General features: G+C 48.5%; 2 protein-coding genes and 1 non-coding gene across 12 annotated transcripts; 2 read left to right on the top strand and 1 right to left on the bottom strand.

The window, feature by feature from the left end:
• The first annotated feature begins 36,055 nt into the window (after window positions 1–36,055).
• Window positions 36,056–124,971, top strand: BICDL1 (BICD family like cargo adaptor 1). Of its 8 annotated transcripts, XR_004989988.2 has the most exons (12): window positions 36,056–36,631; window positions 43,303–43,518; window positions 96,542–96,658; window positions 98,452–98,463; window positions 100,202–100,348; window positions 108,990–109,169; window positions 109,675–109,893; window positions 110,865–111,008; window positions 115,664–115,794; window positions 121,143–121,263; window positions 121,817–121,925; window positions 123,583–123,720. XR_004989988.2 is itself a non-coding variant. In XM_045585385.1 (11 exons), the coding sequence occupies exons 1-11, from the start codon at window positions 36,200–36,202 to the stop codon at window positions 121,865–121,867; spliced, it is 1,770 nt and encodes a 589-aa protein (XP_045441341.1). In that variant the 5' UTR covers window positions 36,056–36,199; the 3' UTR covers window positions 121,868–121,926. The 8 variants fall into 8 exon arrangements, 7 of the variants coding, with proteins under 7 accessions (XP_045441341.1, XP_036305075.1, XP_036305073.1 ...); XM_045585385.1 differs by lacking the exon at window positions 123,583–123,720 and having other exon boundaries at window positions 121,817–121,926; XM_036449180.2 differs by lacking the exon at window positions 121,817–121,925 and having other exon boundaries at window positions 36,060–36,631; window positions 123,583–124,971.
• LOC118725769 lies at window positions 80,604–80,710 on the top strand. Its single transcript, XR_004990113.1, has one exon. It is a non-coding gene; the product is annotated as a U6 spliceosomal RNA (small nuclear RNA).
• Window positions 124,972–125,403: 432 nt separating the features above from the next.
• On the bottom strand, window positions 125,404–141,738 carry RAB35 (RAB35, member RAS oncogene family). Of its 3 annotated transcripts, XM_036449185.2 has the most exons (6): window positions 141,491–141,710; window positions 136,355–136,405; window positions 133,093–133,216; window positions 128,888–129,012; window positions 128,673–128,797; window positions 125,404–127,487 (listed from the first exon to the last, which is right to left on the bottom strand). In XM_036449185.2, the coding sequence occupies exons 1-6, from the start codon at window positions 141,540–141,542 to the stop codon at window positions 127,359–127,361; spliced, it is 606 nt and encodes a 201-aa protein (XP_036305078.1). In that variant the 5' UTR covers window positions 141,543–141,710; the 3' UTR covers window positions 125,404–127,358. The 3 variants fall into 3 exon arrangements, with proteins under 3 accessions (XP_036305078.1, XP_036305079.1, XP_036305080.1); XM_036449186.2 differs by lacking the exon at window positions 136,355–136,405 and having other exon boundaries at window positions 141,491–141,712; XM_036449187.2 differs by lacking the exon at window positions 128,673–128,797 and having other exon boundaries at window positions 127,381–127,487; window positions 141,491–141,738.
• Between the last annotated feature and the right edge of the window lie 529 nt (window positions 141,739–142,267).

The following is a 142,267-nucleotide window of genomic DNA, read 5'->3' as shown; positions in this document are numbered from 1 at the left end:
TCCCGGTGGGGGTGCGATGGAGAGCGGTTTGCCAGGACACCTACCAGCAGAGATTAGGTTCGTTATCAGGATGCATTGAATTGCCATTGGGCGCTCCTCCGTGCACAGAGCCTGCTGAGTCTGCATCTTAAAACAGCGTCTCCAGAGCCATCTTTCGCTCCGCCTCCCAGCCTGTGCTCATGAAAACAAGCACGCCCACGTGATAGAGGTAGCAGGAGCCTTGACCTTACTAAACACACAATTCTATATTTGGTGGATTTCTGACGGGTGGCCTGTGGGAAACCTTACTACATAGAGGTCCTATACCTCCTATCCATTCATTGAATACACATTTACCGAGCATCTACTATGTGGCAGGCACGGTCCCAAGCACTAGGTTCAAAAAAGGGGCCACAGTCCTGTGCCTCTGTGTCTGCATCTGGTCACAGAGTCATGCTTTTTAAATTTATTTCTTATGGTTGACAATATTACATGTGTCCCCTACTTCCCCCCTTTCCCAGCCCCTGTCCACCCCCTCCCCCCAGCCTTCACCACACCATTGTCTGTATCCATGGGCTGTGCACACATGCATATGAGCTCCCTTCCCGTCTCCCCACCACCCTGCCCTCTGAGCTCTGTCCGTCTGTTCCATGCATCCATGCCTCTGGATCTACTTTGTTCGTCCATTTATTTCGTTCATTAGATTCCACATATACGTGAGATCATGTGATATTTTTCTTTCTCTGACTGGCTTGTTTTGCTTAGTATATGCTGTCCAGGTCCCTCCATGCTGTCTCAGAGGGTAAGAGATTCTTCTTTTTTACAGCTCACAGTACTCCATGGTGTAGATGCACCACAGCTTTTTACCCACTCCCCCACTGATGGGCACCTGGGCTGCTTCCAGATCTTAGCTGCTATGTAAATGGTGCAGCTATGAACATGGGGGTGCATTCATCCTTTCTGACTGGTGCTTCAGGGTCATTAGCATATATTCCCAGGAGTGGGATTGCTGGGTCAAACGGAAGCTCCATTTTTAATTTTTTGAGGAAATTCCATATTGCTCTCCACAGTGGCTGCCCCCTGTCTGCATTCCCACCAGCAGGGCACGAGGGCTCCCTTTTCTCCACACTCTCGCCAGCACCTGTTGTTGGTTTATTGCAGCCCGTGTGTCTCTGTGCTGTGTGTCATTCTACAGAACAATACACAGATGCTTTCAACATGCCCAGCGTTGTACGGTGCTGGGCACAGTGAACAAAGCTTTGTTCCAAGAAGGTCACAGAGGAGGAAAAATGGCCAACAAGTAAAGGGGACACGGTAACCCTCACTAGTATTTACTTATTCTCTGTTTCCCCTCCCTTTGCCCCCCCCCCAAAAGAAAAGATTGAAGGCAGCTTCCAAGAATACATAAACCATAGCCATGTAGCATGAAGTGTATGTAGGAGAGAAGGAAAAGAACAAACAACACAAAAGTGAGGACTGAGATGGGGCCAGAAATGAGACAACACAGAGACAAAGATGACGGACTCCTCTCTGCTCGTAGATGGGTGTAGTGACGGGTGTAGTGATGGGTGTGGTGACAGGAGTGGTGACAGGTGTGGTGATGGGTGTAGCGACGGGTATAGTGTCGGATATAGTGATGGGTGTAGTGACGGATATAGTGACGGGTATAGTGACGGGTGTGATGACGGGTGTAGCATACGCTGCGAGGCCCTGCCCAGAGCCCTTACCACCCATCTCTCTACACCACAGGGTGCTCATTGCTGCACCTGTGGCCTGAATGAGGGCTCTGTTCTGGCTGTGGAATCACTCCTGGCCAGCAAGCAGGACGGCCCAGAAGTGCCAGGGAGCGCAAGGCCCTAGAAGCAGCCCCACGGTGATGGGTGCAAGTGGGTAGGACAGGAACCCAGCTTCCTCTCCCTTCATTGCTACGGGAGGCCTGTCGTCTGCAGTCTCCCAGAGTTCCCCGGGGCCACCGAGCCCCAGGTGCCCAGAGCGGTGACTGGCTTGGTACACACCTCTTCCCGGCTGTCTTCCTTCCTGCGTCTCCCTTTCCCTCACCCTCACGCTGCTGTTTTCTGGGTTCATCCCCCAAATCAGTGGTTGGCAAACTCATTAGTCAACAGAGCCAAACATCAACAGTACAATGATTGAAATTTTTTTTTGAGAGCCACATTTTTTAAACTTAAATTTCTTCTAATGCCACTTCTTCAACACAGACTCGCCCAGGCCGTGGTATTTTGTGGAAGAACCACACTCAAGGGGCCGAAGAGCGGAATGTACTTGCGAGGCGCAGTTTGCTGACCACGGCCCCAAATAAACCACCTGCCTTTGAATCCTTGCCTCAGCAAGCATTTCTTGGGGGAATCCAACCCAAGACAGCTCACCGCGCCCTCCTCTGCTGTCTAACGTAGAATTCCAGACTCCTGCACGCTTACTCCCAGCCAGGATTTCTGGGAGTGCCCAGGAGGGAGTCACACGTGCTCAGAAACAAGTCTAGTCCGCTAACCACATTTTCGAATTTTCCCTCCTGTCCATCTGCTCTGGACACCTGCACCAAGCAGGCCTGCTGCTGTTCCTGCTGTTTGAGACGATCTCAGTTGACTTCCACTTTACCCGAGAGACATCTCCATCTTCTGTCATTGAGTACCACCTCTTCTGCCAGCCGCTGCTGCCGCCTCCTGGGTACCAACTAGTAAAGGTGCCACGTTGTTGGATGCATGAGGGTGGTGGTATTCAGTAGAGGGGAACGGCTCCCAGCCACATTGTGTCCCAACCCATGGACAAGATGCCACAACAACGATGAGTGGGGACCAAAAAAGTTCTCATTCAACAGCCCCTTCAGCTTTTACTGAGAGCCAAAGCCACACAAAACTAAGCATGGTAAGTCCTTAAGGACTGGTCCTGAGAAGTCATCCAAGTGACAGGTCCTCCACTGTCCTGAAAGATCACCCACCCAAACTCCAGCCAGATATAAGATTATTATTTTTTAAAAAAAAAATTATATATATATATATATATATATATATATATATATATATATATAATAGATTTTTTTACAGAGAGGAAGAAAGAGGGACAGAGAGCTAGAATCATCAATTAGAGAGAAACATCAAGCAGCTGCCTCCTGCACACCCCCCACTGAGGATGTACCCGGAACCAAGGTACATGCCCTTGACCGGAATCGAACCTGGGACCTTTCAGTCCGCAGGCTGATGCTCTATCCACTGAGCCAAACTGGTTTCGGCTAGATATAAGATTATTTTGAGTCTAACTTGCCTGACTGACTTTGACTTTCCTTTTGATGACTTATCTCCTGGGGAGTCCCGTGGTCTCTCAAGGAAACAGGCCCCATGGGAAAGGTGCAACGTGTGTTGATATGTGTGATTATTGATTAAAACACTGTGAATGCTGGAGGACACTTTTCAAAACTACTCAATTGTTAGGTCTTATTTCTGGCAATTAGATCTGAATGGAAACTATATCTGGTTACTTTTGTGCTCTAAAATCATCAATGGCTCCCCATTACCCTTAGAGTAAAATTTAGTTGCTTACTCTGACCTGTTGGCTCTGACTTGCCAACAACTCTCCTATTTCTTTCTCTTTTGATTACACACCCTAGCCCCGTGGTCAGCAAACTGCAGCTTGCGAGCCACATATGGCTCTTTGGCCCCTTGAGTGTGGCTCTTTCACAAAATACCACAGCCCGGGCGAGTCTATGTTGAAGAAGTGGCGTTAGAAGAAGTTTAAGTTTAAAAAAATTGGCTCTCAAAAGAAATTTCAATCGTTGTACTGTTGATATTTGACTCTGTTGACTAATGAGTTTGCCGACCACTGCCCTAGCCAGGTGGCTTCCATTCTATACCTCAAACACACTAAATTCTTTCCCATTTTAAGGTCTTTGCCTCCGCTGAGCTTTCTACCTGAGGGTTCTGGCCAGGTGTGGCTGACTCCTTAGTCTTTAAATGTCAATCCAAATGTCATCTTTGAGAGATTACCCAGCTACCAACCCTAACATAGTCATCCCTCACCTCACTCCTCACCTTTCAATGGAGTTGCTCTTTATCAAATCGCTATATTTATGGTTTTCATAGAACTTTCAGAATCTATGATTATCTGATTAATTTGTTTCTGTCTCTTCCCAGTGGAACGCGATTCAGCTAGGCAGGGACTGTTCCTGTTTCTTTGCACCTGCATTCCTGGCAGCTACCACAGTGCACAGAACCCGGCACCACTCAGCATACTGATGGATGGATTTAAATAAGGATCCTTCTGTTCTCAGCAGCAGGAAGGCATATACTTTTGGTTCATCCCAAACTGACCATCATTAAATTACGAGTTAAAAAGCAGAAATGGCCGGTACACACCTCTTATTTCCCCTCACTTAAAACATTTTAATGATTGTATTGTAAGACCTTTCCTAGTGATTCTGACTCTATATGAGCATCAGTAACTGGCAGGGAAGAAGGAAAACTTGATCAAACTCCTTTAACTCGCCCTAACAGGTTTGGCTCAGTGGCTAGAGCATCAGCCTGAGGACTGAAGGGTCCCAGGTTCGATTCTGGTTAAGGTCATGTACCTTGGTTGTGGGCATATCCCCAGTAGGGGGCATACAGGAGGCAGCTGGTCAATGTTTCTCTCTCATCGATGTTTCTAACTCTCTATCCCTCTCCCTTCTCTGTAAAAAAATCAATAAAATATATATTGCCCTGGCCAGCGTGGTTCAGTGAATAGAGCATCAGCCTGCCAACTCAAGGATCCCAGGTTCAATTCCGGCCAAGGGTACATGCCAGGGTTGCAGGCTCAATCCCTAGTTGGGGTCGTGTAGGAGGCAGCCGATCAATGATTCTCTCTCATCATTGGTGTTTCTATCTCTCTCTCCTCCCTTCCTCTCTGAAATCAATAAAGAAATATATTTAAAATAAAATATATATGTTAAAAAAAAAAAAACTCCTTTAACTCAATCCATAAACAAACTTCTTGTCCAGACTAAAGTCTAAGAAAAGGTGAATAAAATTGGCAAACAAATGATTTTTAACCAACTTTTCCATCCATATAGTTGTCAAAATATAAAAGTTTATAATAGGTGCTCAAAATAAATGTTTTCAAATTAGTTAGCTTGAGTTAGGTTTTTTTATGAAAACAGCACTGATAAAAATATAATGTAGGACACATGCATAATTTTATATTTTCTAGCAGCTATAATGAAAAAAAGCAGAAAGCAAACAGTTGAAATTAATTTTAAAAACATTATTTCCTTAAACCCAATATATCCAAGACATTATTATTTCAATGTATAACCAATATTTTTAAAAAGAATAAATGAGATCTTTGGTATTCTTTTTTTCATACAAAGTCTCTGAAATCTGATATAAGTGTAATTTTACACTTATCTTGATTGGGATGCTGTGTCCTTTGGAAATAATTGGAAATTATTGCTCTGTAGTTAAATTTCAGAATCTTGGAACTGAAAAAGTAGATTTATATACTCAAGTAACTCCAAACATACTTAAAAGTTTTCCAATAACAGCCAACTATTTTTAAATTTAAATGGAAATACACTTGCATTATTCTAAGTAAAAGAAGCCAGACACAAAAGCTATTATGATTCCAATTATAGGAAAAGCCTGGAATAGGTAAACCCATGGAGGCAAGCATAGATTGGAGATTGCCAGCTGGGGATTGGGGGTTGGGGTAGGAAGTGAGGAACATTGCTGACTGGGCACAGGATCTCCCTTTGGGGCGATGAAGGTGTTTTGGAACCTGATAGAGGTGGTGGTTGGCAGCATTGTGATTGTGACAAATGCCCTGGAATTGTTCATTTTTAAATGGTTACTTTTATGTGAATTTCATCTCAGCTTTTAAAAAATGTAAACTGATAGAATTTAAGTAAAAGTACAACCTCAGTTCCTCCGTCACACCAAGTGCCCAAGGGCCTTAAGCTGTGACATTGTGACAGGGAAGCCGGCGATTCCCACACAGAGGCCACGCCTGTTTCAGTCCTTCCCGTGCGCTTCCACGGGACACGGGGCCCGGCACCTGCCCGACTCCCCAGGCGCAGTGCCCGGTCTGGGGACGCACCGGCCGCCGCCCAGGTGTCACGTTGCATGTCACGCCAGGCAGCCGTGAACCGGATGGCTGCTGTTCCCGTGATGAGCACGATCTGGGTGACAGAGTGTAGGCTCGCCGCACTTTTGAGCATGTTGTGATTCTTTCATCTGAAAGGTGCCAGGCACCCAAAGCTTGTGCTTCCAGAGCTGGCTGCTCACGGTTCCCAGCAGCCCTCTCCGCCTGGAAGAAGAGCTGTGCAGGGAGGGAGGGGAGGCAGGGTAGGAGGCATGAACTCACGGAGCAGGCACTGTGCTGGTAGCAACACGTATTAGCAGCAGGCTAGCCTGGCCCGAAGCTCAGTCTGTTAGAGCGTTGTCCGAACACGCCAAGGTTGCAGGTTGGACCCCAGGTCAGGGCACAGACAGGAAGCAGCCCCTGAATGCGTAAATAAGTGGGACAACAAATCGATGTTTCTCTCTCTCTGTCTCTCTTTTAAAAATCAACAAATAAAAATAAAAGCAGCCGAAACCGGTTTGGCTCAATGGATAGAGCGTTGGCTTGGGGACTGAAAGGTCCCGGGTTCGATTCCAGTCAAGGGCATGTACCTTGGTTGCGGGCATATCCCCAGTAGGGGGTGTGCAAGAGGCAGCTGATCAATGACTCTCTCTCATCGATGTTTCTAACTCTCTATCTCTCTCCCTTCCTCTCTGTACAAAGTCAATAAAATATATTAAAAAACAAAAACAAAAAAATAAAAAAAAATAAAAGCAGTTTAAACGATTAGGGGCACAAAACCTTAGCACAGGAGGATGATTCACTGGGTTCAAAGGATCTGATGACCTCACCTTGATTCATCCCAAATGACTAAGAGCAAATTGCCCTTTTCTTTCAACTCCCTAGAGATGAGGATCCGCAGCCACTCTTGTTCTCGGGGCACTGACTCAGAACTCTCAGGCAGCAGGAAGTGTTTCTCTGCGTCTTTCTTATCAAAACCTCTCCTACTTGTTTATCTTTTTTATTTTAATTGATTTTTCACAGAGAGGAAGGGAGAGGGATGGAGAACCAGAAACATCGATGGGAGAGAAACATCGATCAGCTGCCTCCTGCACACTCCCCACCGGGGATGCACCGGCAACCAAGGCACATGGCCCCAACCAGAATCGAACCCAGGACCCCTCAGTCCGCAGGCCAATGCTCCATCCACTGAGCCACACCGGCCAGGGTTATCTTTTAAACTCTGGACGAAACCTGACAGCGTTATGGTGGCCGTCCCTGGATGTCAGGGCCCTCTCCCTGGAAAGATCTCCAGCATTTTCTCATTCCTGATGTTCTACCTCCCAATACAATTATTCTGTTCATCCACTGCCTGAACTGTTTTTCCTTGCTGCCCTCTCCCTCCTTCCCCTCAGTCCCCTTTACCAGATTGGAGGGAAGAGGAAATAAAATTTCCAAAGGTCAGGGTTTTTTTCTTGGCCAGTCCAATAATGGAAATGTATTCAAATTTTTTCTTTCTGATAGTAAAGGGATAGCTATTACCATCAATCTATACTTCTTATTTACTCATAACAGACCAAGGGTGATATTCTTTCTTTAAAATATATTTTTATTAATTTAGAGAGGAAAGAAGAGAGAAATAGCAGCATCAATGATGAGAGGAATTTATCAGCTGCCTCCTGCACAACTCCTACTGGGGATCAAACCTGAAACCCAGGCATGTACCCTGACTGGGAAGCAAACCATGACCTCCTGGTTCATAAGTCGACGCTCAACCACTGGGCCACGCTGGCTGGACTAGGATGATTTTCTTTAAAAAAAACAAAACAAAAAACAACAACAAAAAAAAACACACAATAAAATACAAACCATGGTGGCACATTTTATTCTATTGCTGACAAAAGTGATGGCTTTTAAGGGAGAAACCAAGATGGCGGCATACGTAATTACCTATACTTGCTGCCTCTCACAACCACATCAAAACCACAACTGAACAGCAGAACAACTACCACCCAGAACCACAAGGAAGCCGGCTGAGTGGGAGTTCCACAACTAGAGAGGTGAAGAAGGTGCAGTGAGACTCGTAGGAAGTGCGGGGGCACGGAAAGTGCTGGCACCTGGATGTGCTGCTCTTTTCTTCGGGAGGGATATACAAGCTCCCCACTGCTCTGAACTCCAGTTCCAGGTGAGACTCTAGGGGACCAGGCACATATGGGGGGAAACTGGACTGTCTGGCATCTGGACAGGAACACGAGGGTGACTTACTCTCAGAGGTGCTTGTAGCAATCATTGTCCCTGCACGGGGGTGCAGGATACAGAGAACAAGGGACTTCTCCAGTTCAGGACAGCCATTGCTGTTTGCTCCGCCCTGGTAATTCCCAGAAACCCCACCACACCAAATTTACAGCCCCACCCAAGCTGTGAGCAGTGGCTTTTGTATTATATATCAATGGCCTCTCCTTTGCAAAAAAAATAAAAATAAAAAAATAATAAAAAAAACTTGCAGCTGGGTCAGAGAGCTCCAAAGATCCTAAAAGAAGGACCACTACCTGGCAGCAGCAATGGCCTTACTTCACAACTGGGCTTCATCTAGGCATTGCCAAACCCAATACAAAGAGGAGGAATCAGCAGATGTCTCTGTAGTTCTTGCTGGGCGGCCCCAGACAGTGCATGACCTTGCACCTCCTTGGAGATTCAAGAGCCAGTGTATCCAGTGGTTAATGTGAAACCATATCAGATTACAACTCTTCACATCCATAAGAGAAACACTCAGACTCAATGAGCACCAAAGCCCTGCTGAAGCAAGTCTTGCCCCATAAAGGTGTCTCCTGCACAACAGATCTTCCAGGATAGACACAGCTGATCATCACAGCCATCTGGCTGGGAGATCAATTTCTACCAGTGCTACCAACAGCAAACAAGGCTTAACTACAGCAAGACTGTGCACACAGCCCACAAAGGGGTACACCAAGTGCATCCACCTCAGGTGACTGGGGAGACTGAGACACTGGTCCTATAGGACACCAATCACGCAAAGCCACTCTATCAACTCAAGGAGACTTAGCAGCTACCCAGTACATAGAAATAAATACAGGGAAGCAGCCAAAATGCGGAGTCAAAGAAACAAGTCACAAATGAAAGAAATGAATGAAAACAAAATACTGGATCTAGAGTTCAAAACCACAGTTATAAGGTTACTCAAGAATCTTCTAGAAACCTCTGAGAAATTTAATGAGACCCTCAAGGATATGAAAGGGATTGATAAAAAATTAAGCATACACTGACTGAAATAAAGAATAATACACAGAGATCCAAAAACAGACTACAGGATCCTAAGAATCAAGTCAAAGATTTGAAATACAAAGAAGTAAAAAACACCCAACTTGAAAAGCAAAAAGAAAAAATAATCCAAAATATGAAGATGGTGTAAGGAGCCTCTGGGACAACTTCAAGTGTACCAACATCTGAATTATGGAGGTCTCAGAAGAAGAGAGAGAGCAAGATAATGAAAACCTATTGAAAGAAACAATGACAGAAAACTTTCCCCACCTGGTGAAAGAAATAGACTTACAAGTCCAGGAAGCACAGAGAACCCCAAACAAAAGGAATCCAAAGAGGACCATACCAAGACACATCATAATTAAAATGCCAAGAGCAAAGGACAAAGAGAGAATATTATAAGCAGCAAGAGAAAAACAGTTAGTTACCTACAAAGGAGCTCCCATACGATTATCAGCTGATTTCTAAACAGAAACTATGCAGGCCAGAAGGGAGTGGCAAGAAATATTCAAAGTGATGAATAGCAAGAATCTACAACCAAGAATACTTTACCCAGCAAAGCTATCATTCAGAATTGAAGGTCAGATAAAGAGCTTCACAGATAAGAAAAAGCTAAAGGATTTTGTCACCACCAAACCAGTATTATATGAAATGCTAAAAGGTATTTCTCTAAGAAGAGGAAGAAGAAGAAAAAGGTAAAGATAAAAATTATGAACAACAAATACATATCTACCAACAAGTGAATCTAAAAATCAAGTGAATAAAAAAATCTTATGAACAGAATAAACTGGTGAATATAATAGAATTAGGGGCATAGAAAGGGAGTGGACTGACAATTCTTGGGGGAAAAGTGGTGTAGAGTGTGCGGGAAGAGACTGGACAAAAATTGTACACCTATGGATGAGGACAGTGGGAGGAGGGGTAAAGGCAGAGGGTGGGGTGAGAACCGGGTGGAGGGGAGCTATGAGGGGGGAAAAGAGGAATAATTGTAATAATCTGAACAATAAAGATTTATCAAATTCATCACCAGAGTTTTCTCACTGACTTTCTAAAGGATTTCTAAAACTGCAGTAAAATATGCATACATAAAATCTACCATCTTAAACATTTTTGAGTGTTCAGGTCAATATTGTCCAGTATATCCATATTATTGTACAACCAACCCATAGGACTTTTGCATCTGCAAGACTGAAGCTCTATAGCCATCCATATAACAGCTTTTCATTCTCCCCTCTCCCCAGGCCCTGATAACCACGTTTCCACTTCCTGTCTCTAGGAATTTGCTCTAGAGACCACATATAAGTGGAATCACATAGCAGTTGTCTTTTTGAGACTGGCTTCTTTCGCTTAGCCTAAGTCCTCCAGTTTCATCCATGTTGCAGCATGTGCCAAAATGTCATTCCTTTATAGGCTGAGTAATAAATACTCTATTAGATGAATAAGTCACTTTTTTTTTGGTTTTGTTTTCAGTATTTCTTTTTTTTTTTTTTAATCAATCTTTATTGTTCATATTATTACAAAGGTTCCTCATTTCTTCCCTCTCCACCAGGTTCCCACCCCACCCTCCGCCCCCTTCCCCTCCCCCATTGTCCTCATCCATAGGTGCACAGTTTATGTTCAGTCTCTTCCTCCCTCCCTTTCCCCGATAGTAAATCAGTTACTTAGCATTTTCTCATATCAATAATACCTCCACATTCCCAAAGATACACTTCACACAAAAGACATTTCCAAATAGAACAACCAACCTCATCCAGGCCCTGCACAAGGCACTCACAGATCAACACCCCAGCGCTATACTAACTCAACATATCCAGATCTAAGCCTTCATCACTTGATTCAGCAGACCCTCAAGTTCCCGCAAAAGTTTCCAGCCATGTCTGAGAGGCAGCCTTGGGGCGGGGGCAGGCGAGGAGCGAACTGTTCCGGGCCTGACTGCTCCGGGCCTGGCCTCTGTTGCTCTGGTCCGTTCCACAACCAGTTGCTCGGGGTCTGGCCACTGCCGCTTCCAACCTGGCTGCTTCGGGCTTGGCTACTGCTGCTCCAGGCCTGGCCACACCCAACCCGGCAGTTCCGGGCCTGGCAGCTCCCAGCCTGGCAGCCACTGCTCCGGGCCTGGCCACACCCGACCCGGCTGCTCTGGGCCCGGATGTCCCGGGCCCGGCCGCTCCGAGCCTGGCCACTCCCGGCCTGGATGCTCCGAGCTTGGCTACTGCTGTTCTGGGCCTCGCTGCTCCCGACCCGTCTGCTCTGGGCTCAGCTTCTCCGGGCCCGGCCACTCAGGGTCTGGGTGTTCCTGGACTGGCCACTCTGGGCTTGGCCGCCTCCGCCTCAGGCCTGGCTGTCACTGCCCCAGGTCTGACTGCTCCAGGCCTGGCTGTTGCTACTCTGGTTCTGGCTGCTGCTGCTCTGGGGCCTGGCTGTTGCTGCTCCAGGCCTGGCTGCCACTGTCTTGTGCCTGGCCACTCTAGGCCTGGCCGCCTCTGTTCCAACATTCTGTCCTTTTTTTTAATTTATTTTTTTATTTTAAAAACGCATTTATGTTGCATTGTTGGCTGGTGAGTTGAGTTCTGACTTAGTCTTTGATTTTTCAAGATCTTCTTTGTGTTCTTTTTTAAGTAATTTTACTATCTTTTGCTCTCCCTTGATTTCTTCACATTGAGAACTTCTTTGGTTTCTTCCTCCTTGTCCTGGAAGCTCAGCAGGTTGGCCTGTGGCACCCCTTTGTTCTCCGCGGGCTCCTGCGCTGCTTCAGCCTGTTGCCGGGGTCGGCCCCACCCAGGAAGCAGCCGCTGGCCTCGGCTCCATTGCCCGCGCTCAGCGGTCAAAGGCTCAGGGGCACCCCCCCTCCAGGGACCCCGTCGCCTGGTTCCTTGCTGGCACCTGGCTGGCTGGTGTCTGGCAGGGGCTCCTGCTCCTCGTTGCATTCCTCCAGTCTGGAGCTTTTTTTCTCCTTCCCGCTAGGGGAGTCTAGCATCAGAGTCAACAGACTGTCCTCTGCGTGCAATGTGCGTGACTCCGGGGGCTCGCTTTTCGCCGCTCCCCCAGGACTCCAGCTCACAGCCCCGTCTCCCTCTGCTTGAACCTGGGTCCCCAGGGATTGGCGTAGAGCTGGAGTTCAGGGCAGTCGGGAGTGGGGCTCAGCACCGCTGGAAATTTTGTTTCTTCCCGCCAAGGCAATACAGCATCAGAGTCAACATTCTGTCCTCTGCGCGCACAATGTGCACGACTCCAGGGGCTCAGCTTTTCGCTGCTCCCCTGGGATTCCACCACACAGCCCGGTCTCCCCCTGCCTGAGCTGGCTGGGGCTCCTGTTTCCTTCCCTCCAGTGCAATCCCGGATCAGAGTCAACATTCCTTCCCTTGTGAGCAATGTGGGGCTCGGCCTTTCACCGCTCTCCCAGGACTCCACCTCACAGCCCCGTCTCCCACTGCCCGAGCCTGGGTCCCCAGGGTCTGGCCCATAACTGGGGCTCAGCGCTGCCGGTTCGGGGGTTCAGCCCAGGCTGGGGGTTTTATTTCCTTCCTGCTAGGGAGCGCCAGGCAGGCACCCAGCCTTCTCCTCCTCTCTGGCTGCGACCTCTCCACAAGCGCGCGTGCGTGTGTGCGCGCAGCATGTCTCCGTACCTTAGGCTTTTTTCAGCTCCTCTGATTTTCCTTCTGGTTTTCTCTTTCCTTCTTGTTGTAGAATTTTCAGTCAGTCGACTACCTGTAGCTCTGGGCAATGTCCACTCTACATTTTAGTTGTATTCCATTGAAATTGTTGTGTGCTGCTGCGGTTAGGTGTCTACCTGAGCAGCCATCTTGGATCCTCCATAAGTCACATTTTTGTTCCTTCTTTCATCCATCAACAGACACTTGGGTTGCTTCCACCCTTTGGCTTTTATGAATAATGCTACCAGGAACATGGATATACAGATATTTTTTCAAGACTTGATATATATAATACTTCTTTTTTTAAAATATTTTTAATGATTTTAGAGAGGAAGGGAGAGGGAGCAGAGAAACAACGATAAGAGAAAATCATTGATCAGCTGCCTCCTGCACACCCCAACTGGGGATGGAGCCTGGGCGGAATCCTGGGTGGAATCGAGCCTGTGACCTCCTGGTTCACAGGTCAATGCTTAATCACAAAGCTACGCCAGCAGACTGTATTTGTTTTTATTTTTAATACAAGCCAGATCTAGGATGTTTTTAACCAAGTTATTGTTTTTTAGATGGATTGATCTCTCATTGGTTTAATTCCTTCAAGGCCCAAACAGAGGCAAGGATATGCTACTTAGGGAGGCAAATCTTAAAAATCAGAACATTCTGGTAGGGTCAGGTTGATGGATATCAACCCTGGCTCATGATTAATTACGAGCCAATATATGCCATCCAAGAGTCTCTGTTTCTGCCACCTAAGAGAAAGAAACCATCTGTAAAGGAAATTTCCCACAACCTGCCTGAACTGCTCCTCCTTTTGTTAGCCTAACTGCCAAGGTCAGTTAATCCCAAGCAGGACTTTGAAAAATAGTCTCTGTGATGGGGGAGGGGGGAGCTAGGAGGCTGGCAGGGAGCCAGTTCGTGACATCATGCTGAAGCTGATGAAGGTATCCGTGATGAGGAGAGAAAAGCGGGATTGACAAGGAAGTGGGAGACATGGGGAGGGGGGAGGTTAGAGTCAAAGAAAATTTTGCCAAGAATCTAATAGGACATCATTTTGTTGGCCTGGCGGTAGACTTAGACTAAGCAAAACCTGAGATTTCAAGCAGCAAAAATAAAAAGTGCATTCTTTAAAAGTGCACACGTATCCTTCAGGGTTCGCGCCTTCTGTTTTCATTAAAGTTAAAGCCAAGGTGCATGATTCAAACTAAAAGCTAACAGCGGCGTCAGATGCCTTTGGAGCTTTTCCTCCCCCCAGGTAGCCAGCTAAAATGGGAAAGTGATCAAAGGAAACTGAAATTCAGAATTCATTTTCTTAAGGAAATTCTCAGCTCTGCAACTCACCCACGCAGAGCTGTGTGCAAGTGCATAATTGATACTGAATACATTAATGGCAACACTATGCATGCTTCCTAAAATTAGCGGAACTAAAGCACGTGGTTGGAAAAGGAGGCCTAAAAGATAAATAAATAACAGGAAGAGCTTCCTAGCACATAAGACTCATTTTTAATCATCATTTGAAATAATAATAATACCAGATGTCGATGCCAGAAGCCCCCAAGAATCGGTGCTGAAAAGATTCATCAACTCTAAAAAATTACATCTGTTATGGCTCAGTGTTTAGTGGGCTGTTGGGCTAAAATTGGTAACTGTCTTCGGATATTTCCAGTTTTTAAAAATTTGTTTACTTATGTTGTTTTCTTTTTTTTTTTTTTAACTTTGGGATATCCCCATTTTTTATGAGAGAAGCTTTATGTGAAGCTGTACAAAGTACAGCTTTGTACAATGATCCTATATTTTTAAAGTATATTTTTATTGATTTCAGAGAGGAAAAGAGAGGGAGAAAAAGACAGAAACATCAATGATGAGAATCATTGATCAGATGCCTCCTGCACGCCTTCTACCAGGAAGCCGGCCTGCAACCAGGACATGTGCCCTGACCAGGAATAGAAACATCACCTCCTGGTTCATAGGTCGATGCTCAACCACTGAGCTACCTCAGCTGATCCTAAATTTTATTTATTTATTTAATATATTTTATTGATATTTTTACAGAGAGGAAAGGAGAGGAATATAGAGTTAGAAACATCAATGAGAGAGAAACATCAATCAGCTGCCTCCTGCACACCCGTACTGGGGATGTGCCCGCAACCAAGGTACATGCCCTTGACCAGAATCGAACCTGGGACCTTTGAGTCCGCAGGCAGACGTTCTTACCCACTGAGCCAAACCAGTTAGGGCTGATCCTAAATTTTAAATGACTTTCCTGATGTTCATTTCAACAAGGAGAAAAAAAAAAAAGAAAAAAAAAAGGCAAAAAAGAATACAAAACAGAACACCACAGCGCATTTCTGAGTTTCTCAGTTCTCCATTTAAACATGGGCCAAAACATGGATAAATTTAAAATTCCCTTTCCCTATGCCCTTTAGCAAAGATGAGATCATCTCTGATTTTAAAAAGAGGCTTCACTAGTAAACACAGGAAGTACCAGGAGCAAAGAAAGAAAAAAGCCACGTTGAAAAGCATAGGTTTTTGAGTTTCTGATCCTAGGAAAGCTGGCTAGCTTACTGAGACAGCTGGTTCTGATCTGATCAAACAATTTCCTCATTGAATTTTCCTGCTGTTTCTCTGGCTCCTGTACTTGTACCGACTCAAAAGAGGGCCCCACTACCTCGGAACTTCAAAGGGAAAGTGAGAGGAAGGTGAGTGAAATTGGTGGCCAGAACCTGGGTGGACAATGAACTTTTCACTCAAGGTGGCCATAACATTGAAAGGTTTCCCATTCCTAGAAAGGTTCTAGGGTTCGTTTCTTAGAGTGACGCTTTGCGGCCATACCTAATTTGAAACATCTACTGCACAAGAATCTAAGAGCTTCCATTACCCAAGTTAAGTCCTGGAGACTTAATCTTAGCCTCAAAGTCCGATTTCATTGGGCGTAAAGTAATTTTTATCAGAGGAGTTGCAGCTGTCTTTGAAATAAAATTGCACCTTCACTGTTCACACTCAAAACTTCCCACAGCTGAGACAAATCAATCCGGTCTGTTTTTAGACATCTCAAAGAAGCCGAGTTATCACAATAATCCAAGGGCAAGCACTTTCTGAGAATGTTATTGCTGTATGTTGACATAAATGGCCATTACATTGGATGAGTTTAGTTAACACAGACCAATTTCTGTTTTTATGATGGACTAGAGGCCTGGTGCACAAATTAGTGCACAGGTGGGGTCCAGCCTGCTCACCCTGATTGGGGCCAATTGGGCTGGGCTGGCTAGGAGGAGGGGCCTCCTGTGGTTGGCCAGCTGGCCCCACCCCCTGGTCAAACTCCCAGTTGAGCTCCTGACTGAACTCCCACTCAAACAGACAATTTGCATATTAGTCTTTCACTAGTATCATAGAGAGTTATATAGAATGACAAAGCGGAAGAGATGAATGACAAGCTCAAGTGTGCACCATCCATTCATACTTGGATGTTCCCCATGGCCACAAATAAGCCAGCCATCCTATATGTTACATCCTGGCCCACCACTTCAATTTTTATTTTTAAATACTAGAGGCCTGCCGAAACTGGTTTGGCTCAGCGGTAGAGCGTCGGTCTGTGGACTGAAAGGTCCCAGGTTCGATTCTGGTCAGGGGCATGTACGTTGGTTGAGGGCACATCCCCAGTAGTGGGTGTGCAGGAGGCAGCTGGTCAATGTTTCTCTCTCACCGATGTTTCTAGCTCTCTATCTCTCTCCCTTCCTCTCTGTAAAAAATCAATAAAATATATTTAAATGAATAAATAAATAAATAAATAAATACTAGAGGCCCAGTGCATGAAATTTGTTCACGGATAGGGTCCCTCGGCCTGGCTGGCGATCAGGGCCAATCTGCAGAGTGACCAGCGGGGCAACCAGGAGACCCCTGCTGGCACCTGCCTTGGCCAACCTGGGGCCTGCAGTCTGGGGGGCAGCTCCTGAGTTGAGCATTTTCCCCCTGGTGGTCAGTGCATGTCACAGCAACTGGTCCTTCCACCATTTGGTCGATTTGCATATTAGCCTTTTACTATATAAGATGTTTTCAAATTGATTTCAGAGAGGGAGGGAGAAGAGAGAGAGGGAAACATTGATGTGAGAGAGAAACATCCATTGGTTGCCTCCTGCACACCTTCTACTGGGGATTGATCCCACAATCTGGGCATATACCCTAGCTGGGAATGGAACTGGGACCTTCCAGTACATGAAACAGCATTCAACCAATTGAGCCACACTGGCCAGGGTGGCCACTTCCTTTTAATTTATTTATTTTTTTATTGATTAAGGTATTACATGTGTGTTCATAATCTCCCATTGCCCTCACCCCCTAGTGTCTTATGTCCATTGGTTATGCTATATATGCATGCATACAAGTCCTTCGGTTGACTTCTTACCTCCCATCTCCCCCCACCCAGCCTTCCTGCTGTAATTTGACAGTCTGTTCGGTGCTTCTCTGCATCTGTATCTATCTTTTTGTTCATCAGGTTATAATGTTCTTTACTATCCATAAGTGAGTGAGATCATGTGGTGTGTTTCTGTCACTGACTGGCATATTTCACTTAGCACAATGCTCTCCAGTTCCATCCGTACTGCTGCAAATGCTAACAATTCTTTCTTTTTTAAAGCAGCATAGGATTCCATTGTGTAGATGTACCATAGTTTTCTAATCCACTCATTTTCTAATGGGCACTTAGCCTGTTACCAAATCTTAACTATGGTAAATTGTGCTGCTATGAACATAGGGGTGCATATATCCTTTCTGATTGGTGTTTCTAGTTTCTTGGGATACATTCCTAGAAGTGGGATCACTGGGTCAAATGGGAGTTTCATTTTTAGTTTTTTGAGGAAACTCCATACTAGAGTTCTCCACAATGGCTTCTCCAGTCTGCATTCCCACCAGCAGTGTTCCTTTTTCTCCCCGTCTTCACCAGTACTTGTCATTTACCACTTCCATTTTTAAAAGCAGTCCAGAGTCTGTAAATTTAGTAAATGATTTTAGGGCCAGTCAACCAGCATTTCCAGAAACTTTTGTTTGATATTTAATTAAAGTCCTCAGTGTAGTTAGAGAGTAATTGATCACCACTGTGATGATTAATTTTCTTTTTTAAAATATATTTTTATTAATATCAGAAAGGAAGGGAGAGATGGAAACATCCATGATGAGAGAGAATCATTGATTGTCTGCCTCCTGCATGCCTCCTACTGGGAATAGAGCCTGAAACCCCAGCATGTGCCCTTGAACAGAATCGAACCTGAGACCCTTCAGTCTGCAGGCCGATGCTCTATCCACTGGGCCATACTGGCTAGGGCAAGTGATGGCTCATTTTCCATGTCTAATGACATAGAAATAAGGGGCTATGGGAACTCCAGCTGGTAAAACAGTATTTCTGGCATACCCCAGCATCTCCCCAGTTCTCGGGCCTTTGGGTTTGGACTGAAGTACATCACCAGCTTTCCTGGCTTTCCAGCTTGGGGACAGCAGGTGGTGATATTTCTTGGCCTCCATAACCATGCGAGCCCACACCTACAATAAATTTCTCGTCTATTTGTCCCATTGGTCTGTTTCTCTGGAGAACGCTGACTTACACAACCACCTTCAACAACATAACACAGAATGCTGTTACTTATCTCAGGTTAAGTAATTCTATTCACTCACAATTTCTTTGGAAGTTCTGTTTACCAATTCTTCAAGTGAATGTTGTGATTTTCTAAATCATACACTTGTTTTGGTGCCGTATATTGACTCACAGTTAGAAAGTAGCAAAGTTAATGGCAGCTAGTTCATCTCCTTGCTCAGGTCCTCTGGACCAGCCTTGTTTGCTCCAAAAAAGAAACAGTATCTGTCCTAGACTCTGATCAGCTCCACTTCATATTACTTTTCTGCCCTGGCCCTTATCGTTACTATTCAGCAACTCACCCACACCTGAAACCCCTAACTTAGCCCAAGAATTTCCCAGTTCTCACTCAAAACCCTGCAAATCTCATCAAACCCCTTGAGTTCACACAATAACAAGTTTTGTTTTGTTTTTTTCTGTAATGGGCCCAGAATTCTTTAAAAGGACAGTAGAGAAAACAATAGATCTGAAACTGGGCACCAAATGGGCCTCACATGACTTCAAAGTTTTCCCCTTTATTGGCCAATCACAGTCAATTAAATTCTACCATGTGAGAGCATTCCTTTGGGTATTGGCAATACATTTCTGGGAAGGTTAAAATGGATGCATGTGTAATCCATAGTTGCTCTCAGTCATGACTTCATTGGCATTAATAAATTTGTTGTACTGACTACAGTAACCTTGCCAGGGACCTGCAAGCTGGGTTATGTGAAGGCCAGAGCTTGTGGTACTCCCTGCGGGATGCTGGCTTTGTGGCAGGAAATCCTGAGGGTGTACAGTGCTTAGAAAGAGAGGGAGAGGCAGCAAAAAAGGAGGCAGGAAGGCAACCTGGGATGGGATGGCTCCTTCACAACGTGCCCTGCACTTTGCCTATAAGAGGTGTGCAGCCCTAACTGGCTTGGCTCAATGGGTAGAGCATCAATCTGCGGACTGAAGGGTCCCAGGTTTGATTCCGGTCAAGGGCATGTACCTCATTTGTGGACACATCCCCAGTAGGGGGTGTGCAAGAGGCAGCTGATCAATGTTTCTCTTTTATTGATGTTTCTAACTCTCCATCCCTCTCCCTTTCTCGCTGTAAAAAATCAATAAAATATATTATTTCTAAAAATGGCCAGAAAAAATTAAAAAAAAAAAAAGAGGTGTGCAGATTCCAGCAGAAGAGAAGCATGTGGGCTCTGCGAGGTCAGACTTTGTCTATCAAGAAACCTCATAGGTGAGTTCAGTTCCTATTAATAAAAGACTCAGCACTGGCATAGTGCTTATTATGTGAGAGGCATGGAGTTATATAAATCAGTACAACTCTATGAGGTAGGTACTGTTTTTGATTTCCATTTTCAGATCAGGAAACTGAGGTTCAGAGACATCTATGGCCTGGCTCCGGTCTATGGTCTAAGAGGCTTAGGAATCTGACTTGGCCAGCACATCAGTAGCAGCAAAATATTTTAGAATTGCTCTGACATTCATTAGCGCTCAATAAGCCTCATGTTCAACCAAGATGCCAAATTATTAATTATAAGTACTGCACACTAACCAACTGTGCCACTGGAGCTCCCCAAATTATTAATTATGATGAGAAATATTTAATCTCTCAAAGACCAGGATGTTGAGGTTGGCATGACCAAAAACATTCTCTCTTTGTAGGCAGAGAAGCCAAATTACAGTCAGAACACAGTTTAAGAAGCATATAATTAGAACCAAGAGAATCAGGAGAATGAGCTAAAAAAAAGCGTCCCTCCGAATATTTAGACACACTCTGCTCTTCTGGGGATAATCTCCTCAATGAGTCTGTAAAGTAGAACTCTATTCCTGAGCCGTGATTTAATGGGTCTCCTGATAGTTCCCCCCTTGATTCTTTTTCTGTGCTTCCAAATAGACCAACTTCTCTTCTGATAAGCAACATTTTAAGAAATGGTGTTGAATCCCTGAATTCAAGTCTCATTCTGCCTTGGGAGTACTACATTGTATATTTATTTTATAGATCTCTTTTATACCACCAAATTAGTCTTAATTACAAACTCGACCAAGCCTAGCATTGTCATTATATAAGGCAAATCCTCAGGCATGTTTGTTGAAAGAATGAGAGCGAAGGAATGAATGAATAAGTGCATCTCAATGTCAGATGATTTTAAAATAGCTCTCCAGCACTATGGGGAACATATGGAGATTCCTTAAAACTTTAAAAATAGAATTACCACATGATCTAACAATTCCATTTCTGGGTATATACACAAAAGAATCAAAAGTAGGGACTTGAAGAGATATTTGTTTCCTCATGTTCACAGCAGCACTATTCACAAGAGCCAAATGGTGGAAGCAACCCAAATGTCCATTAACTGATGAAAGGATAAACAAAATGTGGTATGTACATATAATGGAATATTAGTCTTAAAAAGGAAGGAAGCAAAAACCGGTTTGGCTCAGTGGATAGAGTGTTGGCCTGCAGACTGAAAGGTCCCAGGTTCGATTCCGGTCAAGGGCATGTACCTTGATTGTGGGCACATGTCCAGTAGGGGGCGTGCAGGAGGCAGCTGATCGATGTTTCTCTCACATCATGTTTCTAACCCTCTACTCTTCTCCCTTCCTCTCTGTGAAAAATCAATAAACTAAATTTTTTAAATAAAAAAGAAGGAAATTCTGATACATACTACAATGAGCATTGCGGTCATTATGCTAAGTGAAAGAGTCCAGTTACAAAAGAACAAATACTGAATGATCCCATGTACGGCATATCTAGAATAGCCAAATTCATAGAGATCGGAAGTACAGCAATGGCTGCCAGGGGCTGGGAGAAGGGAGATGGGGAGTTACTGTGTAATGGGTACAGATGTTCAGTTTTGCAAAACAAAACGTTCTATGAATGCTGGTGGCGGTGGTAACACAACAATGTGAATATAATCAATGCCATGGAATTGTTCACTTAAAAATGACAAAAATGTAAAGTTTATGTTATGTGTATTTTACCAAAACTGGAGGGGGGAAAAAGAAAAAGAAAGAAAAAAAAAAAAGCTCTTCCACGCTAACTCATGCTTATGTTTTTAAATCTGAGCTGTTTCCAGAAAATCAACATATCACCTCCTGTATTTGTCCTTGTTTAGTACAATGGTTTGCCTAATGAATTTCATTCTGTTTGAGACTCCCTGTGTTACATAGAGTTGTGCAACATAGAACACAGCATCCTATATAATAAAAGGGTAAAGTGACCCTAACAGTGGAATGGCCAGTCGCTATGACGTGCACTGACCACCAGGGGGCAGACACTCAATGCAGGAGCTGCCCCCTGGTGGTCAGTGCGCTCCCACAGGGGGAACTCTGTTCAGCCACAAGTTGGGCTGATGGCTGGGAGTGCAGCGGAGGTGGCAGGAGCCTCTCCCACCTCCTCGGCAGTGCTAGGTATATCCAACTGCAGCTTAGGCCCACTTCCCAGGGGGCTCCTGGGCTGTCAGAGGGATGTCTGACTGCCAGCTTAGGCCCAATCCCCCGAGGGGTCCCCAACTGTGAGAGGGGGCAGGCAGGGCTGAGGAACGCCCCCTCCCCACAGTGCACAGATTTTCATGCACTGGGCCTCTAGTTTCCAAAATAAAGGTGCAAACATTATTGTCACTCCCTACTTGCTAATTAAAAGGACAGACTTTCGCCGAAACTAGTTTGGCTCAGTGGATAGAGCATCGGCTTGGGGACTGAAGGGTCCCGGGTTCGATTCCGGTCAAGGGCATGTACCTTGGTTGTGGGCACATCCCCAGTAGGGAGTGTGCAAGAGGCAGCTGATCGATGACTCTCTCTCATCGATATTTCTAACTTGCTATCTCTCTCCATTCCTCTCTGTACAAAATCAATAAAATATATATTAAAATAAATAAATAAATAAATAAAATAAAATAAAAAATAAAAGGACAGACTTTCAATCAAAGAAATTAAGACTGGCCCTAACTGGTTTGGCTCAGCAGATAGAGAGCTGGCCTGTGGACTGAAGGGTCCCAGGTTCAATGTTGGTTACCAGATTTCAGACTTAGTCCCCAGTGGGGGCATGCAGGAGGTAGCCAATCAATGATTCCCTCTCCTCATTGAAGTTTCTTTCTTTCTTTTTTAAAATTAATTTATTTATTTTATTGATTATGGTCTCACATAATTGTCCTTATCTCCCCATTCCCATCCCAACCCCCTCCCTACATATGCCTCACCCCCCTGTTGTCCATGGCCACTGGCTAGGCCCATATGCATGCACACAAGTCGTTTGGTTGATCTCTTCCCCTTACCCCCACCCTCCCCTACTTTCCCTCTGAGGTTTGAGAGTCTGATTGCTGCTTCTCTTTCTCTGGGTCTGTTTTTGTTCATCAATTTATGTTGTTCATTATTTCCTCTAGATGTGTGAGATCATGTGATCCAAGAAATATCCTTGTAAGAACCTAAACTGCAACAAGCAATAATGGTTATGCTGAGAGGCAAATGAATCAGTCTGTAGTGAGTTCCTTTCTGGGCCAACAGTTCTTTTGAGTCCCAATTTCAACGTCAAATAGTTCCTTATGTGTACATGTCAGCCATGATATTTCAGATCTTGTTGGTGGACAAATGGTGGTAATGCAGGTCTGACTGTCTCTGGTTTGGTCCTGGGCATCCTTCAGCAATACACAGCTGCTGTCTACTGGTATGCTGAGGCGTCATCAGCATCTTTCATCTCTGAATTGTGTCTCTTCTCTCTTCATGGCTGGAGCGCTTCTGCCTATTCCTCTCTGTTACAGGATTCCTGATGGTCTTGAAGCTGTTTTCTGAAAATATACAAATATATTCTCGACCAAAAGTTAATAAAGGGATATTTTCTTTAAATTTGATTTGGGATTCTTTTTCATTTCCCCCCCCCCCCCAAATAATTTTCCCCTGGCTTGTTTTGACACCAGGTGTGTATTTTCATGGGTATCTTGCTATTAGCGTTTCGAATGAAGGTTAATTTTCTAAAGTACAAATTTTTTAGATGTAAATTATTCTCAGGATATTTTCCCTTACATGATATTCTTCCACTGTCACTCCCTTTTTTACTTTAAATAATAGGAGACTTTTGTAAATTTTATAATGTAGTCTTGATAGCTTTTACATTTTAAATTTTTTGCGCTACACTATGACTGCTTTAGGTTCATAACATGTGCAATTTTACCATGGGACGTTCGTTCTGCCAATAGAATTTTTGTTAACACTTTAAGAACAGCTTTTTGTACAGCACAATCAGTTTTTCTAGAATATTCATTTATTTCCATTAGCCACATTAATTTCCTCTGAGAAGTTGGCTACTATTCATCTGTCAAACTCAACACTCTAGCAACAATCTTATTTACCATGTGTATATTAGTGGAATTGATTATTTCCCTTCTTGAGAAGAGCCTGAGCATTCCTGCTACTAGGCTGGACTTGGATATTAAAAACCCACTTGCCCACACCATGGGTATAAGACCTCTCAAACAAATCTTATTGCAGTGAGAGGGCAGCTGCTGTCAGCCAAGTCTCTGTCTGTCCTCTGGGTCTCATTGTGAGCTGTGCATAGGAAGCGAAGCAGCAATGGGGGCAGGAGACCTCCCTCAGAATGGGAGAAGGTTCAGGTGCCTGCCATGTTGCAGGGGGTGGGGGTTGGTAAGGGTCTGTGCCCCACCTCTGTTGACCCCCAAGTTCTCTCCTGATGGCCCCTCTGCGACTGTGCCTGTCTTAGGTTGTTCCTTCCCTGAGGAATCTTACCCGTGTCTGGCTAACCAGCCATCCTCCAGGGCCAAACAGGGTGATGTGAGGTTTAGTTCTGTCTCCTTGGTAGCCTGTGCCCCCATGGGCTCCACACCCAGCACCTGCCTCAGGAACCCCTCACCTGCTGGCGAGGCCCGGACTTTGATCTCATAATTTTTGGGAACCCATGTTTCTTCTCTGGAGAGGGTCCAGCTCCCCGCACTGGGCAGGCGAGAGATCCATGGTACCAGCCACCATGGTGCTTCAGCCTCGGCATGAACTGAAAGGTCAGGCAACAGTTGTGGGCACCTGGACCATGAGAAGAGGGTCATTTTTGGCCACAAGGGCAAGATGGGCCAATATAGAATGCTCAGGTGCCTTCCCAGGGGGCCCTCTGCATAGTGGGAGGGATGAAGTCCTTTCTTGTCATTTTAAATTGCTGCCAGACATTCAAAGGATTGGTGTGTATGTTTGTTTGGGATAATTGTACAATATGCTGTTGTAATTCTAAAATATCTAGAGCTGTGTACCTTTGTCTCCAAGCACCACCAACAAAAATATATATATTAATATATAATAAAATAAATGATTTTTTATTGATACCCCATGGTGCGAGGTACTATTATACTATTATAGGTAATGGGAATAACCCAAATCTGGGAAAAATTATAGTGACCTTATAGAATAATATCATGTAAGGATATTCTTTGCTCTAGTCTAGGCCATGGAAATCCCATTTTAAACTGGCCGTCAATTTCTTTTTCTATAGACGAGGTCTTTGTTTCATCTTCTACACCTCTCCCAGGAGGAAGGAGTGATGGTCCCTTCCTTTGGTGTCATCACCAGCCAGAAACCTCTGTTTAATTTTACACACAAAGGAGCAGTGGTTTAATTTTGTCATACAGAAGGGGAGATGGGTGGTGACCGCTATGTAATTATATTTCCTTGTCCCACCTGGGGTCCTCCTGGATGACCAAGGTGTTTGGTATCATCAGTGACTACTTTGGGCAGGAGGATCAGCCCAGGTAAGGGCTCCCACCCGTGAAGGGTTAGGAATATAAGTCCAGAAATACTTACCCAATAGCCCTAGGTTATATTACCGTACAGCTGATGCCTGCTAGCATGGCAGTAAAGGTGTTCTCAGTGATGCTTCTTTCTATCTCTCTCGCCCTTCTTCTCTAAAATCAATACAAATATATTTTAAAAAAGAAAATTAAGAATGTATTCATGGTTGATAAATAAAGCAGTTTGACACTAGGTTGATATCAACTTTGACAATTTAGCATACTTTTTTTTTTTTTTTTTTTAGTTCTGCAAGAAACAAATATACCAGCTGAGTGCAGTTGAACAAAATCCTCACAGAATTAGCAGTTTTCTGACCCACTTACTAAAAAAAAAAAGCTGAATCACACCACGGAGACCCCAGGGAAATGCAGATTTATACCTTTGATGTATTTCTTGGTTTTTCTTCAATTAAAATAAATTCTGGGATCAGTTTCTGAGTCTTTGCCATCTTCTCTTCTTTTAATGGGTAATTTCACACGTCTTCCTGAATATAAATTCTTGACTTTTGTAAATGCAAATGGATAATAAAAGCTGCAGACAGCTTTCTTCTATGCAAACATTTTCCAAACCCATCAGGAGGGCCCTCTTCTCTCTCTAATGCCTTCCTCTGTTGGATTGGGGCTGGGGCTGGGAGGAAGGGGCTGTCAGGGAGAGAAGCCCGATGTGCTTCACTGCAGATGGGGGCAGTGGTCACTCCACCTGTGGTCACACCGATAAAGGAGAGACGCCACCATTCCCACAGGCATGGAGCCATGTTTGCTCCCCATTTCCCACCACCAGGCCTTCACCAATGCTTTTCCAAACACAGGGGACCACCTTTCTCCTCCTGTCAAATATTCTAGCCCTTCTCCATCCATACTAGTTGTCCTTTAAGAACTTTTCTTCCAGACGAGGAAACTTTCCCATTTCAAACCCATTAATACAATTCCTGACCAACATCTCAACAACAACTCCCTCTTGTGATTGCTGTATTTGCACTGATTACACGCTGGTCTTATTTCCCTATAGGAGCCAGGTGTCCTTGGCTGCAGCCATAGTTGCTGATTCTCTCTGTCTCCCTAGCACTACCATTCTTTGCCCAGGTTAGCAACCTCAGAGGCACATCTGCAAGTATCATTGCATATACATTTTGCTTCCGACGTAGTATCTAACACCACAGACACCATATAATAAATGTTCTGTAAATGAAGAGGTTAATACCAACCAAGTTAGTATGTAACAAATCTGGCATTCTGAGATCAAGGTGTTCTTTTCCTAACATCGTACTGAGTGAGCACTGACTATGCTAAGCAGTGTGCTAAGTGCTTTTCATGTATTATTTTTATTTTATTTTATTTGTGTTAATCCTCATCTGAGGATATTTTTTTTTCCCCATTGATTTTTCAGGGAGAGTGGAGGGAGGGAGGCAGAGAGAAACATCAATGGGAGAGACACATGTTGATTGGTTGCCTCCCACACATGCTCTGACCAGGCCAGGGATTAAACCTGCAACCGAGGTACCTGCCCTTGACTAGTAATCAATCCTGAAACCCTTGGGTGTAAAGGCCAACATGGTAACCGCTGAGCGACACCAGCCAGGGCACTGTACATATTCCTCATAAACATGTATCAAGATCTGACTATAGGCACTGTGCTATGCCTTAAGGATACATTAATGAACAAATTATTTACTTACACATTGCCTGGTGGTCAGAGAGGTGGTCCAAGGACCAGTTAGTAACTGGGGGAGCCTCAGTTAGGTCTTACTCTAGAAACATGTTCTTAACCATTACGTTTATTTCCTCTGGTGTCAGCTATTGACAAGCCACATGATCATAGTGACTGTCCCGTGTGACCACACTCTTACACAATCAATGATGTAATACTCCTTGAAGATAACATCCTAAGGTCTTATATAATGTTAATTCCAAATCCAAGCCAACTTTTGTTGATTAATCAATAAATACCTACTGGCCAACTGCTCTGATAACTGAATTATCCATTGGCTTTCATTAGAACTTGGGAATTTTAATTCACCCATAAAGATATTTCATCACCAGTAAAAACTTATTTCTCCCAAGAGCCAGAGGGTAGTAATAGCAATGATACCACAAATGATGAAAAATAGATTTTTAAGGCATCCTACCTACCCACCAGCAAACATATTCAGTTGTCCTGGCAACTGGATGATATACTATTTATAAAACCAGTTTCTTTAAATTTGACAAAGAAAACTACAGGAGAGGGGGGAGAAGAGAAATTCACTTAAGAAACTGTGAGTATGAGCAGTATCAATAGATATAAATATCTTGCCTGCCAACAGATTAAACCAGAATGTGATGCAAAAAGAACAAGACATAACAAATGTTTGAGAAATTCTTGAAATGAAATAAAACTAGGAAATGCCTAAAAATAGCTTCAGATAAATGATACATGTAGCAAAACACATCAGCAGTGTTTTTAGGGCCAAGATTGTTGGAAAGAAATAGAAAGATGTGGATACAGAGAAAATTAAATCACAAATCTTTCCAACTGTGGACAGTAAAGAACAAAATACAGCCAACTCTTAGCATAAAGTAGTAATTTTCAGATGAATTTGGGCAATGGAAACAGCCAAATCATTAGAAGAGGGAGAGGGAGAGTAGGGAGCCATTTAGTCGATGTTGAGAGCAATTCAGCTCAAAACAAAAGGATTTTTTTTTTTTTGCTTGTTTGTTTGCCTAATTTTTTTTTTCTTGTTTGTTTGCCTAAGTGGTATGGCTCTGTTATGGGCTGGTTTCCCAATGGGAATCCCTAGAAGCAGCCAAAAGCACCCATGGGCTCACATCATAGACTCTCTTGTGTACAGCCCGTTGATTCCTTTTCAGGGAACAAATCCCATGTCAAATTGCAGAAGCCTGTCATTTTAGATCACAACCTCAGCACTATTGACATTTGTGGACAGAAAATGCTTGCTGTGGGCTGTCCTGGCATTGCAGAATGTCGAGCAGCATCTCTGGCCTCTACCCACTAGATGCCAGTAGCAACCCTTGCTCTCAGTTGTGACAACCAAAAATGTCTCCAGATATTGCCCAGTATCTCCAGGGGGCACAAGCACTTCCAGGTGAGAACCACTAGCTTAAAAGATGAAAGATGGCCATCCAGCCCAACCTCTCACCATACAGACAAGGAAACCAAAGCCCACGCACATTGAATGCCTTGCTCAAACAGACACAGGTGCTTAAACGCCAGATCTCAACCAGAAACCCCAGACCATCACCCTCAATAATTCTATTCTACCCTGGTTTTAGTCATATCCATATCACCATCATGATTTTGCCATACCCAATGCTATTTCTATCATTATTTATTATTTTTATCTGAGTTGACTCATTTTTTTTAAGTTTAATTGATTTTAAAAGGAAACAGGTATAAGGGAAAGACAGATGCAAAAATTAGAAAAGATTATGGTATCCGAGGGAGAGATCTGTGCTCAGGTATTTTATCAAACACCTACATTGTGCCTACCATGTGCCATGTACCATTTATTTATTTACTTATTTATTTACTAGGGGCCCAAACAATGGACCGAGAGGCTGCAGTGGGCACAGGGGTGGGCCTTGGCCCATCCTTGATGCCCCCGCCTGGCCCGTCCCGCTGTGGCCCCTGGTCCCGTCTGCCAGCAGCCTCTGCTCCTGCCACCGCTGCTCCCACTCTCTGACAGCGCCGGCCCGGCTGGCACCTGCTGACAGCACAGAGTGATTGGGGCCCATACCAGCAGCAGGGGTGAGAGGTGGCTGCTGCCCCAATCGCCCCTCAGGAGCAAGAGGTGGAGAAGCCCTCAGGGCAATTGGGGCGGCAGCCACCACTCACACCTGCTGACCTGAGGACTGCAGTGTGTGGGAGCAAAGAATTTTCAGTAACCACCAGAGCCTTGCCCTGATGACAGCGACTGGCGCCCTGCCTTGGTCTGGCACCCCACTTGCCTGCTCCACCATCCCACCATAGCCACCACCCCCGATGTTCCCTAGGCCCCCTGGTGGTCAGCACATGTCATAGAAACCTGTTGTTCAGTTGTTTGGTCTATTTGCATATTAGCCTTTTATTATATAGGATTATTACATAGGATTCCTCACCTGAGGATATTTTTCCATTTATTTTTAGAGTGGGGGTGGGGGGGAGACAGAGACATCGATGTGAGAGAGACACAATGATTGGTTGCCTCCTGTATGTACCCTTGGCCAGAATCAAACCTGGAACCTTTCAGCCTGTGGGCTGATGCTCTATCCACTGAGCCAAACCGGCTAGGGCTACACCATTTTAAGTGCTTTACATATATGAAATTTTTTTGTCTTAATAATGATCTTATTAGATAACTGTTACTATTATCCTCATTTTATAAAGGATAGAGATTCAAGATGACCCAAGTTGGGGCAGGGGGTTAGGGGACTAATGGGGGGATGAGGACACATAGTTAATACATTAATCAATAAAGAAATTAAAAAAAAAAAAAAAAAAAGACCCAAGTCACAAGTGGCAGAACTGGGATTCCAGCCCAGAAAGGCTGGCTCCAGAGTCCATGCTCTTCATCGATAAAGGGAAAGATGGAAAATGCCTGCGAAGGGAGAGATGGGCCTGGAGTTCAAACCTCATGAGCATTTTCTATGTAGTTAGAAAATAATGGGTACAGGTAAAAAGGCAGTCAGACCCGTGTGTTAAGTAAATCCTTTTGGGAGAAAGGAACTCGCACCAGGAAGAGAAAGGTTGGACAGAAATAATGGTGGAAAGAAAAGGACAAAAGCTGAAGGAGGGTGAATCAGGGGGGAGGGACAGGTATACTTGAGTAAAGTGTGCCAGGCTCTGAGAGAAACAAGGAGCTTGGCAGGGTGAGGACACGGTGAGGCTGAAGGTGGATATTCAGGCAGAATGGTGATCTGGGAAAAGGGAAAAGGAGTGGGATGGGGGTTGAGGCCCAGGAGAGAGCCCTGGAGAGTTGAGGGGAAAGGTGCTAGGGGATATCAAGGTGAGAACCCAGAGATGGGGGTGGGGAGTTGCTGCAACTTTAGGTGGGACTGAGAAAGGATCCCAGCAGGGAGAGCTGAGGCACCCAGATGGATAGAGAGAAAGCACACTCCCATGCCAGGGAGAAGAGGGTGTCTGCTAAAGGCCAACACTGGTGAGCGCCAGCCACTGACGTTAATATTTTTTCCTTAAAAATCAAGTTTAGTCCTGCCAACTCAGTAGTTGAAGGTCAACCTATGAACCGGTCACAGTTGGGTTCCTGGTCAGGGCATATGCCCGGGTTGTAGGCTTGATCCCCAGAGTGGAGCGTGTACCAGGCAGCCGATCAATGATTCTCTCTCATCATTGGTTGTTTCCTCTCTCTCCTCTCCTCTCCTCTCCTCTCCTCTCCTCTCCTCTCCTCTCCTCACCTCTCCCCCTTCTTCTCCTGAATCAATAAAATAATATTTAAAATCAAGTTCAGTATACACACCACGTTTTGCAAAATGTTGAATCAATTCATCTCCAAAATACATTTTAAAAAGCTTTTTAATTACATTTGAGAAAATTTTGAGACTTTTGTTCCCACCACTAGCTCATAAATAAAATATGCCACTTGAAAAAATGCACACACACTTATAATTGCTGAATAAAAATATCAAGCGTAGAACTGCTTTGTCACATGTTTTGCCAACTCCTGGTGTTTCTTCAATGCTTTACTTTTCATATTTTCTGGAAAATGTTTTGTCTTTTACACTTCGCAGTTTTTGCAGATCAAGATGTTAATAAAACAACTTGGGGAAATTCAATGAGTGTTGCCATATTTGGAAATAGGATTTCTTAGAAGGAAAATTTCCATCCATAGTAGAAATCTAAGGTCAGTCATATCCAAGTTCAACCAGAATATCCAGGTACCAACAGCAAAACTAATACAAATATATTTAAAGGAATATATAAATATTAAAAATGTCAAGTGAGATATAGTAATTAAGAGTGAGTCAGGCCCTAGGTGGTTTGGCTCAACAGATAGAACATCAGCCTGCAGACTGAAGGGTCCTGGGTTCAATTCAGGTCAAGGGCACATGCCCAGGTTGTGGGCTCTATCGCCAGTAGGGGTGTGCAAGAGGCAGCCGATTCATGTTATTCTCTCATTGATGTTTCAATCTCTCCTTCTCCCTTTCTCTCTGAAATCAATAAAAATACATATTAATCTATCTATCTATCTATCTATCTATCTATCTATCTATCTATCTATCTAAAGCCAGCAACCAGAACGCTGTAACCACTGGTTGCTATGATGCCCACTGCAGTCAGCGAACCTGTCCCATTGGGGGTGGGGCTGGCCAGCCAACCTCCTACTGACAGGCCCTGCTCTGATCCGCCCACCTGTGCATGAATTTGTGCCCTGGGCCTCTAGTAAATAGTCAGTCAGGCATAAAGCACTAGACTAGCATCATAGTATCAAGTAGTATATATATTGGGATTACATATTAACAATATAGGTTATTGTGAGGATTAAATGAGATGTCATATAAAGGATATAAGGAATGTACAGCTAAATATATTTTAGCTAATATTATTCTAGCATGAAGCAGAATAAACTTAACAATAAGCTTTGCTTTGGTGAGTTTTAAATTCTGGCACTAATTTCTATATTGGCAGGTACTTATTTATTCTTCTTATCTCAAGTCTGACCTAATGGTCTTAAATGGTTCTAAATCAACAGTTCTCAAACTGTGGTTTACAAACTCCTGAAAGTCCCAAAGACCCTTTCTTAAAATCTATAAAGTGAACACTATTTTCATAATTTTATTAATAATAGTATAACTAGCCCAACCAGTTTGGCTCAGTGGATAGTGTCAGCCTGCAGACTGAAAGGTCCCAGGTTCAATTCCGGTCAAGGGCATGTACTTTGGTTGCCAAAGGGCACATCCCTAGTTGGAGGTGTGTAGGAAGCAGTTGATCGATGTTTCTAACTCTATCTCTCTCCCTTCCTCTCTATAAAAAAATCAATAAAATATATTTTTAAAAATAATAGTATAACTAATTTTAAAATATTAATGGTCTAATACCATTTTCATTTTTCACTGTTGACATTTGTACTGATGGTGCCAAAGCAATGGTGGGCAATACTACAGAAACCTTAGCATGAATCAAAGCAGTGGGACCAACATGCATTGGTGGGAATGTTATTCTTCACTGCCATGTGCTACCAAAGAGGGAAAAAATAAAGCTAGTTTCCCTTAAGAATGTGCCTAATGCTCTAGCCAGGTAGCTCAGTTGGTTGGAGCATCGTCCCCTTCCCCAAAAGGTTGCAGGTTCGATCCCCAGTTGGGATGGGTATGGGAGGCAACCGCTGGATGTTTCTTTCTCATATCAATGTCTCTCTCTTTGTGTCTCTCCTCCTCCCTTCCATTCTCTCCAAAATCAATGGGAAAAATATCCTCGGGTGAGGATTAACAACAAAATAATAATAATGCTCTGGGGAGGGAGGGGATGTGTGGGAGGGAGAGGAGCAAAAAAAAAAATATATGTAAAAATGAATAAATAAATAATAAATAAAAAGTGTTTAAAATAATAATAATAATAATAATAATGCCAGTCTTCTCATTCTTTTTAAATTTGGGACTGCATAATGATTTTTTTTTTTTACTAAAACACATGATGTTAATATGTAATAGGTTTATTATAAGTATTTTTAAATGAAATAATAAATGTTTTCAGTTAAGGTTTAATATGGTAAATATCAGTATCTAAATCTATCCAAACTAAAAGTTTTTGGAATCTTCAATAATTTTTAAGAGTGTAAAGAGGTTCTGAGACCAAAATGTATAAGAACCACTATTCTAAATAATTCTCCAGCCGAAGCCGGTTTGGCTCAGTGGTAGAGCGTTGGTCTGCGGACTGAAAGGTCCCAGGTTCGATTCCGGTCAGGGGCATGTACGTTGGTTGTGGGCACATCCCTGGTGGGGGGTGTGCAGGAGGCAGCTGGTCGATGTTTCTCTCTCATCGACGTTTCTAGCTCTCTCTCTCCCTTCTTCTCTGTAAAAAATCAATAAAATATATTTCTTTAAAAAATAGTTCTCCAATCTTGGGCTGGTCTCTTCTGATTACTCACAGGGAGACAGCGCTGAAGGCAAACCTGTCCAGTAGGAAATGACCACTTCCTGGCCAGGTCAGCAGTGGAGCCCTGTGAGCTAGTTAGCGCTGGGGGACGTTCTCTCAGTAACAGGTCAGTCTAATGGAGCAGGACCACTGAATTCAAGAAGGGGCAGACCAGCCCTAACCGGTTTGGCTCAGTGGCTAGAGCGTAGGCATGAGGACTGAAGGGTTCCAGGTTTGATTCCAGTCAAGGGCATGTACCTTGGTTGCAGGTACATCCCTAGTAGGGGGCAGCTGATCAATGTTTCTCTCTCATCCATGTTCCTCACCTTCTATCCTTTTCCCTTCCTCTCTGTAAAAAAATCAATAATATATATATATAAAATTATTATTATTATTATTATTATTATTTTACAAAAAAGGGCAGGCCAAACACCTTTTTGGAAAGATGGGCTGTAAGTCTGGATCAAGGAAAAATAAACAGCCAAAACCCCTCTGGATTAGAAATTCTGTTTCTAAATAGATTAGGGAGAAACATGTTCTTTCCTGGCAAAAAGAGACAAAGGGGAATTGCCAAACTGAGCTCTAACATTGATGTGGGACCCGTCTTGTCTCTCTCCCTTCCAGGCAACAAGTGAACAAAGCAAGCCCTAAAGCTCGAGGCCTTTCAGATTCTCCCCTGTAGCCCCAGGGTAGAAAGTGGTGCATAGGCCTGAATATGGTGGGGCCCTGAATTTAATAAGAAATAAAAGCCAGGAGAAACGTTTGACCCATTTTGGCCTCTTGTCCTGAAATTCTCATCCCACTGCGGGGAAAGAATCAAGCCATGATCTAAGAAAAAATGGGATGCTGTCCTTCAGAAAGGGCAGTTTCTGGAAATAGGAGACGGAGCATCACCAATGAGGTCAGAGCAAGGACCGACCAGCACCAGCTAGTGGGCTCAGTCTTCCTTCTGATCCCCGCGGGCATCGGTCCTCACCACCACCTTCCTCCGGACCTCATTGTGAGGAAGTAACCCCGGCCAACCTGTCTGGACCGGATCCTGGTGCAATTACCTGCGCGACCACGGGCCTCGATTTTACGAGGAGGCCTCCGTAAAATAGGAAGAGTGATCGAGCTCACCTCCTAGGGTGCCTGCGAGGGTTACCTAAGATAATGCATATGCATCCCTTAGCACCTGCCGTGGCACCCACCCAGTGCTCAGAGGCAGAAGTTATTATTTTTAAGTATATTTTATTGATTTTTTTACAGAGAGGAAGGGAGAGGGACAGAGAGCTAGAAACATCCATGAGAGAGAAACATGGACCAGCTGCCTCCTGCACACACACCCCACTGGGGATGTGCCCACAACCAAGGTACATGCCCTTGACCGGAATCGAACCTGGGACCCTTCAGTCCACAGGCCGACACTATCCACTGGGCCAAACCGGTTTCGGCAGAGGCACAGTTATTATTAGGGGCATTCCTTTGTTCCATATTCTCCTCAGTGAGAGGTGTTTTTCGTTATTTCTCAATAGAATCCCTTTCTTTTTTATTTCAGAGGCTATTTTCGAGGTTCTGGTCCCTCACATCACTGAGTCATCACCATCAAGATGCAGGCTTCCGAGCCAGCCCCTCCTCCCGCCCTCCAGGGCTCCCTCTCCTGACGGCTCCGCCTCGCGGGGCGGGCCTCACCGCTGGCATCGCGTCTCCCCGGGGCCGGGCCACCTGTCCGCGGGGACGTCCCTCCGGGGCCGGGCCACCTGTCCGCGGGGACGTCCATCCGGGGGCCGGGCCACCTGTCCGCGGGGACGTCTCCGAAGAGGCGGCGCCCCGCCCGAGCCTCCCCAGGTTGTGAGGCTCCCCCGCCCCCAGGGGGAGCGAGGCCGAGGCCACACCCCGCGCTGAGGGCGCTGGAGGCCGGGCCGCACCTGGACGGGCCGGAGCGCCCCTCGGGGCCCCCGCGGGTCCGAGGCGGGGGAAGCCTCAGGGAGCTGCCGGCCGCCCCGCGCGCCGCCCCGGGCGTGAGGCCGCGCAGGGGTCACGGCAGGGGTCACGGCTCCGGCGCCCCCTGGCGCCGCCGCGGAGACCCAGGCGCCGGCGCACCCTGCGGCGCGGCGAACAGGTGCCGCGCGCGTCAGGCGGCAGCGGGGGCGGGGCCAGGGGCGCGGCCGGAAGCCCGGGGCGGGTGCGGCTGCCGGGCGAGCGCGAGGGGCCCCGAAAGGCAGGAAGGAGCTCGGCGGGCTGCGCGGCGCGCGATGTGGAGCGGCCGCCTCGGCGCCTGAGCAGCCGCCGCCGCCGCCGCCGCCGCCGCTGCCGGGGCTGCCGCCGCGCGGAGGGACATGGAGCGCGGCTGCGGAGCGTGGCCGCCGGCAGCAGCAGCAGCGCGCGTGGAAGCGACAGCGGAGCGCAGCCGGCCCCGTGAGGCGCTGCCCGGCCGGCGGCGGCAGCGGCAGCGGCAGCGGCAGCAACAACAGCAACAGCAACAGGGCGGCTGAGAACCCGGCGGCGGAGGCGGCGGCGTTCCTCCCGCAACCTCGCCTCGCCTCGCGGCCCTAGCCTTCCTTCGCGGGGCCTCCCCGGACCACCCGTCCTCCGCAGCGCGCGGAGCGGCTGAGCCCGGGGGCGGGCGGGCGGAGGGCGCGTGCCGCCGGCGCGGGGGAGGGGCGGCCGGCGCGCGCCGCGCCCAGGACTCGCGGGGCCCGGGGGGCGCGTGCCGCGGCGCGGGGCGGGCGGGCGAGGCGCGGGGCGGCGCGGCGGGGCCCCTCCCCCTGCAGCCTGGCGCGCGCCGGCCGGGCCGCACCGCTGCGGGCTCCGCGCGCGGGCCATGTCCGCCTTCTGCCTGGGCTCGGCCGGCCGCGCTTCAGCACCCGCAGAGCCGGACAGCGCCTGCTGCATGGAGCTGCCCGCCGCGGCCACCGACGGGAGTCCAGCCGCCGCCGCCGCCGCCCAGGTGTCCTTCCCCGGGGGCCCCGGGGAGCTGGAACTGGCGTTAGAGGAGGAGCTGGCGCTGCTGGCGGCCGGGGAACGGCCGTCCGACCCCGGAGAGCAGCCTCCGGCCGAGCCCGGGCCTCTGGCCGAGGAGGCCGGGCTGCTGCTGCCTCTGCCCGCCCAGGACCCCGAGCTGCTGTCGGTGATCCGGCAGAAGGAGAAGGACCTGGTGCTGGCGGCCCGGCTGGGCAAGGCGCTGCTGGAGAAGAACCAGGACATGAGCCGGCAGTACGAACAAATGCACAAGGAGCTGACGGACAAACTGGAGGTGAGTTCGTCCCCGTTGGGATGGGTGGGAAGCGGGGAGCCCAGACTCCCGCCAGGCCCTGGGCCGCTTCCGGAGCCACTCACCCACTCCACCCCTCCCTGGCTCACCCTGCCTCACAGAAAACCGCCTGGAAGCATGGGAGTAGGATGGAGGATTTCGGATGATCAGACCAGGGCATCCATCGAATACACAGACTTTGCCACCCTGTTCACAACACATGGGTCCATGCACGCTGTGGACCAGTCATGTATGGACTGTACACAGCATCTCCAAGAGAGCTCACAGTATGACTGTTCATGCAGGCTGGGGTGGTGTGTGCACACAGAGCAGTGAGAAAGGGTAAGCATTTAAAATATGCTTCAGGTTTTCAGAGTAGTTAATCTCTAATCAGGGTGTTAGCCTAACTCTTTCTAGTTTGGGCATTAAGGCCTCCAGATGCCCTTGTCTTAACTTCCCGGCAGCTCAGAGTTGTGGGAAACAAGTGCCCCTCAAGGAGCTTTTTATAGCCTTCAAATACTCGGGGATTAGGAAGCGTGGTTCCATTGCAGCCAGGCCAGCTGGGCTCAGCGTGTGACCCTGGTGGTGGATTTAATTTGGGCCTCAGTATTTATGTGTATATAAACAGCACTTTTCTGAATCCTGGGTGCAATTGGATGGCCACATATGAGGACCATATTGTTTCAACTATTATACGTACCCCTTAAAGGAGCTATAAGATTTCTGCCATGTCTTGCCCTTAACTAGAAAAGGGTCTTAACTAGAAAGTGGCATGGAACACCACCAGCATTTCTAAAAATTAGATTTTAAAAAGGGGAAACATCGGTGTCAGCGGAGACAAGCTTATCTTTTTTCGGCCTGTGCATTTACTGTTGTTACCCACTTTGGTTGCAGCCAGTTTTGTTTTGTTTTGTTTTTTTATTGGTTACAGGAGAATAGTACAGTCCTGAATAAGGTCTGAAATCGACCCGAGTCTGGTTCTATATCACGTGCTGCTGCTTGAACAGTCAGAATGTAGGCTGCAAAACTTTTCTAGAGTACGCTTTAAGTTTATCTGTAGTCTAACAACATACCGCAAGTAAATCGGGGAGAGAAAGAGGAAACCAGTGAGTGCCCTGTGGTTCAGGTGGCCTGTTAACTAGGTCTGCCAGGCGATGAACTCTCCAGATACCTCTGTGAAAAGCGGTTTGTGAAACCTATAGGTAGACTGCCAAAAAGCAGCCCAGTGAATTGAATTGTTTCATTTTCACTTGAAGTGGAGCTCTACAAATAAAAGAGTGTCTTTTTTTTTTAAGAGATTTGATTACACGGCTCTATATAGAAGTACTACTGCAGAGATTTATACTTGATCTGAAATTCCTTCAGTGAGGGAGCTGATTGAAGAGACAGCCGACTTGAAAGGCCCATCGTCTCAGTCAGCTTGATGAGTGGTAGATTTCAGAGCAGTCCTGAGGGTGCAGTTACACACATCGTGGGTCCCGTGTGGAGCCTGAGACCTTTCTTCAACAAAGGAAAAAGATTCCAAAATTCGGCACCCAGACAGGTTCTGTTGTGAGTGAGTCAATTACCTTTGTCTATGAAATAGTTTAAAGCTCTTTAAGACCCTCACTCCTCTGCAGGTCCGCATCATGAACTCTAGTTAATTTCTGGAAGTTGGTTGCACAACAGTGTGAATGTACTTAACACTACTGAACTGTGCACTTAAAAATCAAGACAGGAAATTCTATGTGACATATACTGCAGTCCCCCCTTTACTTGAGGAGGATATGTCCCAAGACCCCCACCAGATGCCGAAACCACAGATAGTACCGAACCTCATATGTACTGTGCTTTTCCCTATACTTACTGCGTACCTATGATAAAGTTTAATTTATAAGGGAGGCACAGTAAGAGATTAACAACAACGAATAATACAACAGAACGATTAAGTCAAGAACTTTGACCTTTTCACTTACAGTAAATGCTTCACAGCTTCCCTGGCGGTTCCAAATCGCCAGCTTTGTGTTTTGCAGCCACTATTAAGTAAAATCAGGGTTACCTGAACACAAGCACTGCAGTGCCAGGTTAGGTGACCTGTTAACCCCGAGGGCTCCGAAGTGACTAACTGGCGGGGAGTGTATACCGCTGGACAAAGGGATGACTCACTTGCCGGGCAGGACAGAGTGGGAGGGTGAGAGATTTATCACGCTTCTCAGGTGGGTGCAAAGTTGAAAACTTATGAATTGTTTATTTCTGGAATTTTCCATTTAATATTTTTGGACCAAGCTTGACTGTGGGTAGTTGAAACTGTGGAAAGCGAAACTACAGATAAGGGAGGAATGCTGTACTTTTACCACATTTTTAAAAAGTTTATTTTTTAAAAGGCAAATATTGAGCATTATTGAAGCTGTGCATGAAGAATTCAGGTATACTGTTTCTTCTAGATACGTTTGAAAATGATCTTAAAAATTTTTAGTTTTGGCTGGCCGGTGGGACATAGTTGGTTAGAGTGTCGTTCGATGCACCAAAAAGTTGTGGGTTCTGTTCTGGGTCATGGCACATACTTAGGTTGTGGGTTCGATTCCCCTGTTAGAGCACATATAGGAGGCAACTGATAAATGTTTCTCTCTCTCTCCCCCTTTCTCTCTAGAATCAAACTTTTTAATCTACAAATTCATGATAAATAAAAGGAAACTGAGGCCCAGAGAGTCTGTGGACCCCAAGAAGGCAGGCACTATATCAGTTGTTGTTTTATCCTCAGCTAGTCATTGTTATGTTCCACTGATTTGAGAGAAAGAGAGAAACATTGATGTGGGAGAGAAACATGGATTGGTTGCCTCCCCTACAGGCCCAAACCCACAACTCAGGTATGTGCCTTGCCTGGGAATCAAACCCTCAACCTTTTTGGTGTACAGGGTGACCCTCCAGCCAATGAGCCACCCAGCAGGGGTTCTATCGATAGTACTATTTTTTTTTTAAGAGGGCAAAGCAAGTAAAATGAAAATGACTACATAATAGGACTCAGTGGTACATTCAGGGAAGCATACCTAGGGGGTCTTTATTTGCATTCAATGCTAGGTCCACTTTTTAAAAAGGTCTTTTTTCCTTTGTAATTTTCAAGAAACATATCCTGGACTTATGAGAATGGTGTTGCTTTTTCAGTTCTTTGCAGAAATCCATTTCTGTGACAACCAATTTTAGGTAGGATAATGGTACTAGCTTTTGTTTTTTTCAGAGTTTTAAATAAACTTTTTCTTTTTTAGAATGATTTTAGATTTTCAGAAAAAATGTGGAAAGATGGTGCAGAGAGTTTCCATATGCCCTCTACCTAGTTTCCTCTCTTTCTAACATCTTACACTAGTATGGTACTCAGCATAATGAAGAAACCAATACTGCCTGGTCAGTGTGGCTCAGAGGTTGAATCTCCACCCAGGAACCAAGAGGTCTCCAGTTCGATTCCCAGTCATGGCACATGCCCTGGTTGCAGGCTTGATCCCCCAGTGTGGGATGTTCAGGAGGTAGCCAATCGGTGATTCTCTCTCATCACTGATGTTTCTCTCTCTCCCCTCTTCCTTCCTCTCTGAAATCAATAAAAAATATATATATATTTAAAAGAAACCAATACTGATACATTATTATTAACTAAAGTCTTGAGTTTATTCAGATTTCCTTAGCCTTTAATGTATATTTCTGTTCCAGGGTTCCATTCAGGATATCACATTATAGTTTTCATATCTTAGTCTCTTCTTTGCTGCAACAGACTTGCCTTATCGTTGTTTTTTTAATTCATTTTTATTCATTGATTTATTATTTATTTATTTTTTTTAGAGATAGAGGAAAGGGTGGAGGAAGGGAGAGAGAAGGAGAGGGGGAGAGAGAGCAACATGGATTTGTTGTTCCACTTATTTATGCATTTATTGGTTGATTCTAGTATGTGCCCTGACTGGGCATCACACCTGAAACTAACTGAGCTATTTGGCCATGGTGAATTCTTTGTTTGTGATGACCTTGACACTTTTGATATTAATTTTCTATTCTGTGGAGGTATAACTGACCTATAACATTATGTTAGTTTCAGGTGTAGCTATTAACTTCTAAGACACCATATAGTCCCAAGAAACAGGAAGCATGGCAGAGCCTCCACACTTGCCGACAGTTCTGCCTGGAGCAGCAGTTGCCACCCGAGTCCGTGAGGTCCGAAAGGTTGGCGACCGCTGGCCTAGAATTTACTGGTTAATTCAGCACTTAATTGAAATGCAATTCTAGGAGAAACCTTTCTTTTTCAGAGTAGATAAAGCCTACATTTTGTATGTTTATAAATAGGGAGGTCTTGACTTTCCTCCCCTCCCAACCCCCACGTGTCGAGAAACTTGAATTAGGAACTTTGTCACGTGTCCAAAGAAACACGAGGACAGATTGATCAGCACCACCTGTCCTCAGCCCCGCCCCTCAAGTGGATCGGATTGTTTCAGTTGCTTGCTTGGGCTGCTCACTAACAGCTGCTTGCTGAATATTTTTAAGTCTCTCTGTTCTTTTAGAACACAAGCCTAATTTATCTGGCCTCAGCAACACTGTGAGTACCGAGTGCTTGCTGTTGCCGTCTGCTCAATATTTTTCATTTTGGAAAAACTCAATAAAACCAAGAATTAGTTTTAAGACTGTAATTATCACTTGTTTCCGCATTTCATCTTTCTGCAGTGTCTACAGTGAGTAAAACGTTCTCCTTTTGGACGTTTAGCAATATGAGGGAAGCACCGATAGAGCATGAATTCTCATGCTGATGAGTAGAAGTCCCTCCCTTGTCGTTCCTTTTCCCACATGCTCCAAACAGAGACGGCATAAAGTACAACCAAAAAGTGACACTTTCAACAAATATACTAGCATGGCTATAAACAAATGAGTTGTTCCCTTAAAGTGATCAACTTGGGAGGCTGTACATTTATTTCAATATTTATTAACTGCCTTCACTAATGCGCTCAGAAATTTAGTTTTGGATCACTGCTTTTATCATTTGGCACATTATTTGGCCTATTCTGTAATGGTAAATTTTCATCTTTTAGAGGTAAATTCAACTTTCAGAAACACACCTCACCCAGAGCAAAGTAAGGCGTGAATAGATGTCAGGATGAAATGCCATCACCTCTTTTTTAGACACATCTCAGATGTGAAGTAATGGGACCAATTTTCTTGTGTAACTACACTCTGGCCCTTAAGGCTTCCCCAAAGAAGCATTCCAACAAATATTTGAAAGGTGAAATCTTGGATAGATTGAGAGCCTCCCTTCCCAAGGTGAAGAGATGACTGAGTCCTCTGAAGGAGAAGATTCAGATGCTCCTGTTAGCCTGTTGAAATAGTTTCACGCTTGATAACAACCTTCGGTGCATCAGATCTTGGATAGGTGGGTGGGTGGTGGATGGATGGATGAATGGATGCCTAGGCCTCATCCCATTCTTAACTAAATCACGATCTTTGAAACTGGGATTCAGGTGGGTATATTTTGGACATTTAAATCAGAGCTTTTCTGAGAGACTGAAAGTTGAGGACCATTGCTTTAACTTACATTTATATGATTCTTTAGGTATAGACTTGGCTTTATTTTGTACATGCTATGCTTTCAAGTAGGAGAATGTACTTGCCTCATCGCACAGAAACAGGAAGATGTTCTTATTTCCTTCAATCCAAAAGAGTTTTTCTGTTAAGCTGCTCCTTCTAATCGTTTATACTTTTTCCTGCTTATCATTTTCACACACCACTTATTACAGGTATCCGCCCGTCTCACTGGCATAAAAACTCCATGTAGGCAAAAACCGTGTCTGTTTTGTTCATCACTGTATCCCCAGCACAATGGCTGGCTCCTAGTAAGCACTAAGGAATGAATGAATGGGTTAGGAAAAAATGTGCAAGGCTACCAGGCCATGATTTAGAGTAGGCCTGCACCTGACCTTGCCTTAGTGATTTTGAAATACAGTGCTATATATAGCAACAAATATTTATTGAGTGGTGATTTAGAGCACCAAACAGTCAAATGACTGGGACACAAATCCCAGCTCTGTCATTTACTAGTACTGATCTGAGCTCGTTACTTAACCTCTTCTGTTGCCTCATTTGTAAGAAAAGATAGTAAATCTGAAGGGTCTCTGGAGTTCTTTCCGTTTCTGAAAATTCTGTCTGGTATTCTTCCAGGCAACAGAAGCCTTCTTAAGTAGTCATTTTAAATTGTTTAAATGTATAGTTCAATTAATTAGATAACTTGCTAAATTTCAAGTGAATTCCTAAGTCTAGAACCCCATGCCCAAGGACAAGAATAAACATAATAATTTAAGTATTTTCAAAAGGAATGGCATTCTCTTTATGAAACCAACTCCTTTTCTATTCTGGATGGAGGGGATATTTTTGTAGCTGTGAAATGGACAACTTTTCCCTAGTGTTTTGTTGTACTAAAAAAGAAAAGTTAGGCGAGGCCCTGGCCAGGTAGCTCAGGTGGTTAGAGCATGGTCCCACTACACCAAGGTTGTGGGTTCCATCCCTAGTCAGGGCACATACAAGACTCAACCAATGAATGCATTAGTAAATGGAACAATGAGTCGATATTTCTCTTTCCTCTAAAATCAATAAACAAACAAAAATGTTAGGAGAGTGTGCAAAGAGAAAAAAACGAATTTTTAACAGGTTTTAAATCTTCACTTTTCACCCAGCACTTAGAACAGGAGAAGCACGAACTAAGAAGACGATTTGAGAACCGAGAAGGAGAGTGGGAAGGGCGCGTGTCCGAGCTGGAGAGTGACGTGAAGCAGCTTCAGGATGAGCTGGAGCGGCAGCAAGTTCACCTACGGGAAGCAGACAGAGAAAAAACACGGGCTGTCCAGGAATTATCGGAACAGAACCAAAGATTACTGGATCAGCTCAGCAGGGTGAGTCCCAAGTTAAGAATCGATGGTGTAAAATTCTTAACTGAATTTGAAAGCTGAAATAGAGCTTCTGTATCATGTCAATCATGTTTAAAGTAAGACTAATTCTCACTTCGGTTGCGTTTGGTGTTATATCAACAAGTTGAATATTTTTCACCTATAAGGACTTTAGCTGTGCTATGAATCAGGCATTGGCCAGCTATTGAGGCTTTAACAATCACTTAACTTGGGGATTTTCTCATTTTTTAAGTGAAAGAGTTGTGTCTAATGATTTCTGACATTCCTTGTAGCTCTAAAAGTCTCTGATTCCTTTATCTAGAGAAAACCTGTCACTGGGAAAATTATATTAATGCGTTTAGTTCAAATATCAAATGCCTCTGTCTTCAAACTAAAGGGAAATTTTCTAGGGCAGATGATTTTTATTGATGTTGCCTTTGTGAATGTAGATTCCTTTGTATTATTTAAATATGAAAGGAGGTATGTGTATCTGTATTTAAAATTTGTTCTCTTTATTTCCACACTAAGTACAAATTCTTTAAAAAAAAAATTCTTGTACCATTTATAGGGTGGTGTCATGAAAATACTAATTAACCAAGGTCAAGTCTGTAAAATCATTGCAAAGAAAAGGTTGGAAGGCTGGATAGGTGGAAATCTAATTTAAATATAGAACATACCTTTTTAACAAATGCAGGAATGTTGTTAATGCCCTGGTCTCTAAATCCACCCACTTTTGAATTAAGAGCTGCATTTACTATTGTTCTTAAATCCTTCTTGTGTGTTGAAAAGAAAACTGCTAACTCTTTAGTTACCAAAAGAAAAAAAGGACTTCTTCTCTGATCTCATCCGTAAGCGGTAATATTATTTTTAAAAAATTTTAAATAGATTTCAGAGAGGAAGGAAGAGAGAGAGAAAGGGCGGGGGGAAGGGGGGGAGGAACATCAATAATGAGAGTGACTCATTGATTGGCTGCCTCCTGCACACCCCTTACTGGGGACCGAGCCTGCAACTCAGGCATGTGCCCTTGACCAGAATTGAACCCGGGAACCTTTAGTCTGCAGGCCAGTCCTCTATCCACTGAGCCAAACTGACTAGGGCAGCACTAATATTCTCATGAGAGCATGGTTCCTCTTTGGTTCTTAGATCTTTGGGAAAGGCTTGGCTAGAGCAGCATATGATAAATTCTTGGTGTTTTCACTAATTGGATGCTTAACACCTGTATGAGATTAGTGCGCTAGTCAGTTGCTTTCAGAGGGTACTCAGAGAGCCTTCATGCCTCACAAGGAAGTGTGAAGTAAATGCTATAATAGAGAAAGGAAGAGGAAGGGGAGTAAAGAAGGATAGCATGGAACGGAGAGGGAGAGGGAAAATAGGTGAGAGAGAAGGAAGAATAAGTGAGAGAGAAGGAAGAAAGAAGAAAAGGAGAGAGAGAGAGACAGAGAGAAAGAGAGAGAGAGACAGAGAGAGACAGAAAAATAGAGAGAAAGAGAGAGAGAGAGAGAGAGAGAGAGAGAGAGAGAGAGAGAGAGAGAGAGAGAGAGAGAGATGCATTCATATCAGAATATCTGAAAGGTTGCCCTGGCCAGGTGGCTTAGTTGATTGGAGTGTCCTCTCAGTGCACCAGGGCATGTGTAAGAATCAAGCAAAGAATATATAAATGGGTAGAGCAACAAATCAATGTTCTCTCTCTCTCTAAATTTTAAAAATGTATCCCTGGAACTGTCACTTAAAGTCAGCAGAGGCATGTCCTGCTTTTTCCTCGCCCCGTCCTGTCGCTGGGAATGCAGACATCCATCTTGGGGCCAGAGGATTAGGGCTGCGGCCTGGGATGGCGGAGTGAGGAGCTGGAAGGGGCTTGGGTTTTTGGAGAGTTAAAAGAATGAAGCCAATGGCCGAAACCGGTTTAGCTCAATGGATAGAGCATCGGCTTGGGGACTGAAGGGTCCCGGGTTCGGTTCCGGTCAAGGGCATATACCTTGGTTGCGGGCATATCCCCAGTAGGGGGTGTGCAAGAGGCAACTGATTGATGACTCTCTCTCATCGATGTTTCTAACTATCTTCCTTCCTCTCTGTACAAAATCAATAAAATATATTTTTTAAAAAAAGAAAGAAAAAAAGAATAAAGCCCTCATCAGCCTGAACTGCACACCTACTTCCTGACTTTTAGTTAAAAGGGAATAAACCACCGTCACATGTAAAAAAAAAAAAAAAAAAAAAAAAGAAAAGTAAAAAGAATGTAGGTGAGAATTCAAGCAATAGATCTAAAGGTCTTACCTGCAAGTTTCCTGTCTAGGAATCCAGTCACCATTTGATTGGCTGGAAAGGAAGAGTTTGATAGTTCTTCAAGAAGTCATTTACAGCTGAAATTTGTTTGGCTCAGTGGATAGAGTGTCGGCCTGCAGACTGAAAGGTCCCAGGTTCGATTCTCATCAGGGGCATGTACCTTGGTTGCGGGCACATCCCCAGTGGGAGGGGTGCAAGAGGCAGCTGATCAATGATTCTCTCATCGATGTTTCTAAATCTCTATCCTTCTCTCTTCCTCTCTGTAAAAAAATCAATAAAATATATTTAATTAAAAAAAAAAAGTCATTTACAGGGCCAGCTCATTAACTCAGTTCTAAACTGACTCAGTTCTAAAACCATTTTTAGCATCTGGGGAGGGAATCTCTAACCTTGTGAGACTTTATACAGGTTTTTGAGTCTTTGTTATTCATGAAAGGTTAAACTAACCAGGTAGGCCTAGCCACATTGATTTGTTTGTTCAAAAACATTTATTTCACGCTGATTCTGAGCAAGTGTTTCTTATGGAGACTTATGAAAGGAACACAATCAGCCAGAACAATGAAAGGGGAAATTATTTCTTGAGGCTAAATTCACGTTCTGAAAGAACTCTGGGTGGCCAAGCAGAGGAAGTGAGAAAACAAACATGAGCATGACATAGGAAAGAGCCCAGAGCTGGGAATGCAGATGCTTCTCATTAGCAGGCGACCTTCTTGGTGCCTCACTTTCCTTGTCCTTAAAATGGGGGGAAAACATGTGCTGCATGCAAGTACCGTACGTACTGCTGACGTGAGACTAAGAGAAAGTGTTTACGTTAAGTCGTATGAGAAGATAAGGATTTGTGTCGGTGTGGATGGTTCTTTTATTTAAGCAGTGCCTTTATAGTTGAGGTTCCTTTGCCTAATTTCTCTGTAGAAATTCCTGATAAGCAGCTCCCAAAAGATTGTAGGAGGATATCATTTCCACTCGATCTAGATTCTTTGTATCCTCTCTGGCCTTGAATGTAGGCCCTTGGTGAGTTTAGCGGCCTTTTTTCCCCTTTCTCTTTTTAAGCAGGACAATTCCCTGGGGTTTCTTTCCATCAGCAGCCAGTTTAGAGTGCATTACATTTTTATTTTATAACTGGGTATTCAGGAACTTGAGGACTCGAGCAGTACTTTGAAGTGAATTAAGATTCTCCTAGGACAAGAAAGCAACCAGCAGAATAGAAGGCCATACTTTCCTTGCAGTGTACATAATGTGCTTTTATAAGCATGAAATGTATAACGTCTACAGTGCAGTACAATATTTCTGTGGTGCTTTTGTCCAAAGCATTTTTAAATATATTTCCTTTACTGCTGTGTCTTTCAAGGCAATTGTTTGTTTGTTTGTTTGTTTGTTTTTAAATATGTTTTTTATTGATTTCAGAGAGTAAAGGAGAGGGAGAGAGAGATAGAAACATCAGTGATGAGAGAGAATCATTGATTAACTGCCTCCTGCACACCCCTGCACATTGGGGATCATCCCACAACCAGGCATGTGCCTTGCCAGGAATTGAACTGTGACCTCCTGGTTCTTAGGTCGAAGCTCAACTACTGAGCCACGCTGGCTGGGCTGTTATGTCTTTTAATAATAGTTTTATTAAGATATAATTCACAGACCATAACATTTACTTTTTAAAAGTGTACAATTCCGTAGTTTTTAGTATATTTACAGAGTTGTGCTACCAGCTCCACTATCTAATTATAGGCTATCTTACCTCTCCCCCCTCAAACAAACCTGTACCTATCAGCAGCCACTCCCCGAGTCTTCCTAACCGACTACTCCATGGCCTGACAACCACTAATCTCTGTCTGTGGATTTGCCTACTCCACACATTTCATATGTGACCCTTGGTGACTGGCTTCTTGCCCTTACTTAGCCCAGTGTTTCCGAGGCTCATCCACATCGTAGCAGGCATTAGTGCTTTATTTTTGTAGCTGAAGAGTATTCCACTGCGCGGAGATAACACAGTTTGTTTATCCACTCATTATTTGGTGAACATTTAGGTTGTTTCCACTTGTCGGCTACTATAAACATTCATGTACAGGTGTTCTGTGTGACTAAGGTTCTTTTCAGCTCTAAAATAGGGTGCTGTGAGCATGTGTATCCGGGAGCCTCTGGATCCTCGTTACGATGAAGAAAGGGAAGGTGTTGTTCTGAGTCCATAACTGGGAAAGCTTTAGGGACAGGAAGAAAGATACGTGTCTTGCTTAAGGATCTTCCTTTTGAAGACTGATTGGGCCTCAGATTCCGATTTCTGAGGCAGCAATTAAGATCAGAGGCATTGGAGCCAGACAGCCCTGGGACCAAACACAGACTTTGCTCTTTACCAGCTGGATGAACATGGAAACCTTTTTTTCACCTTAGTTTCCTCCTCCATGTAGTAAACAATTATATTATTTCTAGTGCCTGGTAGTGCTGCGAGGACTAAGCGAGAGAATGTATGTTACAGCTCCAATCACAAAATCTAGCGTATCTTAAGTGCTCAGTAAGTATGGTAGCTGTCATTATAATTATCATGCCCTCGTCATGTCAGTGGGACTTCAGCATTTGTGAAACACGGATTCTCTCACTTGAGAGTGTCCCCAGCACATGCCAGTAGATGAAAATGTTTCGTTTAGTAGGTCAGTCGCTATGCAAAAATATTTGTGTAAAATTGATTATCCCAGGAATTGAGCTGGGTTTATTCTATGGCACCCCGTATTCCCTGGATACACATGTATATGCTGCTGCATATATCCTGGGGATACCTTGATGGCCTTTTTTTTTGCTAATTTGGACAAAATGCCCTCTTAAGTTCTCTTCTAGCTTCTAAGATCACGAGTCTTGTTTTGTGAAACTCAGGCTGATGTATTTGGAGAAAGTGTAATTCGCTTCCCAAGTTACAAAGTAATATCACGATGGCATTGACAGTGGCGTTTCATAGGACGTGTTAGACATTTAACATCCTGACTATATCACAAGTGGAAAGAATACAGTGGGCCTTGCTCTCACAAAGGGCTCCTGGCTGTACTTGTTGTCTAAGGAGAGTATTCCCTTTAAAAGCTTCAGATGGAGGTAGGTGAGAAGCCTTCTGATACATAATATAGTATTTTTCATGGCATGACAGCAAAAACCTCCAGAGCCCCAGACAACTTTTCTCAACAGCAGCAGCAAAGATATCGGGGTTCTGATCCGTATTAAAGAGGTGGTTATTTGCTCATTTTTATCCTGCTACAGCGTATAACAAACACAGTTTAGACACTGTGGAAGGTTCTTATGTACCCCAACGAGCCAAAGCAGTGATTTGGACAAGGAGAAACAGTCTTGTTCATTATGAGAAGAATATCAGCAACCACAGTCTTCTTACTTGGCCTTTTCAGTCTTCAGAGGCAGTTGAAATAAGATATTTTCAAAATGAATCTCCGTGGTGTTAGAAACGCCAGTCAGAGTTAAAAGAAAGCATTTTCCTGGTACTAATGAAACCCTGCTCACACATTCTTGCAAACACTAAGGTCAGACTTGAGCACCTGGTGACCCAAGAATGGGAAAAGCAATTGCTTTCTTCTTATAAAAAGTGGGGTTTAAAATTGCTTAGGGACTTCTAAGGGTTTTCTTCCCCAAAATACATAGCTCTAGAGTTTGTAAAAATTGGCCAGAAAATGTCCTTACACTTCTCCCTGCGATTTTAGGTGTGATATGTCAGTCACACCTTTTTTCCATCTCCTTCCCTCCTCATCCTACCAACAGCATGTGTGTGGTCCTAGCCTCATTTTCTTTATTTTTTAAATATATTTTATTGATTTTTTTTTACAGAGAGGTAGGGAGAGAGATAGAGAGCTAGAAACGTCGATGAGAGAGAAACATCGACCAGCTGCCTCTTGCACACCCCCTACCGGGGATGTGCCCGCAACCAATGTACATGCTCTTGACCGGAATTGAACCTGGGACCTTTCAGTCCGCAGACTACCAACGCTCTGCCACTGAGCCAAATCGGTTTCAGCCCAACCCCATTTTCTTTACAAGGAGTTAGGGCTTCAGTCCCCTGCAGGCCTGAATGTATACAATCTTAGTGATTCTTTGATTATTATGTATTAGATTGTAATTATTAGATGTAATTATTAGATTGTTGCTTTTTTCATTTTAAAAAAGTATGAGGTAACTTCAAGCAGGCAGAAAACCACAAAAAATAATATAAGTCCAGCTTTGTAAAATCTAAACATTTTTCATAGTCAGATTTCTTAAGGAGATAAGGCATTTCTGATACATTTGAGGCTCTCATCTCATTTCTCTCCACTTTTCCAGACTTATAATCCTCCCTGTTCATGCTTGTATACTTATATTACTCCCCACACACACACACACACACATATATGTGTGTGTGAACACAGATATATCACCAATAAATATACATGTAACAGTGTAGAACAATTAAATTTTTTCCATGTTTCAAACATTTAATAAATGGCAGCATCACGTACACATTTTGCAACTTGTCCTTTGGCATGCTTTGTTTTGGGGGATTGAACCATGTTAATAAATGTAGTTCCCGTTTATTTATTTTAATTGTTTACCATTTCACTGTGCAAATGTAGTACAATATAGTTATCCAATCTTTTGTTGAAAAACACTATACATACTTTTTTTTGTGCTTTTTAAATTGAATTTATTGGGATGACATTGGTTAATAAAATTACACAGGTTTCTATAATTTGCATTATTACAAACTTTTTTGTAATGATTATTCTTATACCTCTTCTTCTGGTGCACATATAAGTGATGTACTCTGGGGATAAACCTAGGAGTGGAATTGCTGGGTCCAAGAGTAAACTCATATTCAACTTCATGAACTGTTGCCATATTCTTCTCCAAAATACAGTTGTACAGATCACATGCTTAGCCAGCAGTGTGTGTGAGAGCCAGGTTGTGCGTCTTCAGGTCTTCACCAATACTTGGTTATTGTCAGATTTTTAAAATTCAGTCTCATGGATGCGAAATGGAATTTTTATTGTTTTTGTTTGCATTTCATGAATTCCTGTGAAGCTGAGCATGTCTTGTTTTTATGCTTGTTGTGAATTGCCTGTTTATATCCTTCACCTGTTTTCTTATTGGCATGTAAGAATTTTTTACACATTTTTGATACTATTATATTTTTAGTTTGTTTATGGAGTCTTGTAGTAAACAGGAGTGTGTACTTTTTTTTATATATATTATTGATTTCAGAGAGAAAGGGAGAAAGAGAGATAGATAGAAACATCAATGATGAGAATCATTGATTGGCTGTCTCCTGCATGACCAGAATCTAACCCGGGACCCTTCAGTCCACAGGCTAACGCTCTATCCACTGAGGCAAACCAGCTAGGGCCAGAAGTGTGTACTTTTAATGAAGGCAAATGTATTCATCATTTTTTTTATATTTTGCTCAGTCCTGCCCTCCATGTCATAGATATTTTCCAATATTCATTACAAAAATTTAAGACTTGTATTTTACATTTAGATCTTTAACCTACCTAGAATGTATTTTTTAGTATTGTGTAACATAGGAATCCAGTTATGTTTTCTATATGAATTATGTCTCAGCATTGTTTATTCTCCCGTGGATTTCTAACGCTGTATGGAATTCTTAATGGAAAAAAAAATCATAACATTTACTCTTGATTTAGAGCTAAGATAACTTAAAATGAAAACCTTAGAAGGTTATAGAAAACTGTATTGGTTTGCTAGGACTGACATAAAGTACTTCAGAGTGGCTTAACCAACAGAAAGTTCTCGTCTCTCAGTTCTGGAGGCCAGAGGTCCAAAATCAAAGGGCTGGCTTCTGAGGGCCGTGAGGACAGACCTGTTCCAGGCCGCTCTCCTTGGCTGTCAATGTCTGTCTTCTCCTTGTGTCTCTTTCCTCTTTGAATATTTTCTCTGTTATCAAATTTCCTCTCCTTGTAAAAACACCAGTCATATTGCATCAGGGCCCAGCCTACTGGCCTCTTTTTAATCTGATTATCTCTGTAAAGTCTCTGTATCTCCTGATAAGCCACAGTAGGAGGTAGTGGGGTTTGAACGTCAACAAATGAATGTCAGCCCGTAATAAGAAACCATTTTTAGGTGTGTGTTTTTCAGCAGGTCCAGCTCTTGGATCTTAGGAAGTGCAGTCTATGAGAGGTGCTCACAGTGGTGCCACTGTCCTTGGGGGTTTCTCACACTCACTATACTATGTTTACACACCAAAGACACATGTGCCTGCAACCAGTTGAGTAAGGGTTGCCATGACCAATGGGAAGAGGTTTGTAACCCTTAATTTTATTCTTTGAAAAAGTCCTAGATCTACCTCTCTCATCACTCTCCCTTAATGACTAACTGGCATTCTGTTATTTTGAGTAAAAGAATAAAATCTTTATTATTTTTTAATGGAAAAATTCTTTAATTGAACATTCAGCAAATATTTATTGAGCAAGGCATTGGGGATACAGTGGGTAGCGCAAGGCCTTTGTTGTGTGGAACCAATAGGGAGGAAGAGCTATATAAACAACTAAACAAATCCACAAGAAGGGGGATGTGATGGCCGATGATCAGAGAGAAAAGAGCTGCCTTAGGAAGGGTCAGTAGGGAAGCTCTGCTGAGGAAATACACGTGAGGTGAGACCTGTGGGGTCTAGGAAAGCGGGGAGCAGGGTTCTGTGGTGGGCAGTGTTCCATTGTAAATGCTGAGAACAGGGACCACGTCCAGCTTGTTCATTGTTATAAACAGGTGTCTAGGAGAGAGGGCATTCAATAGATGATTGTTGGTTGGCCTGACTGGAGTGGCTCAGTTGGTTGGGCATCGCCCTGTGCACAGAAAGGTTACTGGTTCGATTCCCGGCAGGGCACATGCTGGGGTTGCGGTTTGATCCCCAGTCAGGGAGCATCCTGAAGGCAACCCATCAATTGATGTTTCCTCTCCCTCCCTCCCTCCTGTAAGCATGTCCTCAGGTGAGGATTAAAACAAAAAAGGATTGTTGGTTGTTATTTTTGTTAAGTGGCTACGGTGCACGGCATTAAAGAATTATTTAAAACGACTCTAACTTTCTGAAGAGCACGCTGCCCCTCCACGCACTCTGCAGAACACTCCTTACTCTTTCCAGCTCACTCGCATGTTATGTGGGTGCTGTTCGAAAACGGTGGACGGGGGGGGGGGGTGTGACTGTGGACGGCAGTGCTGACAGGCAAGCTGCAGGTAACAGGAATGCAGTTGCCTAGTAAGCTAATGCTGTGTTCATGGCTGCTCCTGTCATGATAAACACCCCACTTTCCATGAATCGAGAAGAGTGACTACAGAATGGGCAAGGCTTCTGTGTCTTGACTTAAAGCCTGCGAGTACCTGCATTGTGCCGTGTTTCTCAGTGGCCTGTAGGTTAATCAGCTACTGAGTGTGCTGAGGGAGATGGGAATGAACATTTTAGCTCCCCCCCTCCATGCTCCCCCAGATGATTTTGCCTCATGGGAGGGTTGGCCATTATTTGGGTTTGGATGTCATTATGGCTCCCCCTACCCACTTATAGGGAGCATACACAAAGAACTCCCCGTCTCCACTGTCTGTCATCTTAGCTGTTCTTAGAACCTCAAATGGCCTGTAGTGTGCACAGGTAGGCAGTCAGGCATTCCCCTTTAGAAAGCTCCTAATGCCTGCTTTTGGACAGCCGTCTTGAGGATGTGTCGTTGCTCCATGTGTAGCCCTAGATGTAAAACTCCTATGCATTCACCTTAAAATCATTATTTCCCCTTATTACTTGTTCCAGTACTGTGCTGTGTTCTTTAGCGTTTTCCCCTTCATTGCAGCTCTGCATGTGTCTCTAACAAGCCTTTCCCCGGGTCCTCACATCCAGAAGTGGGGTCATGTGTCCAGTCACAATGACTTTGGATAATTAGTATTTAATTATGCCAAAGAGAGAAGCTATCGTTGGAGCAATATTTTTTTACAAAGGCCATTTCAAAGGCTGCGTGAAGCCCCCAAAAAGGTTATAGAGTCACAGATGGAGAAGGGGATAGAAAGAGTTCAGCAGGAAGTTAGGCTTAGGTCCAAGGCCAGGGGAAATCAAAGCTTGCATTTTAAACGAGAAGGACTTAAGCCAAGAGGTGCCTGGAGGACTAGTCTGAAGGTTGATGATGAAGAGAAGAGGTTGAAATAAAGGAACAAAGATCCTCTTGTATTAATAGTTCAGGTGAAGCCTAGCAGTTTGAAATCTGTGTCTGTGAAAGCTTGGCACCCAGTGGTGTGTTCTTTGTGAAACTTGGTTTATCTAGCTGGGATAGGGTTGGCTTCTTAAGGGAAGAAACTTTACTCAGTGTCCCTCACTACATATTCAGGAATTCTAATTTTGCCTCTGCTTTTAGGATTCTACTCATAGGTTTTTAAATTTATGTATACACACACACACACAGGGCTTTTTCTGATGGCGGAACGAACTCATTCATGATCAGTATAAAAGGAAATTCAGACAGCACAGAAATGTTTGATGTAAACAGGGAAAATCCCCCATGATCCTCTGTCAGAGTAAAACTAAAGACGGGCCCTAACTGGTTTGGCTCAGTGGATAGAGCGTTGGCCTGAGGACTGAAGGATTCCAGGTTCAATTTCGGTCAAGGGCATGTACCTTGGTTGTGGGCACATCCTCAGTAGAGGGTGTGCAGGTGGCAGCTGATCGATGTTTCTCTCTCATCTATGTTTCTAACTCTCCCTCTCCCTTCCTCTCTGTAAAAAAAATCAATAAAATATATTAAAAACAAACAAACAAAAAACAACTAAAGACGGTATACCAAGGTTATGGGTTCTATCCCTGTGAGGGCACACACAAGAATCAACCAGTGAATGCATAAATACGTAGAACAACAAATCTCTCTCTCTCTCTTCCTCTCTTTCCCTAAATCAATGTTAAAAAACAATTCTGTTACATTGAAGTGAAATTTTGAGTTAAGTTTCCCATCCAAGCTCTCGGTACCTGAGGCCCTGCACTGGTACCTTTGGTTAGGTGACTGAAGCTGTATTCAGATGAGTGTCTACCCCCTGACCCCAGGGCTGACTTCTGCCCTGTGGTCCCCCTTCTCCTTCTCACCCCCACCCCCCACCTTCACTGTGTAGAAGTGTGTAGAGGAAGTTGGTGCAAACAGGTGTTTTTGTTCCCTGCCTGTTTGGAACTGTAGGCCTTGGTTTCGCCTCTAATGTCTCATCTGCACACAAAGAATATAACGTGCCTGCTAGCTGGAGCTAATCTTCCCTGAAGAGACGAATTTCCTCTGAATGGAAGCTGACTCTTGTCTCTAAACAGCTCTGCACCTGGGACCTTCTTGAAGCCCCTTCTCTCCTCACCCTCAACCCCCCTTCCTGTTTCTTTCTCAGGGTGCCGGCTTAAACTGTCTCTAGGACACGTTATAGTGAACAGCAGCTGCTCATCTAAAGTAGTGTTGGTTGCTGAATTGGGTTTTGGTGTTTGTGTTTTTCCTTTTAGGGTGGGCACTGTTACTTGTTTTCTTCGGAATGGCTGCTTCACTTGCAGGCGTTGTGTTGTAGGAAAAAGACATGGCGGGTATTAGTCAGCTTATCCTTGAAAGAAGTGAGGAAAATAAGGTTTATTTCCCAACCGAACAATAGGATGTTCCTATGTGAGACGACCTCTCACGTTACCACTCTGTGAGGAAGTGGTGGTAACTGCTCTTGATTTGACAGAAGGAAACTGAAGATCAGAAACTGAGTATGGTTGCCCAGCGGCCTTGCAGGGTTACGGGTTAACCACTGGTTTGGAGATCGGTTTTTGTACGTTTCCAAGGGTGGGATGTCAGTCAGAAACAGAAACCTCCTCATGTGTATCTCCACCCATGGGCGTATTTTTTAGGTGATCGTTGCCTGGGTGTTGTCTGGGGCCCCTAAACTTCAGAGTCACAGTGAATCCAGAGTTGGGGATCCCCGTTTAGCCGTTTCTCTGTGTTGTCTCAAGGGTGTCGAGAGGGTCCCTTGAGCTGAAACAAAAGAGGGCTTTGCCTGTGGGAGCTGTGCTCTGTGAAGACAATATGGCCAGCCTTTCCAGATTGGTGTTATTGCTAATTAGCAGGTTAAACACATGGGGGGGGGTCATTGCTTATTCTTTCAGCAGATGGGTGTTTTTATTGGTAGATTTGTGTCTTGATTATTTGAGCCTGTTTTTAATTATTTACCCAGAGAGGACCATGTCTGATTCAAGAGTCTTCAGGTTGGTTGTGTTAGTGACAACTGTACCTAGTTCTGATTAGCTTTTTCTTTTTTTTTTCTTTTTTTTTTTTTTGGTTAATCCTCACTGGAGGATATTTTTCCACTGATTTTTGGAGAGTGTGGAAGAGAGGGGGAGAGACAGTGAGAGAGAGAAACATTGATGTGAGAGAGACATTAATTGGTGTCTTCCGCACATGCCCCAACCAGGACTGGGGAACTGAGGTATGTGCCCTTGACTGGAATCAAACTTGGATCTTCCGTCTACTGGCCAGTGTTCTATCCACTGAGCCAAACCTGCTAGGGCCTGGTTACCTGTTTCAAAAGAAGAGCGCCTAAGGTTCTAGCATTAAATCTAAATTCAAGAGGCAACCCAAGATTCATCAAAGCCAAAGATTTGGATGAATGACTATAGAAGTAAATCTTTTCTTTTTTTTAAAGCAAAGTAATGTACTTCTTTTTTTCTTTTTTTAAATTTTATTGATTTTTTACAGAGAGGAAGGGAGAGGGATAGAGAGTTAGAAACATCGATGAGACAGAAACATCGATCAGCTGCCTCCTGCACACCCCCCACAGGGGATGTGCCCGCAACCAAAGTACATGCCCTTGACCGGAATCGAGCCCAGGACCTTTCAAGTATGCAGGCTGATGCTCTATCCACTGAGCCAAACCGGTTTCAGCTATAGAAGTAAATCTTGTTAATGCTGCTAGCTTTGACTTTATATAATGGTAACCAGATTTTTATTTATTTATTTATTTATTTATTTATTTATTTATTTATTTTTACATCGAAATTTGGGTTCCTTGAGTCCTTGGAGACAGCTTAGTGCCTTTATTGGAGTGGAAACAGTTAAACAAGCTGCCACTGTCTGATGTGAGGTGTGGCCTCCACATTTTGTACCTGCCAAGTGGGTTGTGGGTGATAGAAAGGTTGGAATTCACTGGCAGGAAAAAAAACAAAAACTGGCAGCAAGCTATGCATGTGTTTGTTACCCAGGCAGGTTAAACCATAGTTCCGGTTTCTACATTTGTTGCCTTGGAAAAGAAAATACCGGTATCTGTACTCAGCGAGTAAACATAATCAGCACGAAAACAGGTCATGTTTTGCCTCGGAGCGCATCTTCATTGTAGTCTAGGAAGTAATCCATCGCTGTCATGTGATTTTCAGGCCTGAAAAAGAACGTCTCGTCAGCTGGGAGCAGAGGTTTATAAGACGTTTGCTTTTCAGAGCTTCTTCAGACTTGATTGTGTTTTCTTGTAAATTATAATACGTGGAAGAACCGTTACCAAAATAGAGAACATGCCCTCTCTTGGGAGGGACGCCGCATTTCACAGCGGAAAGGCTGTTGGGGCCTCAGCGTGTGCCGCCTTCTAGGGACATGGCCTACAGCCTCTCACCTCCCGGTGAACAAAGGGGTATCACGCTGTTGGAAGCCGAGTTGTGTAAAAGTTGGTGGTATTTGTAATGACGTCACTGGGTGAATACGGTTTGTTTCAGAACTTTAAAATCAGAAGTAAGCCGAAACCGGTTTGGCTCAGTGGTAGAGTGTCGGTCTGCGGACTGAAAGGTCCCAGGATCAATTCCGGTCAAGGGCATGTACATCGGTTGCGGGCACATCCCCGGTAGGGGAAGTGCAAGAGGCAGCTGGTAGGTGTTTCTCTCTCATCGACGTTTCTAGCTCTCTGTCTCTCTCCCTTCCTCTCTGTAAGAAATCAATAAAATATATTTTTAAAAATGAATAAATAAATAAATAAAAATAACCTATAAAAAAAATCAGAAGTAAATCCACAAACACATCAATACTGAGTGAAGCTGCTGTTGTTATTCTTATCCTCCAGCTTCAGGTGGTTTTGAAAAGGCTTCATTGTTCCTATTGTGTTTATGCGTTTAAATTTACACATTTAAGTTTACCTTTATCTGTATCTGTGTATTGAAGCTCCTCATAAAGGTTTGTGCTGTCAAAAAAACAATAATCCATAATGTGGAAAACTGTTGGTTTAGATCAGTGGTTCTCAGACTATGTTCTGAGGAGCCCTAGGGCTCCCAAGGTGCCTCAGGATGTTAGAGGGAAGAGATAAAAGTGACAGAAAGCTGGGGGGTTTCTATCCCTTCCCCATTTCCATTTCCCCCTGAGCATTCCTATGTTTTATATATTGACGTTCTGCTTAATATTTTATTTGGAAAAAATGGGTTTTCAGCAGTATATTAAAAATTATTTGCAAATCACTAATCTATACTACTAAAAGGGTAATATGCTAATTAGACTGGACGTCCTTCTGGACAAAGCCATGGTGGCAGGGTCAAGGCAGAGGCAGTTAGGGGTGATCAGGCTGGCAGGGGAGAGCAGTTAGGGTGATCAGGCTGGGGGATGACTGACTGCTGGTTTAGGATGACACCCCCTAAGGGGTCCCAGATTGGAGAGGGTGCAGGCTGGGCTGAGGGACACCCCCTCCCTTGCACGAATTCCATGCACTGGGCCTCTAGTCTACACTAATAAAAGATAAATATGCAAATTGACCATCACTTCGTGACGCCCACCAGCCAGTCAGGAGTGAGTATGCAAATTAACACGACAAAGATGGTGGTGGCCCTGCCCCCCAACCACTCCGGGCCTCTGAGCAACATACATGCAGGTGCGGAGCGGCTGGGCAGGGCAGGATGCCTGCTATGATGGGGAAGACGGGGGGGGGGGGGGGGGAGCAGAGGGAGCTAAGGAGCAGTGCTCTGGCCACGAAGACGGAAGGTGGTGGCCAGAGTGAAGGCCTGGGTCCTGGGTACTGGAGGAAAACTGGTGCGGCAGCCAGGGGAAGGAAGGCCTATTCATGAATCTCTTCATGCAACGGGCCTCTAGTCTATTAATAAGTAGTTAAGGAAATGGAGACCCAGAGAAGTTAGTGACTTGTCATGCCTGCAGTCCCAGTCCCTTGCTACTTCCAGTGGGGCTCTCAGGGAGAAGCAAAGCCGTATCTTTGGGAATAAATAATATAACACTGATTAAAGGAGAAAACAAAGGAATAGTGTGCACTATTTGTAGAGGGGTAACCTAGTTACATATTATTACAGTATTTATTAATACTGCAGTTTCTGTAGCAGTTAAATCCCCAAATCTTAGTAGCTTAACAGAGGAGTTAAAAGTTGGTATTCTGGATTGGCGGGTGGCCCACAATTCAGGAAATGATTCCGTGATCCAACCATCTCCATCTTGTGACTCTGCCACCTCCCACAGGTGGCTTCCAAGGTCTCAGCAGGAGGGAGCAAGCCTGGCAGGGTTCCGTGGGACATGCTGGACGTGCTGCCCATGGCTTCCACTCACTCACTGCTCAGAACTTGGTTACAGGGCCTCCCTCCAATACAAGAGAGACTAGAAGCGTGGGCCAATTCTGTCTCCAGAGAGAAGGGGTTGGTGACACAGCCATACCAGTGTCAAAAGAAAGAGTCCTGGACTTCCCTTTCCTGGGAATTTTCCAAAGGACTTGGAGTGGCTGATGGTTAACTTCCCACCAGTTCTAAGTACAATGGCAGACAGTTGTAACAGTACCACCTTTCCTTGTACATACACACCATTCTTTCCCAAGTAGAGAGGTGGTTGGCTTTTTTGAACTCAGGTATACCTCTGTTAATCACAGGTTTTGGTAAGTTTCTGTAAAGCTGTAACTTGATCCAGAATCCCTTAAATTTTTTAAAGAGTGGTTATGTTTTTAGATTGCCTTGGGGTAAGATATATCCATTCATGGTTACATTAGGTACGACAAAACTTATATCAGACTAGAGGCCCAGTGCACAGAATTAGTGCACTCGGTGGGAGGGGGGTCCCTCAGTTCGGCCTGCACCCTCTCACAGTCTGGGAGCCCTTGGGGATGTCCAACTGCTGCAGAGGTGGGAAAGGCTCCCACCACTGACACTGCAGTAGCCCGCCATGAGCCCGGCTTCTGGCTGAACCGTGCTCCCACTGTGGGAGCACACTGACCACCAGGGGACAGCTCCTGCATTGAGCGTCTGCCCCCTGGTGGTCAGTGCACATCATAGTGACAGGTCGTAATGCTGTTTGGTTGACTTGCATAGCAGCCTTTTATTATATAGGATAAACCCTAAGATCTCAAAGGCTTTACATAATAGAAGCTTATTTTTCATTCCCATAAAGTTAGGTTTTAATGGAAAGAATTGGCCTGGGAGCACTGAAGACCTCACTGCCACCCTGTCACTCACTTCCATGCACCGTCACTCAATGGACCTTTAATAAATCCTCACTCTGGGTCTCAGTTTGTTTCAGTGAAACAAGGGGATCGAACCATCTAGAGTCCATGGCTCTCATTCTCTGAATGTTCACATGAACCTATGTGATGGCTGCTGTGTGGTACCTGGTGAGCCGGGTAGCTTTATAATGTTGCCTTCTTTATGTTCAGAGCACACTCATTTGTAGCTGGGACCAAGGCGGCTTCTCCTCTCCCCAAAATCCAGTGCCTCTCTGTAATGAGAAATAGAGAAAGACTGAGATGATTGGTGCTGCGACATTCATTTTCCATCTCGGTGGTGACACAGAAGGGACTTTCCCTGAACCTGAGCGACGATGTGGGCAGGGAGGAGGTGTTTGCCTGCTTTTCCGGTTGAAGATTCTGCAGCCTCGTACTAAGGCTTTATGCGGCTGCCGTTCCCAGCTTCCCTCGGATTAGTCGGCTTTTCCGCATTGCCCTAGCGTTATTCGCACATTCCGCGCTGCATGACTGTCCTCTGCAGAACTGGAAGAATTCCCCCTACACGCACCTCTCGTCATCAGTCGCTAGGTTACAGCATTTTACATTGCCCCAGTCTGGTGATGTTGCTATGGATACCAGTTATTCCTCCTCCTGTGGCACTGTTCTGGTCAGGCTCAGAGTGCAGACAAGACGTAACTGTGAGGTCAGCTGTTTAGAATGTGGCTTTCCCTCTACCTTAATGATAAGATCTAAGTAATAGCTATCAATTCCGTGTTCCCTAATAAAGGAATTAAGGAAATGAGGCATCACTGAATCCTGGACGCACCGCTCCTTCACTTGGGCCTGTATTCCATTATTAATCTACAGAAGTAAAACTAACAGATTTGAACTTGGAATAAGAGACGTCCAATGCACGCTCCACACAGAACAGCATCCTGCCTCTTACAGGGAGGGCTCTCCAGGAGAGATAACCATCAAAGGTTAGGGACATTTAGGGATGTTCTTTGTCAAAATTTGTCAAACACTATTGATCTAAGTGATAAAGCCTGTTGTCGAAATTTTATTGCCACTTACTATCACACGTGGTTATGTTTGTCTTCCTGCGAGGTTTTAGACAATACGAAGGCAGGGACTGTGTCTCTAACTGGTTTTCGCCCCATCTGTGCCTAGAATAGAAACACACACACACACACACACACAAGGCAGGGATCCAGAAAAGGTGTGTTGATTTGTTTCAGAGACTGAAAGAATAGGCCATTACTAACTGGACTTTAGATTTCTAGCATGTTTTAAGATGGGGCGAGAACCCCTTCATAATAGAGTCACTGAAGAGGGTGCTTAACCCACGCTATTAAGCTGTTACCTCTTCCGACTCTTTGATCTCACAGTTGAAGAAACAACGGAGGCCCTAAGAGGATGTGACTCATCTACGGTCACTGAGCAAGTAAAGCTGTTGTTTCTACAAACGTGTTATAAAAAGTCTGTAAGAAAACAAACAAACAGTTTAAGATCTTTGCAGTAGAAATAATGCTGTGTGCTTAAACCATCGTGTTTGCTTTTATGCAGTCTGTTCGCTTAGAAATGGGGCAGGCAGACATATCTGATTAACTTTAATAGGAGCTCTAAGAAGACCATACCAACTTTTATTTTTATTTTTTTTAATATATTTTATTGAGTTTTTACAGAGGAAAGGAGAGAGATAGAGAGCTAGAAACGTCGATGAGAGAGAAACATCGATCAGCTGCCTCTTGCACGCCCCCTACCGGGGATGTGCCCCCAACCAACGTACATGCCCCTGACCGGAATCGAACCCGGGACCTTTCAGTCCGCAGACCGACGCTCTACCACTGAGCCAAACCGGTTTCGGCTACCATACCAACTTTTATTTCTAGTCAGCTAAAAGCCTTGCAGTCCACTTAATAGTATTTGACTTATCCCTCAAAATCCAGATTGAAATTGAACATAGCATAGGATCCAGGGCAGCCTTTCAAAATTAACATCCTGTTTAAAAATGGGCCAAATCTGGCCCTACCTGGTCTGGCTCAGTGGATAGAGTGTCGGCCTGGGGACCAAAGGGTCCTGGGTTCGATTCCAGTCAAGACCATGTACCTTGGTTATAGGCTTCTCCCCCTGGTCGGGACTCATGCAGGAGGCAACCAGTGTGTTTCTCTGTCTTACCCTCTCTCTCCCACTCTCCCTAAAAAATCAATGGAAAAATATCCTCCAATGAAGAGTAACCAAAACCAAATAAAAAGCAGGCCAAATTTGAATTAAAAAGTCATCTCTTGCATGTGATGGTACTTCCCTAAAGGGAAAGGAATTTATTTACCAGGTAGATCCTTTTACTCGGGAACCACAAAACGAATGAGAATATGTCTTCTAAAGCACGGACTGCCAAAGGCCAAAGGCGTCCGCACGGACTTTGTCAGCGGGAAAGACCAGACAAACCCCGGGAGAGTCCGGAGAGTGATAAGGCCCAAGCCTCAAGGGATGACCGTCCTTCCAGGGGGAGCCCCCTCCTCCGGGGACCAGAGAACCAGAGTCTGCGCCTCCTTTCTCTTCTCACGGCCACGGCCACCTTTATGTGCAGAGCCCTGGTGAAGCGCTCTGAACTTCAGGCAGCAATTCTCCACACGTCTCTCTCCGCCCAGGCTCTGCCCCTCCACTTTTCCCATGGTCACGTCACCTTCCTTCATGGGAGTTCCGAACAGCTCGCTGCCTTCAGGGGGCTCCCGTTAGCCACCAAATTAAGTTGAGACTCCTTGGCCCGGCATTCAACCCGGTACCACCTGGGCCTAGCACCCATTCCAGCCTTGTCTCCCCTACCTTTCCGTTGGTGACCTCTGCATCAGACACGTTTCCTGAGAGTGCTGGGGCTTTCCCAGCCCACGTAGTCCCCTCCCCATGCCACCTGCTGGAATTTTCCCCGTCCCAAGGCCAGGCTCAGTTGCCACTTCCTTTATGAGGTCTTTGCTGTTCTTTCCCTTCCGTTTTTCATCTCTCCTTCTACTAACCACAAAGGGCACTTTCATTCCTTTCTTTTGTCCAAAGAGTAGATGCTAAGTTTTAGAACAACATCCACAAGTAAGCATTTGACTGTTTACTAAAAGGTTTGACCTTGAGAATCAATATTTTCCTTCCTTCAATGTACACTCCATTTTTAGGGGAGAATTATCTTTTATTAACTTTTAGTATTTTTGAGATATAATTGACATATAACATCATAGAAGATTTAGGTAGACACCATAACGATTCGATATTTGTATATATTGTGAAATGATCACCAAATACACACTCATTTTTGCTGAATTGCTTCACCATTGCTTATATCAGTGGTTCCCAGCCTCTCAGTATGAGAACCTTCACTCTTTAAAAATGTAATCCAGTTACCTTATACAATATTTTTGAGCACCCTTACTGAGGTATAATTTTCACTTTATAAAATGCACCTATTTTAAGTACAGTTTTAAATAAATCAGATAATTGTGCAACCATCACCGTAATCTAGTTTTAAAACATATTCATAGTGCTCCCCTCCAAAAAAATAAAAAGTTCCCTTTTGCACTCAGTCCTCACTCTTACCCCTTCCCGCAGCCCCAGGAAACACCAGTCCGCTTTCCCTCTGGATGGTGTGCCTCTTCTGGGTATTGTATGAGCGCAGGTGGAATCACACAGGACAGCTTCTGTTTCTCTTTCCCTCAGGGTGGTGCTGGTGATGTTCGCTCATGCTGTAGTAGAACATGTCAGCAGTTCCTCCATACTGCCCAGTAGTGTTTTGATGTGTACATACATCATTTTATTTCTCCCTTCACCCGATAATGGACGTTTGGATTGTTTCTGATTTTGCCTACAGGGGACAGTGCTGCTGTGAACAGGAAGTGGGTTTATGTACCTTTTTTCTGGGACATTGTTTCATTTGAGCAGATACCTGGGAGCAGACTTGCTGTTCGCTATTTCTCTGGGTCACCTCTTAAGAAACTGCCAAACTGATTTTCAGAGAGGCTGCCACCATGTTACATTCCCACCCACCAACGAATGAGGCTCCAGTCGCTCCACAAAAGGGCCACCTGCTTGATATTAAAGAAAGGACTAGCCCTGTCCAGTTTGGCTCAGTGGATAGAGTGAAAACCTGTGGACTCAAGGGTCCCAGGTTTGACTACGGTCAAGGGCGTGTACCTTGGTTGCGGGCTCATCATCCCCAGTAGGGGGTGTGCAGGAGGTGGCTGATCAATGTTTCTCTCCCATCAGTGTTTTTATTTTTATTTTTTAATATATATTTTATTGATTTTTTACAGAGAGGAAGAGAGAGGGCTAGAGAGCTAGAAACATGGATGAGAGAGAATCATCGATCAGCTGCCTCTTGCACACCCCCTGCTGGGGATGTGCCTGCAACCACAGTATATACTCTTGACCGGAATCGAACCTGGGACCTTTCAGTCCACAGGCCAACGTTCTATCCATTGAGCCAAACCGGATTTGGCTCCCATCAATGTTTTTAACTCTCTATCCCTTTCCTTTTCTCTCTGTAAAAAATCAATAAAATATATTTTTTTTAAAGAAAGGACTGTAGATGGTCACATGATAACAGATGTCACTTTAGTATCTGCAGATTAATAAAAAGAATACAAATGACACATGATGAGGGACGTGGTAATCCTTTTAGAAGGAAATTCTACAGGCACACCTCGGAGATATTGCAGGCCCGGTTCCAGACCACAACAATAAAGCGGTTCCTAATCTCTTTGCTGGTTGAGGGTCTTGCCTTCAATTTATAAAAAAGAAGAAAAAGCAGATCTGTAAAGAGCAATAAAACAAGGCATGTCTACATTCTGTAATCACAACAGCACAGGAAATGCTCTGCATGCACTCTCAAGAAATCCACGTCCCCAAGGGTCTTTAGTTGCGATCTGCTTGTTTGGAAATAAATGTAAACGATCCTACGTCTTTCTTTGTGTCATCTGCCTATCAGCGTTTCCCAAAGTGTGGTACGTGTACCCCCAGGAGTGCGGGAAGAGTTTGGTGGGGGTACACGTTGCACCGAAGTTTGGTGGGGGTATGCACTGCACCGTGCTTAGCTTCGCCTAATTCTACATTCTCATGAGTACGAGGGGTACTCAGCATTACGAAAATTATTGAAGGGGTACACATGTGTCAAAAGTTTGGGAAACACTGGAAAGAGGTAGAGACCTACCTCATAAAGTTGTTAGAAAGACATGTCAAGCATTTGGCCCGTAATAGGTGCTCAATTAGTGTCAACTGCTTGTGCTAGGGACCAGGTGGCTTAATAGAAGGAGCTGAGGCTTGGAGCCCCCCAGGTGAGGATTCTGGCTCATCTGAACCAGGTCAATTACTAGCAGTCTCTCCTCTACCCAGACTGCCTTGGAATGGAGACTACGTGGATTCTTGCAAACACTTGTCTTCATACTTAATTCTTGCTAACTTCAAATTTGTTTGCATCACCCGTTTTCTCTAGTTTCACCTTTGTTGGATAGGAGCCATCTTTCCCCCTCGCCTCTAATTTATCCAAGTCACTTCAAAAATGTTCCTCCTGTTGCCCATTGGGATCCTCTTGTGTGGAGAGCAGCAGTGTTTTGACAGGTTCAAGCCTCGGACTGATACGAGGGCACAGTCCTCTCATGGCCACATGCAAGTCTCAGCTTGGAGGGCAGAGCCCTCCAGCACAATGACAGCCAACAGCTGTAGTTGGAAGCTTGAACCTGTGGTCTGAGCACGTGGCCCCACGTGCCTGAGCGATGTGGGATATAGAGTTCAGGTGTGTGTAATTGATAGGATGGAAACCCACGAGAACGTTGTAAACATCTTGACCACACCCTTACTGTGCCTCGTGGCATCTGGCTATAAAACAAAGACACAGCTTGTAGTCCATGGCGCTGTCTCTCCACCAGAGAAGCAGCAGCATCCACCCAGCCTTCATTCTCTTGTCTGTCTGCTCTCAATCCTTCACCGCCCCCTCAGGTTCACCTTTGGCCGTGCTGGTACGGCACACACCTGGGCAGCTTTTGTACTGAATACAAATGCCTCGGGCCCACCCTTAGAGATTCTGATTTAAGTGCTTTTGGATGTGACCCGAGGGTTGAAATTTTAAAAGCAGGTGATTATAGCCGAAACCAGTTTGGCTCAGTGGGTAGAGCATCTGCCTGCCGACTGAGGGGTCCCAGGTTCGATTCTGGTCAAGGGCATGTGCATTGGTCGCGGGCACATCCCCAATGGGGGGTGTGCAGGAGGCAGCTGGTCGATGTGTCTCTCTCATCGATATTTCTAGCTCCCTATCCCTCTCCCTTCCTCTCTGTGAAAAATCAATAAAATATATCTAAAATTAAAAAAAAATTAAATAAAAGCAGGTGATTATAATGTGGGCCCAAGGATGAGCATTGCTCTTCCAATGTGAACCCAGGATCGGTGGCAGCTGTTCTCGCCTAATGCAGTCTCAGCAGCCAACGCTACAAGTACAGGCAGACCTCGTTCAGTTGCGCCTCGCGGATGCTGCGTTTTTTCCCAAACGGAAGGCACAAACCGCCACCAGCAAAAAGGTTACAGCTCACTTTTCTGGAGGCAGCTGAACCCAAACCTGCAGGATCGAGGCCTGCCGTTATCTTGATTCCTTTGTCAGTAAAGGGAGGGAGCGAAATGGAGCCTCTGGGATACCCTGTTAGAATGCCATCAAGCCCCTGGGAGTGCCTCTCAGTAAGACTTTCTTCCACTGAAGTACCCAGTTGGTGTCTGAGGAGAGAGTGTGTGGAATGACCGCCGAAACCTTGCTGGAGGCAAGGCCTGTTCACCCCTCCTCACTCCTTCTGGGAGGTAGTGTGTACCGGGAAGTGGATTCAGATTTGGGCCCTAGATGAATCCAGGGTGACTTTGGCCTTGTTGATTACTGGCTGTGTTGGTTGAGCTTCCGAGAGTTTGCAATTGCACGTTGTCGCCTCATCAGGAAAGAAAATAGGGATTATTAAAAACAAAAACAGAATCATATGCCTTTGCAGGTTTGTTTGGATTTTAGACCGGGCAGATAGCAGCTTCAGCGGTATGACTAGCTATAACTAATTGGACGTGAAAGCCAGGGACTACCAAGTCAGAGCTTGTATTAGACTCATTTGTGTCTCTGGTACCCTGTGCTCAGGTTATGAAGTTTGATGTATACTTGGTTTCTTTTTTGGAACTTCTGACTGGTTGATCTCGGTAAATAATTAATAGAGATGTGGCAAGTAAATGTTGCTGCACATTCTAATGTCAGTATCCCCTCATTTTTATTTAATGAGATTCATGGTCAAAGTCATGCAATGTCATACAGCCCAGGAACAAAAATAGTAGTACATAGTCTTCAGCAAGAAATGCTTCAGTAGTTTCAACAAGTTTGATATAAGCAAGAGAACAGGTATGAGGGATGGCTCATACCAGACAAGGAATGAGAGAAAGGTCAGAACGGGGTAGGTTGGATACAAAATCAGAACATTGAAATTTAATTCCTCTTTATTTCCCCCCAGCTCTGTCCGTAAAGGGCCAAGAGGCAAAGAAATAGGAGTAGACAGGAGCACCGCTAGTGCCCAGATTTGACTTTGTAAATATTGTTCCCCCTAAGAGGAACCGGGCTCCTTGGGTAAATGAATAATTCCAAGTCCAGAGTAGGACACCCTCTTGTGCTACAAGCAAGAAGGCTTCCAAAAATCTAGTGGAATAGTTCTACTTTCATTGAACACAGACTAGTGGAGTTGTGTCAGAAGGACACAGGAGTGAATTTGAAGGGACTCCGACTGGCTGACGTAGGAACATCAGAGCATTAGGGAGAAGAATGGCTGCAGTTGATTTATATTCACGAACATGTGAAGGTCCAGGAGTGTGTACTGACTCTCAGAAGAGAGAAAGCCCGACTCCCAGTTGTCAGCATTAACAATTACTCTAATATCAACGCCTTCCTCTAAATATTGGCAAAATAAAAAAATTGAGCATTTGTCCAGGAGCAACTGTGTTGTTGTTTTTTTGTTTTGTTTTGTTTTGTTGGTTTTTTAAATATATTTTATTGATTTTACACAGAAAGGAATTGAGAGGGAAAGTTAGAAACGTCGATGAGAGAGAAACATCGACCAGCTGCCTCTTGCACACCCCCGACTGGGGATGTGCCCACAACCAAGGAACATGCCCTCGACCGGAATCGAACCCAGGGCCTTTCAGTCCACAGGACGATGCTCTATCCACTGAGCGAAACCTGTCCCGGCTGTGTTATTGTTTTTTAAGGTCTAGCTCAGTGGTCGGCAAACACATTAGTCAACAGAGCCAAGTATCAACAGTACAACGACTGAAATTTCTTTTGATAGCCAAATTTTAAAACTTAAACTTCTTCTAACACCACTTCTTCAACATAGACTTGCCCAAGCCGTGGTATTTTGTGGAAGAGCCACATTCAAGGGCCAAAGAGCCGCATGTGGCTTTCGAGCCGCAGTTTGCCGACCACGGCTTGCTGTTCTTTACATGAAAATAGTTTGAAGGAAAAAAGAAAAGGGGCCAACCACAGAAGGTAAATGTGAGCACCTGTAATGGAGCTGTGCCAACAGCTTGTGGGAGGAAGGACCTGTCACGGCGGCCCCCAGCGCGGGTCCGAATGGGCGAGAGATCTGCTGTGTTGTCACGAGGCTTTAGCCTGCTGGGCAGCGTTTCCTTCCTTCCTTCCTTCCTTCCTTCCTTCCTTCCTTCCTTCCTTCCTTCCTTCCTTCCTTCCTTCCTTTCTTCCTTCCTCCCTCCCTCCCTCCCTCCCTCCCTCCCTTCCTCCCTTCTCCCTTCCTCCCTTCCTCCCTTCCTCCCTTCCTCCCTTCCTCCCTTCCTTCCTCCCTCCCTCCCTCCCTCCCTTCCTTCCTTCGCTGTCTCTGTGAGTGTGATTATTGGTATGAGATCTCTGTGCAATGGCTTGACAGAGATTTGGAAGTTGTTTTCCACACGTGGAGCTGAGTGGGAGTTGGTATTAAACTGGTAGAGCCCTGGCCGGTGTTGTGCTTAGTGGTTAGAGCGTCAGCCTGCACACTGAAGGGTCTTGGGTTCGAATCCTGGTAAGGTTACATGCCTGGGTTATGGGTTCGATCCCCAGTAGCGGGTGTGCGGGAGGCAGCCAATTGATGTGTCTCATCCAGGTTTTTCTCTCTCCCTCTCTATCTCAAAATCAATAAAAACATGCTGTTTTTAAATTAGTGGGGGGAAAAATATTTAGGTGAGGATTAACAAAAAATAAAAACTGCCAAAACCGGTTTGGCTCAGTGGATAGAGCGTCGTCCTGCAGACTGAAAGGTCCTGGGTTCGATTCCGGTCGCGGGCATGTACCTTGGTTGCGGGCACCTCCCCAGTGGGGGGTGTGCAAGAGGCAGCTGATCAATGATTCTCTCTCATCGATGTTTCTAACTCTCTATCCCTCTCTCTTCTTCTCTGTAAAAAATCAATAAAATTAAATTAAATTAAAATTTAAAAAAAAAGTGGAAATTCCGTGAGGAAACAGATTATATAATGAATATGAATTTCTGACTGTTTCGGTGCTTGAGATGAAAAGAGAATGAGAATGAGAATGATGGCACAATCGCAGATCCCTCTGCAGTGAAGTTGGATCTCATCTTCCTTCCCTTGCAGTACCTCTTCACCTCGAAATTGCCTGGGAATAGCACTTCCGTGCCGTATAGTTTGATCTGTCGTCAGATGTTATCTAACGCGGGACGCAGAGCTGCGTTGTTGTTACAGATGAGGAGACAGACCCAGAGAGGCTGCGACTGGCCCAGGGTGGATCAGCTAGGTCCTTCACAATCGGTCCTATTGTCACTTTCTGTCTTCTGTCATGGGTGTTTTTCTCAGACTTCTTTCAGAGCTTAAAAAATTCTATTTGCACTCACCAGGTATTGTTGAAAATATGTGGAAAAATATATGCTCTGGAGTTTTCTTTTTTTTTAAATCCTCACCCAAGGTCCTACTTTTTAAATTGACTTTAGAGAGCAGAGGAAGGAGTGGGTGGGAGAGTGAGAAAGAGAAACATTGATTGGTTGCCTCCCGGACACACCTGGACCAGAAATCAAACCCACAACCTAGGTACGTGCCCTGACCGGGAATGGGATCCAAAATCTTTTGGTGTACAGGACAACGACCCACCAACTGAACCACCGGCCTGGGCTGGACTCCAGAATTTTCTCTCGAACAGATTGTAGTAAGTGTCCAAAATAGATTTGGTCCCCATAGGACCAGTTTAGCTATTTTAATCCAAGACCGATGCTAACATCACTCAACACCATTACTCCTAATTAACACGTCAGTTTACTCTCAACTTGCAGTTGTAGTACAAGATAAACTAACGGCAGGATTCGGAATCTGAAGCACTGAAATGTTGCTTGTCATGTACCTACACAGTATTTAGACAGTGTTTTTTTTTTGTTTTGTTTTTTGGTTTTTTAAATATATATTTTATTGATTTTGTACAGAGAGGAAGGGGGAGAGATACAGAGTTAGAAACATCGATGAGAGAGACTCATCTATCAGCTGCCTCTTGCACACCCCCTACTGGGGTTATGCCCGCAACCAAGGTACATGCCCTTGACCGGAATCGAACCTGGGACCTTTCAGTCCCCAAGCCGACGCTCTATCCATTGAGCCAAACCGGTTTCGGCTAGACAGCGTTTTAATGAGGCAGTGGTGGGTATTCAACTCCTCCTCACCGTACCCCTAAGCTGTCGGTGACTCGGGGTTCATCGGGAACATTGGCTGTTTTGGAAGGCTGGCTGTGAAATGGCTTGTCTCGCTCATAACGTCTTATCCTGGGGCCATGACTGAGTGCAGTCCAGGCCTGGAACTGGGATGAGGCTCTGGTTTCCTGGGGTTGCAGGCCTTATTAGGAAAGCCAGCTTGGTAGTCCCTCCAACTCTCATTTCACTGGAGTTTTGACTAATAAGAGGACATCTCGCCGAGACGGGTTTGGCTCAATGGATAGAGCGTCGGCTTGGGGACTGAAGGGTCCCGGGTTCGATTCCGGTCAAGGGCATGTACCTTGGTTGTGGGCACATCCCCAGTCGGGGGTGTGCAAGAGGCAGCTGATCGATGACTCTCTCTCATCGATGTTTCTAACTCTCTTATCTCTCTCCCTTCCTCTCTGTACAAAATCAATAAAATATATTTAAAAAAAAAAAAAAAAAAAAAAAGAGGACATCTCTAGTTCTGTTTTGCTCTGTGCCTTTCAAACTTTTCTGTTTCACTGGCTTTACCAAACATTTCAAAGGCCCATTTGTCAGTCACCTATCTGAGAAGTGATTCCCCCAAAAAATATGAGTATTGAAAATTTAGGGATGTGTTACTACCCTGTTAAACTGATGGGTTAATTAGGCCGTGTGGCTCGGTTGGGCATGTCCCATACACCGAATGGTCAGGCTCAATCCCCAGTAAGGGGCATGCAGAAGGCAGCTGTTTGATGTTCACTCTTACATCAATATTTCTCTTTCTCTCCCTTCCTATCTTTCTCTAAAAATCAATTTTTAAAAATCTTAAAAAGAAAACATTACTTTGTGAAAAAGGCAGCAACGATATAGTAGTAGCTAGAAACCTAGCTATTCAGGCAGCCTACGGATTCCGTAGTTATTGGTAATTGAGTAGTCAGGTTGGAAAGCAGCAGCTGATTTAAGAAAATATAGATCTCAGAGGCGGATGTGATCCAAAAAGCTAGTGAGGAGGCTGGAACAGAGTGTGCTGAGCACAGGCGGGCCCTGATTCAGGAGTGTGGGCCTCAGAACCATGGCTGTGAGTGCTGTGGTCAATGTGGACCCTGCTCTAAGTCATGAAGGAGTGGGCCTGGTAACTAAGATCGCAAGTGCCCAGCCAGTGCAGCTCAGTGGGTGAGCGTTGACCTATGAACCAGGAGGTCACGGTTCTATTCCTGGTCAGGGCACATGCCCAGGTTGCGGACTTGATCCCCAGTGGGGGGCATACAGGAGGCAGCCAATCAATGATTCTCTCTCATCGCTGATGTTTCTCTCTCTCTCTCTCACCCTTCCTCTCTGAAATCAATAAAAAGAAATATGTATGTGTGTATATATGTATTTGAACGATCTTGACAGGGAGGACTCTGGGACCCCAAGGGTAGTATTCCGCCCGTGCCCTGAACTGCAGAACTATAATTCCACCTGAAGGTTAGCACCATTTTCCCCTCAGCAGGTAGGACAGAGATCCCTCAGCTTCGTTCTATAATAGGGGTGTCGAACTCAATCAGAGAAGGGGCCAAAATCTAAAATCCAGCCTAAATCGCGGGCCGAATGGTTTACTGAACAGTCATAAACTGTCATTGTGATGGAAACGCAGCAGAGTGCAGTGATGACAGCGCGGTGCGGGCCACATTGCAAGGCCTGGTGGGACGGATTTGGCCCGAGGGCCTTGTGTTTGACACGTGCTATAGAACATCATCTCTGACATTGCCATTGCTATGACTAAGTGTTCTTTTTTATTTTTAACTTGGTTGCCATCAGTGGAATACTGAAGTGAAATGTAGATCTATTTAGAATTTTCCAGAGTGTTGACAGTAGCTTTCCCTCAAAGCATCAATCCCAAGGATTGTGTATCAGAATATAAAAAGACTCCATGGTCAAAGCTGTCCAGGAAACATTTACTATTCTCTCTTTCTCTCTCTCTCTCTCTCTCTCTCTCTCTCTCTCTCTCTCTCTCTCTCTCTCTCTCTCTCTCGGACAGTTGCAGTGTATATTCATACACTAAGGTTTTTGTAAGTCTCCTAGTAAAGAAGCCTACTTGATCCAATGTTTCCCAAATTTTTAACTCCAGAATTTTGTTTTTTGTTTCCAACACCTACTACCTTCCTTTTGAACCAGTATTTATTTTTTAACTTGGGAAATGAAACGTACCCTTGGAAATAATAACTATATGCCAGGTGGATTGAGCTTGAAACAAATAGAGAAGTTTTAGATTTTCAGTAATGTAGCCCCAGGATTTAGAGAAAATTTCCAAACCCCCTTAAAAGAATAGCTCAGGGACTAGTCATGATGAGATGGTGTATTTTGGGAAGGGGACAGGCTAGCATCACTTGGACCTAACCGGGTGAGGAGGGTACTTCACATTCGTATTAAGCTTTCAGATTTACAAAACTGACCTTTCCACAGGCAGGACCCTGTGAGGTAGAAAGGCAGATGCTGTCTTCATTGAACAAAAGAGAAACCTCACATTGAATGACTTTTCCCACAATCACATGGCGTGGCTAATTGTGTAGTAAAATGAGTCTGTCTAGAACTCTGGGCTTAGTCTGCCAGTCCAGGGTTTATGCCCACAACACCGGAGTAGTTGCTCCCATCGATGCGAATGAGTGCTTCTTTTATAGACGTGTACACGTCCTCTTACTCGCTTCCTTCCTCTCCCTGGTAAGTTCTTTAGTTGCATTTCCACCCCTAAATTCTTCTTAGCCTTTGCTACTTCCCACCACAGCAGAGTGGTGAGCAGTCCAGATGTCACAAATACCTTCTTTGTCTTTGGGCATCCTACCTCACAGAGGATCACATACTTTAAAATGTCTCATATAGAACATGATTCCACGTATGAATTTAGAACCCACTGTGTGTAGCCTTTTTTGGTTTTGTTTTCATAAATTCAGCAGACGTTTACTGAGGACTGACCACCAGGCAAGGCATCACGTTATCCTTCAGTCCATTTTATCTTCTGGCGCATTTCAAAGTCAAATGGAGACATCAGTACACTTTAATCCTTAATGCTTCGGGATGTATGTCACTTACCGGAGTTTGGCATTTGTTTACAGTTCCTTTTGTGTTTGTGGGTGCCAGCCACATGATAGGTGCCTACCCAATGTCTACAGATGTGTGGAGGACTCCGTCAGATCAAAACACGGGAGAAAGAAGAAGAGTTTGTGCATGCATGGAAGTAATAGAGCCCTAGGTAGTCTGAAAGGTCACGTCTGGTGTCTCGGTAATCTCAAAATAAAATTCCGTCCACATCTTCCCTTCGCCCCTTCACGTGCATCCGGGGCCCCACATGTACCTGTGTTAGAACATTCCATTCTCAGAGGCAACACATTCCATTCTCAGAAGCCAGGCAGAGGAAATCTTTTAGGAAAATGAGGCCAGAATAGGTCAGAGCCCCTCTTCCCAATAGTGGCTTCCAGGTCATGAGCAATGACAGGAATAAGAAGCGACTGATGAAGGTTGAAGAGGAGGACTGTTTGTCTGTTTAGCCTGTTTCATGGCCTAATCAAGTGATCCTTCATCCAGGCCTGTCACTTTCAGGCTGACTGATGGGCTAAAGAATCAACAGTTTCTGCTTGTCCAAATTCCACCCACTTTTCCGGGACTGGCTAGCGGTTCATCTCCTCCGAAAGGCGTCCCTCACCATTCCAGCCCAGTGATTGCTTCATCTAGTTGGCATTTATTAGTCACTGCCTTGGAAGTTTTGTTTTGCTTGACTTATTTTTTTAACTAACCTTTTTTTTTTTTTTTTAAACCAAAATCATATCATCTGGTGCACGAACTACAATATTTCATAACCTGGTTTTTATGTTAGTGATCTCCACTTTTCTACTCCGGGAATTTTTTTTCCTCTAAGTCCTCATTCAGATTTTCCTAATTGACTCCAGAAATGTCCTTTACTCTTCGGTTTGCACATCAGAATCTAATCGAAGACCATGCCTTATTTTATTGCATCACGTTTTATCCCTTAGGTGTTATTTATTATAGTACCGTTCCCCATTTGTGTTGACATTTCTTTAAAAACTGGGCCATTTGTCCTGTAGAAAGTTTCAGCCTCTGATTTGGTCTGGTTGCTTTCTCACAGTGACATTTAGCTCATTCTTCTATTCTGTGGCATTTCCAATTAACGGGAGGTTATGTTTTAAAGCGTGGTGGACTCAAATCAAATGTTCGCGGCTAGACGATACGCATTTATGATGCATAACATCAGTTGGCACGTGGCTGGTTGTCCCCCAGGCTACGGAGATGATGTGAGGTCCTCTATTCAACAAGAGAAGTAATCTGTGGGGTATTCAGGCATTGACTTTTGGAAGATTCTTTTTTAACACCACCTGATACTGGAACACAGTTTGTCCTCCTTCGAAGTCATTGAGCATTGTGATGAAAATAGCATATCACCAAGTAAATTTTTTCATGTAGATTTCCAAAATGGCTTCTGGTCTCTATAATTTACTGCTCTGAATTCTGAAAAGTGAACCAGTTGGAAGAATAATAGAAATTGCACTTTATCTCTAAGATTGAAATTCAGAAGTCTTCAAATACAAGTCTGTGAAAATGACAGAGAACTATCTTTTAGTGAGTACAGGTTTGGGAACATGCAAAGTACAACCAAGGTGATTCAGGAAGGCGGGACTGGACTTATTTTCGCTATAATTATAATGCTGAAATTACATACCATGGAGGTTAAGAGCTGCTGCCTGGCATCGGTTTCCCTCCCTGGATTGGGGATGCGGGGCTTGAACAGGAGCATTGGGTCCTGGGCATTTCATACCTGGATGGAGGGAACATGACATGTGACTTCATGACCCCGTTTGGGACATACAATCATCCAAGAATCTTTCTAACTGGAATTTGGCTTCACACGCCAATTTCTTTCAAGAGGTGCAAGGAACTCATGATCCTTATATTTATTTGTCACCGTTGCTGGTGGTCAGGAGTTGGGCATGAATTAACTGAGCCCTCTGCTCAGGGTCTCACAAGCCCCTCCACAGTACAACCCCCTTCTTCTCCCCGGAGGAACTATCTTCCAACTTCTGTGGTAGCCAGTCCTTTCCTGTATAGTGAGTTTCACTTGCTAAATATGTATCCATAAAGAATACTTTATTTTTCCTATTTGGGAATTTAGTGTTAATAGAATCATATAGTGAGAATTATTTTGTGTCTGATTTCTTTCACTTAACAATTTGTTTTTTATAGTTCATCCATGTTGCTACAAGTAGCTTCAGTAATTTTCATTTACTTTGGCATGTAATCAACTAGAGGCCCGGTGCATGAAGTTTGTAGCGTCCCTAGGCCTGGCCGGCAATCAGGGCCAGGGCCTGCCTTCTGGCTGCTGGCCGGGGTCTGCCTTCATTCTGTACCGCTCCCTAGTGGTCAGCGCATGTCATAGTGAGCGATTGGTCTCCTGGTCGAACTCCCTCAGGGATAATTTGCATATAGGCTTTTATATATAGATTATATGAATATATCATACACCTGTTTTATTGGTGATGATTATTTATAGGTTTTAGTTAGGTATTAACAAATAGTGCTGTTATAAATTATCTTGGATATATATTCTGGTGAACACAGCGCACACCTCTGTAGGATATACACCTAGGAAATTGCTGGTACATAAATCTTTGACAGCTTCTTTTATTATTCCTGAAGCTGGATTCCTTGCAGTAAAATTAATGGCTCAGAAGATGTAACCATGGAAGTTGATTTCAGAACTGCTATGATTTTGCTCCATAATCATCTGTAAGATAACCTTTCTTCTAGCTTTATTCTTTCTGCTATGGTGCAAACCAGCCACACTTGGTTCAGTCCGTGAAAGCGAGGTACAGAATCAGTAAGCAATGTCCTTGCACCGGGAGCATCAGACTTGGTTTTCCCTCAGGTTCATCTGGGAATGTGCCCCTTTCATGCTGCCTGTAGCCTATTCTTGCGGGTTTACATAGCGAATGTGTCTGATTGGCTGGAAAGCTTTGAACTGTTGAGAAAAGTCATTGCATAGAAATACCAATTCACCGTGATCAAATGTGTAAATAAATATGTCAATGCCATCGTTGTCTTTTAGGATTCACTTTTCCAGAACTTAACACCTGTCACTTGAATGTTTGAATGTGTGTGCTCCTGCTTGTCCAAATTCCACTCATTTTAACAAATGCAATCCCTGGCTTGTTCTTTTGCATGGCTCCTGTCTGTCCTTGAAATCGGGGCTTCACCTTACTCATTGCCTAGCATACTGTCTGGTCTGTGGTAGATGTTCAGTAAGTTAGGTTGCAGTGGGTCACCACATCATTTGGAATTGCTGCCTTTGTTGTGTTTTTGGTCTTCCTTAGTGTGTGTTGTTTACTAATGAGGGTCATTTTGATTTACCTGGAGCACCTCCGCCACCTGGGAGCTCTGAGGTGACAGCTTATTTGGGTTCTCTCTGGCGGGGAATAATTATTCTGCCATTTAATTGAGCCTGTCTGAGTGTGCTCCAAATTTTCATTTCTATCTTTTCAAGCTTTCTTGCTCCCGAAAATTTTCCGGCTTGTGAGAGTGCAGTTGTAAATTCTATCAGGGCATCCAGACAGGCATGGGAGTTGACTGAGAGGAAGGAAGCAAGTTTAAACAGAAAGGTGCAGAGCAGTGAGGTGGTACTTCATACTTGAAAGCCTTCACAGACGTTAATCAATTTTCCAACACCTGGAAGAAGAAGGAAATGGTTTTTATTATGTATTTACTATCTGAGAAAGTGAGATATGCTTTTAATCTCTTTTTAATACATTTTTATTGCTTTCAGAGAGAGAGAATCATCCATTGGCTGCCTCTTGCATGCTCCCTACTGAGGACCAAGCCCGCAATCAGGGCATGTGCCTTTGATCAGGAATCCAACCAGGACCTCCTGTTTCATGGGTCGACGCTCAGCCACTGAGCCACTGAGAAATTGATGTTCACTTGGGAACAACTTACTTTTTATAGCCTAGTTTACATAATACTTTTTTTTTTTTTTATCAGACTCATCCTTTGACCTCTCATTTTTCTCAGGAGAAAACTGAGTCAACTTCAAAACTTACTGATTTCATGTATACACAGCCAATCCACTAGGCAGTTTCTGGAAGTAGTAAGCTATTCTTGCTCCGTTTCCATCCTCAGAGAAATAAGAAAGTAGAACAGATACCAACTCACAACACTGATAAAGTCTAAGTGCCCCCAAAGATGGTCTAGCAGTGGGTAGAGTTAATTTGTCCCGTATTTTTTATTTATTTTATTTTTATTTATTGATTTTTAGAGGTGGGGGAGAGAATAAGAGAGAGAGAGAAAGAGAGGGGGGGGGGGTTGGTTTGTTGTTCCATTTACTAGTATTCATGCATTCATTGGTTGCATCCTTCCTACATTTGCTCTGACCGAGGATGAAACCCACAACCTTGGTGTATCGGGACAAAGCTCCAGCCAACTGAGCTACCTGGCTACGGCTGCCCATATTTTTTAAAAGCCTGAGGAAACTTGCTCCGTTTCCATCCTCAGAGAAATAAGAAACCCACAACCGAGGTGTATCGGGACAAAGCTCCAGCCAACTGAGCTACCTGGCTACGGCTGCCCATATTTTTTAAAAGCCTGAGGAAGCCAGTGAACCAGGAAGGTAGAACAGGTGAGCTATGTCCCAATACTTTTTCCTTACACCAATTTTAAGCCTTTTTTTCCTATCAAGACACATGCTCAGAATGCTTCTGAGATGTTTGTTTTGCAGAGGGGACTAGCCATAACTACACCTGTTGTCTCCCACTCAAGAAAACATAATGGCCAAAACCGGTTTGGCTCAGTGGATAGAGCATCAGCCTGGGGATTGAAAGGTCCCGGGTTTGATTCCTGTCAAGGGCATGTACCTTGGTTGCAGGCACATCTCCAGTGGGAGGTGTGCAAGAGGCAGCCGATCGATGATTCTCTCTCATTGATGTTTCTAGCTCTCTATCCCTCCCTCCTCCTCTCTGTAAAAAAAATCAATAAAATATATATTAAAAAAGAAAAAATAATGAGTGAACCTTTTGAATTTGCTGCTATTTATACTTTTTAACAAAAGTATTTACTACATTCCTCTATTAGTAATAACAAATTACTTGCAGCATATATCACAACTGATCATGACAAATTCCCATATGTTCATAGTTACAGTTTTATATAAAAGTTCTAATTGTTTTTCCAAAATAGTACATGGCATTGTTAGATGTCTTCTAGTACTTTTGATGTCTTAAAAATAAAAATCACACATATGTAACACCTTAATCAATAAAGACATTTTTTAAAAATGAAAATAAAAATTGGCAGTCTCTGCCTTCTCACCCACTCACATCCTCTGTCATTCTTGTTTTTTCATTGTTGATTTTCTTTAAGTCATTTTTTGTCAGCTCACTGCCTGTTGTGAGCCCAGCCCTTTCTGGGTCCTGAGAAGTTGGGCCAGCCTTTCCTTAAAGAATGTCCCTGTGAGCACCAGTGATAAGGCTTGTTTTGGGGGAAATAAATTGTCCTCCTGGAGAAGCCACCCTCTCCAAAGTTCAGTTCCTCACTGAAGTAGTGGGTTAATGGTATCTACCCGGTGGGTATTATTTTGAAGACTCGGTGAAGTAATTAGTGTGACAGCACTTAGCGCTGTGCCTGGCAGAGGGAAGCACTCAGTAACTGTCCACTCAGTTTGCTTGTAAGGAGCCAAGCAAGACACTAACCAGAAGAGACTCATGACGATACGAAGGCCATTTTTTAAAAAGGTGAGTTGAGAGAGAGACACGGGAACTGAGAGCTGGAGTTTATTAGGACAGGCTTCATGCAGAATGGAGGGTTCAGAGAGGCTCAGAAATTAATGATGGAGCTGTCGGTGTAGGGTAAGGAATGGATAGACTCTGCTTCGGAGAAGGAATTTGGGCTCCCTTCCCCTCCACTTGCAGAGTCTCACCAGCTTTTTATCCCTGTGTGAAATCTGTGTGGCTTCCCCAGAACTCCACAGAAACTAATCCTGCACCCCGTGGTAAAGCCCTCTGGGGTAATGGTGGTCAGCATTACTACTGTTTGCAAGGCAACCATCAGATGGTGTATCATCTAAGTGAGGCAAAATCCAAGAAGTATTTCCATCAACAAATCCCCAAACGGCCCACAGGGAGATGACTAGGCTACTTCAGCTCTGCTTTTCTCGTGTTTCTGTGTCTAAACATGTAATAGGAGATGATTTTAAGACAAAATTTTGCCATGGATTTTTTTCTATAAGGAAATAGCATCATGCTTGAATACTTTTTTTTAAAAAAATTTTTATAATATATTTTATTGATTTTTTACAGAGAGAAAGAGAGAGGGATAGAGAGTTAGAAACATTGATGAGAGAGAATCAACAATCAGCTGCCTCTTGCACACCCCCTACTGGGGATGTGCCCTCAACCAAGGTACATGCCTTTGACGGGAATCGAACCCGGGACCTTTCAGTCCGCAGACCGACGCTCTATTCACTGAGCCAAACCGGTTTCGGCATGCTTGAATACTTTTTAATTGTTTTTGCAAAATGGACATAACAGATAAGGTAAATCTGAAGGGGGGGCATTTAAATCTAATTTACATAGAGTTTTGTGATTCCTGGTTAGTAGTTGGGGGGCAGTGGTAATAATTGGCATGATTCATCTCCTGTCAGTTTTGTTCAAATACAAGGAGAGATTTAAAAATAGAATTCCTATGCTCGCTTCCACAGCACAAACACCGAAATCGGAATGACCTAGAGAAGGTTAGCATGGCCCCTGCGCCAGGATGACACACACATTTGTGAAGTGTCCCGTATGTTTAAAGAATGCATTAATAATAGTAATTATAAAAGTTTTAATATTAAAAAATAAAAATCCCAGGTAAAAAGTGAACTCATTCTGGCCCTGGCCAGTGTGGCTCAGTTGGTTGGGCATCATCCCATGCACCAGAGGTTGCCAGTTTGATTCCCAGTCCGGGCACATACCCAAGTGGCGGGCTTGATCCAGGACTGTTCAGGAGGCAGCTAATCAGTGTTTCCCTCTCACATCAATGTTTTTCTCTCTCTCCCTTCTTCTCTTTCTGAAAAATCAATTAAGAAATTTAAGTTTAGCCGGGACCGGTTTGGCTCAATGGATAGAGCGTCGGCTTGAGGACTGAAGGGTCCCAGGTTCGATTCCGGTCGGGGGCATGTACCTTGGTTGCGGGCATATCCCCAGTAGGGGGTGTGCAAGAGGCAGCTGATCGATGACTCTCTCTCATCGATGTTTCTAACTCTCTATCTCTCTCCCTTCCTCTCTGTATAAAATCAATAAAAATATTTTTTAAAAAAAAAATTTAAGTTTAAAAAGTGAACTCACTCTGTTATATGGGAATTTTATAGAATTTGTGTAGTTCCCTGTGACATTTAGGAGTATGGTATAAACAACTCTAAGTGAAAATTAAGTGAATTGATGTTTTTCCTTGGATTCAACAAATTTGTCTGCAGTGTGCGTGGCACATTTCTGAGTCCTGGGATTATGGCGGCAAAAGCAGCAAGGCCCTGCCCTTTTGGAACTGACACCAAGGCTGAGAGGCAGTCAGTCAGTTAACAAAGACGTAGATAGCAGATGTGATAAGGGCTATAGGAAAAAGCTAACCGGAAGAAGGGATGGAGATTGCCACATAAGGGTAGGTGGACACAGGAGTCTCTCCGATGAGATGCTGTTGGAGCAGAGGCCTTAGTGAGGAGAGAACAGACCTGGTGAACGGCCCCGGGAAGAGATGAGGCAGAGGGAGGAGTGCAGGTCGTGGTGTAAGAATGTGCTCCACAGTCAGCAAGGAGGCCCGGAGAGGGGAACAGAGGGTGCAGTGATAAAAGAGGAGGTACTGCCTGGCCCTGGGGCGCTAGTTGAGCGTTGACCTATGAACCAGGAGGTCAGGGTTCAATTTCCAGTCAGGACACACGCCATGGTTGCAGACTCGATCCTCAGTGGGGGGCGTGCAGGAGGCAGCCGATCAATGATTCTCATCATTGATGTTTCTATCCCTCACCCTTCCTCTTTCTAAAATCAATAAAAACATATTTTTTAAAAGAGGAGGAAGAGCCGAAACCAGTTTGGCTCAGTGGATAGAGCGTCAGTCTGCGCACTGAAAGGTCCCAGGTTCGATTCCGGTCAAGGGCATGTACATTGGTTACGGGCACATCCCCAGTAGGGGGTGTGCAAGAGGCAGCTGGTCGATATTTCTCTCTCATCAATGTTTCTAACTCTCTATCCCTCTCCCTTCCTCTATGTAAAAAATCAATAAAATATATTTTAAAAATAAATAAAAAGAGGAGATAGAGAGGTGGTTGGGGCAGGAAAAGGAATCTTGTACAGTCTTTTAAGGCATAATAATGACTTTATTATGTGTTTTATTCTGAATAATAAAGCTTCTACAGGATTTTGAGTAGTGACGTGCTGATTTGGGAGAGGGAGGGAGAGATGGAAACATCAATGATGAGAAAGAATCATTGATCAGGTGCCTCCTGTATGTCCCCTTCTGGGGATTGAGCCCTCAAGCCAGGCATGTGCCCTGATGAGAATCGAATAGTGACTCCCAGTTCATAGGTTGACGCTCAACCATTGAGCTACGTCCACCAGGCGTGACAGAGGTGAGTAGGCTGCAGGACACAGCTGCGAGCAGGGAGACCAGCTCCAGTGGTTCTCAACCTTTCCAATGCCGCGACCCTTTAATACAGCTCCTCATGTTGTGGTGATCCCAACCATAACATTATTTTCGTTGCTACCTCATAACTGTAATTTTGCTACTGTTATGAATTGTAATGTAAATATCTGTGTTTTCCGATGGTCTTAGGCAACCCTGCTAGTGGTTCTCAACCTGTGGGTCTCGAAGTAAGATATGTTACGTGGAGCAGCGCTTAGACGTAAATGCTTAATATGCATTCATCATCTTCGTTTTCTTCGGGTTCAGTCTGTGGATTCAACCCTAGCAGAACACGAGAAATCTAAATTGGAAGCTTACTCCCACATACACTGTACCGAGAGGGTGCCTGTTTAATAACAAGCTCCAAAAAAGGCTTTCAGATCTATCAACTATCAAAAAATAACCTTTTCAAAGGCAGGAGTTTAGTGAGCTTTGCAGAAGGCTCAGGGAAGAAACAGGTGGGTTCTAAGTAGTAAAGTTTCCACCTGAGAAGCAGAGTGAAGGTAAAAGCAGTAAGTGGGTAAGTCCTCAGACCCGTCAGGGGTACTTCACGTCAAAGCCCGAGCCTTGGTGCCCTCACGGAGGGAGTGGAGCCTTTTCTGGGGACGGCTATTCACATCAAAGGGGATTATCTCATTAATTCTCCCAGGATCCTGCTGGGACTTTCCCCAAAGGAACACTCCTGGGGTTTAGCTTAATCCCACTTCTATTTTCTTTTTCTTTCTTTAATATATATTCAATATTTTATTGATTTTTTACAGAGAGGAAGAGAGAGGGACAGAGAGTTAGAAACACCGATAAGAGAGACATCGATCAGCTGCCTCCTGCACACCCCCTACTGGGGTTGTGCCCGCAACCAAGGTACATGCCTTGACCAGAATCAAACCTGGGACCCTTCAGTCTGCAGGCCGACGCTCTATCCACTGAGCCAAACCGGTTTCGACCCCACTTCTGTTTTCCACAGTTATAGCTCGACTATCAAAAAGTACTCCTGTGGGGTTTTCAAATTTTACCTTGTACAGTAAACACTGAGCACCTACTATGTGCCGTGTACTTTTTTAGGGAAACAGAGATAAATAGGAGGTACAATTCCTGTCGTTAGAACAGAATTGCAAATAAATAAACCAGTGGGTGGTAAAACAAACAAAATAGAGTGTGTAATACTCAAGAGCATAACAGGACTGCAAATAATGTTGTAATTTTATCCTGGTGAATTATAAAAAGCAATATAGTGGTCACCCATGGAAAAACTGGGCTGTGAAGGTTAAGAATTTATCAGGTGAAAATTTTCAGGGGGAGACATTCCAATAAGCAAAATCCTGGAGACAGGTTCAGGGGAAAAGAAAAAGGCATAATTGGATTAATTGTCTGTTTTTATAGTGGTGGGAAGAAAGTGACCACCACTTTGGAAGCAATTTTCCCTTAATCCCTCTAAACAAGAACATTTGAACTTCTTAGCCTTTTCTTCAAGGTCTAGACGAGTGTGCTGGTGAGCCATATGACCAAAACAAACCAAAAAAAAGTACTGGAATTTTCTTTCTTAATGAGGAGATTAGGCACGGCAGTTATTTTTTGAGGGGCTCCATTTGTCTCCCAGTGAAGAAATCCTAAGGGTTTGCCCCAGCCCATTCCCATCACTGCCCTAAATTAAAATTGAGAAAGTAGAATGTTCAGATATCTTCCTTCCCTTCGCCCTTCCTGTTTATGATAAAAAGCTTATCCGTTTCTTTTCCAAGTACCTTCCCGTAACCTCCCTTAGAAAGCATAAACATTTCGCATTTGGGAGTCCTACCACACGCAGTGTTTTCAGCCCTGAGCCAGAAGGGGGCGCTTCCAAGAGAGACCTGTTCTTGGGTACAGCTCAGGCCTGGGGTAACTGGACAGGAATTCTTTTTTCTTGCCTGAATCTGCAGGTCCACTTCCTCTTTGCCCCCAGAACTTTCAGGGCTTCTCTGTTCTTACCGGCCACCCTCCTGGGGAAAGGTGTGCCTGCATTCCCTCCAGCTCTGCCTCAGGGCTGGCATTTCGCAGCCCCCATCAGTCCCTCTGCCGTATTTTCTTAGACTCTTCAAGATCTGTCCTCGTTTATATTTGACTAGAGCAGTCTTTTTCAACCTTTTTTGGGCAAAGGCACACTTGGTTCATGAAAAAAATCACGAGGCACACCACCATTAGAAAATGTTAAAAAATTTAACTCTGTGCCTATATTGACTATATATAAAGTAATTCTCTTGAATAGGAATCAAATAAACACAAAGAAAGTATTTTATAATTACTTTACTATGAAATATTAAGTAAACAAAATAGTGAAAAAGTATAAAATTCTTGTCTTGTCTGCACCTACGGCACACCAGGCAACATCTCGCGGCACACTAGTGTGCCGCGGAACAGCGGTTGAAAAACGCTGGACTGGAGGCCCAGTGCACAAAATTTGTGCATAGGGGAGGGACCAGGCCTGCACCCTCTCCAATCTGGGACCCCTCGAGGGATGTCCTACTGCCCAGTGAGATCAGACCTAAACGGGCAGTCGGACATCCCTCTCACAATCCAGGACTGCTGGCTCCCAACTGCTCACCTGCCTGCCAACCTGATCACCCCCTAACCACTCCCATGCCAGCCTGATTGATGTCTAACTGCTCCCCTGCCAGCCTGTTTACCCCCAACTTCCTCCCTCTGCCAGCCTGGTCACCCCTACTGCCCTCCCCTGCAGGATTGATCACCCCCAACTGCCCTCCCTTGCAGGCCTGGTCCCTCCCAACCGCCCTCCCCTGCTGGCCATCTTGTGGTGGCCATCTTGTGTCCACATGGGGGTAGCCATCTTGTGTGTTGGAGTGATGGTCAATCTGCATATTACTCTTATTAGATAGGATAGAGGCCTGTTGCATGGGTGGGGCCAGCTGGTTTGACCTGAAGAGTGGCCCAGATCAGGGTGGGGGTTCCTTTGAGTCATGGGCAGCCTGGGCGAGGGGCCTGTGGTGGTTTGCAGGTCAGCCACACACACACACACCACCACCACCCCCCACCCCACCACCACCCCCCGTGACCCAAGCAGAGGCCCTGGTATCTGGAATTTATTTATCTTCTACAAATGAAACTTTGTAGCCCGGAGTGGAGCCAAGCCTTCTGATGTTCAGTGCCTGCCACCATTTCTGTTTGGATTTGTTTACCTTCTATAATTGACACTTTGTAGCCTTGAGTGGAGGCTTAGGCCAGCAAGGGCAGACAGAAAGCTTGGCTTCTTCCATTGCCTGGGAAACCCAAGACTCCCTCCTGCTCTCTGTGGTCACAGCCATCTTGGTTGGGGTTAATTTGCATACTCTATCTGATTGGCTGGTGAGCGTGGTTGGTTGGCGTGGTTGGTGGGTGTAGTGGAGGTGTGGTCAATTTGCATATTATTCTTTTATTAGATAAGATCTTTTAGACATTTCTGTGCCTGTGACTTGAATATCAGATTTTTTGTTTTTAATTGATTGGTTGCTCTTTGTTTCTTGCTCTGATCTGGGAATCCAACCCAGAATCTTGGCATATTGGGACAACGCTCTAAAGTTTAGAGTCTAAACTACTTGAGTAAGCCAAGGCAAACCTCAGATCTTAAATCACGTAATAGTGCTGAAAAGTACAAAAATAGCAACAGCTAGCACGTCTAGTACTTAGTGGGACTAGGCACTGTTCGGATCTCTGCAGGTATTAATTTATTCTGTCCTCACCACGACCTTTTGAGGTAGCGACCACTTTCTCCTCATTTTACAGGACCTGCCTGAGGCCCCACAGGGCAGAAACCGGGGAGAAGAAAGACTGTGTTTTTCTGAACTTGAGTTTGGAACAGTTTCCACCCAGGAGCTGAGTCTTATGTACTAATATTTCTCTATCCTTAGTTTCAAGCATAGAGAGCAAGTGTTCCGTCCACATTGAAATTAGTGCACAGGGCCAGGCCATCCGGTTAACAGAGTATTGTGTGTCATTTTGGTAAAAAAAAAAAAAAAAAAAAAAAAAAAAAGGACAAAAAAAGAAAGAAAAAGAAAAGAAAAGAAAAAAAGCTTCGTGAATCAAAAGCTCCTGTTGTGAATACAGTATATTGGGAATATCTGGGGCCTGTCTTATTATAGGAGCCCGCATAGAACATTTAAAAATAAAAATTTAAAAATACATTCTCTCCGAATTCTTCTGAAGTTTTTATTTTTATTAAGTAGCAGCAGGCCCTGGACATTGAATAGTGGCCCTATTTTAGAAACAAAAGCAGACTAATAATTAGCATCTGTCCTTTTTTCCTTTTTCAATTAAGGCCTGTGGTGCCCAAGTTGCTGGTCTTTGACACTGAGGGGATAACATTGGTGACAGTGATTGAGAGGAAGATGATGAAACTATTATTGTGCTCGATGTTAAAGTTAGTTCCAGTCAAACGGCATGAGCCATGGCCCCCATCTAGTGGGTGTACATTTTCTAAGTGTCAGGGCAGCTTTTACAAGCACCGGGCGTGGCCAGGGCCCCCAGTGATGTGCTGCTTTCATCAGGCATCCCTCTTCTGGCATCTCATCCCAGGGGTGAGATGTTGGCATCCCTGAAAGTTGTCCAGTATGTGACTATCTGTTTTTGTCTTTGTTTTCAATGGCAATGAGCTCTGGCTGGTATGCCCAGTGGTTAAGAGGGTCGGCCTGTGCACAAAAAGGTTGCCGGTTTGATTCCTAGTCAAGGGCACATACCTGGGTTGCCGGTTTGATACCCAGCCCCAGTTGGGGCACATACAGGAGGCACCCAATCAATGTGTCTTTCTCACATAGATGTTTCTCTCTTCTCTCTCTCTTCCTCCCCACCCCCTCACTCTTCCTTTCTTCCCACCCTCCCTCCCACTCTCTCTAAAAATCAATGAAAAAGATATACTCAGGTGAGGATTAACAACAACAACAAAATGCTAATGAGCCCTGGCCAGGTAGCCAGCTGAGTTGGTTAGAGTTGCCCCGATTCACAAAGGTTGCAGGTTAAATTCCTAGTCAGGCACATATAAGAATCAACCAGTGAATGCCTCAAGAAGTGGAACAACAAATGGATGTTTCTCTGGGTGTCAAAAAATCATAATTGTAGACTCGTGAATCTTATTCTGTGCACTGTAACCTAGGACTATTTTTTTTGTTTCATTGATGAAATAGTCCCATTCTTCAGCGTGGGAGCTCAAGATAGCTCCTGTGGGACCATCGTTTTAAAGCACCTCCTTTCTTTCCGGCATGACAAGATGTTCCTGCTCATTGTGTATTTTTCTTGCTTCATGAAGCTCTGGCACCAGCTGTTTCTCCAAGGAGCCGTCTGTGGCTCGTTCATTAGAGATTGGTATTTAGAAACCAAGATCTGAGTTCTAGGTGTGCTTACTGCTGCTAGGGTGTCATTACTGTAATTATGTCTCAGTCTATCCATTTGTCTCTATACAGGGCAGGGCAAAAGTAGGTCTGCAGTTGTTTGTATGGAAAATAATGCAGTTGTTTGTATGGAAATTAATAAATAATAATACAAGAATAAATTGTGTTCCACTTACAACTGTAAGCCTACTTTTGCCCACCCCTGCATAGGAACAGTATGATCATAACTAATTGTACACACACGTAGAAAGGCTGGTGGGGGGTCAACAAAATGCTAACAGTATTTTAAAAGCATTCTATAGTGGGGTTCTGTTTACATTTAAATTGAAAAATAGATTTAATTATTTTGAAAATAGTGTTCTAATAAATTAGCAAAGTTTTCAACTTCAGTGCATTACAAATGATTTTAAATAGTTCCCCCTCTAAAATGAGAATAAATTCAAGGCAGTGGCTCTAAAGTCTCTTCCATTTTAATAAGCATCTTTGAGAGGGAGCAAGGGGGGGGCTGGAAAAGGGGTGCTCTGTGTGGAGGCTGACAGTATGAGTGTAGAAGCTAAAGGTCTGGATGGGAATCCCAGCTCAGCACTTCCCAGCACAAGTGTGACCTTGGGAAATGACTCGCCTTGACGACCTCATCTGCAAATAGAAAAAGTCAGACCACCTCCTCTTCCCGTCACTGTGAAGATTAAACAAATTAACAAGCGTGAAATACTCACACCGGGACAGAGCACTAATAGATGATATGTGAGGCATTGCTTTGGTGTTGCTCATCCCGATTGTCACTCTCACTGCCACGCCTGAGGTAGTTCAGGCAGACGCCCGTTATTCCTTATGCCCTGGCAAAAGAGGAGGAAAAAAGGTTGATAATTTTTTTCTTTCCTTTTTCTTTTTTTCCAAACACAAGCAAAAGTTTATTTAGAAGGTTCCAGAGATAGAAGTAAGTCAGCTGGCTCAGGAAACAAGATACTAAGGCAGAAGAAGGGCCCTTGGAGCTTAGGAGAAAGACAGGCAAAGAAAACGTCTCTGGGGGAAGGAGGTGGGGAATGGCAGGCTCGCAAGCATGTCAAACTCAAGGTCCGCCTTGAGTTTGATGTGCTTGCTCTAAAGAGAGTCCTGGGGAAAGATGGGAGTGGAGAAAGTTGCAGGTGTGGTCTAGAGCACATGTGTCAAACACAAGGCCCGCGGGCCAAATCCGTCCCGCCAGGCCTTGCAATGTGGCCCGCACCGCGCTGTCATCACTGCACTCCGCTGCGTTTCCATCACAATGACAGTTTATGACTGTTCAGTAAACCATTCGGCCCGCGATTTAGGCTGGATTTTTTATTTTGGCCCCTTCTCTGATTGAGTTCGACACTCCTAGTCTAGAGAGAGAGCACTGATTGTTTTTCTTTCATTTTTTAAATATGTTTTTTGTTGATTTCAGATGGAGGTCGAGATTGAAAACAGCAGTGATGAGAGAGAATCATCTATTGGCTGCCTCCTGCACACCCCCTAGCTCTCAACCCAGGCATGAGCCCTGACTGGGAATCAAACATTGACCTGGCTCATAGGTTGACGCTCAACCACTGAGCCACACCAGCCTGGCTGAGAGTTTTTTTCTTAAAACTCGGTAAATCAGGCAAACTATTAAAATAGTATATCTTTCCTACTACGATTTCTAAGTTAATTGGTTCATTCCCCCCCCCTCCCCATTTGACAAGCAAGTTAAATGGATGCTTACGTGTAACTATTGCAATTTTCTTTCCTCCTTTTAACAAGAAAGTGTATAGTTAACAGTTCTGTTTTGGCCAGTTTAAACAGATTTAATCTAAATGTTCCATTTGGGGGAAATGTTCTATGTTACTAATCACGTCACGAGGGAAAGTAATCATGGAACAGCTCGGCTCAGTGGGGAGAGTGTAACCTGTCCAAGATGGTCCACTGACCACATTGAACATTTGGGGAAAAGGAACACAATGTCTGTTTGTTTTGTTTTTTTTTTTATTGTTTAAAGTATTACATGTCCCCCCATTTCCCCAATTAACCCTGACCCCACCACTCCTACTCCTGAGGGCAAGCCCCCACCGCCCCAGTGTCTGTGTCCATTGGTTGATCTCTAACCCTCCCTCCCCTGCCTTCTCCCTGAGGTTGGTCTGTCTGCTCAGTGCCACCTTGTTTCTAGATCCGTTTTTGTCCACCAGTTTATGTTGATCATTATATCCCACATATGAGTGAGATCATGTGACATTTACCTTTCTCCGACTGGCTTATTTCACTTAGCATAATGCTCTCCAGTCCCATCCATGCTGCTGCAAATGGTAATAGTTCCTTCTGTTTTATAGCCACATAGTATTCCATTGTGTAGATGTACCACAGTTTTTTAATCCACTCATTTGCTGATGGGCCCTTAGGCTGTTTCCAAATCTTAACTGTTGTAAAGTGTGCTGCTATGAACATAGGGGTACATTATCCTTTCTGATGGATGTTTCTGGTTTCTTGGGAAATAGTCCTAGAAGTGGGATCACTGGGTCAAATGGGAATTCCATTTTTAACTTTTTGAGGAAACCCCATACTGTTCTCCACAGTGGTTGCACCAGTCTGCATTCCCACTAGCAGTGCACGAGGGTTCCTTTTTCTCCGCATCCTCGCCAGCACTTGTCGTTTGTTGATTTGTTGATGGTAGCCATTCTGACAGGTGTGAGGTGGTACCTCATTGTCGTTTTGATTTGCATCTCTCGGATGATGAGTGACTTTGAGCATGTTTTCATATGTCTCTGCCTTCTGTATGTCCTCTTTGGAAAAGTGTCTACTTGAGGTCGTTTGCCCAGTTTTTTATTGGATTGTTTATCTTCCTTTTGTTAAGGTGTATGAGTTCCCTGTAAATTTTGGAAAGTAAACCCTTATCTGAAATAACATTGGCAAATATGTTCTCCCAGGCAGTGGGCGCTCTTATTGTTTTGCTGATGGTTTCTTTTGCTGTGCAGGAGCTTTTTATTTTGATGTGGCCCCATTTGTTTATTTTCTCCTTAGTTTCCATTGCTAGGAGCTGTATCGGTAAAGATATTGCTAGAACTTACATCTGATATTTTGCTGCCTATACAGCATCCATTTTGTTTTATCATTTTGAAGATTAATGATAACAACCCAAGCACTCGAATTATAAAAGGAGTTCGCTTCAGATAGCGCAAGGACTACGTAAGTGTTAAACTCTTCAGCATTCTTTAATGGAATTAGAGTTATTTCTCAAATATCTTGTTTTTATAATCATCCAAGCTGTATGCAATGAAAGTAAGAGGAAATCTGAGAATATTAGAAATCGATATCTAAAGACTAACATGTTTCATAATACCCACTGGTGGCAAGGAATTGAGAAGCAGGCATATTTGTACTCTATTGGTAGGGATATAAATTAAGGCAGCCTTTTTGGCAGGACAGTTTGGCAATACCTATCAAAATGAATATGCCTAGTGATTCCACTCACAGGAATGTATTCATTTTTAGGACAAAGATAGGTAAGCAAGGATTTTTTTTTTCCAGCAAAATATTGGAACACTAAATGCTCACAGGTAGGGACTAATTAAATAAATCATGGTATATTTGTATAACTAAATATCAGACAATTTTTAAAAAGAAGGTAGATCTACATATTGACATGGAAAGATGTTAAAATATGTATTTTTAAAGGTAAATTTTTTAAAATATATTTTATTGATTTTATACAGAGAGGAGAGGAGAGAGATAGTTAGAAACATCGATGAGAGAGTCATCGATCAGCTGCCTCTTGCACACCTCCTACCGGGGATATGCCCGCAACCAAGGTACATGCCCTTGACCGGAATTGAACCCGGGACCCTTCAGTCCCCAAGCCGACGACGCTCTGTCCATTGAGCCAAACCAGTCCCGGCAAAGGTAAATTTTTTGGTAATGTTTTCGATAGATATGAATAGAAAATTCAGAGAAAGAATCACAAGAAACAACTCCAGTGTGGATGGTATCAGAGCTGCCACTGGAGAATGGGGACTTTAACTTTCATTTTGACCCTTTGATCCACCCTCACCCCTGCTTTTTAAAATTCTGAACACTTGCCGAAACCGGTTTGGCTCAGTGGTAGAGCGTCGGTCTGCAGACTGAAAGGTCCCAGGTTCGATTCCGGTCAAGGGCATGTACATTGGTTGCGGGCACATCCCCGGTAGGGGGTGTGCAAGAGGCAGCTGGTCGATGTTTCTCTCTCATCGACATTTCTAGCTCTCTATCCCTCTCTCCTCCTCTCTGTAAAAAAATCAATAAAATATATTTAACAAAAAAAAAAGAATTCCTTCTTTAAAAAAAAAAAATTCTGAACACTTGTTACTCTCATAGAAAAAAATTTTGAGTTGAAGAACAAGAAAAACCAGAGCTAAAACCATACCATCTTTGTTGTGTTATTGATTACAGGTGGCATTCTTTGCCACAGTTTTGCCTAGCTGTTCCTGGCTACTTAATCAGACATGGTGGCCCAAACTCAACATGATCAGAAGTAAACCATGAGTCCCATGCTTGCCATGTTCCATTTTCAGAATGACTTGTTCTAAGATCATGCCGCCACCACCACCTCCTCGTCCAAAACCTGGAAGTAGGGAAACTCTTATTTCCAAGGGCCATGACTGCTGCCCTAACCCTAAGTAGGAAAATTTGCATCTCCAATGAACATGACTGGCTGGCTATTGAATAGCTTTGAAAGGTCACCAGGAGACCAGGACCGAAAGCTATGACTGCTAAATGTTTCTGTATTTCCCCCTATTTTCTAGCTTGACCCACACCTTCGTGATGTTGGCTGAGTCACCTAACAAGCTGTTTGCACTGCCGACCCCGAAGTGGACTGTGGATATGACAGCACCCTGTGACATATCCCTGGTGTTCTCAGTACCTGGTTTTTGTGTGTGGATTTTAAAAATATTTTTATTGATTTTTAGGGAGAGGAAGGTGGGGAGAGAGGGAAGCAACACATAATAGAGAAACATCTATCGGCCGTCTTCCCTACCAGGGATCAAGCCTACAACCTGGGCACGTACACTGACTGCGAATCGAACTGGCAACCTTTGGAGCACAAAACAAAGCCTAACCAACTGAGCCAAGCCGACCAGGGCTCAGTACTCGGTTTTTGAGAAAAAACAACTGATCCTTGGAAAGTTTAATATTTCACACAGTTGCCCTAAATTTGTAGCTATGCAGTATTTCTTCCTTTATTTCCCTAAACTTCGGTGATTTGACTCAATCCACAAAGTCCTGAGTATGAAATAGGGAAATGGGTGTTCCTGTAGACCCACCCTTTTGGAGTTACTGTGTAAAGGAGACATGTCTATAATTTGGGAAAGAGGTCAAATTATATAACAACTTTTCCACATTCGATGGTAGAACTGGAACCCTGGCCACCTGACTCTTTCTTCCCATCAGGCCATCTCCTCTCAATGAAGTGGGCCCCTTTAGTTGCCCTGGCTAACTGGCTCTCCAACTTGAACTTCAAAGAAGCTGTGACATTGTTTATGGAGCTAAAAGGGCCTTGTAGGTTTCCTGGTACTTTGATCAGAAAGCATTTAGAACGTTCAAGTTGTGTTATTTAATTTATGTGCAGAAGTAGATAATTCTCATTCTGATGGGTCTAAAGATCTAAGCCAGAGTCCATCTCTGAAAAAAGAAAATAATTTTTTTTGAAAGGTGCATTAGTTCCCTGCAAATGGTAGCTTTATCCATCTGTCTGGTTTATCCATCCCCTCCACCATCATCACAGCATATGACTGGCCACCTGGTGGGAGGTGGGAGGTGGGGGCACAGAACCTGTCGGCCAGGGACCAGGCAGTGCCGCTCCCTGTCAGCCTCCACCTCCCTGTCTGCAAAATGAGGCCCGTGACTGCTGGGTTCCTGCTTCGTGGGGCTGCTGGGCATTCGGATGAGAGGTGTGGATTAAAGGCCTTTCTGACACCGTGTCCTTGGCACACCTGAGGAGTCAGGCATTAAAGGAGACCTTATGCTCAGTGGTTGGGCACCCAGGCGCTGGAGTCGGGCTTCCTGGTGGGAAGCGATGCATTTCATTTCTAGGGGGAGGGCTTGGAGAGGAGACGCCTCTGGCCGCCTGGGCTAGATTCGTAGTCGTCAGCGCATCTCCGTGGCGGGGCTGTCTCATGATTCGTGTCAAGGTGGTGATGCTCAGAATAAAGTCTGCTGCCTGCATTGCCCAGCACTTAGCAATCTACACATATGTGAAACCCTGGTGGCAACTGAATCCAGTGCAGGCAGTCACACTGCAGACTTATGAGATGGGATTTTCCTCATGGGCCCTAAATTCTATTCAAAGAGATTATAAGTCTTAAGTAAAATTGCTTATTAAAAAAAAGAAGAAGAAGAAGAAGAAGAAGAAGCCTTGCTAAGTTGGACTCATAAAGTTGGGTTTTGATAGTGAGCCATAGAAATGGGAAAAACTATTTCAAGATAAAAGAAGTCCTAATTTGGGAGTAAGATGACCCAAAGGTTGCTGTTCTGATGTCATCACTTACTGAGGTGCTGGGCAGGTTTCCTCACTTCCTGTTCCCTCAGGATTAAATTGAAGGCACTAGGCCTTACTTAGGTGAGGTAATTGAGATAATGCATTTAAAGCATTTAGCAAGGTTCTTGGCACATAGACTCAGTAAATATTATGTTATTTTTAGGCAAGGGTGACTGATATTTCTAAGTGATCATTTGCAGCAACCTGAGTGGAATTGGAGAATATCATGCTGAGTGAAATAAGCCAGTCAATGAAAGAGAAACACCACATGACCTCACTTATTTATGGATGATAAAGAACATTATAAACGGAAGAACCAAAAGATAGATATAGAGACAGTAAAGCAACAAGTAGATTGTCAAATTACAGCGGGGAAGGGAGGGAGATCTGGGGGAGATAAGAGATCAACCGAAGGACTTGTATACATGCATATAAGTACAACCAATGGACACAAAACTCTGGGGAGGGTGGGTATATATGGGAGGGGGGGCAATGGTAAAATATGTACAGAGATAATTATTTAATAAAAATAAAAATAAAAAAAGTCTGAGACAAGCTGGCAGTGTCAGAAATTAAATTTAGAATATGAAGGGGAAATGGTGGTTTCATTTTATTCTGTTGTGTTTTATAATTTTTTTATTTATTGATTTGAGAGAGAAACATCAATTTGTTGTTCCATTTATTCATGCATTCATTGGTTGAGTCTTGTATGTGCCCTGACCGGGGATTGAACCCACAATGTTGGTATATCAGGACGATGCTCCAGCCCACTGAGCTACCTGGACAGGGCGATAATTACTGTTTTAAAATTAGAACTATAGGTTAAGAGTCTTCTTATGTGTCTCTCTTGTTGGGAATAGGGGGAATCAACATTTGTTGAATCTCTGGGACCTCTCAAAAGATGGACAGTTGATTATATAATACTTGAAGATAAAAAGAAGTACTGACCGTGTAACCATTACCGCAAGAGCCTCATTGAACAGCTAGCCTACCGTTTCAGCGTCATGACGTCCTGCCTTCTCCAGAAAGCCTTTCCTGAGCCTCTGGGCACACGGTGATCTCGCCCCGGAACCCATAAAGCTCACTGACCCCATTTGGCCTCAGGAAGCACGGAGGCCGTTGCTTGCTGGTCCGGAGGCTCTCCCCTGCGCTGGGCAGTGCTCAGGGAGCGCCTGAGTGGGGCTGGGCTGGAGCCTCCGGAGGAAGACTCGAGCCGTGTCTTATCCAGGGAGCGTTCTTTCAGAACACTCGCCTGCATATTCGAGAAGGTGCTGACCCACCAGGATGCCGGGGGTTGCTGTTTTAGCATTGGAGAATAGTGGGCGAGGGTGGGACATGAGCACCTCAGCCAGTGCTCCCCAGAGAATTAAAGTTGCAAAATAGCCCTGGCCGGTATGCTAGCTGGTTAAGAGCACCGGCCTGCGCACCGGAGGGTCTCGGGTTCGATTCCTGGTCAAGGGTACGTACCTAGGTTGCAGGTTTGATCCCTGGCCCCAGTTGGGTGTGTGTGGGAGGCAACCAATCGATGTTTCTCTCTCTCTTTCCCTCTCCTTTCTACCCTCCTTAAAAATCAGAGGGAAAAATATCCTCTGGTGAGGATTAACAACATAAAAAGATGTTGCAAAATAATGTCCTTGAGGAGTGTAAGGCATGGCAGAGTTTTAAATAGTGCCCGTGTAGAGTGGACGTGAGAAATGCAGGCTGCGATGGCCCCCGGGGCCCGCTGAGGAAGTGATGGGAGAAATACCGGGGTTTCTCCGGGCGTGGGTGTGTGTGTCTGATTCTTTGGGGTGACACCCTGAGGCTTTGCTGAGCCGCTGCCATGTACCCAGTAACGACAATGATGGTAACCTTCCCAGGCTGGCTCTCTTCTAGACCTTTGCCTCTGGCCAGCAGCATGGTCCGGGACCCCGACCGAGCCAGTGACGGCGGAGGCAGGGCAGGGCAGGGGCTCGTCTCGTGTGGGCGCTGGAGGGCCGTCAGGCCCAGGGGAGGAAGCCAGCTTCTCCTCTTCCACTCACAGAGGAGAGCTGCAGAGAGACGCTCGAGAAAGGAAAGGAAAGGCAAACCATAGGAGCAGGCACCTTGGCACAGCCTCTGAAGGTCTCCTCTGCTTGCAGGCATCGGAGGTGGAGAGGCAGCTCTCCCTGCAGGTCCACGCCCTCAGAGAAGACTTCCGGGAGAAGAACTCCTCCACCAGCCAGCACATCATCCGCCTGGAGAGCCTGCAGGCCGAGGTGAGCTCGGGGCCGCAATGCTCGGGGCTGCGAGTGCTCCATGTGCGAGCACTGCATCGGGGCTCTTCGATAAGGAGCCCTCTGACCCGGGGAACACACCCTGTGCTCTCAGATCCCCAGAGGGACGGAACCCGCTCTCTCAGATCCCCAGAGGGACAAATCCCGACCTCTCAGATCCCCAGAGGGACAAATCCCGATCTCTCAGATCCCCAGAGGGAAGGAACCCGCTCTCTCAGATCCCCAGAGGGACAAATCCCGCTCTCTCAGATCCCCAGAGGGAAGGAACCCGCTCTCTCAGATCCCCAGAGGGACGGAACCCGCTCTCTCAGATCCCCAGAGAGAAGGAACCCGCTCTCTCAGATCCCCAGAGGGACAAATCCCGCTCTCTCAGATCCCCAGAGGGACAAATCCCGATCTCTCAGATCCCCAGAGGGAAGGAACCCGCTCTCTCAGATCCCCAGAGGGACAAATCCCGCTCTCTCAGATCCCCAGAGGGACAAATCCCGATCTCTCAGATCCCCAGAGGGAAGGAACCCGCTCTCTCAGATCCCCAGAGGGACAAATCCCGCTCTCTCAGATCCCCAGAGGGACAAATCCCGCTCTCTCAGATCGCCAGAGGGACAGAACCCGCTCTCTCAGATCCCCAGAGGGACAAATCCCGCTCTCTCAGATCCCCAGAGGGACAAATCCCGCTCTCTCAGATCCCCAGAGGGACAAATCCCGCTCTCTCAGATCGCCAGAGGGACAGAACCCGCTCTCTCAGATCCCCAGAGGGACGGAACCCGCTCTCTCAGATCCCCAGAGGGACAGAACCCGCTCTCTCAGATCCCCAGAGGGACGGAACCCGCTCTCTCAGATCCCCAGAGGGACAGAACCCGCTCTCTCAGATCCCCAGAGGGAAGGAACCCGCTCTCTCAGATCCCCAGAGGGACAGAACCCGCTCTCTCAGATCCCCAGAGGGACGGAACCCGCTCTCTCAGATCCCCAGAGGGACGGAACCCGCTCTCTCAGATCCCCAGAGGGACAGAACCCGCTCTCTCAGATCCCCAGAGGGACAAATCCCGCTCTCTCAGATCCCCAGAGGGACAACTGCGAGAGGCTAGGGGCCGCATGGGCCCCGCGCCCCTGGGGAGCCTGTGGTCTGGAAAGAAGGCTCAGAGTGACTGACTGCTCAGTGTTTGAAAATGACCTGCTTGTGCTGAATGTGCTGATTCCTCCACAAGCACTGGCCGTCCTCAGTAGAAGGTGAAAAGGGAGTCTTCCTCTCCCCCCTCCATCTGGGCCCAGGGTACTCACCTGATCGGGGCCTGTTCTCACCTCTAAAGGGAGCAGAGTAGAGTAGCTACTTCCGAGGGGGGTGGTGAGGACTTGGTAAGTTTATAATGGGAAGCACGGCGGGTGAGGGTGGTCATGTCATCGACAGTTGGGTCTGTGGCCCTGAGTGGGCGGGAGGGCAGGGCAGCGTGGCACTGAGGAGCCGTCCTGTGAGAACGCAGGTGTGGGTGGGGAGGGGGGGCGGTCATACTGGCAGCCCAAACGGGCTTTTTCCTGGGCAGCTGCTCCCTGATCTGCTCCAAGGACCCCCCTGGCTGAGTCACACTTTGAGGACAGACCAGGGCCAGACACACATGCACCCACTGTGGTTAAGGAACCCGCCAACCTGTCGGGCCGGAGAAGCAGGCTGCTCCCTGCTTCATAAAGGACCCAACGGTGTTTCCCTAAAGTCTGTCCACGTCTTCTCTCTCCTCCTGCCTCTCCTTCCCGTCCTCCCTCCCTCCCCTGGGATTGAGCAGCAGGTCCTTGAAGTAAGTAGTCTGTCTCCTTGGGCTTGGCATGTCTGTCTGTGTCCATGGGCTTGGCATGTCTGTCTGTCTGTGTGCATGATGCCGCTCACCTGCCGCCACCAAGACCTGGCTCCTCGAGTTGCCTGTCCTCTCTCTCCTGCACCCCCTCCGCTTCCACATCCCCAGACCCTCGCAGCACGGGCCCATTCCCAGGCATGTGCATTGCCAGATGTGGTCACAAGTTCCCGGGGGGGTAAAGGGGGCGAGGGGAGGAGGGTGGGGGAGTTGGCCGCCTCCTGCCGATTCCTTGCTCCCAGCAGCACTCTCCCTGTGAAAACCCGGGCTGTGGCGTTACTCGTTTCAAACAAGTGACTTCCCGGAGCCGGGCTGTCTCTCAGAACTTGCCTCATGGCTCCATGGAGTGAACTTGGGAAGGAAATGGGAAGGTCAGAGGGGGTTTATATGAAAACCAGCCAGAGTAAGAATTCCTTTCGTGCTTACGTGGCTTCAGGGAGGGAAGAGGGGGCCCATTCACAAAAGGGGCCTGCTCCCCCCGTCCCCTCCCGGGGCGGGCTGGAGAGACAGGGCCGCTTTGTGTGACAGATACCTGATCTCTGGGCAGAGGCCACATACTTGGTTTCCCGGGACGGCCTCCTATCTGATAGGTTGGTGGCCATGGAGATCTGTGCCCCGGGAGCAGAACTCCAGTGCAGAGAGTGAGTGAGGGCGGCGGGAAGCAGGGGAGCGGTGGGGAGATCCAGGCGGGCCCCCCTCAGTGAATGGTCACCCACACGAGACCGAGCAGGAGAAGCTCGCAGCCATGTCAGGAGACTCTTGACAAGCGAGATGCTGGTTGAGAATCAGTCCAGCAGGAAGCTGAGGAGGAGGAGGAGGAGCCCGGGTACCTGCAGGGGCTCCTAGACGCCCCCTCTCCCAAGGCCACCGGCCTCTGGGGGGACTTGGGAAAGCTTCCCGTAGCCCCGAGCGGGGCGGTGCTCGGCGATGAAGCATCGCTGGCCCAGCTGCCACCCGCAGACCGTGAGGCCAGAGAACACTTGGCATCCCTTCCCTCTGTTTTCCTGAAACTGAAGCAACCGGACAGCCCTTCTAAAAGATTAATGTCTCTCTGGAGACGGGCTGGGCGTTCTGTGGACCAGCACCCCCGCCTGCCTCGGGAAAGGAGAGAAAGGGCTCTGTCCACCAACTACTTGCTCAGGCAAAACAGACACCGGGAGTGAGTCCGTCACCCCCGTGTCCCTGCTGCTCCCTCCCAGGGCACAGGCTGGTGCAGGCACTGCCAGCTCCCCACTAACTCGGGTCTGAGCGGGGACCCCGGAGCGAGACCCGCCAGAGTGGGGAAAGACAGACAGGGAGACAGCGGCTCCAGGGCAGGCGTGGGCGTCTGTGCGCGTGTGACGTGAGGAGAAGGGCGCAGAGGGTTAGGTTCTCCCGAGCAAACTGTGGGATTGGAGTCAAGTTGTGGGCCGGCAGGGTGGGGCTCTCCTGTCTTATCGCTGGAAATTCCAGAGCACTACCCGTCCCTTTCCCCGCATGGCACCCCACATTTCAGCCTTCCCAAAACTCCACTCCCACCCCTTCCCAGGTTTCTCGACGGGAGGGGTGTTCTCTGTAGCGGAGGGGGTCACAGCTTCCGTCTCAGAGATGGGGGCCCCTGGGCAGAGGATGTGCGTGCCTGGAGGCTGGCCCCTCCCCTCTCCCACGCTTCAGCCGGATGTAACTCCCCCTTTCCCCCCCTCAGATCAAGATGCTGTCGGATCGGAAGCGGGAGCTGGAGCTCCGGCTCAGCGCCACCTTGCAGGAGAACGACCTGCTGCAGGGGACCGTGGAGGAGCTGCAGGACCGGGTGCTGGTCCTGGAGAGGCAGGGCCATGACAAAGACCTGCAGGTACTGAGGGGCCGCACAGAAGCAGCACTCAGCTGCCCCGCGGGGAGGAGAGGCCGGGAGGCAGCGCCACCTCCACCCGCCGGGCCGGCCCTGGGTGCCGTCTCCCCGGGCCTGGTCGTGGTTCTGGCCTCACTGCGTGGGCTGGGCTGGCTCTGCTCAGAAGAAATGCATCGCCACCCACAGGGCACGCTTGCTTCCATTCTGTGCCGAGCCACTAGCCCCAGAGCAGTGTCACAGAGTTCTCTCTGGTCCGCGCACAGGGCTGGGACCGAGCAAGTGGGAGTGTCGTTCTGCCTCGGGGTGGAGACCTGGGCTTTCAGAGGGAGCCTGTGGGGTGCTGGCTCGTGCTCTCTGCTGCTGCTCCCCTGGGCTGGTGGACGCGGTCGGCAGGAACCAAGAAGCTGCCCACCAAACCCAGCAAGGCCTGCATCCTGCACCCTGCTTCTGCCGGTGGCGGGAAAAGGCCCTGGCTGACCCCTTGGTGAGCCTGGATAGCCTTCTTATTTCCCACGGAAGGAAATGGCTTCATGGCCACTTTTGTCCTTTTTGGCACCTGTCAACTGGCCTCAGCTGAATCCCCAAGCTCACAGTTAGCAGAAACAACCCCTTGAACGGGATCATGGCTCCCAGCCTCCCCGGGTGTAGCATCTGCTCCCAAGAAAGCCTTGCTGAGCAGGCCTGGGTGCCAGGGCCAGAGACTAAGGGCGCTGCAGCCCAGGGGTGGGGTGGGTGCTGCTGCAGCATCGTGTGTGTGTGTGTGTGTGTGTGTGCGTGTGTGTGTGTGTGTGTGTGCAGGTGGTCGGCCAGGTGTGCGAGAGCTCCAGGCGCCCCGCCCGCGGGCTCGGGGTCAGCTGTTGCGGGAAGCCTTGGAATGTGGGATAAGGATGCACTTTAGGCGAAGATCACTTGTTACTGGCACCGTCAGCTGGCTGAGCTACCCTCTGAGTGACGAACCTCTTTAGGGCAAATTAGCAATTTTCCTCCCTCCATGCTTTTTGCATATGCATTCAGCTTGGAACGTGGCCCATAGCAGGGCCTCGGATAATGTTGAATAGAAAAGGCTGGAAGGAGTTTGCTCAAGGTTGATGGTGTTAACAGCGTGAATGTCGTATGCTTCCTTACAAGGAACAAAGTGCCTCTGCACGCGTTCTGAAGCTGAGGGCTAGAAAAAAGGAAATGTTTATCCGCAGCAGCATAGTCAGTCTTGTGGACCCCTCGCCGCCTGCGTTACCTGGTGCTCGGTGCTAACTTCCAGCCTGGCCCTGACCCTGCAGGTCGGGGTTGCACCAGCCTCTGTTACCCATCAGGCACTCTGCTGAGGGCTGCAAGGTAGAGCGTGGAGAGAAGAAGGAAAAGAAGTACAGGAGTACGGAAAAGCTGCTCTGCCTGAAAGAAACTTTCTGTCTGGCATGAATTCACAAGTGAAATGTCCTCATTTCCCATCAAGAATTGAGGCTCTCAGCCCTGGCCAGTTTGGCTCAGTAGATAGAGCATTGGCCCTCGGACTAAAGGGTCCCAGATTCAGTTCCTGCAAGGGCATGTACTTCAGTTGCAGGTTCGATCCTAGCCCTGGTCAGGCGCATGAGGGAGGCAACCAGTTGACGTCTTTCTCACATCGATGTTTCTTTGTCTGTGTCTCCACCTCCCTTTCATTCTCTCTAAAAATCAATGGGAAAATATCCTCTGGTGAGAATTAACAACAACAAAAGAATGGGGACCTAGGGCCTGCCGGGAGTCAGCATGCCTGGCTGTGGGAACAGCCAGGACTAGTATGGACCATCCCTTACCTGGCCGGCACAGTGGACTGTCTATTCTCCGAGTCCCATGTCCCCCCACATTCACGCCCTCCCCACGGGTACATCGCTGTCAGCTGCTCAGGCTTCCTTAGAGCGAGAGGGCCTTCGCCCAGGACCTGCAGGCCAGTCGGGCACTTCCCACTCTGCGCTGGAAAGTCTGCGTCTATGGGAGGAACCTCATTTTCCCAGCTGTTTGTAATTCCTGTTCTTTGGTTGGCATGAAGCTCCTTCCGCTGCTGCCAATGACCGGTGTCCTCCAGAAAACGCTTTCTGCTGCCAAAGCGGCCCATAGGATAAACGAAGATCCAGCTCGCTCTGACGGTAGTTGAATGCTCTAAAATTGGGTTTGTGAAATGTAGAGCTCGTGGCCTTGGGCTGTGTATCATCCACGGTGTTAACCCCTTTCCTTGGAACGAGAGAGAGGCCAGCCACAGCCGGTCTTGGCCTCCCCCTCCACCCTACCCCCGCCTTTGATCTCGCTCACTGTGTCCTGGGGGTCCTACTGTCAAACCACTGATCAAATCAACTCCGGTTTCTTTTTCCGGGCTGTGAATAGGGATAAAAAGTACTACTTACTGAGGGTCCAATAATTTTTTTAAATGAAGCTAAACTCGTGATGTCCAGTAAAGGCTGTTGTCCCTTTAAGGGCCCTGTGGCTGGCCTCGCTCACAGCCAGCTGGGCACCGTACAGATGTGCGCAGCGGGCGGGCTTCCCCCGCAGAGAGCACAGCCCCACTTGGGGCAACCCAGAAAGAGGCGATTTGGCAAAGTTCCCCTCTCCGTTCCCCCCTCTCCATTCCCCCCTCTCCGTTCCCCCCTCTCCGTTCCCCCCTCTCCGTTCCCCCCTCTCCGTTCCCGGTGTGCGGGGAGGGGAGGACCCGCTGCTGCCAGCGTGCGGGGCGTGACTGTCGAGAGCTCGGACGTGTCACGCTGCAGGAACACAGGCGTTTGGCGGCTTCCTTGTTCATACAGATAAACGCATTCAGTGTCCTCTCCGTTGTGTAAAGGATGACAGTTCCCATGGCAGAGGGTTCTCATACGTAACAGACTCGTCCCCGGATGGATTCGTGCGTTTTTCTCTGCATTGGCGGTGGATCGGTTGCCAGCCAGAGCGGCAGCCCCGCCCGGGGTTCTGCGCCTCGCTGTTACAACTAATTAGTGCTTCTGCGTGTGCGTGAGTAACTGGACTAATTCCGTCCCGTGCAGAAGCGCTTGTCCCGGTCTGTGCTGCACGCCCCCTGCCGAGGGCTGCGTGGCGCTGTCTGGGAAATAATTGGGAAGCTCCCTGCCAATTTAGGATGCCGTCTGCAGTCGTGCCAAGCGCTTCCTAGGAATGTCTTTTTTACTGTGTTTTTTAACCCTCATTTCTTGTCTCTGAGTTTCCTCAGAACTGGGGCTGGAGGAATGCCCACTGGACCGGCGGGTATTGCTGATCCACGGGAGCCAGGCAGAGCGAGCTTGCCAATGCCTGTCTCATGCTCTGCGCACCCAGTTTCCAAACTTCCAGTCAAGGCGCATCCAGAGCCCCGGTGCCAGCAGCCCACTGTTCCCGGTCCCGGCCGGTAGAGGGGGGCCGTCGGGCCACCTAAAGGGCTGGCTGCAGGCCCCGCAGGGGGCCGGGGAGGGGCGGCCCCCTGCAGCGTGCTCCATCCGTGAGAGCTGCAGAGTTCTGAGTTGCTGCCGGCACCCTCCGCATCTCTGTTGGAGCCACAAGCCCAACTGGAAAAAAACAGTGCTGTCTGCTCTTTCCTTAATCCTCACCGGAAGACACAGTCACTGGTTTTTAGAGGGGGAGGGAGGACGGAGAAACATCCATCAGTTCCCTCCCATGTGCACCCCAACCAGGGATTAAACCTGCAGCCAAGGGGTGTGTCCGGACCAGGAATCAGACCCACCGCCTGTTGGCGCAGAGGGGGATTGGGACCCGCTGAGCCAGCCAGCCAGGAGCCGAAGTGCTGTTTTATAAGAGGATGAGTTCGTTACATTTAAATCCCAGGAAGTTCTTCTCACAGGGGGGGAGAGGGGCGCTGAGGGGCAGACTACAAGTTCAAGAGCAGGGGAGAGAGAAGAGCGGGAGACATTGTTCCTGGGCAGGTGTAATGTGTGCACGTGTGCACAGCGCTTAGCGATGGACTCGGTGCTGCGGTGAAGGTCTCTGCTAGAAGCACGTTGTGAGTACGGCGTGCATAGTCACGCGGAGTCTACCCTTACGTTCGGCAGCAGTAATGGCACCAGGGAGCAGTGGCCTGTTTGGATCCTCAGGGAAGGGGCCACAGAGAAATGGGGGATGTCATAGCAACAAGAGAGAGGGATGGAGCCCTGGTCCATAAGCCGTGGCCCCTGCATTGCTGTCCCCCCTCTCCTTCTGTGAGCCCGGGTACAGGGGACTCCCCTCCCCCCGGGACCAGGGCTGTGTCCGTAAACCCGCGTCTGACACACAAGGCAGACGCTGCTTCCCGTGGGTTTGGAGATGCTGGGTGTTACTACCCAGGTGTTCCTCCACATCCCCCCTGGGGCCTTGGCAGACAGCCCTAACTTCTTCACTGAAATACAGTGTACGTGTATACACATAAGAGCACAGCTCTTAAGCAGACAGCCCAGTGAATGTGTACAAGTATGTACCCCTGTGTGACCACCACCCAGCTCTATACAGTTGATGATCAGCACCCACACGCCTCCCTCCCAGGCAATAAATTCCCTGCCACTTCCTCAAAAATAATTCTCTGTTCCGGCTTTCTTATACCTCGGTGGACTGTGGGCACTTCCTTTTTTTTTTCTTTTCTTTTTTTAGTTTTTATATGGGACAGTACCAGTTTTATTTATTTATTTTACTAATATTTATTGTTGAGATTATTACAGTTGTTCCTCTTTTTTCCCCCATAGCTCCCCTCTACCCGGTTCCCACCCCACCCTCTGCCCTTACCCCCTCCCCACCACTGTCCTCGTCCATAGGTGTATGATTTTTGTCCAGTCTCTTCCTGCACCCCTCACACCCCTTTCCCCCAAGAATTGTCAGTCCAGTCCCTTTCTATGCCCCTGATCCTATTACATTCACCAGTTTATTCTGTTCATCAGACTTTTTATTCACTTGACTTTTAGATTCACTTGTTGATAGATATGTATTTGTTGTCACTTTGTTGTTCATAGTTTTTGTCTTTACCTTTTTCTTCTTCTTCCTCTTATTCTTAAAGAATACCTTTCAGCCGAGACTGGTTTGGCTCAATGGATAGAGCGTCGGCTTGGGGACCGAAGGGACCCGGGTTCGATTCCAGTCAAGGGCATGTACCTTGGTTGCGGGTATATCCCCAGTAGGGGGTGTGCAGGAGGCAGCTGATCGATGACTCTCTCTCATCGATGTTTCTAGCTCTCTGTCTCTCTCCCTTCCTCTCTGTACAAAATCAATAAAATATATTTAAAAAAAAAAAAAAAGAATACCTTTCAGCATTTCATATAATACTGGTACTGGTTTGGCAGTGATTAATTCCTTTAGCTTTTTCTTATCTGTGAAGCTCTTTATCTGACCTTCAATTCTGATAACTTTGCTGGGTAGAGTAATCTTGGTTATAGGTTCTTGCTATTCATCACTTTGAATATTTCTTGCCACTCCCATCTGGCCTGCATAGTTTCTGTTGAGAAATCAGTTGACACTCATATGGGTACTCCCTTGTAGGTAACAAATTGTTTTTCTCTTTCTGCTTGTAAGATTCTCTCTGTCTTTTGTCCTTCGCATTTTAATTATGATGTGTCTTGGTGTGGTCCTCTTTGGATTCCTTTTGTTTGGAGTTCTCTGTGCTTCCTGGACTTGTAAGTCTATTTCTTTCACCAGGTAGGGGAAGTTTTATGTCATTTCTTCAAATAGATTTTCAATATCTTGCTCTCTCTTCTTCTGGCACCCCCATAATTCGGATGTTGGTACGCTTGAAGTTGTCCCAGAGGCTCTTTACACTATCTTCGTATTTTTGGATTCTTTTTGCTTTTCCAGTTGGGTGTTTTTTGCTTCTTTGTATTTCAAATCTTTGACTTGATTTAAAAATCATTAGTCAGCAGAGTGGCAAACCGCAGCTTGTGAGCTGCATGTGGCTTGTGAGCCGCATTTTGCCTACCACTGCTCTAGTCTGCTGTTGGATCTCTGTATGTTATTCTTTATTTCAGTCAGTGTATGCTTAATTTCTAGTTGGTCCTTTTTCATATCCTCGAGGGTCTCACTAAATTTATTGGTAGTTTCTAGAAGATTCTTGAGTAACCTTATAACCATGGTTTTGAACTCTAAATCCAATAGTTTGCTTTCCTCCATTTCTTTCATTTGTGACCTGTTTCTTTGTCTCTGCATTTTTGCTGCTTCCCTGTGCTGATAGTGTGGCTTTGTGTGCTAAGTGTCCTATAGGGCCCAGTGGCTCAGTCTCCCTAATTACCTGAGGTGGACACTCTTGGTGCTCCCCTTTGTGGGCTGGGTGCACAGCCTTGTTGTAGTTAAGCCTTGATTGTTGTTGGTATCACTGGGAGGAATTGATCTCCAAGCCAATTGGCTGTGAGGATCATTTGCGCTCACTGAGTCTTCCACCTGAGTGATAGTCTCTTATGGATCTGAAGAGTTATAGTCTGGATGGTCTCTCTCTGACCACCTGGGTACATTGGCTCTTGGATCTCCAAGGAAAGAGGCCACCTAGCAGGAGCTACAGAGAGATATGCAGATTCCTTCTCTTTGTTTGGGAAGGTGAGGCCCAGCTATAAAGCAATGCAAGCTGCTGTTGATTCTTTTGGAGGCTCTGGGGCTCTTTGACCCAGCTGCAGTTGTTAGGTTCCAGATTTCAAAGGGCCAGGCCATTCATAAGTGAAAGCCTCTGTGCACAAATTGGGTGGGGCGGGTCTCAGGGCATCACTTGGGTGGAGCAAACAGCAATGGTTGACCATCAGCCCTGCCTGGAAGAGGTTCCCAGGCAGTGTTCCATGGCATCATACAGGAACAATGATTGCTGCAAGCACCTCTGAGAGAGAGCTGCCCTCGAATTCCAATGCCAAACAGTCCAGTTTCTCCCCATATGAGTCTGGGTCCCCAGAGTCCCGCCTGGAACTGGAGTTCAGAGCAGTGGGGAGCTTGTGTCTCCCTCCCAATGGAGTGCCTCCGTACCTCTGCACTTCACTTCTGCACTTCCACCCCTCCTCTGAGTCTCAGTGTGCTTTTCTCTTTCCTTCTAGTTGTAGAATTTCCAATCAGCCAGCCTTCCTGTGGTTCTGGATTATGTCCGTTTTGTCTTTTAGTTGTAGTTTTGAAGTAGTTGTGCGAGGCAGCAAGTTCAGGTGTTTACCTATGCCGCCATCTTGGTTTCTCCTGTGGGCACTTTCTATAAGTGGAATCATCGTTATGAATTGTTTTATGCCTGGCTTTTGCCCAGCCTTATGTCTATGAAACTCATCCATGTTGTGGCATGTAGTAGTGGTGTATGCTTCGTTTGCTGCAGGATAATATTGCAGCACGTGACTATAGCCATTCTATTTTTCCTCACATGTGGATGGTTTTCCATTTGTGACTCTCAAGAATAATGCTGCTGTGAACCTCTTGTTTAAGAGTAGAACTGCTTTCCTGGCCGGTGGTGCTAAGTGGTTAGAGCCTCGCCCATACACCTAAGGGTCATGGGTTTGATTCCTGTCAAGGGCATGTACCTGGGTTGCAGGTGCAGGAGGCAGCCAGTGGATGTGTGTCTCTCTCTCTCTCACATTGACGTTTCTTTCTCCCCCACTCCTTTCTCTCCTCTCTCTCTAAAAAAATGGCTGGGAAAAAATATCCTCAGGTGAGGATTCATAAAAAAAGAGAATTGCTGGTTGTAGGACAGGTGTGTATCTCACTCAATAGAAACAGCCAAACAGGTTTCCAAAGTCCATCTTCCACCCCACCAGCTACGAGTCCCAGCAGCTCCACGTCTTCCTCAACACGTGATATTATTTTCCCGCTTATTTGTCTTAGCCATGTTTTGGTATTTTACCTTTATGTATATGTAAGTGTTTAATTTTTTAAAATACATTTCTTTATTGGTTTCAGAGAGGAAGGGAGAGATAGAGAGATAGAAACATCAACGATGAGAGAGAATCATTGATTGGCTGCCTCCTGCACGCCCCCTATTGGGGATCGAGCCCACAACCTGGGCATGTGCCCTTGGCTGGAATTGAACCTAGGACCCTTCAGTCCGCAGGCCGAAGCTCTATCCACTGAGCCAAACTATGTTTAATTTTTTATTGTGGGGAGTTACAGGTACACTCAGAAACAGAACAGTGTAACGATGCCCCATGTTCTACCAATCAGCGATCCCTACCCAGTCTTCCATACGTCCACTTGCTCCTCTCCTGTATTGTTTTAAAGTAAATCCCAGAATTTTTATGATTTCATCTGTAAATAACAAATGCCTCTACATGTTAAGAACCTGGAAAATATAACCACAGGGCTATTATACCTAAAAAAAAAAATTGCAGTATTTTCTTAATATCACATATCCAGTCAGGGTTCAAATTTTCAATTGTCTTACAAAATCCTAATTGTTTTATATGTTTTTCATTTGAATCCGGGTACAAATTAAAGTAGGCCGACCCATGACACCCTGGTTGGTATCTCTTAAATCTCTCTACCTTTATCTTCTTTTTTTTTTCTCTCTCTCTTTTATTGAAATTTATCTGTGGGAGAAACTGCACTGCTTGTCCTGTGGGATCCCCCAAATCTGAGTGTCACTGGCCGTCCCTCTGGGGTAACCCAGCGTGCTTCTCCTCCGAATGCGTTTGTCTATGCATTGGGGGCTGGAGGTAGAAGCTCGGTCAGGCCCGGGCCTGACCAGCCGCGCCTTGCTGTCCCCCCGAAGCTGCACCAGAGCCAGCTGGAGCTGCAGGAGGTGCGGCTCTCCTGCCGGCAGCTGCAGGGGAAGGTGGAGGAGCTCACAGAGGAGAGAAGCCTGCAGAGCTCGGCCGCCACCAGCACGTCCCTCCTGTCCGAGATCGAGCAGAGCATGGAGGCCGAGGAGCTGGAGCAGGAGAGAGAGCAGGTGCTGCTCCCCACCCTTGCCACTGGGGCACGACGGTTCCCGGGGGACCCTGGGCGGGCCCTGACTTTGGGAGCCCCGCCGTCCCCCTCTGCCCGGTGCCGGCTGCCTCAGCGGGAGCCGGTGCGAGTCTCCAGAGCCTCGTAGAAATGCTTGTTCACTAGTCGTTAGCCTCACCTCTTACCCACAGGGTCCCAGTCCTCCATGGTCGCCCACCGGGCTGCTTCTCATAACCAACCACTCCTCCCCCCCAGAGCAGCCGCCTAAAGAACCAAGTGCTTTATGCGGCGAATGGGAGAGGCTAGAGGGCAGGGAACAGAAGAATGGGATTCTGTGTCGATGTCCCGGGCCCATATAACTGTCCATACTTCGGGAACAGATGGTTTTAAGAAGATTCTGCTAGAACAGGATCTTAGACACTTGGGTGCACATAGGAAAAGAGGGCGGGTGGGGCCGGGGGGCGGGACTCTCCCGAGCCCGTAACCAGGGTGATTCTCCCATGGGGCAGCTGAGACTGCAGCTGTGGGAGGCCTACTGCCAGGTCCGCTACCTCTGCTCACACCTCCGAGGCAGCGACAGCGCCGACTCGGCCGTCTCCACGGACTCCTCGATGGACGAGTCTTCGGAAACCTCGTCCGCCAAGGACGTGCCGGCCGGCAGCCTGCGCACGGCCCTCAGCGAGCTCAAGAGGCTGGTCCAGAGCATCGTGGACGGCGCGGAGCCCACGGTAAGAGCCGGGCGGAGCGGGGGTGCCCGTCCCTGCAGGACCTGGCCGGTGGGGGTGAGAGCCAGGGCGCAGAGGCTCAGGGACCCTCTCTCCGTGTCGTGGGCTTTCCGTGGAAGCTTTTTTTTTTTTTTTTTTAAATATATTTTATTGATATCTTACAGAGAGGAAGGGAGAGATAGAGAGCTAGAAACATTGATGAGAGAGAAACATCGACCAGCTGCCTCTTGCACACCCCCCACCGGGGATGTGCCCGCAACCAAGGTACATGCCCTTGACCGGAATCGAACCCGGGACCTTTCAGTCCGCAGACCGACGCTCTACCACTGAGCTAAACCGGTTTCGGCTCCGTGGAAGCTTTGAAATCGGGGCTTTGGATCCAGGCAAACACTCAGGTCACTTCTCTGCACTGCTTGTCCTGTGTGACGCCCCTTGAGGGGGGAGTCGGCTCTGCACAGGCACACCGGAAAGGTCCGGAACTTCTGCGGAGTGCGTCTGAGTGAGACGGGGTTGAGACGATGCACAGCAGGGCCTTCGGAATCCCAGATGCGGCTCCTCTGGAGGAGGGGCAGTCCCAGGCCCTGACCGCCTGCTGCCGCCTCTGCCCTCCTGCTCTCTGGGGGGCAGTTTCTGCTCGGGGTCATGGAGGGCCTGTGAAGGAAGGCGGGAGGCTGGCCCCCCTGAGCCACCCGAGCCGTGGGGACTTGTGGGACGGGTTGCAGTCAGAGACTGGGCCGTGGCTGGAGGGACGTGGGCTGTTTACGCCACGCCACCTTCCCTGGAGCCTGGCACACAAAGGTCCTTGTCTAGCTGCGGCCTGCTGATGAAACTGAGCAAGAGAGTCTCTCCTCTAATCCTCCTCCTTCCTTTGTCTCTCCTCTCTCTCCTTCCTGCTCTCCGTCCCACCTCCTGCTCTTTCTCTACCATCACTCACCTCCTCCCTGGCTGGCTGGCTCGCTCTGTCTTGCCGTCAGAGCTCCCGGAGAATTGAGGAGGACTCCTTAGAAGAACAGATAAGGCAGACCAGTGAGGATTCGAGAGCCCTGAGGGAACTCATGGAGGGAGAGAGGGGTAAACTGAGGCAAAGCCTAGAAGAGCTGCAGCAACTCCACAGTCAGGTGAGCACCCGTCCTCGGCCCGGTGCCTCCCCGTGTCCCGCAGAGCAGGGCTCTCCCTGTGCCCACTCCCCTGAGGGCAGGGACTGAGGGTGAGGTGAGGTGGCGTCTTCGAGGGAAGAAGCCAGTCCCGGGTTCAGCCCACAGTCACGGTCAGGGAGAACAGCTGACCTGCGGCCCTCCGGCCACGCTGCCTCCGCAGAGCAGGGGGATGTGGTTCTGTGTCTTCAGTGGCAGCCACAGCTCAGGCCCCAGCAGCTTTTGAGCAGGGAAACCAAGGATTGGTCTTCACAGCCGCCTCTGTGGATGCATCCCCTCGGCTTTGGAAGCACTTAGGCTGCACGCCCTGCTCCTTCCCACTGGCGATGATGGCTTTCCTGTCTCCGAGAGGGGCACCTGCGTTCTGACCCGGAGGGTTTTTGGGGTTTTTTTTTGTTTTTAATATATATTTTATTGATTTTTTACAGAGAGGAAGGGAGAGGGATAGAGAGTTAGAAACATTGATGAGAGAGAAACATCGACCAGCTGCCTCCTGCACACCCCCTATTGGGGACGTGCCTGCAACCAATGTACATGCCCTTGACCGGAATCGAACCCGGGACCTTTCAGTCCACAGACCGACACTCTATCCACTGAGCCAAACCGGTTTTGGCGTGAAACGAAGGGTTTAACGGCCTCGGGAGCCAGCCTCCGGGAAGGAGCTTCCGACGTGTCCCGGGCGATAAACACAGGCTTCCTAGTGACCAGGGCGAGGTGTTGAGGTTTTGTCCCACGTGGGGGGACACCCAGCAGGCAGCCTGTTAAACCCTGCCCCCACCCAGCCTGCCCCGCCTCTCCTTGTCCAAAGCTAGTCACCCCTCCCTGCCTGCCCCCCCTCCGCCCCCCCGCCGGGCAGATGAGAGGGAACTGCAGCCTGGCTTTCGCTTCAGTCCGTCTTTCTACCTTTAAAGACCGACTGGAAATAAACGCTGTCTTTCTGTGGGCTGCGCCCCTTAGACTTCCTAGCGCTCTCCTGGAGCGGGGTGGGGGTTGACACAGGACCGGACAGAGGCTGTTGAAAGCCGAAGCTTGTTCCAGGCCGAGTGTGGGAGTGGGTCTGGGCAGCCCACGACACCCAGTCCTGGGGGCCAGGCCTTTGAAACCGGGAGAGCAGGAGAAGGTGATCCGAAAGTTCTGGGATACACACAGGCTGTGTTCACTTCAAGCTCATTTATATTTCTGCCAGTGCTTGTCCGTGCTTTGATCTCGGCTGTCTTTTGTTTTATTTTGTTTCGTTTTGTTGCTTCTCAGAATTGGGGAGTCCCACCCAATTCTGAGAAACCTCTGGAGGGCATTGTCTCATTCAGAAGCATAAGCAGGGCTAGGTTGCTGGGAGTCTGACGAGGAACTTTTTTCTCTTTAACTTACTGATTTGAGACACAGAGAGAAACATCCGTGTGCTGTTCCTCCCGTGTCTGTGTTCACGGGCTGATTCGGTCTGTGCCCGGCTGGGACCCACACGCCAGCCCCTCGCTCTGGCCAGGCCCGCGGGCTCTGACCGGCACTGGGTCCGTGTTGTCCCCCCTTCCCCCCGCCCTTCCCCTTACACCCGCCCAGGCTCTGCCTTCAGCCTCAGGTCCTGGTCGGGTTTCATGTCCTCGGTAACCTCCCATCTCCACGGTCCCTCGGCCCCACGCAGACCAGCTCGAGGTCTGATGTCCCTTTTGTCTTCTCCCAAAGCTCCTAGCGCGGTGGCTGGTCACAGAACTGTCCAGTGAAAGGCAAACAAAGCCCTGGACACTGAACTTCCCGGTGTTTTCTCCGATGCTTTTCCTTCTCGAGGACGGCCGCCTTATTTGGGAAAGGTGGGCTGGGGGTGCTGGACCCTGTCGTTGTGTAAAAAGCCAGACCAGTCCTCAGGACCACCATCAGCAAGCCGCCCGTGGAGGGGCGGGGGGGGGGGGGGGGGGCGGGGAGGTGGAGGATGGGATGGGGGAGGGGGAGGGGGAGGAGAAGGGTGCAGAGCTTACCACCAGGCGGCAGGCACCATGTGCGATGCTGATGTCACTCATCCATTTGATCCTCACAGCAGCTTGATGGTGGGAAATACCTGTATTCTTGATTTTTATGGAAAGTAGGGCCGAAACCGGTTTGGCGCAGTGGATAGAGCGTCAGCCTGCGGACTGAAAGGTCCCAGGTTCGATTCCAGTCAAGGGCATGTACATTGGTTGGGAGCACATCCCTGATGGGGGGTGTGCAGGAGGCAGCTGGTCGATGTGTCTCTCTCATTGATGTTTCTGGTTCTCTATTCCTTTCCCTTCCTCTCTGTGAAAAATCAATAAAATGTATTTTTTTTTTTTAAAGTAGGTGTACTCAGAAAGGGTGAGTCCCTGTCACTCTGAGGCAGAGCTGGTGGTCTCTGTCCTGACCAGGCTTTCCAGGCCAAGGCAGAAAGTTCTTGTTGAGCTCGGCCAGCACAGCCCAAGGGTTGAGCATTGACCTGTGAACCAGGAGGTCACAGTGCGATTCCCAGTCAGGGCACTTGCCTGGGTTGCGGGCTCGGTCCCCGGTAGGGGCCGCGCAGGAGGTAGCCGATCAGTGATTCTCATCACTGACGTTTCTGTCTTTCTCCCTCTTCCTTCCTGGAATCGGTGAAGTCCTCGCTGGGTTCTGTCTGGAGCCCGCTGAATGCCGGCGCTGCCTGCCCAGCACGGACTTTATCTGTTGCTCACTCAGCGAGGAGCCGGGCTGCCCGCTGGCTGAGCTCGCGTCCGGCTCACAGGGTCTCCGGGTGCCTGGCTGTCTCTGCGGCTGCTTTCTGGGGCCTGGTTCCTGGATGCCAAGCGCAGGACCGGCTACCAAGTAGGGCAAGGCTGGCCTGTCTGCCTCGGGCGGGATGAGCCGCACATGCATGTCCTGCCTCAGGCAGGGTGAGCCGCACATGCGTGTCCTGCCTCTGTGGGGTGAGCCGCACATGTGTGTCCTGCCTCTGCGGGGTGAGCCGCACATGCGTGCCCTGCCTCTGCGGGGTGAGCCGCACATGCGTGTCCTGCCTCTGCGGGGTGAGCCGCACATGCGTGTCCTGCCTCTGCGGGGTGAGCCGCACATGTGTGTCCTGCCTCTGCGGGGTGAGCCGCACATGCGTGTCCTGCCTCTGCGGGGTGAGCCGCACATGCGTGTCCTGCCTCTGCAGGTGCCCCAGCCTGTTCTGCCCTAAGGCTGCTCACCCTGCTCACTGCTATCCCCACCTCACAAGCACCAGGGCCTGGCGTTCCTTACCAGGCAGCCGAGAGAACGAAACCCGTTGCCCTAGTGACCGTCCTGTGTCCCTCTCCCCGGCGGGTGCCTCACTGGGCAGTCCGGGGGTCTGCAGGGAAACTCCATCCTGAGCCTCAGTCCCGGGCCTCGGCTCAGCCTCATTCTGGGGGATGGTGGGCCCCGGGCCCGAAGAGCCAGGGAGTAGCCCAAAGGTGACTCCACCCCAGAGGGAGGAGCAGGCCTGTGTGGAGGGAGCCTCCTTGGAAACAGTGAAAAGAACGAGTGATGTTTAACCAGAGGGAGGAGGCCTCCGGCCGCGGTCGGATCCTGTCACCTGTGAGAAGGGCCCAGCCCTCCAGTCATTCCACAGAGCCGTCCTAGGCCCCGCCCGGCAGGCTGTCTGTGGCAGACCTTCACTGAGGCAGAAGAGAAGGCATGGGCATGACACCTGACCTCTTCCAGAGCCACAGGGAGGCCGGAGAGCTGAGCTCCGGAACAGGAAGGAGCCGTGGGAAGTGCACAGCCTACTGTTCATGCAACACTGCCAGGGCCTGAGGCAGTGCGGGGGGTGGGGGCTTGACAGGCAAGGCTGGGGCTCACCCCCAGGGACCTCGGAAAAGACACGTCTCTCCCCTTTGGACCCCCCAGTGTGGAGGACATGCCTGTCTCCCACCGAGACTCGCAGCCTGGAGCGCCCAGAACAGGGAGGGAGCTGGGGTGATGGCTGGCCAGAGAAGTCACAGCTGGCCGCTCCCACTCACTGCACAGCCCCGGGGGGTTAGGCATCACAGAGTCCGGCTCTGAGGAGCAGAGAGCTGGGACGTGCTTCCTGCCATCCGCGCTGTGTGCCGGGGTCACCGTGCCGCCAAGGGGCTCGCCCGCGGAGGCCCCGGGCACGGGAAGGGTGGCGGGTCTGAAGGGGGAGGCGGTAACATCCCTTCGGCGTTGGAATTGCCTGCACTGTGACCGGGGGCAGCGTGAAGGTGGAGATGCCAGGCCAGCCAGGGTGCTGTCCAAAGTGGGACCAGGTCCCAGGCTCTCACCGGCCAGGTCCTGGGCTGACAGTGCTCCTTGTTGAGCTTCTTCCAAAAACAGTGTGTTTCCAAGCCTGGTGCGTGTGTAGATTCCTCCGTTCGTTCCTGGGATCGCCCTGGATTAGAGGAGGTGGTGCGGGGGGCCATGGGCGGAGGGGACCAGGGCCACTGGCCCTTGCCTAGGAGGGGGCCTCCTTTCTCCGAGGCGGGCCTCCCCCGGGGCAGCGGGCGGAGACCAGCCTGCCTGGCACCCAGGCCCCGCACTGCCCGGAGGCTCCCGCTCCTCTCCCTCTCAGAGGGAGACACACACACACACACACACACACACACACACACACCGCCGCCAGCGGCGGCATCGCCACACCCACCCGTTTGGCTTCCCTGCAGGTGACTCTGCTGAGTGTGGAGATGACTGCACTCAAGGAGGAGAGAGACCGACTCAGAGTGACGTCTGAGGACAAGGAGCCGAAGGAGCAGCTTCAGAAGGCTGTCCGCGACCGGGACGAGGCCATCGCCAAGTGAGTGAGCGTGCCTGGGGCTCCGTGTTCACAGTTAACACCCCTCAGAGGAAGAGGAAAGTGAGAAGGAGAGTTTCCCTGCTCCCCCCTCACCCCAAACCCATTCCTCCCTCCAGGCAGACGCTGCTGCTGACAGCTGGGTGGGCCTTGTCTGCAGGCCTCCCTCCTGTTCGGGTGCGGTGTAGTTGCCGTGGACTTTGGAATGGCATCAATGGGTGATGCTCTACATGTGCTGCTTTCCCCCCACTTACATCTGAGAGAGCCTTCTGATTCATTATAAATGTACTCGAGGCCCGGTGCACAGATTCTCAGCCTGGCCTGTGCCCTCTCACAATCCAGGACCCTTCGGGGAATGTTGGAGGCTCGGGGCACAGACTTGGCCTGATCCCTGCAGGCCAAGGAGTCCCACCAGTGCATGAACATGTGCACCAGGCCGGTTTCAGCCCGATCCCTGCAGGCCAGGCCAAGGGACCCCACATGCACCAAGCCTCTGGTGTGCGTGTAAGATTTTTGTTTAATCTCTTCCCTTCCTCCCTCCTCCCCCTTCCCTCTGAGATTCATCAGTCTGTTTCATGTTTCCATGCCTGTGCGCTGAGTGTCTGCCCCCTGGTGGTCAGTGTGCACTATAGTTTCTGGTGGAGCAGTTGGACGGTCGCTTAGGCTTTATATATATGAATATCTACCTGAACATTTTTATTTTGGGGTGGGTTTTTTTTGTTTTTGTTTTTTAACTTCTATTATGGACATTTTCAAGCATACACAGAAGTAGAAAAGATGGATCCCTTCCTGCCCTCCCTCAGCTTCCACACTGATCAGCATGAGGCTAGTGTCTGACATCCCCATCCTCGCCCACCGCCCTCTGGAGGTTGTTGAAGAAAATCACAGCACATCCTGTCGGCTCATCTATAAACCCTTCAGTATGGATCTCTACCAGGAAAAGTCCCTTTCTGTAAAACACAACCCACAGTACAGTTCTCACACTTAAAACTTACAGTAATGTCTTATGTCATCTAATATCCGGGGTTCAGATTTTCCCTGTTGTCCCAAAAATCTTTTTGTAATTGATGAGACTCAGACTCCGAAGGCTCTCTTTACTTGATATGTCCCCAAGTCTTCACCTCCTTTTTTTAAATCCTGCATTTATTCATTGAAGAAAGTGGGTTGTTTCAGAGTTTATATTCTGAGTGTGATTGCATCCTCAGAGTGTCATTTAACATCTTTCTCTGTCTGCTGTATTTCCAGGAAACTGTAGCTTTTTAATGTGGGTTTTCTTGAGCTGAGAAGAAAAGGTATAAATGCATTCCCTTACATTCAAAAAACTTGCAAATACATAAACAAAACACATATTTACCTATTCCCCATCTTGTGTTAAATTTTGTTATTAATCCTCACCCAAGGATATTTTTCCATTGATTTTTTTTAATATATATTTTATTGATTTTTGTTCAGAGAGAAAGGGAGAGAGATAGAAAGTTAGAAACATCAGTGAGAGAGAGTCATCGATCAGCTGCCTCCTGCACACCCCCTACTGGGGATATGCCCGCAACCAAGGTCCATGCCCTTGACCGGAATCGAACCCGGGGCCCTTCAGTCCCCAAGCCGACACTCTATCCATTGAGCCAAACCAGTCCCGGCTGATTTTTTTTTTTTTTTTAAGAGAGAGTGAAAGGGAGGGGGAGAGACAGAAGCATCGATGTGATAGAAACACAATTGGTTGCCTCCTGCACACGCCCCAACCAGGGCTAGGGATGGAGGCTGCAATCAAGATACGTGAATAGCATCTGGGACCCTTCGATGAGGACCAACGCTCTATCCACTGAGCCACACCACCCAGGGCCTAAATTATTTCTTATGCCCTCAGTCTAAACCCTTTTCTAGGAAATTCTTGAAAAACCTTATAAGCGTGGTTTTGAACTCTATATCCAGTCACTTCTTGTCCTTCCATTTCTTTTGTTTGTGATCTGTTTCCTTGTCTCAGCATTTTCACAGCTTCCCTGAGTTGGTAGGGTGGCTTTGTGTGCTAAGGTGTCCTATATGGTTCAGTGGGTCAGCCTCCCAGTTACCTGAGGTGGACAGTCTTGGTGTAGCCTGTTGTGGGCTGTGTGTGCAGTCTTGTCGTTAAGCCTTGCTTGTTGTTGGTATCACTGGGAAGCGTTGATCTCCAAGCCAATTGGCTATAAGGATCAGAAGTGTCTCAACTAGGAGGGTTTCTGTATTCCGCTTGGATGGGGCGGAGTCTCGGGGTGGCACAGCCAAGCTTTGGTGAATCCCGTAAGATTGGTTGCAGGCGCGCGCACCTCTTTGGTATAGTCGCAGACAAGCTTTGGATTCCTGTCTGTCACTCCCTAGGAGAGTCCTATTCACGGCAAACTAGAAAGCTGGCCACTGGAAGGGCTTCTGTGCTCCGCTTGGATGGGGCGGAGTCTCGGGTGGTGCAGACAAGTTTTATTCAGCCCCTCCCTATGAGGGCCTGGTTTCTGAGTCCCGCAGTAATGGCCGCTGGCTTCACACACCTCTGAGAGATCTCTGCCCACTGCCTGACAGTCTGGCCTCTCCCTGTCTGGGGCCATCTATCAGAGCAATAGGGTGGTTCTGTTTTCCTCCCGAACAAGAAAGCAGCCGCGCTGTCCACCTTCTCCGTGTGCCGGCCCTCTCTGCACTCGTTCCACTCTCTCCGAGCTCCGCAAGCAAGCCGGCGGCAAAGTCGGGCGGCTGCCTTTTCGCACGCACAATTCTCCAAACCTTCACAGTTCCTGAGGTTCAGCGTGCCTTCTCTCTCCTTCCCAGATGGTAGAGCCTCCTCTCAGCCAGCCGTCCGGCGCTTCAGGGTGATGTTTCCCCCGTTTTCCAGTTCTAAATTCAGATTTGTTGTGGTAGGCTGCATTCAGGTGTCTGCCCTGTGCCATCTTGGTTTCTCCTCCATTTCTCAGTTTTACCTTTGCATCTCTTTTTCCTATCTGGTCGATTCATTTAGGAATTTTACTCTCAGTGAGGCTCACAACCTATATGTTGTCCAGTGAACTCAAACAGAGTCTGGAGATTTTTGGCTAAAATTATCAATACATGATCTATTATTCAAAGGGGTTAAAGTGTGTGGGTTAGGAACCCAGCTAGGCAGAAACCCACAAAGTGTTCCAGAGGAGGAGAGAGTGAAGGCCCGCAATCTCAGCCCTCGGATTGGCCCAGTGGTCACCAGGCTGGGTCAGGTTGTCTGGAGGCATCCCTTTTCCTGGGCTGCCCGCATCCTAAGGCATTCCCTAGTTTATCTCCTCGCTGGCGGAGGGCCCTCACTAAAAGTAAACCAAACTCTAGGGCTGGCATTCTAGTTTATAAAAACAAAAGGAGTCTGTTACTAGTGTTTTCATTTAAATGAGGAATTCTAGCCCCTTAAAATATTCCTTTTAAAATCTCTGGTCGGCATATGAGTTAGTGGTTTCTGCAGTTTTGCTTTCTGGTTTGGCTGGAAGGTGGCGGGGCAGTTGGGGTAAATTTAAATTTCTGACTTTTAAAATTCCCTCACCGCCGAAACGGTTTGGCTCAGTGGTAGAGCGTCGGCCTGCGGACTGTAAGGTCCCGGGTTCAATTCCGGTCAAGGGCATGTACCTTGGTTGCGGGCACATCCCCAGTGACTTGTGTGCAAGAGGCAGCTGGGGTTTTTCTCTCTCTCATCGACGTTTCTAGCTCTCTATCTCTCTCCCTTCCTCTCTGTAAAAAATCAATAAAACATATTAAAAAGTAAAATAAAATAAAATTCCCCACACCTTTCCCTTCTCACACCCTCACCCACTTCCCACCTTTCTGTTTTCATTCATTTTCATCATCTCCATTTCTTAGTTTTCTATTATTTTTCTAATATGTATCCTATTATTTTTTAAATTTTTTTGCCTTCTATCCTTCTCACGGAGGACAAGCACCCGGATGCCCTGGTGTGCGAGCAGAGGCCGTATGGAGGGGGGCCCTCGCTCCTGGCGCATTCCAGGAAGAAGACCCTCCTCCAGCTCAGCCTTCCCTCCGCTGCAGCGTTACTCAGCACATTCCGGGTCTCCCGGCTGCTCTGGCGCCACCTGCCGGGGGACGCCGGCAACTCCAGGGGCGGCCGCGGGGCGGGGCGCTGGGGAGCCTCTCTGACAGGCTGGGCGTCCCTGGCAACCGGCTCCAGGAGGAGTGCCGCCTGTGCCGCTGGCCAATCGCGGCGGGCGTGACGGCCTGCGCTGTCTGAGACGCCGGCGCCCATTGGACAGGCTCCGCTCTCTGCAGCCGCATTGCAGCGGCAACCCGGCTGGCTGTCCTGAGCGGCTTCTCCAGGAAGGGCGGGCGGGGCCCTGTATGAAGCGCTGGGGTGTCAGGGGAGGTGGCCTGGAGGCCAGTGTGGAAGTGCCGGTCATGGCGGTGGCCTGAGTGCTTTACCCCAACCGCCCCGCCTTCCAGCCGCGCTTAGCCCGGTGCGCTCCTGAGGCCGGAGCTGGGCGGCCTCTGCAGGAGGGTCCTCTGGTTGTGGTCCGTGGGTCGCTGGCCCTGTGCAAGGACACTTGCCAGCCTTCTAGTGTCGAATGCAAAAGGGATGAAGACAAGGGCTAAGAGATGCTCGTTTTGACAGCAAGGCAACCAGTGCCACCTCTGCAGAGGCAGCCCCTTCAGCCTCCAGCACTTTTATTTCCATCCCCCTCCTGCTCCCCATTATTATTTTGCCTTGAGCCAGAATTTAGCAATGTTGGGCAGTGTTTACAAAGTAATATGCGTAAACACTTCACAATTAAAATGCCAAAACGTGTGAGCGTTTACCCGTCAACGATCATCATCCAGAGATAACGAAGTAGACATTTTCGCCTGCGACCTTGTATACACACAGAATATACTTTTCCGAAGCAACTATATCCGCCCTTGTTTTCTGGTGCTTTCCACCCCCAGGTCCAAATACATGGTGAGCAATTCACCACCAGGCTCCTTATAGGCTCCTGTGATTAGCTGAGCTGTGATCACCCCTTTGTGGCCACCTTTGCACACATGCCTCTTAGATCCCTTAGGAAAGTGGGGGGACCGGGAGGACGAAGGCCCCCACCGCTCACAGAGGCTGGCCTCTGGGAGAAGGATTAGCAGCTCTCCAGTGCTCTGTGAGGCTTTTGCTTCTGGCCTGTGAGATGGGATGACAGATAATCCCTCCCCTGCAGGCTGGTTAGGAGAATTGAGAACAGTATGGGGAAGCATGCTGCGAGCTGCCCAGCCTTCCAAAGGCACGTCAGAGTTGCCGGTCGTTACGAGGTTAGGGTCCGAACCCGTTTCCTCACCGGGTGGTAAAGAACCAGCCACCCGGCACCCGGCGCTCACGCTCACGGCTTGTCTGTTTCCAGGAAGAACGCTGTGGAGCTGGAACTCGCCAAGTGCAAGATGGACATGATGTCTCTGAACAGCCAGCTGCTGGACGCCATTCAGCAGAAACTAAACCTCTCCCAGCAGCTGGAGGCTTGGCAGGTAAGGGCGGGGGGACGGGGCTCCGGGACGCTGCGAGTGCGGGCAGCGTGTACGGAGTCGGGTGCTGACCGAAGATGATCTCGGGAGCAGCGGGCCCAGGCTGTGCTGCCTGGGGCTGCGGCAACCTCCAGGCTGGGCACAGGGACCTCCGCAGCTTTGTTCCATTGGCTGGAGAGAAACCGCGGTGGAGGTGGAGGGCCCGGGAAGCCCGGTGACTGCACGCACACAGCCCTGAGGCCGCTGCAGCTGCTGCCCTTCCCTTCTCCAAGGCCAGCTTCCTTTTGCGGGAGAGCCGGGGACAGTGAGCTAGTGCGTCCCTCTGGGGCCCACCCCTCAGCCCGACAGGCTGTCCTCGGGGCCAGGGCTGCACTGGCTCTTGGCTGACGGCGGCCCGGCCAGGGTAGGACAGTTCAGACCATTCAGAACACGGGTGTGGCCGTTCGTTAGACACGGTGGCCTTCCCAGGGGAGCCCCGCGCCCCCCTGACCCTCCCTCCACGCCGAGCGGGGCCCCGGCTCACGTCCTGTTCTTTTCTCTTCTCTCCCGGCTACAGTTCGCTTCCTCAGGGCTTTTTACTATCTGGCTCCTTTGGTTTCTGATCTAGTGGCCTTTCTCAGTTCCCGTATCAACAGCTTTAGTTGTACACCCCTCCTGCCTTTGAGGTGAGATTGCGCTCTCATCCCACCCGCCCGCCCCCCTGCCATGAACGTCCGTCCCCATCGCACCTCGTGGCCCACCGTCTGTGTGCCGGAGTCCGGCGTCATCTTTGTCCTGTGCACCATGCCATCGAGCCCGCCTGCCTCCCGTCATCGCCACGTCCGTGAGCGGGGCAGCCTGTGGCCCGGTGCCGACAGGCCGGCCCTGGTTTCTCGGTGGCACCTCCTCATCAACGGGTTGCTTTGCCCACAGAAGTAACGGCAGGTGTGGGATTATGAGCAGCTTATGTAGGCGAGTGTGTGTGAGTGTGTGAGTGTGTGTGTGTGTGTGTACGATGTTCTAAAGTGACATAAGCATAAAAACGCGGTGTGCGATGTGCCCGCACAAACACTGGCAGCTTGGGAAGGGCTGTGCCGCCCTGGTGCTGCACTGAGCCACGTGGGCTCTGTGGAGCCCGGCCCCGGGGCAGGGCCCGTGCTGTGGGTTAGACACGGACAGGGCTGCGAGGAGGGAGCAGGTCTGTTCCTGAGCGGAGGAGGGGGTGCAGGAAGGATGAGTGTGACGCACACTCGTCGGGATGGGAGGAGCGAGAACAGGATGTGGTCAGAGGGGAGAGGAGCTCCTCCCCAGCGGGCGGCCGCCTGGTGGCGGCTAAGCAGTCTTTGCTTCTCACGGACACCAGCAGACATTGGTGACTCCGCCAGGAGAGCTCGGGGAGAGGCCAGGAGGTGATGGACGAGCTGCCCAGGGAGGGGCCCGCAGCCCCCTTCTGCGCTCAAGTGAGTGGTTGCCCTGACGGTGGGGAGCAGGCCAGGGGGGAGCCCAAGGCTCAGGCTTTTCCCAGGGCCTGCAGCCTTCAAGATGCTTGTTGTTTCCTGCTGCTGGGACCTGGACAGGGTGCCTAGATCTCTAAGCCGGCAGTGTTCCCGCTGTGCGGGCGGCAGAGTGCCTTGTCAAAGGAGTCCCGCACAGAATGGAGTGGAGCTGCGTCCAGAGGCTCCTCGGAGGTCAGAGCTGCCCTTCTGTGAGGTGGAGTCGGGCGAGGGGCATTTCCTAGGCAACGGGACCCCATGGGGAGGGGAAGGTGCTCCCCAGTGAGGAGGCCGAGGACGTGGCCTGGTGAGCAAGACGAGCCCTGAGGCGGCGATGGGAGCCTCGCAAGAAGGGGCCGTGCATGTGGTTGGAGGCAGGCAAGGGAGGCACCAGGGAGTCTGTGTCCTGGTCACGTGCAGTTGCCGGTGTGTCGCTCAGGCCGATGGTAATTGGAAGGGGAAAGGGGCAGAAGCCAGCACTGGGCTGAGAGCTGGCAAGCTGAGGTTGCCAGCAGGGGCAGGCACCCACCCAGCCTCAGAGGTCACAGGAGGCAGGGCAGAGAGCCGGGACAGCGTGGAGACAGACAGGAGTACCAGCTGCAGGCGCCCTGGGCCGTCTGTGGGGTTAGCCGAGGGGTAGCCTGTGGAGGAGGCGCCTGGTTCGTGTGTCCCGGGATCTCCACCTGCTTTCTTGGTTGGGGCAGCCCCTCACTCATCTCCTCCCTCATCATCCTCATCCTCATCTCATCCTCATCTCCTGTCCTTCGGTCCCTCAGACGTGTCACCCCCTCCCTGCCCACCCCACGTCGGGACTCTGCCCTGCTCAGCCCCTCCGCTCCTCTCTCTGCAGGATGACATGCACAGGGTCATTGACCGGCAGCTGATGGACACGCACCTGAAGGAGCGGAGCCGGCCTGCCGTCGCCCTCTCCAGGGCCCGTGGCGCAGGGCGTGGGGTCGAGCCCAGCACCGCTGAAGGCAAACGGCTATTCTCATTCTTCAGGAAAATTTGAGTTGGGAGGAGTCAGGCCAGCGAGGACGGGGGGCCTGGAGGCGACAGGGTGCGGGCGAGGCCCAGTGCACGGCGTTCACGGGCAAGGGCTCCCCTGCCGGGCTCCACGGGGCACTGCCTGCCCGCACCGGCCATTCCTCCAGGAGGGCCTGCCGGCCTCTGAGGCCGCCCTTGGTGGAGGGACAGGCAGGAGCCTGTCCCCACGGCCCAGCCCAGCCCAGCCTGGGCTTCCCTAGGATCCGCTGCTGTTGAGCAGGGCTCAGGCTGCCCAGAGCGGCCCACCCCTCAGTGGCTCCCACACCCAACCCCTGGCTGCTGCCCTCCCTGTGGGATCTGGGGAACGGGAGAAACAGGCCCTCTGCATCCTCAGGAGGCTGCCACGGCGTGCCCACCCGTGGGGGCCGAGCCTGCAGGGCACCACGCCCAGGCCTGAGCCTCCTTCCTCCCCAAGCCCGGCCCAGGGAGTAAGGGCGGCGGGCCCTCCCCCATGTGCATGCACCTCCGCCAGGAGCACCTCTGCCAGGAGACCCAGCCTGTGGGGCCCGATGGCTGTCCTTGTGCTCTCGGCCAGTGGGCTCTGCAGAGGCTTGGCCGAGGCCATCCCGAGCCCAGAGGAAGACAGCCTGGCCCCTGGCGCCACCGCGCTCCCTCCCCGGCTGCGCCAGTGCAGGCCTTCCCCCTCAGCCGGTCTTCACAGGGCCTCTGCAGGCTTTAGCCATCCAGCCCTTCCCCCTTCCTGGGCCACGGCTGGGAGGGGTCCCAGCCTCCCACTCCCCTCACCTATCCAAGTTCTTGGTTCAGCCAAGCAAGTCTAGGACACAGAATGGCCCCAGAAGGCTCTGCAGCCACCTCCACCTCAAGGGCAGCACTGTCACCATGGGCGACGCCTCCAGATCCTGCCCCCTGGGCCTGCGGGGGGATGCGTCCTGCCACCTGCTGCTCCCTCAGCAGCACGCCCTTCCCTGCGGCCCTCTCCCCGAGGCTCCGGCTGCGCCCGCCCGAGCTGCCTCACGTGGGAGCAGCCCAGCAGGGACGAGCGGAAAGAATGTATCTATAGATATGTACATACCACAGTGCTGTACTTTTGTATGTAGCAATCATGTAAATACATGTATGGATTTTATAATATACATATTATATATAAATCTATAAAGGCATATTTTTAGAAAAACAGCACACCACTGCTTCTTTTGAAAATAGTCTAAGAATAAATTGAATTTCTACAGAGCTTCCTGCCTGGTCATTGGTGCCCAGAGGGGGTGTTAGAACACAGCTTGCCTTTCAGGACCGCCGCTGGCCCGAAGAGGCAGAAATAGTGAGCCCCCAGCGCGCCTGGGAGGTCACCTCGTACCCAGGGGCCCAGCCAGGGCGTTCAGCCGGACGGGGCACCTCCCGGAGGGCGGAGGCGCCCTGTGGGTGACAGCCACGGGCAGGCCCTCCAGCTCGGCAGAAACTTCAAGCCTGAGTGAAGTCACGCAGGCGAAGCTCCGACGTGAGGAAGTAAACAGGCGCTTCCCCTGGCATCACCGCTGCTCAGCCAGCACGTCACGGCCTCAGCGCGGACTGGCTTCTCCAGAGGCCCCGGTTCAGGACTCGGACAAGAGCCCACCAGAGCGGACACAATGGTGGGAGAAGCTAGAGGAAACAGCCCCGAAGGAAATTTGGCAGCTTGAACCTTTATTTTTAGTACTTTTTTAAAAAAGCATAATTAGAAACTTTCAATACAGAAATAATCCTAGCAAACCATTTAAAAGTTTTGTTGTTTGACAGGATTTCGCATCAGGTCCACCAGGACGTCGGCCCAGCCCTGTGAGCACCCCACCCCCACCCCCCATTCATGCGAACACCACTCCGCGGGACAGGCACAGTAGTCGCCAAAGTCACCCGCCACCCGGGCCTGGACATCCAGCTGCCAGAGCCATGAGTGTTTCCGGCCGGGGCTGGACCCCTCCAGGACCCCCTCCTCTTATTGCTTGAGTTTGCAAGCACTGCCACATGGCACCACCTTCGTGCTCAGAGTGGAGTGAGTGTGCTGCCCACCCAGGACCCATGATCGGCCACCCTCCACAGCACCGCCTCCCGGGCCAAAGCACGCCCCCAGCTCATCCTGCGGCTCCAAGTGCAGGCTTCACACGGAGCCCAGTGTTTTGGCAGTTTGGGGAAGTGGGGAGGCAGGTCAAAGGAAACCCCACGTTTTGATTAAAAACCCGTCAGCAGTGTTAACGAGGAAAATCTGCAGTGTGATCTGTGATGTGATTGTCCAGTCAGGGCTTCACCTGGAAATCGCCAGGAAAGGGAACCTAGTAGAACACCCCACGGTGTTGAAATAAATTATTCCCAGGTTACGTGATCCTTTTAGGGGAAAGGTGAATGACGTGTCCCAAGGAGGAGGAAAGGGGACAGTAATCAAGTGTAGATAACCCTGGTTTTTCCTCCGAGGGACCAGGGTCGTCCAAGCTGGCTGGCTCCCAGCCGCAGCTGCCATTCCTTCCCACCTGCTAAGGAATCCTCTGCTGCCTTTGCACCAGCACAGCCGCCAGCGAGAGGCGGCATCCCCCGTCCGGCAGCACCCACGCCCCCGGCGAAGACCCAGGAGCGCAGTGGGGGCCGTGGACCCGCACAGACGAGGTCAGAGGCCCCGTCTCTCCCACCAAGAAAGGTCAGAAAGGTCAGCAACGCTCTGCCAAGGGCCCGGCCCACAAAGACAGGAAGCCATTCGCTTTTCCTACCAACACTGGGCCCAACGGGAGGCCACGGCTCTTGCTGCCTCAGGAAGAGGAAAGAAGTGTGAGGAACGTGATTCATTTGATGTGGCTTCGTTTTCTCAGCTGTTAAAATAATGCTCCTAAGCCCGCTCCTGCGTGAACACACCCTGTCTTTCTGCTGGAACCGAAACAGGTTGGTATAAATAGAAGCACAGCTCCCCTGGGTTTGTAGCTTAGAGGCATCTAGAAGGCAGGACAAGAAGTCTGTTGGCCAAAGGGCAGGAGTGACTCCTGTGGAACCTTCCAGCTGAGGGCAGGGCCTCTAATGGGAACGCTAGGCCTACATCAAGGCCAGGCTCCCAACTACCAGATAGTTAGGGGGAGGGGAGGGAGAAGGCAGGGGCGTGGGCGAGGCCCTACCTGCCAGGTACAGAAGTCAACGGTGGCCTGCAGGAGAGTGAGGAACGTGAGCCCACTCCACCAGCCCAGGTTGGCAAAAGACGTGGCTAGAACTCGATCCCATCTCCTCGGGAAGCTGCTGGCGGTAAGATGGGATGGGGAGGGGGTCTGGTGCAGCAGGCTGGCATTAGGGAGGCAGTCAGAGCGGGACGAGGGTGAGACGGCCATTAAAGCATATACATTATGTACAAACGGGTTAATCAGTCCGCTCGCTGGCAGCGTCCTCGCTGGGCCCGGCGCCTCGGCCAGGGGGCAGGGCACCAGAGGGAAGGGCGGGTTGTCCAACACCTCCTTGGTACTCGGGGAGGGGAGGAAGTGCCGATGGCGCCTCCAGATACAAAAACGTGGAGAATTCTTAAATAACGGCACGAAACAGACTGTCCCCCGAGGACCCCGGTGGGCCTCGGGCCAGGAGTGGCCGCAGTGCAGTCTCTGCAGGGGCTGCGAGGCATTAGCAGCAGCGTTTCTTCCGTTTACTGTTCCTCGTGAGCTTCACCACGTCGTTCTGTTGCTGCTGCTGCTGTTTCGCTAAGTTGTCTTTTTTTGCTCGGAGGACCAGCTCTGTGATGCAGTTGAACATCTGTGAGGATGAAGGAGGCAGGGCGGCCTCAGACCTCGTGTGGAGGCCGTTGCGGCTGCCGCTGCTGGCCAGCAAGGCCCCGCCCCATCGCCCAGGGCCCAGCTTTCTATTTCTACTCGAACTTTTTGGTCTGTGTCTCCCCACACCCTTGTAGGAGGTGGTGACGTGCAGAGGTCAAAGAGGAACATCAAAACCCAATGAGCTGTGTCCTGGAGAAGTCACTCTCAGGATTTTCCAGTCTTTCTTTTAAAGAGAAAGAACCCCTTTCCTTCAGCTGGACTCTCTGGACAAGACAGACAAAGGTGCCCCTACTAGCGACGGGTTCGAGGGCCCAGAGCCTGCCCACTCCGCGCCAGCTCTCAGCACATCCAGCCTAGGACCACCTACCAGCCGCAGTCCTGTCCTCCACTCCACCAGGCACGGTATCATCAAACACTTGACAATTTGCTTCACTTTTTCCTCACAACCCCAGGGACTCCCCCCAGATCCACAGAGGAACCATGGAGCCTAGAGCAATAAGCTCCGCCCAAGGTCACCCAGGCCCCACACCACAGGCTCCACGTGGAAAGGCCCCGGCCTGGGATCCTGGCCTGACTGAGGCCCAGGGTGTCCAGGAGGCAGTGGGGATCCAGCTTCCTGGGCCTCTGGACTCCACACACCACGGACAGAACTCGCCCCAAGCCTCGAGTGTGGCCAGCCTGGGCTTGGGGCAAAAGCCCGCTCTCTCCAGACTTCCTGGCAGGCCCCACAGAAGTGACGGGGCTGCTGGGTGGGAGGCTCTGGGAGGGCTGTGTCCACAGCAGGTGCCACCGGAGCTCCGGAGGCCAAGGCTGCAGAAAAGCCCGAAAGCAGGAGGAGCACAGCTGTGGGCCGGGGCAGGGCGAGGGAGGCAGAGCACTGAGTGACACTGCATGGCTGTGGTGCAGACCGGTCTAAGCTTGACTTAGCCTCTAACGAGCTGGGCACTGTTCCTTTAGTTGGAGCCTCCGTTTCCCATGTGAAACGGAACAGTCTACCTGAGAGGACTGTTCAGACTGAGCTCGGACTTTAAAGGCCTGGCAGCTACTATGACATGTTCTGTCAGCCACCTGGTGCCCGCAGCAGGCTGGCGGGGGGAGGAGCAGGCTGTGGTGCAGCAGAGCTGGGCCCGCTCCCTCCCTGGCCCTGCTCCGACCCAGGGCTCACCTCTTCCACGTTGACATTCTCCTTGGCACTGGTCTCAAACAACTGGATCCCCATCTGCCCGGCGAATTTGTAGGCATCTTCTGTTTCCACCACCTTCCGCTCAGGGTCATCATTCTTATTCCCCACTTTAAGGCAAAGCAAAGTCAGCTGGTCCTGCAGGAGCAGCCCTGGCGCCCTCCATCCCACGGTCCCCACTGCAGGGAGCCCCATCTCACCTAGTATTCGGCACACATCGTCACAGTTCTGGTTAATTTCGTGAAGCCACCGTTTGACGTTGACGAAGGACTCGGCGCTGGTGACGTCATAAACCACGATGACCCCGTGGGTCCCCCGATAATACCTGTAGGGCCAGGGTCTATGTCAAAGCTTCAGCCCACACAGGACCTGCCTGCCCACTTGGAGATTGGCTGGAAGGAGGCAAAGCCCTTCCAACAAGACACCCAGAGGCCCCCCGCCTGGCCCTGCCGGCCCGGCCTGCACTGCTCGGCATCGGCCACTAGCTTGAAACGTCTGAGGTCCTCGTTTTATTTTTAAAATTCAGGCAAGGTTTGCACCTGACATCATATATCACTATCCTTGGTGTGTGTTTTTGGTTAATCTTTACCACAGGACATTTTTCCCATTGATTTTTAAAGAGAGTGGAAGGGAGAGGGGGAGAGAGACACGTCGATTGGTTGCCTCCCACACGCACCTGACCAGAGCCGGGAGATCAAACCTGCAGCCCAGATACATGCCCTCGCCTGGGCATCGATGCCACCCTTTGGTGTGCAGGCCAATGCTTATCCACCAGCCAGGGCTCACTACCCTTGTTTTAACATTCAAAAAATTTTCTCTCAAATTTTAGTAAAATGCCATTCCAAGATGTGCCATTTGTGAAATCTGCCAAAGTCTGCAACCCCCAGGAGACGGGGCACCTTGCATCCTGCCTCTCATCCATGCCGGGGCAGGGTGAGCACGGAACACAGTATGGCATGGCATGCAGGGAGTGTTGGGGAGAAGGTTTCTCACGTATGCCACCACCAAACGTACAGACCCCGCAGCCTGAGGTCAGCTAGAACAGCAGTCGCCAACTGTCCAAAGGTTGGCGACCACTGAGCTAGAAGGTCTGGGGGACAGGAGGGATAAGCGTTCGCCTCCAGACACCATGTCTCCATTCATTCCCGTGGTTCAGGCCAGATGGAGGAAGAGGAGGACAAGGCCTCACACATCCGCTTCCCTGGAGAGCCTTCCCGGACCCAGCAGCCGGGGACTCGCCTGCCCAATGCTGTAACCACTCAGAGCGGCAGACTCACTACCAGGGCATTCTGAGAACGAGGTACCAGTGCCCACAGCTCTGCCATCCACTGCCTTGGGGAGCCATTTAGGTACTGTGCCCTCCGAACCAGCCCTGTCCTCTGCCCCCAGCAGGTGCTGCCGAGAGTGCCAGGTTATTAGCAATTTGGCTTTGTGGACACCCCTCTGAGCAGCAACAAGTGCAGGAAGAGAACACTGTCCCCGGCCAGCGAAGTGTGCAGAGTGGAATGTATTTCAAACTCTCCTTTGCTGAGACTATTGAAGGTGCCAAGAACTAGCCACGGCCCCAGCCCAGTCCCACCACAAAGCCCCTCTGGGGCCCAGTGAAGGCCTTTATCAGAAACAGACTCAAAGCTCTGGCCAGGAGGGTGCCATGCCTTGGGTACCTGTTACCACCGCCATCAGTAATCACTTCACTCACCACAATTTAGCTCTGTACCAGGCCCGCCGCCTGGCGCTTTATCTCCACTACCCACTTAACCTGCAGCAGCCTGTATGGCAGGGCGGGTGCCGTCTGACCAGTGAGGACATGAGGCCGAGTGACCTGCCTGGAGTCACATCCCAAAGTCAGGGCACCTGGATCTCCCTCCAGGGCCAGAAATCGTCACTTCCCTCCCCCTCTCATCTCATCCCCACACCCCACAGCCACACCTCTTGGTCAGCAAAACCCAGCTACCAAGAGAGGGTGACAATAGGACTCCTCCTTGGCAGGCTAACAGGGTGTGATCTTAGTTTCTCTTTTAATGCCCTGAATCAGAAAGGCCACACTATTGTGCCCGACCTGATCCCTGAGAGAACAAGCTCCCAACCTCTGCCCGTGCCCTTCCTCCTCAGCAGCGGCCACCACACCGGGCCCTCGGCATGGCCTGCAGAGCCCCCGCCTCATGAGAGGCACAGCAGGGACCCCAGACGGAGCTCTCCTCAGCCTCCCTCGGCACACAGGACGCCAGCAGGGGCCAGGCCAGTGTCACAGTACAGGGTGCAGTGCTGCCCCTTCTCGAGCACCTGAAACACACTGCGCTCAGGCAGCTAAGGAACTGTCACCCCAACAGAATGAGGAGCTGGGCGCCCCTCCCACCTGCCCCGAGAGAATCTGGTGGTCAGGGGAGGGGCAGGGCACCCCAGGGCCACCGCCCTGCCCGAAGCATGTGTCACGGCCACAGGCCCAATAACCTCGGCCGCCCTGAGTTCCTGACCGGCTTTAACCCACAGGAAGCACTACAGCATCTGCCACGTCCCAGTCCCTGGGGGTGAGGGGTCAGCAGAGCAGGACTATGGACTGGTTAAAGGCAAGAGCCTTGCTATCAGACCTCAGTTCAACTCCTGACTGACCAACCAAGCTGGGCCTCACTTTTTTGTTAATAAAATGGAGGTAATCACAGGACTCTTTTTATATCAGGATTAAGTGAAATGAAGTAATGCCCTTTATGGCAGTCTCAGCCCCAGGGCAGGCCAGCTGGGGTCAGTGCCTTGGTCTGACCATGATGTCTTGGTCTTGTTTGAGCCTGGACACACTGGCCACCTGAAGGAACCCACCCTCCCTCCCCAAGGAACCTCTGACCCCAGTGCCCTCCTCAGGGCCTCGCAAATAGGCACTGAGACACCAGAGGCCCAGGTAACTCATCGGCAAGGAGCAAGGAAGCGGCACTGGGCAGACCCCGGGCCAGGACCCATGGGGCTGGGCTTCTCGGACCACAGTACACAGGTGCTCCCTACAGAGCTAGCCCCGTGACAGACACACACCCCCAGCACCACTGCTCAGGACCCAGCCCCTTGTGCAGGCTACCCAGCCAGCATCCTTTACTCCCTCGAAGGTCCTGCGGCCAGCATGCTGAAGGGAGGAAAGGCATCTCTGGCCGGAGGACTTCCTCACCTCCTCCCCAAAGCCCCCCACAGGGCTCCTGGGGCAGACAACAGAGAGGCCACCAAAGAGCAACTCCCGCGGCCGGACACCGGCTCCTGCTCCGGCACGTACTCCGCCGGGTGCAGCCCGCTCTGCCGCCCGCGGGAACAGGACCCTCTCGGGAGTTCCCGCGTCTGTCCAGGGGGAACAGCAGCACTGCCTGCCTTCCAGAAGGCTCACTGACACGCTCATGAAGCCCAAGCCCAGACTCCCAGGCACACAGGACTCCGCATCAAAGCAAAGCCTCAAGGTAAACAAACCCTGTGAGAAACCGCAACACAACATTCAGGCAGCTTACCCTCCGTCACAGCGAACAAAAATGTAAATTCTGAACCATTGCCCTAGCTGGTTTGGCTCAGTGGATAGAGCGTAGGCCTGGGGGCTGAAGGGTCCCAGGTTCGATTCCGAGCACATGCCCAGGTTGTGGGCTTGATCCCCAGCAGGGGGTGTGCAGGAGAAAGCCAATCAATGAGTCCCTCTCATCATTAATGTTTCTCCCTCTCCCTCTCTAAAATAAATAAAAATATTAAAAACAAACATACTTGGTTCATAATTTTTTTTTTTATTTTTTTTAAGTATCATCTGCCTTCAAAGCCCTGCTCTTTCCTGGAACCTGTTCCATTTACACCTAAGAACCAACGGCCCCTCCACAGGCTTCCAGGTCGCGCTCCAGCGGGGTTCTCCGCCTACTGGCAGCTAAGAGTCACAAAGGTGCTGCTGCACCCACTGGGTGAGCCGGGTTCCCAGGAACCAGCTTTGGGGAAGCCAAGTAATGGCCTCTGCACCAGCGCCCCGCCACCCGTCCCCACAGAGCAGCCAGCTCCCAGAGCAGGGTGTGTGGTGGGCAAATGCACAGCTGACAACCCAGCAAGTGTTTGACCACCAGGTGAAGCCAGGAGCAGTCCTCTATTCACAGACAAAGGGACCAAAGGCCAGAGGGTTTGCTGACTGACATGTACCGCCGGCCAAACCCAGAGCCATGCACTCAGCCGCTGCCCACCCACAGCAGCAGCCATCTCTCATCTCCTCCTCCTCTCACATCAGCTTCACACCTCTGACTGTGGCCTGCAAGGAGCTCCCCTCCTGACCGTCCAGGACCCACCCGTGACATTTCCACCCTGACCTGGGCTGGTTACTCCACTGTGGCCACTGTCGGCGACGAGGGGGCAGAAGGGGGCAGATGGGGGCAGATGGGGGCAGAAGGGGGCAGGCGCCCTGACTCACGTGGAGGTGATGGTGCGGAAGCGCTCCTGCCCAGCTGTGTCCCAGATCTGCAGCTTCACTTTCTCCCCATTGATCTCCACGGTCCGAATCTTGAAATCCACTCCGATCGTGGTGATGTAGCTGCCTGCAAGCACACACATTAGCAAGGTCCACAGGTGCCCCAGTCAGACCACAGTGCCCTCACCCTGGGCCCAGCACAACCGAGGTCCCAGGGACATAGTTCTGAATAAGAAAGACACGGTCCCTGGCGTGATGGAGCTCCATGGACCCCACAGTCAAGGTGAGGGCACCAGACAGGACACCACGAGAGAGAGAAAACAAAGACAATGTCACAGTGATGAAACCAGTGCCAAAGGAATAAAACCAGAGCTGACTGGGAGGGCCAGGCTCCTCTAATCAGAGTGGCCAGCTGTTAGCTATGGCCTGAGAATAGTGGAAGGCCTATCATGCCCTTTATTTTTTTCTGTTCTGTTCCAAATGTTTTTAAAAACCCACAAATTAACTTCCTAACACACAAGTCATGACCTGCAATTTGAAAAACAATGTTTGAGGCAGAGGAGACAGTAGCAAAAATAGCAGTGGAGGTAGAGGGGTCACGTAAGGTCAAGCACAGAGCCGAGTCAGGGAGGGAGGGGGTGCCAAGCGCTGGTCTCGGGGCATCTGCACCATTCGGAGAGCTCGGGCTTTCTGTGTGTGACGGGAAGGCGCGGAAGGTTTTAACCAGAGTATGAGCTGCGTTAGAAACAGCTCTCCTTGCATCTGAGTGAGAGATGGAGAGGAAGAGAGTTTCTGGCCAATGTAACAGTTTTGTCCAGGCTTACAAAGGCCCGAATGCTAAGACCTGTTTTCACTCCAATTGGAGCTTACAGTATAGCACAGTGAGTGCTGCAGACAGGACAAACACACAACTGACTCTATAAAGTATCAAAAGTCTAGAGGAAAGGTCAAAGTTCAAGGTGGGGTGGAGATCAAGGAAGGCTTTGGGGAAGAAGTCACATTCGAGCTTGAAAGAATAAGTAAAATGACAAAGGTTGAGATTAGGTCGGGACGCGCACACACACACACACACACACCCCACCCAGAGGCAAAACCCTGAGAGAGAACGTTCAGAAACCAGCCAGCCTGGCATTCCGGGCACTGGGCACTCTGCGGGCTCTGATGAGCCAAGGAGTGTGACCCAGCACCTACTGCTGCAGGCAATCAACCAGCAGCTGGCAGCTGAATGAATGAGTAAGCGAGGGAGCTTGGGAAACAGCAAAAGAATGAACAATCAGAGGAGCCAGAAAGCTGGGAAGGTGAGCTGAACACAGATTATGAAGAGCAGAGGTTTTCAGCGGGAAGACCGTGTCCGCAGAGGACATGAGCAAGGTCTGGAGACATTTCTGGTTGTCAAAGTGGGGGAAGGGCCAATGTTACCGGTGAGTGGAGCCCAGGGATTCTGCTCACATCCTTTACGGAACAGCCCCCACCACACAGAATCACAGGCCCAGAGTGGGAACAGTTCTGGGGTGGAGAAACTTGCCCTAAACTCTGCTCACGTAAGAGAGGCCCACTGAGGTTTGAAGCAGAGGCACACCCCTGGCAGAGCCATGTACCAGCTAGATAAATCCAGCAGTTTGACAGGGGATAGGGAGGAGCTGCTGAAATGCTTCCGGCTAAAACTAACTAGATGCTGGTAGTAGAAATGGGAAGAGGAGTGAGAGAGCAAAAGAGAGCCCTCCAGGAGTGGAAGCCATGAGGATGGGGAATCAGAAGGTCCAGGTCATGAGGAAAGTGAGTCTTTTTCAGCCTAGTGATGAGCTGCTCCTTAAGTGACCATTCCTGAAGAAGCAATAACAAACCACTGGGAGGCACTGAAAGATTCCCGAGACCAGGGCACTCTGACCTGCAGGGTCACAGGGACCCTCACAGCAACCCCTGGGGAAGGACGGTCACCAGCCCCACGGACGATGAGTGAGACTTAGGCTCATGGTCACACAGGCAGCTCTTTCCACATCACACCACAGCGCTCTGCAGGATGCCTGCTGGGAGAAGCCACTTCACCAAGAGAGGCGGGAGCCATGTAATCACTTCCTAGTTTTAGCTCATCCCTTAACCACATCCTAGGGAATTCCCTACAAGACAGTCACACTTCATCCCTGATCAGAGAGAGCCAAGCCAGCCCGAAGTCTACATGAACCTTATTCACAGGCACACCCACTTCCCCAGTGTCTGGGAAACACAAACTTAAACCAGAGAGCACTTTCTGCTGATCAGTTTAGCAAAAATGAAGACTATCCAAGACCTAGCATTGATGGGCCCTTTATACTCTCCATGCCCAGCTGGTGCTGCTCAGTGGTTGCGTGTTGACCGTGAACCAGATCAGAGTTCGATTCCCAATCAGGGCACAGGCCCAGGTTGCGGCTCGGTCCCCAGAGTGGGGCATGCAGGAGGCAGCCGATCCATGACTCTTAGTCATCATCCATGTTTCTATCTATCCCTCTCCCTTCCTCTCTTGATATATATATATATATAAAATAATATAAATAAACCCTTCAATGGTAGTGTCAGCTCTGAAAGCTCAGTTCAGGGCACTGTGAAAAGTTAAATGCACAAGCCCCGCCCTCATGGCTGCTCTTCTGTGCAAGAAGAGACAAAGTCCGGCCAAGAAATGCACATCGCTGAGACCAGAAGCTACCAGGCAGAGCACACCAAGGTGAGCCATGTGCATCCATCCGCAGCCAGGGGAAATCCTGAGCAATTCTGAGCCGTTCCTAAGAACCAGAGGTCTCATGTGCTCTGGGGGAGTGACCCTTGACACACGAGGGGAGGCGAGTCGAGTCGCTGACCCCGCATGCGGAGTGAAGAAAAGTCGGACAGATGGACAATGCTGAACAGAGGCTCCCAGGGCACCAGAGCGGGTAGGTAAAAGGACAGCTTTCATTTTCCACTAGTGAGTCTCTGTTTAAAATTTTACACAGGCATGTACTAACTTGCAATATTTTTTAACTGTGTTTTTTTTCTTTTTTAAATATTGGGCACAAATAGACCCAGGTGGCCAAAATATGGGCCTGAAAAGGATTTTTTTTATTTTTTATTTTTGAACCAGACAAATGAAGCCTGACGCAGAGACTTCTAACCTGTGCCTCCCTCTGCTTCTCCGTCCTCAGCCTGCAATCGCACTGACAAGGTTTGCGACATGAGGCAGAGGCAGGTGTCCTGGCGCCAGGCAAAGGGATTTCAAAACTGAAACACCTCAGCAGCACCTCGGGGGCACACTCACCTGAGAAAGTGTTGTCGGCAAAACGTAAGAGTAAACTGCTCTTTCCCACACCTGCAAGAGAGAGAGCAGGAGATGAGCGGCAGCCTGGGTCCCGCCCCTCACCCAGGCCTTCCTGCTGCGGGGAGAGGACACCCAGGTCCTACGTTTTAAACGCAGTGGACTGAGCTCCCTCCTCAGTGCTGCTTTTGATCTGAAGCAGCCACACACCACGAGCACCTCCCCACTCAATTTCTGATCTTCTCAGTCCTAGTGAAGACAGCTGCCCCGGAGCCCAGGGGAGAAATGAGAAAGGGCCTCGCGCCCAGGTCCTGTGCGGAGGGCTAGCCCCAGCAACTCAGAGGAAGTTGCCAGATGACAGAAATAAAGCAGGGAAAGTCACCAAATGAAACTGGCCCCAAAGTGCGTCTGAAGGGTGGTCCCTAGAAAACTGCACACCATGTGTGGGGCTTGACTGTGTGCGGCGTGAGACAGGACCTGCAGGGCTGCAAAGAACCCTTGAGATCACTGGGTCTATTCTGCAGGTGTGGAAACTGAGGCCCAGACAACTCTAACCAACTGCAGCCATCTTACCCAGTTATGTCAGTCAGCTGGGCAGGGGAGAGGGGTGTCTGCCATACACCTATCAGCCCAGCAGCTCCCATGGCACAAAGCATTTCACCTGCCGCGCATCTGCGGGCACACTTGTTCCCAGACAGGTGGAACCCTCGTAAGCTTGGCCTCCCTTTACCTCAGCCTCCAGGTACAACCTGTCCCGTGTCCCTCCCCGCCCCCCCGCCCCCCCTAAGGCCAGCTAGGCCAACTGGCCACAGAAGGAAAAAATCAGCATGCAGAGAGCTGTGTGGGGCACTCTGATGCTCCTATGACTCCAGCTGCATCTATTAAGATCAGGATATGGCAACTGAGACTCCAACAAGCTAGGCAGCTGGCCTAGGGCCTCGGCAGGAAGTGTGAGCTGAGATCTGAATCCAGAGCTGTCTACTCGGGAGCTCTAAAGCTCTTTCCGATACATTCTGCTTGGGGAGTCTTGCTGCATCTGTTTCAGGAAGTTAAAACAAAGACCCCAAAGAGGCTCCTGCATCTCACTTCTGGTTGACTTTTAGCAGCAGCGCTATCAAAACTAGATGGGAAGAGAACTTAGCTCAGGGTCTCAGAAACCCCCACAACTAAGTGCAAATTTGGAGTCTATGTGCATATTTGGAGGGAGGACTCATAGCATTCATCAGCTCCTCAGCTACCTCCGCCCCAGCCCCACTGTGCCTAACTAACCCAGAAATCCCCTCGGAGCAGTCCTCTTGGATGATATGTCTGGAGCTTCTCCAGGCGAGTACTCTGTCCAGGGAGACCCAGGAGAACGTCTCACGGTAAACCTGGGTCTGACCTTCCCAAAGGCAGGCTGGGGGTGCTGTGCCCATGGCACCTGCTGCTCAGCCCATGCCTGCAGCGCTCTTGCTCAGAGCCACTTCCTCATTGCTGCCTCTACCAGGCTTCCTGCTGAGCCAAGGAGAGCCCAAGTCCTGGGCTGGGTCCCTCCCAGTGCTGTCCAATGCCAACGCCCCATCGGTCCTGCCTGCTCCTCTGCTTCCTCCTGGAGACTTCTGGGTCCACTTACTCAGCTAAAAGCTGTGTCTGGGCAACCAGGCTGTGAGTTCCTCCAGGAAGGCAATCTCACCTCACCTACCCGGACAGTTAACATGCTGGAAGCCAGGCCCAGCACTTAGTAGTTGCCAACAAAACACTGTGCAATGATTTATGACGAAATGGATGGCAATCACACTGACAGCTGTGCTATTGAATGCTGACTGCAGCATCACTAGGAGCCAAAGCAGTGCTTTTCAAACTTTGAGGGGTGGCAGGATCCTTAGATCCACAACAGATAAGGGAGGTGCTCTCTGCGAAGCAGCAGCGCTCCCTCCTGCATGGCCTCCTGGGTCCCCTTCACTCCCCCAGCTCCTCTGCAGAGCCTCTGAAAGCCACCAGTCTGCAGGAAGACCGCCACGGTCACCACACCAACAGCTCCCGAGCCTCAAGGCTGGGCCTGACACCAGCCTCCAGCATTGCTCTTCCCTTCAAATGGAACAGACACCCACCCGCAGAAATGCCACCTCCCAAATAACCCGGGAAGAGGCTTCTCTGGGAAAGCTCGCTGCTACCATTCACCCAGAGCACTGGCCTATGGGAGGAAGTGACAAGTCCCAATCCACCTTCACCACAGCTGAAGTCAACAGGTTCCAAGGGCCGTACCGAGTATGAAACCCCACACGTCCAGCCCCATCATCCTTTACCCAGCAAGAGCAGAGGCGGCACTCGATGCCTCTTGGTAGCCAGGAGGCAGAGTTATTCTGCAAAGACTTCACACACCACTCTGTCATCACCGTCTCCCTGCAGCACACCCCCTCTCTCCCTTGCTTTCTGCCTTCTGGGCTACACAGATGCTCCGACCCTCAAAAAGCCTCCACAGAAGTCCCCGCCCTCAGCCCTGCTCCTCCCTGGGGCTATGGTTCCTTCACTCCTCTTGGCTTCGGTTCTAGACTGTTGAAGACCTTTAGACCTTCAAGTAAAGTGTTCTCGATTGCAAACCGGGCTCAGTAACTAATTCACTGGATTACCTCCGACAAGCCACTTCCCCTCTGCAAGCCTCAGCTCACACATGTGTAAAGTGAAAGGCTCTAACCAGCTCTCGGACCACCGCCCGTCTCCAGCTGCTCATGGATCAGATGAGACGCTTACACAATGTTGGAGCATGAGAGAGAGGAAGAACCTTGGGCATAAGGAAGAGCTGCAGAGCTGACAGAATGAGTTCTAGGAGCATGTACAATCTGGCAGAGTGGGAAGAAGAACTCTAGATTTATGAAGAAACTAACATTCACCAAGGGCCCACTGTTTGCCAGGCCAGGGACCAGCTGCTCACACGTGAATCCATGTGTGTTAACTCTCGGCTTTGCCTCTGATGAGCTGTGTGGCTCTGGGCAAGTCAGTCAACTCCTCTGAGCCATAGTTTGCTTTTCTGACAAACTACACAGGCCCAGGGGAGAAGCCGAGGGGCGAGTGTCTGACGTTATTGGTAAGCCTTAAGGAAGCACCCACACAGGAGCCCAGGTCAGGCCAGCACATGATGCTCGTCTCCTTGCTCAGCTGCCAAAGATTAGTTTGAACTTCCATGGCGACCTTCTCCCAGTCTCCTAAGCATTTGGCTTTGAGTATCAGCTCACTGTCAGGAGAAATTAAGCTGCAAAGCATCTGTCTTCTCTACACAACACAGTCCTCTACACACTGAACTAGGAGCCAGTGAGCTTCTCCAACACCTGACTTCTGAGTGAAAAGTCAATACGCCATGCAGATGTACTGTGAAGGGGGCCAACCATCCCCTGGGATTGACAAAGAAGAGAACAAGCCATGTCTTCTTGCTGAGCTTATGCTTTTCATTTTCGGGTACCAACACAGGCTCTAGCTGTCTTGTAGCGGGAGAGGAACCCCTGACCAAGGTGAGCTACTTTAACTCCTGAAGAGAGCACTCACGCTGGGCCAGCCCCTCCGAACCAGAACCCAGACTAAACTGAAATCCTGTTAACGGCACAAGCCCCTGGGACCCGGAGGATGCTGGCGGCCATCTCCACAAGCAAGTCTACACAGCTTGTCTGGTTTTCTTTTATTCAAACCACAGCCTCCTCCTTTCTAACTCCTTCCCCAACCACAGCTACTCTTCATCCCTAATTTTTCCTCTTACCTCTCCCTTCTGCCAGTAACCACGGAAACCTCAGCCATCTTTCACCTGATCCCAACCACCAACCACATCCCAATCCAGCTCCACAGGAGACCAAAACCCACCCACTTCCCTGGCCCAGCTCTGACCCATCACGCCTACATCATCAGGCTGGCATCCCTCTGATTTGGTTCCCTTTCCTTTACAATCCATGGGCTCCACCACCGCTAGTCACATGACCCTCCCTTGCCCACATTCAACTCAGGTCTGGTCTGGTCTATAAAATCGGGTGCTCCCCGGTCTCCTTCCTCATCATATAACCCCGGCGCCTCAGTTATAAACCTCCTGAGGCCTGCCTCCCTCACCTCTCGGTCACCCCAGAAACCTGCGTACCTGCCACACTCCAAACACCTCTAAACCCTCCACCCTTTCCCAGAAACCAGCCTAATGCTTATCAGGACACTGAATATTCATTCAACAACCATGCGTTAGGCACCTACTGGGCGCCAGGCGCGCATCGGCACAGAGAGGCTGCAGTGCGCTGAGCTGGAGCTCTGTAATTCTGGCTGCACCTCCGGTGCCCGTCCATACACATCCAGCACCGAAAAGCAAACACATACTGACACTCACCTTGCGCGTTACCTCACCCAACACCCAACAGCCCGGTGACAGCAACCCTATTATTCCATTTCACAGATGAGGAACCGGAACCACAGGGAGACAGGGCAACAGCACCTGGGCAGGAATGGGCCGGGCCCTGTGCGAAGTGCTTCACCTGCCTCACCTTCTACACCTCGCAGGAGCCCCGGGAGACAGGAGCCCGGGGAGACAGGAGCCCGGGGGGGCAGGAGCCCCGGCAGACAGGAGCCCGGGGAGGCAGGAGCCCCGGGAGGCAGGAGCCCCGGAAGCAGGAACATGCCCACTTCGCAGGGGAAGAAACTGACAGCCATGCCCACAGAAAACCTCTGCGCCAGGTGGGGACCAAGCACTCTCCCAGCTTTGTCTCATCGCAGGCTCACGCCACCCGGCGAGGCAAGTCCCCACTTCTCAGCGGAAGACACTGAGGCTCAGAAACGCGAAACAACTTGCCCAAGGTCACAGACCGAGGAAGCTGGTCGTCCCGGCACTCGAACCCAGGTCTCTCCAACTCCAGAGATCGCGCGACTTGACCAAGGTCACACGTGAGGCAGCGGCGGGCGCGGGGAGTGGACCGGCCGCCCCAGCCCCGACCCCTGCTCGCCCGGCTCCTCCGCCCCGCAGCCGGGCCCCCAACCGCTCCTCGGCGCGGCCCCAGCCCCTCGGCGCACCCCTGGGCCCGCGACCGCCGGCAGCCCCGCCCCGCGCGGCCGGCAGCTCTCCGCCCGTCTGCCGCCCCAAGGCCCCCGCGGGCCGCGCCCGGCAGGGCCCACGCCGCCTCCGGCCGCCTCGGCCCTCACCGCTGTCGCCGATGATGAGCAGCTTGAAGAGGTGGTCGTAGTCCCGGGCCATGGCGGGCGCGGGAGGCGCGGGCAGGCAGGCGGGGTCGGTGCTGGCCTCGCGAACCGCAGCTCCCTCCGGGCTGCTCCGGCAGCGGCGGATCCACTTCCCGAACAAACAGCCGGAACTGACAGAAACACCTCCCTCCGCTCCCCCTCCTCCTCCTCTTCAGCAGCCGCCGCCGCCGCAGCCGCCGCCTCTCTCCTTCCCGCCCCACCCCGCCACTGCGCAGGCGCAGCGCCCGGCGCCGCCTGTGCGCAGCCGCAGCGCCGGCCGGCCGCGCCCTCGCCGCGCTCGCGCACCGCGCATGCGCGCTGGCCGTCCCGCCGGCGCGGACCGGCTCGCCCGCTTCTAGGCGGGCGGCGCTGCGGCGGCTCGCGGCCCTTTGGGCTCGAAAAGATGAGCTGCTGTCAGGCCCGAACGGAAAGAAGCCGAGAATGCCGGAGAAGCCCTGCCGTGGCCCGGGACGGACCGGCTCCTTCAACTTCCGGCCCTGCAACCCGCGGAGAGGAAAAGACAGGCTCGCAGGGACCGCGCGAGCGGGGCTCACCCGGACTCGGACACTCCGCCCCCCTCTGCACGGACGCCGCCCCCGGGGTGCTGGCTCCGGCCCGAGTCCCGAGCCCGTGGAATGGACGCCCAAGCGGTTGGTAGCTGCTTGAGTTTTACCGGAATGGAGGCACCTGCCGGAGCTGAGCGGTGGAGAGTGGTCTCTTAGCTCAGCTCTGGGTCGAAAT

This window comes from Pipistrellus kuhlii, unplaced genomic scaffold, assembly GCF_014108245.1.
Source record: "Pipistrellus kuhlii isolate mPipKuh1 unplaced genomic scaffold, mPipKuh1.p scaffold_m20_p_20, whole genome shotgun sequence".
Classification (NCBI taxonomy): Eukaryota; Metazoa; Chordata; class Mammalia; order Chiroptera; family Vespertilionidae; genus Pipistrellus; species Pipistrellus kuhlii.
This window is presented reverse-complemented; position numbering and strand designations above follow the sequence as displayed.

Bases quoted from the DNA above. Each gene is read 5' to 3' on its own strand.
- RAB35 (XM_036449185.2), bottom strand. From the start codon at position 141,542: ATGGCCCGGGACTACGACCACCTCTTCAAGCTGCTCATCATCGGCGAC. The intron at 129,013-133,092 runs GTGAGTCAGGGC...CTGGCCCTACAG, and splicing joins TTCCGCACCATCACCTCCAC to GTATTATCGGGGGACCCACG. The intron at 128,798-128,887 runs GTGAGATGGGGC...TTTGCCTTAAAG, and splicing joins CGATGTGTGCCGAATACTAG to TGGGGAATAAGAATGATGAC.
- BICDL1 (XM_036449180.2), top strand. From the start codon at position 36,200: ATGTCCGCCTTCTGCCTGGGCTCGGCCGGCCGCGCTTCAGCACCCGCA. The intron at 109,170-109,674 runs GTGCTGCTCCCC...CCCATGGGGCAG, and splicing joins TGGAGCAGGAGAGAGAGCAG to CTGAGACTGCAGCTGTGGGA. The intron at 109,894-110,864 runs GTAAGAGCCGGG...TCTTGCCGTCAG, and splicing joins TGGACGGCGCGGAGCCCACG to AGCTCCCGGAGAATTGAGGA.